This window comes from Callospermophilus lateralis, chromosome 17, assembly GCF_048772815.1.
Source record: "Callospermophilus lateralis isolate mCalLat2 chromosome 17, mCalLat2.hap1, whole genome shotgun sequence".
Lineage (NCBI taxonomy): Eukaryota > Metazoa > Chordata > Mammalia > Rodentia > Sciuridae > Callospermophilus > Callospermophilus lateralis.
Genome location: NC_135321.1, coordinates 9,967,403 through 10,111,581, shown reverse-complemented (window position 1 = coordinate 10,111,581; position 144,179 = coordinate 9,967,403). Strand labels below are relative to the sequence as shown.

Below are 144,179 nucleotides of genomic sequence, written 5' to 3'. Positions count from 1 at the left end.
CGTGACCTCAGCTTCTAGATACTGAATGTGGAAATCCAAATAAAATATATTTAAAGGAAGAAATAAAGCAATACACACATGTGATATTGTTCTAGTTCACTTTTTTTTTTGTTGCTGTGATCAAAAGATCTGACAAGAACAAGGTGGAGAAGGAGTTTGTTTGGGCCTCATGTTTTCAGAGGTCTCAGTCCATAGATGGTTGACTCCATTGTTCTAGGCCCAAGAGGAGTCACCAAGGCAGAAGGGCTTGGTAGAGGAAAGCAGAAAGAGCTCTTGCCCCCCAATGATAAAATATGAACCCCAAAGTCATGCCCAGTGGTCTACCTTCCATCCACCCTCTACCTGCCTACAGTCGTCACCCAGTTAATCCTATCAATGGATTCATCCACTAATTACGTTGTAGCTTTTCTAACCTCATTATTTCACCTCTAAAATTTCTTACATTGTTTCACACATAAACGTTTGGGGGAGATCTCCTATCTAAACCATGACACACAGAGAGAAAGAGAGAGATGTGTACAGAGACAGAGAGAAAGACAGAAACACAATTGAGAGTTCATCTTAGAATACTAAGTTGAAATATAAATATTTGACTTTTAATAAATGACCAACTAACTAACCTACAACATGCCCCCACTAGTATGCATAAGATTCAGAAGAAAACAAAAACTTATGTATAAGAAATGAATTTGCCTACTGAGAACAATTATGAGGATATGACAATTAACTTTAAAATGTAGAATACAGTTGTAAGAGAAATCAGATTTGAGGAGTGAAACCTTAAATAAAAGAATAAAATTTAATTGGTAAAATGTATAGAAAGTGCTTCTATATAAAATAATTATTAAAAAATGAATAAACTAAAATTTTTCTGGGATTTTTTTTTATTCTCATTACCATTGAGATCTTTAAGGAGAGGTTGGCTTGGCATTTGCAGAATATTTTTTGAGCAAATATATGTACTTCATGAGGGGCTGGACAATATAACAGCCAATTTTCTTTTGATTATCATACCATCATATACTACTTAGCTCCATTATTAGTTATTGGTTAGTATATTTAAGGAAATCTGATTTACAGAGAATGCATATTACCTATTTCTTTGTTAAAATGATTTAGACCATAAGGTGTATAGCACTATCATTGAGAAAACATTCAAAATAGCCTAGAGTTGTGTGTTCTTTCATAAAATATAGGAAATGTGCCTGTGCTTTCTCACACTCGGGTCAGCTGAAATCATGGCCCAGAAATACTGATTTTGTTTTCATTTTACCTTTTGCTTTTAATGGATTTAGTTTTCTGTTGTTATTAATCAATGTTGATGTAAGTTAAATAAAATAACCCTTGTTATTTATAATTGCATTCTGTTTTTGTTAAACTTGCCTTCTTAGGCATAAAATAAAATTCATTTTTTAAACAAAGCATCATTTGTTAAATGCTAAAAAAAAAGACTTTAATCATTTCTTTAAATTTTTCTAGATGAATTTACATCTCAGAAGTTTTCATCCACTTTAATTCTTTTAGCTAACTTTCATTAGGCGAATATATGAAAGATGGGCTGGGGATGTGGCTCAAGCGGTAGTGCGCTCACGGGGCATGCGTGCGGCCCGGGTTTGATCCTCAGCACCACATACAAAAAAAGATGTTGTGTCTGCCGAAAACTAAAAAATAAATATTAAAAAATTCTCTCTCTTTCTCTCTCTCTCTCTCTCTCTCTCTCTAAAAAAAAACAAATATATGAAAGATAAGCATATCAAATATAACGCATCTGTCTGAAAGAAGTGGGGAGAGTACTGGTTAAACAATCATTAAAAATCTAAGAGTATGTCTCATCTCAAATACTCAGAACCTTCTTCTCTTTTTCATAGTTTTTTTTTTTTAAATAATTGCCTTGACAATTACAAGTTACAAGCATGAGATGTGGCGTGAATGAAGAATCAATGTTACTTTATGTGATGATTAACATGTTGTGTGAACTTGACTACATCATGGCACCCAGGTATATGACAGAACTTTAGAGATTTCTGGAACAGTGCTTTATAGGTAAGATTAACACTGAAATCAACAGATTCGAGGAAAGCAGATTACTATTCTTAATGTAAGTGGATTTCCTCCAATATTTTGAAGGACTGACCTCCACCAAAGAAGGACTTCTGCCAGCAGAACACTGCCTTTGAAGCTGAGCTGTAAGCAAGACTCTTTTCTGCACTTCCAGACTGCCAGTCTCCCCTGCTTAACCTGCACTGGCCATCTTCCACACTCACATGAAGCACGTCCTTCAGGTCTCTCTCACTCTTTCTCTCTCACTCTCTGTGATGTGGATAGACATAGGTACAGATATGGATGTAGATCTGTCTGTCTATGTGTCTATCTACTCATATTATTAGTTCTATTTATTTTCAATAAACCTAATACACCCCAGAAGAAACAAACTGGGAAATCATTTGGTAAAGCAGTAAAACGCATTTTGTGGTTCCTTATCTTAATGGCCTCATTAACATACTCATGGTTTCTTTCCACATGGTCATGATGTGATATTAAAGATTACAGCTTGTGTCTGTGTGTCTGTCTTTTCATATTACACGTGTTTCAAGTCTTCATGATGTTAATATTGTGAAACAGAAAGGTCAAAGAAGGGGTTCTGTAGGCAACTCAGATATGCCGAATGGAAGCTACAAAGTGTTTCCTTTATGTAAAAAGGTGAAAGTTGGCAACTTATAAGGAACCAAATATTCTTAGGTTTGAGGCTGCTAAGATTTATGACAACAACAAATCTTCTATCCTTTAACATTTCAAGAAGAATAAAGAAATTCCTTCTGGTTTTGCTGTCACACCTCAAAGTGCCAGATTATGTAAGCATTAACATGAAAAAGAAATCAAGTCTGTGCATGTGTGTGCAACAGTCCTCCGTGATCCATGGGTAATGTGCTCGTTTCCCCCAGTGCATGCCTAAAACTGCAAGTAATAGCCAACCATATGTGTCCTGTATTGTTTCTATACATACAAACCTAGGAAAAAATGTAAACTACATATTAGGCACAATAAGAGATTAACCATTGTAAATACAACAGAGCAATTACAAATATGCTATGATAAAAGTTGTTTAAAATTAATGACTTGCTTATTTCTGGAATTTTCCATTTAATATTTTTGAACTTTGTTTGGACCCTAGGAACAAATGGGAAAACAAAACTGCAGAAAAGGGTCATTGCTCTGTAGTAAGAAACATAATATATACAGGTTTAGGTACTATCTGAAGTTTTGGGCCCTAACTGCAGTTCTTAGAAGGTACCCCTTTCCATAGGAGGACGAATGTGCCAGCTGTGGCTATGTGATTGTGTATAGAAACAAGGATTGTACTAGTTATAATTTCTTCCATAAATATACATACATATGAATATATATATGAATTTACATAGGTATATAGAGAGAGTTTGTTTTCTTCTTTATCATTTAACAAAATGTATTAATCATAATAAACTGACATTACATTATTTAAATTTCAAAATATCCAGAAGAAAAGGTGAGCATCACCTAAGGCTCTAGAATTTTCTTCTAGAGAAGAAGTTAGCATGCTTTCAGTTGTACATGGGGTAGTTTTGTCTTGTTGTATGAAAGTATCGCTTGGTTATTGCCTTTCTTGGGAAGGCCATGCAGTTTCATGAGGTGTGCATTTGTGTCAAGAAGGCAAAGGGTAGAATATGAGGGATTCTGTGTCAAATTGGTTACTTTGTGATCCTCGCCTATTTCTAAAAATGCTAATCTAGATGCTGCTGCAGTGAAGGAATTGTTTAGAGGTTATTAAAGTACATAATCAACTGACTAGAAGTAAGACATATTTTTGTAGATAATTGATCAGGCCTGATTCAATCAGCTGAAAAACCTGAGGAGAAGCCTGAGGTTCTTTGGAAGAAGCCTGACTAATTGGCAGTGTCACCTAAGGCCTGAATGTTCCAACCCATTCCTACTGACACTATTTATGGATTTCCAAGTTGCATGGTCAGATCCCAGAGTCTAATGAGCTAAGTCCTTACTGACATGATTCTGTTCAGCCCTAACACATACATATGTTACATAAAATAACATGATCAATGATATGGTCATTTTGTGCAAGATTTATAGGCTAGTTCTACAGCTGTCTTGCTCTTACTTCTTATTTTACAACAATAACACCATCAAGCTTGAAATGTGTGCATATGTGAAAAGACAGACACATAAACACAAGCTATAATCCTTAACATTAGTTCATCACCATGTAGAAAAATAGCTTGGGTTATGTTAAAGAGACAATCATTAAGATAAGAACCCACAAACTGCATTATGATACTTCGCCAAATAATTTCTAGATTATTTTTCTTAAGGTGTGTTAGCCAGGGTTTATTCAAAGAAGCAGAACTAATAAGATGAGTAGATAAATAGATAGACAAACAGACAGATAGATAGATAGTTCTATGTTCATATCTGTATCTATGTCTATCAATATCAAAGATAGAGAGATTTTTTTAAGAAAGTGGCTCACATGAGTATGAAGTTGGCAAGTGCAGATTACGCGTTGTAGATGGGTCACCTAGAAGCCTAAGGAATAGTCAAGCTTGCAGCTTGCCTCCACAGGCAGTCGTTGGCAGAAGTCCTTGGTGGAGTTTTGTCTTCGTTCTGTGAAGCCCTTCAGCTGATTGGATTAAACCCACCAATTAAGGGGAGTATTCTGCTTTTTTTTCCAGTTTATCTATACAAATGCTAAACAATTTTAAAGTTAAAAATCATTACTTTGTTTCCATTTAATATTTTTTAGTTCATGGTTGACTGAAGGCAATGAAATTTCAGAAAGCAAAAGTATCTAAGGAGGAATTATTGTATTTTGAGGAAACATCTGCACTCCCATGTTCTCTGTAATCTCATTCACAATAATCCAGATATGGGTGCATCTCAAACGTTCATTGGCATATAAATGGATAAACAAAACCTTGGAGATGCACAATGGAATACCATTCAATCTTCACAAAGAGAGAAAACCTGTCTTTTGTGACATCATGGATCAACCTGGAAGACCATATGCCAAGTGAAATAAGCCAGGCATATAGTGTCAAATATTGCAAAAACTCACGTTTAGAATCTAAAAAGTAAAACTTACAAAAGCTGAGCATATGATAGTGGTTACCTGAAGCCAAGATTGGTGTTGGTTGTCATGGAGAATAGTGAGATATTGATCAAAGGATACAAAAATTTAGTTAGAAATGAAGAGTTAGGTTTTGAGATCTATTATACAGTATGCTGACAATAGTTAATAATAATTTATTATATATTTAAAAATTTATAAAAGAGTAATTCAATATATTATCACTACAGAAAATATGGGATGGGATGAATATTTTATTTAGCTTGATATAAAAATGTCTCAAGTTATACATATATTAAAACATAACATTGTGTGATACAGATACAGTCAATTACTATTTCTCAGTTAAAAATAAAAATACATTGCCATAATGTAATCGAAGTAAGCCAGACACATAAAAGATAGGTATCACATGTTCTCTTCCATCTGTGAAAAGAAACAAACAAGCAGAACCTGAACCAAGAGTCCGTGTGACACTGGAGATTGGGACTTTTGATTCAGTAATGTTAGAAAGAAAAAAAAAAATTGAGTCAAGTGAGTGGGAACATTCGGGCAAGAGTTGTATTGGAGCTTTAGCCAAAAGGCAATAAGTGAGTCTTCACAGATGGGACACAGCACTAGTTAAGGAACCATATGGTCCCCAAACAAAGGGAGATACAAGCTTTTTTGATTTGCTGGGGTGGGCTAGAGTTTGGTCATTTTCCAGGGTCATGGTTCCAGGAGATGTTTTCCCTTGCACAAGGTTCATACCACCAGCCTGTTATGGTCAACTTGCCCCAGGACCTGCTGAGATATTCTTGCAGCTTAATCCATTAATGTGTGCACATATCCTATCTATATGACTCATTCTGGGTCATGTGATAGGGTAGAAGGACTTTGGGTGCTTGGGCTGCCATCACTGCTGATAAAGCCCAAGAAGAGACAGAGGAAAACGCATACAAGCTCCCATTGGCAATCAGCACATCAGACAACTACAGAACCTCAACCCAAAGTAAAGAGCAAAGGGGTCAGACATCATCTGAAGACAGAGATTCTGTGCCTTTCATCTTATTCCAGTCCCCCATCAAACGTCCACAGAAATAAGTGAAAAATCAGCATTTGTAGCAAAAATGTACTTCAAATCCTTGAAAAGTAACCTAGGCACCTGTTTTCCACAATTCACAGATCTGAGGTACTATCTAGAATGATAAGAGAATATGAATAGGGTTAGGGTTAGGGTTAGGGTTAGGGTTAGGGTTAGCTGTGTGACCTCCAAATTCGTGATTTTTAAGCTGAGAACAAGTGACTTTAGAGGACTTATTGAGGATTTCACCAGTAAAAATTTCATCTTTTGCAAGCATTCTGCTTCTGCGAGTTTTATCAGTGACAGATGATGGGTCTTGATAAAAATAGCAAAAGGGTAGAGAAACAACGTGCTGTGCTGGGAGGGTAAGAATTTACTGTTCTAGGAGTTTATTTCATTGTCCCAGCATGTGTCCCTTTATTGTGATCCTTGATTGTCTCAGAAACATGATTACTAAGAATCTGTAAGTGTACAGTGGGGGAGACGTGGGCCAAGAACAAAGAGAGACTAAGCATGGATGGATGGGATAAATATCACAATGACTTCCATTGATTTGTACAGTTAATATGGATAAATAAAATTAATTTAATTAAATTGGATTTAATTATGGAAAAAAGATCTAAGAAATTCTAGTGTTTGTTTTCAAATGATAACAGAAAACAAATAAACCTAAAACAAAATAGCATAGATATACACATTGGAAAGAAAAAAAAGATATTGAAGTTTGAAGATAGACTGATATAGTAAAAAAAGGATTATTCCTAAATTGTAATGAGACAACAAAGTGACACAGCCTTTACCATGCTAAATATTATAATATCTAGAAAAAATAAGTACTACACTTTGACTTATAAATCTACCTCATGGTAAACTAAGAATTAATTATACAGTTATAAAACAGTAGGACATTTGTACAAAATAATTTACTCTGTTATTTTTAATAATAAATGACTGAAAAAAAACCTAAGTGTCTATCGGTAAGGGACTGATGTTAAACCATCTAGAGAATGGTTATTTTTGAATGCTTCACAGCTCTAAAAAGCAATCAGGATATGTGGTTCAAAGTGACAAGTGCTGACTTAGTCACCTTGCTCTCCAGGATAGGTAAACTGTAAACACTAAGATGAGCAAGAATTTATGACATCTGTCTTTTGTGTAAGAAGATACATACACCACAAAGGAACAAGCAATATAACCAAGGGGTAATGAAAAACAAAACAAATCCAATAAAAAATTTCATCTAATAAAAGTTTGTAAGAAGGAAAATGTAAAGACAACAAGTTATACTATATACAGTAGGGTTTTATAATCTTTTATATCTTTTATATAAATCTGAAAGAGAATGTTAAGCTAAATAATCTTTCTATCAGGTATGTAAAACAAGCATACTGAGGAAACAATTATTACGAATGACCTTAGAGTACATTATGTTGGTATTATAGTTAATGGAATATTCTTTAAAAAGGAAGACATTAAAAATAGCTAATTGATTGACATTTATTATAGTTAAAATATTTTAATTTTTGTTTTAAATATATGTTCTTGCTAGCATCAAGCAATTAAGTTATCTTTTCTCTAGGTGTGGGGATTGAATTTAGAGTCTTGCATATACTAGGCAAATAATTTACCACTGAGCTACATCCCCAGCCTGAGTGGTTATTTTGATTCTGATACAATGTTTTAACAAGAGTAAAAACTATGTAAGTATAAAGTTAAATAATTGTTTTAAAATTGTAAAATTGAGAATTTTAATTAGACTTTTGTAGGCATTGAAATTCATAAATTCTTTCACATTTGAAAATCGGTTATATTCTACCTTGGTCACTGAAGACTATCTAGAAGTAATTGTAAAAGAAAAATGATACCTGGCCGTATCACCACTATGACTAAGTGTATCACTTTCTATAGCAAAGGAGGAAAAATCCTGCCTTACAGTAAAATAAAGCCAAGAAGAGTCCACCTAATGCAGAAATAAACACAAAATAAATGAGCACATACACATACATCTCTTTTAAGTTGTTGACACCCTATGAGAAAATAACCTCATTCTGGACATTGAAATATTGGTGACTGCCTATATGTAACATCATATACAGATAAAATAAATGCATGAGAACACTATTTTCCATCAGTAGAACTCAGTAACTCTGTGCCTTTTTTTTTCATTGAATATCATTTGGTTTATTTGGGATTCCAAATATTCTACAATACATTATAAAATACTTCAGGTGAACATTCTTTAATCTTCAAGCATTATCTCCTCTCACAGAGGAAACACCATGCAGCAGGATGCTCAGAACTGAAGTCACCAGCCTCTAGCCATGGGGCAGTGTCTCCACCCCAGCACCCACCCACCATGTTGATAAGGAGCTTTTCCTCTGAGTTGCTCTGTTCCATTCCTTGCTGTTTCCGTGTCTTGGTGAGATGTGTTCTGTCAATGTATTTTCTGTTAGTAGAAATAACAGTGGGGTACCGTGACACTGTCAAGTGACAGGCAAACAGCAGTCTCATTGGTGTATTTTGTTTGGCTGTCTTGAAGACTGATATTTTCTGGCATTTAGGCACCATTCTCTCTGACACAGGGCCAGAATAAACCTTTTTGTCTGATAAATGGCCACCCTCAAAAGCACAGTTGTTACTCTGTCTGTCTAATGTTTCTGTCTTTATGAACCCTCAAAGAATCTTCTGGATTGTTTTTTATTGTTTGTTTATGACTCTTAGAAGAGATCAATCAGGAAAAAATGTGAGTCTCCTGAGAAACAGCCAAATTGAGAGAAAAAAAAAATGCATGCATCGATACAATGCACTTCAAAGATCTTCATTCAATGTGTGGAATACAGTATTCCCCTCATCTGTGGGACATATGTTTCAATACCTACAGCAGATGCCTGAAGACTTGATAGTACTGACGGCTATATACACTAGGTTTATTCCTGTACAGACACACTTGATTCAGTTAATTATAAATGAGGTACAGAAAGAGACTACCAATAACTAATAATAAAACTGACCAATTTTAACAACATAGTGTAATAAAAAATTATGTGAATACAGAATCCCTCTCTTGGAAGAGTAAAGACAAATTTTCAGATCACAGTTAACAACAACAACAACAACAAAAAAAAAACCACCTGGAACTATGTAAAATATAGATTTTTTTTATCCAATTCTCTAAACATACCCACATCAAAATATTACTATTATCTATCTCAGTGCATCCAATCTGCTGTAACAGAATACCATAAACAAATACCATGAAATATAACACTAACTACAGGGTCAACACATAAGCTGTGTAGATTACACACACAACTGGAACTTGCTTCTTATGGTTCTGGATGTTGGGAAGTTCAGGACGTAAGCACCAGCAGATTCCGTGTTCTGCAATTGCTCATGTACTGGTTCATTAGATGGCGCCTTTTGACTGTGCCCTTGCTTGGTAGAAGGCAGCCCTCTTAGGCGTCTCTCATGACTCCACTCCTAACACCTCCACCTAATGCTGTCACCTCCAGGGTCAGGATTTCAACACACAGGTTTGGGGGAGATATAAACATTCAGATCATAGCATTCCCCACATCCTATTTTACCGGAGAATTTCTGAAGGCTCACATTTATTGAGTCATTCTTAAGCATACAGATAGTTCTTAGAAATATAAGCTTTCTATTTTTTTTACTTAATTATTTACTTTAACTTGATAATGACCAAAACGCAGCTGGCATAATACTTTTGAAAAAAAAAATACAAGGGTACAATGGACTCTTGTTGAAGGCACACACTGGAGAAGAGAACACTGTTCTCCAGTTTTCAGTGGACCATAAGTACTGCTTCTCAGCACAGTTTATGGAAAAAACAGTGCCTCGATTTAACTGTTAAATTGGAGAAACCGTTTCCATTAAATGCAGATTTCCTTTCTTCTCTCCATATAGGAAAAGTGTAGTGTTTGGGGAAGAGTTTGGGGGAGCTTTAAGTCACATGAAGACAGAACTCTTAAAAAAGTATATAAAAACATATATCTTATGAAAATTTCTTTTTCACCAATTATCTTTTCATTCTCACTTTGCTATTTCCACAGAGTATAGTTAGTTTTCTCTTAAATTTGTTTCTGATTCTCATATACTTAGCCATTCTATCATTAATGAATAACTCAGTCTTCATCATGACTGGAAAACTTATTGGCTATATTTAAGGAAATAAACAACTATGCATAACTTCATACAATATGAATTTACACAATCCTAAGTATTTTACACATTACGAATTGTAAACCATCTTCATAATCAGACAATACCATCATTTTTATTCATGTATGTTTTCCATAAGACTTTTCTTCTTAGTTTGGGGGTAATAAGATACAAATAACTGTTAAAAGAGTAGGATAAATCTACAGAATACATGAAGTGGAACTAAAACACAGTATAAATCAAATCTGTAATATGCTGCTGATGGTGGTCTCTGGAAAGTCCAAGAATAAACAATATTAATGTTGTCAATTTATGCCTAAGTAATTCTTAGTCATTCCTTATGTTCTATATATCTATATCTATATAATATATATAGTTGTTTCCTTAAAAATCATATATATATATATATATATATATATATATATATATATATATATATATAATGTATGCATAATAATATATAACATGTATACATGTGTATAATTAACATAAACTTGTTATCCCCCATTTGGCTTTTGTTTTAATGAAAAGTTTGCCACAAAAGATACCCTTCCATTTCTCTGCCTAGGTTTACAGGTCTGGAACTCAGTGTTTAACAGTTTTGGGGGGAAACATGGGGAATGAAATCTGGTTGCCACCATTGGCAGGTAGTTTCTAGAACGACGGCAGCATTACGCACCACGGGCTGTGGCCTGGAAATGAGGTGCGCAAGGTGCACAACAGCCCTGGGTGACACGATGCGGAATCCCCTGGCGAAGAACCTACCTATGCCCTTTCCTTCCGCAGGCTGAGTCCTTCGGTGAACCCAGCGCACAGCTCTCACCGACCAGTGTGCGCAGTGTGGACTCATTTCTTTCACATCCCCCACGCAGCTTCCAATCCAGACACTGTTTTTCTCCTTCTCTAGAGAAAACCTTCAGCTCTCAGATGGGAGGGAACTGATTTCTGGGAACGGAAGGGCACAGGGAACAGGAGGCGATGAATACTTTTTGGTAGACCCCTGCTTCACTTTCTGATCTTGTCACACTTTGGTAAGGGTATACCCAAGGCGCCTGTTCCGGAGCTTTGGAACCTTTCAATGCAAGAGTAAGGTTGCACCTTGACCTTCTCCACTATTAGTTCAGGATTCCACTTTCTGTGTTTTCTGTCAATTATACTTTCTACATTTTGATATTGTGTTGCCCTTCTCTTCATTTATAATCTATTTATATTTATATTTTTTTTGTGTACATGTGTTTAAAAAATCCCACTATTGTCTTTCTAGGGGCATTTTCCAAAGCAAAGGAGATAAATTTATAAATTCAATACAGTGATTCTAGGTGAAAGAATTGCAGGGCTTTGAACATAAGTTGTATCCTATCATCTGTCCTTTGTATCTGTGAGATTTTAAAGCTAGGAGAAGAAGGCTTGAAACAGTATGTGTGAGTGTATGGGTGGAAATCCTAAAAAGATCATTAGTAAGGACACAGGGGTATCTTGAAGACAGCCACAATGGTACAGCACAGCCTGATTAGGTTTCCTGTGGAAATATTTTCTTCTCCCATTATATGTTATTGCCACACTTAACAGGAAGATAATGTGAATTATCATCAATTATCAGTTAAATTCAAAATGATATTGAAATTAACAAAAAAGGCAGAGTAAAACAAAACACCAAAATATGTATACTACAACAGATCACCTAGAATGCCCAGTATGGCAATTTCTTACTCATCGTATGAGACTCAGAGGATTTGGCACAGATGCCCTGGCCTTAGGCTCACTCAGCAAACCACAGAGCAATTACCTGGCAGGTTTCAAACACACTAAAACTGACTTATACATTTGAAGGTAACATTTTTAAACTGTTTTCCCCTTGTTTTTCTAGACAATATTTATATGGAGAAATTGGATCTTTAAGAGGTAGAATATACTTTTTCTGGAATCAGACTTACAATATGAGGAAATGTATGTCAATGTAAAATTTCATTGTTCAGAAGTATTTATCCTGATTTGTAACATTAAACTTGTCTTATCAATAATAAACTCAATAAATAAAAATTACACAAAATTTTACTAGTATGTAAACATTTCTTCAACTTCCCATTTGTTTACTATGTGGGATGCAATAATTATGTGTTTTGAGGAGTATTAGTAATTACCTAGTAATTTTCTTACAATTAGCAAAAGAATTTTGTTGATTTGGAGGAGGAAAAAAATAATATGTCAGATAAAGAAGGAAATAAGTAATGAAGTCAAGATAAAACTTCTATCCAAGGATTTGGATTATACTCTTTTACCATGAATTAATAAATTGAAATATTGGTGCCATGGCCAGCAGAACATCAGATGCATTATGTTAGCCTTACTGTCAGAGACAAATGCTGTCAGTCTCCTTTTGTCATGGAATGCAGTTATCCAAGCTAGAAAAGAAATGGAATGTCATGAATATGTCTCCTTATTTAAGTTAGCAAAGAAGGTTCTCTCTCCCTCTTACACACACACACACACACACACACACACACACACACATTGAATTTAGCTCAAAAAGACACAGTGGGAATGCATGAAAAGTTAATTCATAAACTTAGTATAGGAGGAAGCTTGGCACAGAAGGAGACAAAAAGAACTCTCTGAATTTATGAATTTTATACTGTTTGTTCAGACATGATGGTGCACACCTGTAATCCCAGCTACTTGGGAATCCCAGCTACTTGAGGCAGGAATATTGCAAGTTAGAGGTCAGCCTGGGCAATATAGTGAGACCCTGTCTCAATATAAATCATAAATGAAAGAGGACTGGGGATTTAACTCAATGGTAAGGTGCCCTTGGGTTGAATACCTAGCACATCTCCCCAACACACTTAAATACATACATACATACATACATAGATTTATTTCATATTCTTAGGATCAAATGGATATCAAAACATCCAAAGAAAAGTTTGGTCCCTTGCATTTCTCAGCCTAATCCTAATTCATGTATGCTATAGATTCATACAGTTTAATTTATTTTTTTTAACCAAGTACATAGTGTTAAAAAAGCACAAGGACTGGCATATTGAAATAAAATACAAAGTATCTTTATTATATAGAAGATTACTTTGGAATGGGATATTTTCTTAATTTAATGCATTATATTATCTCCCAGAAGAAGAGCTCAATGAAGTATAAATTATAAACCAGAATATAGTTTAATAGAAGAAAAGTAACAAAATGAGATCACCAAGATATAATCTCGTATATCAAAGATACATATATGTGTTGTCTTTCTATACTCAACTCAATTTTGTGCCTAAAACTTGTAAAGATATTTGCTTTGTCATTTTCTAATGACATGTTCACCATAAGGCACTTCTAAATTTTTTTTAAATTTTCTACATTTTTTCATGAGTGTCTTAAATTGTGCATAACGGTGGGATCTGTTGTTCCATGTTTGTGCATGCAGACAATATCACAATAGAATTTGTTCAATATAACTCGCCTGCACGTCCCTTTCTCTCCCTAGCCCTTGGCCCTTTCTTCTATTCTACTGATCTCTCTGATTTTCGTGGGATTCATTACCCCCTCCTTTCTTTTCCTGTAGCTTCCATAGTGAGTGAAAATATACAATGCTTGATCTTCTGAGTTTGGTTTATTTTGCTCCTGTGATTAAAAGAACTAACAAGAATAATTTTAAAGGAGAAAAAGTTCACTTGGGGCTCAAGGTTTTGGATCTTAGTCCATTGACAGCTGGCTTCATTCTTTGGGGCTCAAGGAGAGGCAGAACATCGTTGGGGAAGAGTGTGGCTTAGGAAAGCAGCTCAAGACATCACATCAGAGAGAGAGAGCTCCACTCAACAAGGACAAAGTATATATTACTCTCCACGGACGCTTCCAGTGACCCACTTCCTCCACCCAAAACCTACCAGTCTACAGTTACCATCCAGTTAATCCCTATTAGTATTAACTCACTGATTAGTTTGAAGTTCTCCTAACCCAACCATTTCAGTTCTAAACCTTCTTGCATTGTCTCACACAAGGGCTATTGGGGGACGCCTCACATCTAAACCACAACAGAAGCCTACAGTATTTTTTCTACCCACTCAATGCACTTAGATTATATGTTGAGTTTTGCACCACAGATCTTAGAAAGGTGATTGTGGTTCATTCAGAGAGCCAGAATGAGGGTATATGAGGAGGAATGATTGGAGAAATGAAGCTGCTTAACTTTGCAGAAAAAAACTTGAAGCAGATAGAAAAATGTGGGGGATAACAGGGACTTCAAAATCTACAAAGGGCATTAACATGCAAAAATAAATACACCCCATTCTGCTTACCTGGTTTCTCATGTCTTTTACCAAAGCATGTAATTCTGTATTATTTTATTGCACTCACCTCAAAAATTTCAATATCAAGGCATCTTGACTCTTATTATCCTTCAACACAAAAATTCCTAAATTCTAACTTAATTTGTTGGTCCTGTTTGTCTTTATATTTCTCATGATTGAAAAGAAATAATAATTATTGTTGTTTCTTGAATTCGTAACACTTTGGCACAGTTGAAGCTTTTCAACCCTTTCAGTATCTTGGCAAATAAGTCTGAGACAAAGGACAATAATTGCAAGTTGGCAGTGTTTGTATCTTAAATTATTCACTAGTTTTTATTAGAAATTCTTGAATAACACTACCAGAATTTATCATGTTCAGTGGAAAGGGATTTGTCCCTGTTTAGACAATATTTTCAAAGCTGAATTAAATTAAAGTTTCATATGAAGCAGGAAACACATTTTTAAAAGTTATGTTGTTGTCCTTTTTGTTGACGTTTTAAATACAAACTGAAGTTCTTAAAAAGGCTTTCTAATAGATATTCAATGTAACTGAACAAAATAGGTCTAGGATGTGAAAAACAAGGAATAATGTTACACCCCCAGTTCACTAATCCCTTCAACCTATTTAATTGCATAATATCAATATCGATATTATTTTAATGCCTTACTCATTTTTGGAAATGTTAGACGTGATTAAAACTGAATATGTCCTCCGATCTACTAAATTTCCATAAGTTACTATTTTAAATAAATTATAACTGAACATATTTATGGACTAATTCCCCTTACTGGATGAATTTGGAATGTGTAGTCTTTACATGCAATCACATAACACACATGAATAGAGCAATAACATAGGTGCATTTCAGCATAATTTATTTTTAAGGTTAAATCAACTGATGCTTTGAAAATACTGTAATGCACCAGGATCTATCTAAATTACTTTACATACTTTAACTCATTAACTGATGGTAGGTGTCATTACTAGCTCCATCCTACCTCTGAGACAACACAGGTATAGGGAAGCTCAGACTTGCTTAAGGTCACACAGATGGGAATCATTGAGCTGGTTTCAAGTTCAGGTGATGAGATTCCACAGTGTGCCCCAGCTTCCATCATATTAAAGTGCTTTATTGAAGATAAGAAATGTGTTTTTGAACTTTGAAGTTTATGATACACATTTTATATAATTAAAGTTGTTGTTCCCATGTGGTTAGTCAACTTTGGTCACTGTGACAAAACACCTGAGAAAAACACCTTAAAGAAGGAAAAATTTATTTTGGTTTATGGTCTCAGAGGTTTCAATCCATGGTCATCATCGGGATCCATTTCACTGGTCTTGTGGTGAAGCAGAACATCAGGGTGTAAGGGATTTGGTGGAGGAAAGATACCTCATGGTAACCAGGAAGCAGAAAGAGGGGAGGGGAAGAAGAGGCTGGGAGTAAAGGAGCAACCTTTCAGGAGATGCCCCCAGTGATTTGGTTCCTCCAATTATACTCCATCATTCAATATGAATCTATCAATAGATAGATCTATTGATCTATTGAGTCAGATCTCTCATAAACCAACCATGTTCCCAAAGCCCCACCTTCAACACTGTTGCATTGAGAGCAAATCCCTTGAGCCTTTGGGGGAACATTCCAGAGCCAAACTAGAAACACATTCCATAAAGGATTTTAATTTAATAAATTTATAAGTATTGATTCCATTCTTTAACTGAGACATTTTTGCATTTCACTGCAGATATGAAAATCTATTAAAGTAAAGCATTTCAATATCCATACTTTACCAAAGTATGAGGAATCCTCTAACCATACTAAATAATTCAGGAAATTTTCATTGATTTCCTGTTATGCCTGTAACACACTTAGAATTTTAAATAGAAGTCTCAGTTTAAATATGAATATCCAACATCCTGTACTGTGCACACTGGATACTCCTTTCAGAGGGTTTCCAAAATCAGGCCACATTCAAATCCCTTCAGCGTTATGTACAATGGCACTACTTACCGAAATGTATAGAGAACCTTAAAGCATCAGTGAGCTGCACGTGATTTTTAGTTAACAGAACAAAACTCATAGTAGCATCATTGATTTATTCATTCACCCAATATTTGTTTAACACCTACTTTGGACTCACACCCATGTGATTCATGATGAGGACCTATCCATTGGAGAAGTTATGTTTATAAGGAGTCCACAGTCTCCTTTTGACATTGAAGAATCAACTCTATTACCAAGCTGTTCACAGATGCTTCTTCCTTCACATCCTTGGTACCTAACTCCTGCCAGAATATCAGTGTGCCCAGCTCCTGCCTCACAGTGTTCTTTCCTGGAGTCTCCCACAGAGCATCTGCTGGCTATCACTCAAGCCCTGGTACTAGGTTTGTAGCAGGAATTTGACCTATCTACTTCCTAGTCCTCCTATCACTGTTGCCTCTCAATTTCCTGTTAATCCTCCTCCATCTTTCATCACATCTTCTTCTCCAAACAAATCTTATTTTCATTGTGGATCTCAATAGTGCTATAGATAGCCCATCAGCTCTCACCACCCATCTTGTGATCACAGTTTGAAATGTGCCACCACAAATAACTGTTTTCCATATTAAGCAGGAGATAGAGAGATCTCATTGCCACAGAGTTTTCCTGATTTAAAACTATCAAAAAATTTTCCCTAAAAACTGTTAGATTCCTTCATATAAATGCAGCACATTTTTTTGTGTGTGTTACAGTTGGAATGATAGTTTTACAATTTAAATATGATTTTGAAAATTCTGTCATTATACCTTATTGTAATTCTGGAAGAAATTGTCTAAAATTTGTTTTCCTCTCCAAGGAGCTAAGAAATACACCTGAAATTATAAAGATTACAAAGAATAGTAGGTTAGAGTAGAAAAATAGTGGGTTAGAGCAGAAAAAAAACAGGACTAATATTGTAACATTCATATTTGAGAAAGAAAGGGGAGAGAGAAAGATTTATTTTAAGAAATTGACTCACATAGTTGATTGGACACTGACAAGCCCAAAATCTGTAGTACAAGTCATCTGCTTGGAGGTAAGAGATATAGTCTTGAGTCTTTTTTTTTAAATATATTTTTTTTAGTTGTTGATGGACCTTTATTTTATTTGCTTATTTATATGTTGTGCTAGGAATCAAATCCAGTGCCTCACACCTATGAGTCAAGCTCTCTAGCACTGAGCTATAAATCCAGCCCCTAGTTTGAGTCCTTTTTCAAGAAACTCTAGTCTTTCTTTTTACATCCATTGACATTTAATATAAGGTAACCTGCTTTATTCTAAGTCTACTAATTTAAATATTAATAACATCTTATAAAAGTACTCTCACATCATCATCGAAACTAGTGTTTACCGGAGCTGGGTATCATAGCCTAGCCAAGTTGCCACATAAAATTAATCATCACAAACAGAAAGAAAAAAAATGGAAAACTGAAGTATGAATCTATGTGAACAATTGCACAGTTATACTGATCAGATTTTAGTCAGTATCTGTTGATTGTGATGAACACGTGCAGTACTTTAACAAGTGTAAAAATAAAATCAAGGCAGAACACCATCTACATAGATAAAACTAAGAATATTACCCAGCATGAAACTTGGAAATAATTTCACTATACATCCTTTATATATGCTCATATATTTTCCATATAGGTTTGTTTGTTTCTTTGTTTATTTATTTATTTATTTTTGATAAAAACTTAGAATGATTCTTCTAGGGTCAAAATGTAAAGATCAATTTTTCAGTTTGAATTTGAAAGGTGATTTGTCTAAAAATTACCAAAAAAAAAATGGCTGTATACTAATCATAGTATCCTGGTTTAAAACAAAACAACAGTAAAACCTATGGGCAGAGAAGTGACTATAAGAAAACCAGTTACATACCTCTACATTGAGATAAAGTACTATTAAGCTACATCAGTCAAGGTATTGTCCTATTATCCATGTTGCTATGGTTTGGATGTGAGGTGTTCCCCAAAAGATCATATGTGAGACAGTATAAGAAGGTTCAATGAAGAAATGATTGAAATATGAGAACCCCAACTCAATGAGTGAATTAATCCTATAGGATTAATTGAGTGGGAACTGAAGGCAGATAGGGAGATACGGCATGGCTAGAAGAAGTGGTTAATTGGGGCCATAGCTACGGGGTATATATTTTGTATCTAGTGAGTAGAGTTTTCCTCTCTCTCTCTCTCTCTCTCTCTCTCTCTCTCTCTCTTTCTGTTTTCTGATCATCATGTGAGCTGCTTCCCTCTGCCACAGTCTTCTGCAATTATGTTCTGCCTCACTTCAAGTCCTGAACAATGGAGCTGGGTGTCTATGGATTGAAACCTCTGAAACCTTAAGTCCTGTAAATAAGCTTCTCCTCTTCTAAAACTGTTCTTGTTGGTTCTTTAAGTCACAGTCAAGGCTGACTAAAACACTGGTGAACTTATGGTTGCATCTGTCTTAGCTCCAAAATATGATACATAGGACACCATTATTATTTCCAACCATGAGAATTCATTTAACAAGAGAGTAAATGCTGACTCTTGGTGTCTAAAAGAAATAAACAATAACAATGGCAAACTGTATGGGGTTAAGTTGTGGCATGCCTGATAATTCTTAAGGGCACATATGGTTTGTTCAAAGTCACAGATCAGATTGAGCTGTGCTCGGCTTGGGGATCACTTGCTTCAGGTTCCTGACTTCCGCAAATGTCTGAGCTCAGGAGACATAAATCAAAGACAGAAACAAACAGAACTGATAAACTTTGGGGTATGCTGGTCCACCACTGATTAACAGTATTACATGACAAGACTGAAATATAAGGTTCTCAGGCAAATTTAAATTTAGCCATATTTTAATATGTAAAATTAATTTCAAAACAGATAATTTACCCAATATATCCAGTGTATTATCATTTAAACAATGCAATCATAAAATTATCACAACATTAATATATTGTTCTATTTTCACATTATGACTTTTAAATCCTGAATTTTTTACTTATATAACATCTCAGTCCATACTACCCTTAACTCAAGTGCTCAGTACTCATATGATTCTTATAACTGTTATATTGGACAACCCAAGCCTGGTCCTTCCCACCATGTTTGAGCACTGAATAAAACAAATTAAGCCTATTTCCACAATCTGGGAATTGAACATGGGTGAAGAGTATCATGTGTGGGTTAAATCTGAGGTAACTTAGAAAATAGGCAAACCTACCCATTCTAGAGAAGAACTTTTTCTGTTTTTGTTTGTTTGCTTGTTTGTTTGTTTTTACAAGTATTTATGTATTTTATCTATTTTTGATTTTTTATTGGAACATTATAATTATACATAAATGTGGGCTTCATTGTTACATATTTGTATATACACACAATATAGTAAAATAATGTAGAAGGACCTTTTTTGGAAGAATTGAGGTGCAAAATTCAGGATATCAATATAAAGCTAAGAAAGACTTTATAATTGCTTTGGTAAATTTTGGATGACCTCTGTACTTGAGCAGCTAAGAATTTAATTTGATTATTAACCAATAAGTATTGAGTGACTTTGTTCCACAGGTTGGGGTACAAAGTTGCTAATTGCTAAAGCCTATAAACCAGGCCCTCTGTGACTTAGAGCATTTATCCAAGGAATCAGAAATAAGTATGTTAACAAAAGAAAAGTATGATTAAAGATATGACATGTGCTATGGAATATTTATTTCCTATCATTTTTTTCCAAGAAAGGATATATTAAAATAACAGTAAAATCCATGCTTTAAATAGAATGGTTTAAAAGACTTCTTTCGGGAGATTTTTTTCATGACTTGAAAAATAAATCATATGACAATGATTTTGCAGTGGTGAAATAATATATGAAAGGGAACACATAGATGTGTGTCAGTGCATGCAAATAAATTAGAAGAGACTATTGTGTCTGGACATTGTGAGGAGGAGAATGATGCTGGAAAAATGAACAATAGCCAGTTTAGAAATGCAGCACAGGCCATTACTAGTTTTCATAAAGCGTGTCAAGCAGCTGTCAATAAGTTGTTCACCTTCATTTCATTTTCTCCTGGATAAAAGGGAGATGATAAATAAATTCACCTCCCATTGGTACTTCTAATGCTTTAATCAGAGACCAAATAGGAAGTTCTTAGTATATTCCTTACACATAGCAAATATTTAGTACATGTAATTTTTTCTTAATGTCTGACACTATTTTTAAGTTTAATTTTACTTGAATGCGTATGAAAGCATAAGGTAGTTTAGGTTGGGGCATGACATACTGCAATAATCACTTTAAAATAATCACAATGGCAGTTGAACAAATTTGAGGAAGATGAATCCACTATTAGAAGTATTTAAGGACTAGTTAAAAATCCTTGCAAGCAGGGTGTAGTAGCATACTTTTATAATTCCTGAGATTCAGGAGGCTGAGGCTGGAGGATAATAAATTCAAGGCAAAAATCATCAACTTAGGGAGTAATTTAGCAAGATACTGTTTCAAAATAAAAAATAAAGATTAGAATTAGATGCCCATAGTTTCGGGTGCAAGATATATATACATATATATATATATTTTTTTTTTCAATAGTCCATGTGTGATTGTTGGCTTATATTTCGATAATATTTGTAGATGTGTGGAGATGAGTGAATAAATTTGAGACCTATTTAAGGAGTAGACTTGAGGGATGGGATGTGGGTGGTATACAAAGGAATAAAATCATATATAAACTGAGTAGAATCACCTTTGGCAACCTGGCATGCCCTACTGTCTTAAGGACAGAAAACATTGCCAGCAAGTTTCTGGTTGAGTTTTTGCCAGGGAAAAATTCTGAAAGGCACCGAAGAAAAGCCAATTTGAGAGAAAGAGGAAAAACCATTATTTCCCACTCAGCAGCCTGGGGCGTAAGCATGGGTTTTGACAGATAGGAATGTGTGTACCTCTTCTGCTATTTCCCTACAGCTTTCTGTCTGGAGCTACAAGGAGTTGAGAATACTGTCAGAAGTTTCCTTGTAGTTCTGCAAATTAAGAATTTCCCCAAATCATTAATTCTTCCCAGACCTTCCCTTCTCCTCTGTTTTAGATTTCAAACTACCATTTCCCTGTATTAAATTTCTATCTAGGACATGAGTAGAAAAGAGTGGTTTCTATTTTTCTCTTAATAGACTTAATTTCTCTTCTCTCCTCATTGTTTCAATTTTAACTCTACCAATAAGAAGCAGTTGAATGAGATCTGGAAGGCGAAAGAGATAAACAGAAGTGATGATTCCCATAACAGAGGGCAGATGCATGAGGATTAGAGGAAGCAATAATCTGTAGATCCCAGGCTTTATTTTTTTCCCAACAATTTCTTATTGAGTGTCATAAATATCTCTGATTTTTGACATTTTCCTACAATAATTTTTTGATTCCCTGAAAAATTAAAAAAAAATTTCTTAGATTTTTCAAATGAAATTTTCCAATATTCTTATGCCTTTATTTCCTTAAATTAAATGTTATCTCATTTGATTTACATGCAGTCACAGCAATGAAACTTCAATAAACAAAGCCCTCACTCCTGAAACTTATGTTTAGCTACCAGAAGATTCAGATACAGAGTAAGAAAATTATGCATCTGGGTTTTAATTACCAACAGTAAAATTTTCAATGTGTGTTTTAAAATATTTTTTAAAATATCTATGAGAAATATGGACTTCATGGTAGTGTTTTAATAAAGTATATATGTTTTGGATGTTCATAATTGGAATTCACCAGTTGATTCCTTAAGTTAAAATTATAAATATATTTGATAGAAAGCTATTGTTGAATTTTATACTTTGAAACTGTCCGTGACTTTGATTAAAAAGTAAAAGATATGTTATAGTATCATCAGATGTAATAAAGCTGAGAAATTGAATGACTAGATGGTATGCTGTTCAAGAGTCTCTTCATCTTGCAATTTTAGCCAGTTTACTACTTGTGTTTTGACACTTGTCAAATCAAAATCTTCAGCTAATTTTTAAGAAGTTGTAAAGGATTTTTCACTGGTTTGGTACATTTTTCCAAGTTTGACATAGACTGTATAAAAATAATGTTGGTATAAATCCATGCAGTATAAGGGCATGATAACATTTCAACTGCCACAGTTCATTTAATTCTTATTAACTTGAAATAGGAGGTGTCTATGACCCAAAAAGAATAGTCCTGTGTCTCCGTCCAAATTTAAGCCTTCTTCTTTTTTGGATAAGTGAATTTCATAAGGATAATTTATATTATCCTAAGCGTCTAATTTATGCTTTCATTGATCACCTATTGAGCACAAAGCTCAGTACTATGCTCTATGATTATTAAAGAGATAACTTTTTGGCATGATGAATTAGGACCAATTCAGAAAGGAGTAACATATATGAATACAATAATCAAAGCCAACCAGTGATAAAAATAAAAGTTAAGTAACCACTCTGTCTTCATATGTACTACAAAGTGTCACTATGGGACTCTGTAAATGAAATGACTTGCATTTAATCCCTTTTCTAAATGTACTTTTTGATACATTTAGAAGTTTCTGAAAAAGTGCATGTGGATGGAGATAGTGCTTTAACATTATTCCAGGATATAATTTCTTGGCATCAATTCTGATATCTAGTAGACTAATCCAGCTATGTTTCAAAATAAAATTGCCCATAAGGATCTTGTAGTTACATCCTGACAAATTTATGCTTTAGAAAATTTTTCTATAATTCTTTAGTAAAACATTAAACCCACTTTACTGTTAAATTATATAAGAAAAAAAATATGATCTACAGGCTTTTGCTTTAAATAAATGTCAGGGGTGGCCACTACTAAAAAAAGATCTGTATCTTATGAGAAGTACTGTGTATGATAATCACTCCACAGAATGTGTCCATTCAAAGAAATGGCTGCACTGGGAGAGATTATGGATGAAATGTGGAGTTATATGCTAAAAATCTAGGTTACTTCAAAGTCATATACTCCTCTTTAACCAAGCCAAGTTAGAGCACACAGGAAGAGCAAACTAGTTGTGTAGAAACCTCCTCTTTAAGACATGAAAATACCGTGGACCAAAGAATAAAAATGTCATTGCTGTAGGAGTATACCTCATCAGAGTTTTCAACAATACTTTTCTGGGTAAGAAAAGCTGTGAAAATAATAAAATTATTCCTATATTTCTGTAATAAAATATCTGATATTTATCTTAAGGCATATTTTCTAATTTTATCTCAAAAACATCCCAGTTATATAAAACAATAATTTCAATGAATTCCTATAAAGTCACTAATATAGACATAGGGAGGTTTGATAATCTGATTTTCCACCGTTCAAGTCTATCCTCCTCTCTCAGATGTTATGATAATCAATTTTGCACATGAATAAACTGATAGGGGTTTAAAATCATTACCACATAACTGATAGAGTCAGTATCAGAACCTGGCCTCCACAGCATTATCCAGACAGACTCTAAGCCATGTTGTTTAACACTTGGGACATTGAAAATAAATAATTATTTTAAGCACTGGAGTACCAAAATATCCTGTAAATATATTGGGTTTTCAAAGAGTGACTTCAAATACAGATTGTAAAGGTGGCCAGTGAGATAGCTGCCTGATTTTATAATTAAAGTTTTATTGGAAAAAAAAACTATGTTTGTTAATTTATGTGTTGTCTATGGCTTTGTTGTGTATATTCAATCAGAACTGAATAGTTTCAATTGGGACCATATGTACAGTAGACCTTAATTTATATTATCTTATCCTTTGAGATAAGGTTTTCTAGCCACTGTCCTAGAATTCCCAAGTCACAAAACACTTCAAATCACGGCACAACAATGATGTAAAGTCTACAGGACTAAAGTCATAGAGTGTGTTCATTATCTAAAAATTGTCCATATTTTCTACTGGTGTCCATCATTGATTATGCCTATTTCAGAGAAACTTATATATAACTTTACACAGAATTCCCATTTTATTTTATTTTATTTTTCAGTAATGCCTCCATTACTAACTCTAACCTAACTCTGGGACCTTATACATGCAAAGTAACCTCTCTGCAAATGAACTATACCCACATCCCGGAAATGATCATTTAAGGTCAGACTTAAATGTATTTGGAAAACAAATCAATTAGAATGATGAACATAGTGATTTTAGAATGCAGAATATTATTTAAACATTGGTGCATATTACCTAAGTCCTAGTTAATTTTGAGATAATAAGAATATAAAATAATTTAGCTAAAGAAAAAAAAAGAATCAGAAAAATAGTAAGAAATTGATTGCTTCATAATTAATTTGATAAATCTAGGTCATATTTGTCCAGGTATATTGATGTATAAAAACTGATAATATTGAATATTTTATATAAAAAAATCTAGAAAGTTGATTTCATGAAGTTTTTCCTACAGTATTGTTATGCTATGATTGTTTTCTCTTGCAAACCAATAAGTTAACTCTGTCACAATTTTATGGACATTGGCAAAAAAACATGAAAGTTGAAGGTCAGAAGCACCAGAGTTTATTACATAAAGCAAGAGAAGCAGCCACAGTGTTTGTCTTGGTGCCAATTTCCATCCACAATTTCACAGAGCTGTGGGTGGTATCTGCTCATGCATTGATTTGTATTTTAGAAGAGGAACCCTGAGTTTAAGAAATATGAATCTTTTATATTAGGTAGTAAACATGACTGTCCTTTGTTTCTATGGGAGATGCGTATAAGAAAACTGGACTTAAGCTCTTGATTTTAACACTGTCCCTATTTCCCTCTCCCAACATTTTCACATCACATCATTGAAAAATGGCCCAAATAAAGAACAGTTTCCCTGCACACAAATTACATATGGACATGAGCATGCCAAGCAGAACTGCTGTGTATGCCTTGTTGAAGATATAATGGTATTTTTATATTTTTGTTTTTATACGTACACTATGTATTGATTATCCACTTATATAACTAGGTGTGATGCTTTCAAAATGAATCATTGATGCTTTTTCTCGTCAGTAAATTTCTAGTAACCAAAGTTTTTCAATGACTTTCATTTTTGAAATTAAAATTTGGGGAGATAATTCTGATACCAGCACCAAAAGGAAAATACTTGGGAGATGTAATGTCCACACTTACAAAAATAATAAATAATGAGCAAGCTGCAAAATGATGACTGTTCTTAAACCCACAAGAGAACTGAGGATTCAAGGAGAAATGACACCTAGAGGTTTCCATAGTTTGGAGGAGGATAAAATCCAATAGAGCTGGGACCTGCTTCTCTGGAGGGAAGTTCCTTTTTGCCTAGATTAGGACAAGTGGCCTTAGGCTAGGGTGGACAGCAGTGAGAAGGAAATTCCTATGTCTTGCAATCATTGAAGGTTTCACTTAAGGAACTGGAGAAAGTTTTCACACTGAAAGAGATAACAACATCAAAAATAAATAAATAAATAAATAAACAAAACCTTGAATTCCTAGCAGTGGAACAGGAAAAATAAGCATTGGGAAAATACATCCAGAATCTTTTCCTGGGCGTATCCAGAGCAGCTTGTCTTCCTAGGCCCATAGTAAGCCAAGGCTTACTTTCCAGATAGAAGACTTAACCATGTACCCCACTTATGGGTCAAGGCATTTGCCTCCCACTACCCCACCAGCTTGATGCTCACATAAGGGCATAGTGGAGCTAAGAAATAGTTGTGAATGCTACATTGTGGGACACAGGACTTATAAAATATATCAGTCATAAACTGAGACCTAATTATAATGTTAGATAATGTTTCACCTCTCTTTCAACCCATCATCACATTACCATAGGTCCAGTAAAAAACAGTGGATCATAGATGAAATTATTGTAAGCTTGATCTCTATGTAAGGAGACAAATGTCACCTTGGGAATCTCAAGTAATGAACAGACACCACAACAAACATGACTGATAATAATCCAAATATACATGTCATTACTGTATTTATTGATTTTTAAATTTGTTCTAATTAACTGCACATGAGTGTAGAATGCATCAAAGTGCATCTCATTCATAGGTGGAGTATTTATAGATTCATTTGCAGTGCCCAGAGCTTTACACATGAAAGGCAAGAACTCTACCGCTGTTACACCCTTAGCCCTTGGTCAACACTTAAAAAGTACATGCCACAAATAAAATAACAGATCTTAGAGCAGTGGTATAAAATATATATACAATATCTTATATTATTCATCTTAAGTATAATAACTTAAAAATTAGGAGTTGGGAAAAGATAAACCATGGTAATATTTAATCACCAAAAGTTGAAGTTGGTATATTAACTGCAATCAAATTGGACTTTGGAACAAGGACTTATGTAAAAGTGATATGGATATATTATATATGGTTTTATAATTAAATATTGTTGAATACTTATGTAATGAAGGAGTCAATTATTCAAGATGTTAAAACCTTAATATATATTCAGCTAATAAGACAATATCAAAAAATGTGGGGCAAAACCTGATAATCTGGAAAGGAAACAGACATATCCACCTAAGAGCTGCTTCCCTGATAGTGAGCAAATTCTGAAAAACTCATTCTAAGTTGAAAATATTGTCAACCAAATATGTGTGTAAAGACCTCACCTGCTGAACAGTACTGTTTTAGTCTAGGCTACCTGAAATGTGGCAGGTATGTTTCCATTAGCCTTCAGCTGTCTCACAAAATGCTTATTTTATAATAAAGGGTTTAATCAATATTACATGTAATTTATTGAACAGTATACTAAAAGTGAAATAAAGAATGATATTTATCCATATGCATTTCACACACCCATAAAGTAAAAATATTGTTGAGAACCATTGTAAATCAGGAACCACATATTTAATGCAAGATATCAGTACCCTCTTTCATCAGGTGAAGTTCAAACATGCAAAATATAAGTTATGATATAGTTGCTATGGACAGTAGAATTATTTAATTTGCTCTGATTGACAATTATAGAATGTTACTTCCAACAGTAGCAAAATATATATTCATCCTGAGCTTCCATGAAACATTCACTAAGATAACTTGCATGCATTCTTGATTATTAAAAACAAAGCAACAAATTTTAAGACATAGGAATTCTATAAGAATTTGTTCACATACCAAATTATATTAATAGACAAGTCAGGATAGAAAAAATAGTTGCAATATTGTTAAATATTTGTAGAACCAAATTTTTTTTTCTAAATCTCACATGGGTCCAAGGAGAAGACTTGAAAATTAAATAGATATTTGGATTAACTGTAAAATAAAATTAGAACTTATAGAGACTCAGGGGAGACAGCAATGGATGCTCAGAGTGAAATATGTAGCACAAAATTCATATGTTAGAACAGATGAATGATCTAAAAATCAATATTGTAAGCTTCCACTTTAAGAAACTGGAGAAGGAGCAGTTTAAGCCTAAAGCAAGTAAAAAGAAAAAAATAAAGAAAGAAGTCATAAAAGTCAGAAGAGACAACAATGAAATTGAGACACAGAAACAGCTGCAGCAGCCAGTGAAATCAGCAGCTGCTTTCTTGAAGAGATCAAGATGATGATTCCATCTCTAGTTTGGCCAACTAGGCAGAGAGAGAGAGAGAGAGAGAGAGAGAGAGAGAGAGAGAGAGAGAGAGAGAGATGGGCGGGAGGTACACAGAGAGAAACAGACATAAAATATTAATTTTCAGAAACAAAAGAGTGGTGGTAAGCATTAATAGATGATCTTGTAAGCAAAAAAAAGGGGGGGGGCAGAGGTAATAGAAAGAACAACTGTATATGATAAATAAGATAAAATAGAGAAGGTAATTGAAATTCATACAAAGAAAAACAGACACTCTGTATAGGTTTGTATCCACTGATAAGGTGAATGAACAATTAACCTTACAAAAATGACTACACCAAATCCAGATGGTTCCACGTGTGAATTTTATCAAACTTTACAGAAGGGATCTCAACTCTTTGTGATCTTTTCCAAAAACATCAAAGCTGAAGGAAAACCTCCCTTCTGTGAGGCCAGCAGTACTGTAATGTCAAAGCCAGACAAAAACAGTGTAAGAAAGATTAACTACCGATGAGCGTATCTGCTGAACAAGAAAGTGAAAATCCTAAATATTATGTTAGCAAATCAATGTAGTAAAGTAAATATTAGCCAAACAGTTTATAAAAGAACTAGACACTCTAGTCAAGGAGGATTTATTCCAGTTATGTAAGTCTGATTCAGCATTTGAAAAATCAATTCACACAACTTACCACATCAGCAAGTTTAATACACACACACACACACATATGACCGACATCATTCATAATGCAGACACTGGATTCTTGCACTTTGTTGGCAAAAGGCAGGGGTTTCTCCACACTACTACTCAATATCTCATTGCAATCTCTATTTACTATAGTTTACAATAAAATAAACTATCATACAGCCTTATTAAAATAATTTTTAAAAACTTCATTCATTGATGATATAAAAATTTTTTAGGTAATTAAAAACAGCAAACAATAAATTCTCGAATTAATGAGAAAGATAGTAAAGGATCAGCATACAAAATTACTGTATAAAAGTCAATTAACTTTTTATAGAAGAATGCCAAACAATTGGAAGTTGAAATATACATACATTAATGTGTATACTAGCAACCAATACAATCAAAATCCTTAAGTATAAAGTTTAGAAAACTTGGAAATCTAAGAAATCAAAGATATAAATAAGTGGAGAGAAGTGGTTTGCTCATAGAATAGAGGACAGTATAATTAAGATGTCAATTCTTCTTAATTAGGTATGTACATTCAATGCAATTTCAAGACAAACTTCGGTAAGCTATTTTGTAGATAAGGACAAATTATTCTAAAATTTGTATGGAAAACAAAAGATCTGTAAAAGCCAATACATACTAAAGAGGTTAAATAAGTTGAAGGACTCACTTTCCCCAATATCAAGGCTTGCTTTAAAACTATAGTAATTGAGGTAGCAGGGCATTACCATAGATTGATGGAACAGAATGAAGAACTCAGACCTCATTCACATAAGCACAGTCAAGTGATCTTTGAGGAAGGGTCAAGAGGATCTCAATGGAAAATAGGCTTTTCAACAAATGACATTGGAACAATACCATCTCTAAACGCAAAATAAAAATAATAATAATGAATCTAGAAATGCATTAAACTATCTGCAAAAATTACACCTTAAATGCAAACCCCAAACTTGAAACTTTTCTAGAATAAAATGTTGGGTGGAAGTATTTTTGAATTTGGGTTTTCTGGTGCATCTTTAAATGTGATGCTAAAAGTATGATCTGTGAAAGAATAAAAATATAATAAGTTGTATATTATTACAATAAAATATTCTACATCAAAACAGTACCATTTAAGACAATTAAAAGAATAATTACAAAATGTGTTAAAATATTTGAAAAACACACATGATAAAAAATAATTGTCTAAAATACACTAAAAACACTGAAAACTCAATCAAAGAAGGCAAATAAGCAAATCAAAATGTGAGAAAAAGATCTGAACAGACATATTGAAAGAGATATACAGTTGGTATAATTACCATTTGAAAGAATGTTCAATACCACTCATTGGGAAATGCAAATTAAGACAATTATGAGATATAATTATGAGATATAACTACATTTATTAGGATGGCTAAATCTTAAAAGTATACCAACAGCAAATGCTGATGGAGTTGCAGAGCAAGGAGAACATTCCTTCACTGTACAGTGAGGAACTCTAACTGGCACAGCCATTTGGAAAACCATTGGCATCTTAGTAAACTAAACTGTCCTATCACATGATCACATCATCATACTCCTCAGTATTTACCAACTGATTTGAAAGTGGATGTCCACAAAGAAATCTACAGGGAAATGTTTATATCAGCTTTATTCAAAATCATCAAAAGGGCATTTTTGGAGGCCCTAAATGCACACTGCTAAGTGAACCAGCAAGTCTAAATAGGCTATGTTGTATGATTCTAATGATATGACATTCTAAAAAAGGCAAAACTACAGAAAAGGCAATGTGACCAATAGCTTCCAGGTATTTGGTGAAAGGAAAGGATGACTGAGTAAGTGAAATACAGAAAAATTGAAGACAATGAAAATTTTCTCTACAAAACTGTATCTGAGGAAACCTGACCCAAGGATATCTCAAATTCAATTGACACCATTCCCATAGAACAAACTTTAATATAGTAAAATTAAAAATATTTCAGAGGAAAAATATATTTCAGAGGACAAGGGAATTCTAAAATGGAATGCAGAACATTGTAAAACAATGTTATTTGTGTTAAAAATGCATGAAAACACCACACAGAAAGCAGGAGTCCAAGGTGCTGAGTTAAGTACACTTTGGAAATGAGCAGATTCTATAAAACTAAGGCCAAATGAGAGAAACTGTACAAAAGCCCTGACATCCAGTTGACTACATTTTGTCCCACATGGTTATCAGTACTGACATAAACATAAATGCTAATTGAAATCAAATACCAAGAAAAGGAATGGCAGAGGTTAGATACCAGACATTTCACTAAAATATGGAAAAATTTATGAAACACATCAATATCACTTTTAACTACCATTAAAATGAAACTTTAGAAGCAAAAGATTAGTAACAAATAAATATTTCTAAATATATATTTTCACCTTATTATGCTTCTATTGATAGTTGGAGGACACTTTGGGACACATTGTCTTACAAAGTAGTTTTGAAAATGTTAAGGTTAACTATATACTACTTTGCTCCAAAGGCTATCCACCATTGCTTAGTATTCCTAACTAGTATCTCTTGACTCTTCTATTAGTAATGCAAAGCAGTATAGGTTTGTTATTTAGAAGTTCATTAATATTCTGATCTTCTCCAATCTACAGCAATGTCTTAAGGCAAAGGCTAATTGTAAAAGCCACATCTCAGATCGTTTGTACTTGAATTAAGAAACCACCTGGAAGAAGAAAAGCATATTGAATTGCTTTATAGAGGTGATGCTGTTGTTGAGATTCTTATGTCTCAGTGGGACCATGGCCATGTTTAACATATTTAATACTTTGCAACATTCTACCTTTCAGAAAAGCAATTAGAGATCATAATGGAATACTCTGATTAACTTAATGCTGTATACAGTATAAAAATAAGTGGAAATTATTAGGAAAGGGAAAATTGAGTCTGAAATCTGCCTCAGGGAGTAGTGTATGTGCGACAGAAAGGAGCATTTAGCCTTTAGAATTGTGCAGCATGTGGCAGAACAAGACTCAGAGTGGAATGGATAGCTCTGCCCTGGTAATGTTCTTTGAGTTCAAATCCCAAGGTTCCACAGGCTTTGCGCAACCAATTTGGTTAGAATAGAGAACACATTATGTAGAAGCAAATAATTTACAAGGGCAGAGACCCTTCCACAATCTGGAAATATTAATGCAATAGTGATTCACTTGTAAAGCCGAAGCAAGCTCTTAGTGTAGTTATATCTACATATTTAATAAATTTATTATTCAATGCATATTAGTATTGGAAACAAATAACAGACAATACTGGAAGCATTAATAAATTTAGGACCTTAATGTAATAAGACATGCTCTGTGTGTTAGTGCTAGTTCCCTGTGCATATTCAATTGTGTTCTCTTCCTCTGAAAAGTTGACAGTAATGTTTGCTTTGGCACAAAATAGAGAAAGGTCCATATTCTTTAGTCTCAGCAGAAATGGGCAGCAGGCCCCCCTTCTGGGACAGATGAGGCGGATGAATTGTCTACTGTGTCTTGCCAGACTGAGGCCAAGTTGCAGTTCAGCTCCAAAGGGACAAGATATTTTAATTACCTGCTTTAGATCACAGTCATGATTTGATGCTGATAACTTCTATGGTGCTCTAATATTTTTTCAAAAATATTACCAAGGAAGGATTTTAGATTAATTGCTTTCTACCATGCAGAGAAGAAAAAATATGGGGAGCCGTCACTTAAACATATTTGCCCTTTGGAAACGTGTCTAGCGCCTAATTCATTCTGATTTTTGTCCATTGCACGTTTCTTATTTGAATAATCTGTATGTGTTTTGCCCCTCCATTAGATCAGAAGACATTTTGAAATAAGAAATTTCAAGAAAAGACCCCAATTAAATTTACTTATATTGTTTGAAGATGTCCACATTAAAAATCCAGGCTATATTTGAATATGTGTTAGAGGATAAAAAGTAAAATCACTCACTCTACAGATATGCAAAAACATAGAGCCTCATTATTTTTTTAGTTCATCCAAACTTCTTATATCCCCCTTCAGTCATTTTCCAGTAATTCAGTGTCTATTGTATAAATATAGACTCACACTATTTATCCTTTGCCTTTGCTACACTGTCCACAGATGCCCTGGCTATAGGGATCGTAACTGCCAGTACCCACAGGCAAATCATCCTTACTTCAATTCCAACTGATACTGAGAGTGTTTTCAGTTTGGAGCATGAGTTCCATTCATTATTTGTCCTGGGCACCTGCCAGGACACTTCTACTTGGTAAGGTCATTTGTATTAGGATTCTACAGAGAAGCAGAACCAGTAAAATATATATCTCTCATGTGCACACTGGGAAACCAGGAGAGCCATTGACTTGGTTCTGCTACAATCTAAAAGCCAGGGAAAGGTGCAGGTGCAGCAGGAAGGTGCACAGGAGTAAGTCCCAGAGTCTGACATCCTGAATGCCAGGCTCCAGTATCTGGAGGGTAGGATCAGCAGTGATATCTGAGGTGAAGGAGAGAGAGAAAAAACAGAGAGAAAGAGAGAGGGAGAGGGAGAGGGAGAGAGATGGGGAGAGAGAGAGAGAGAGAGAGAGAGGGAGAGGGAGAGGGAGAGGGAGAGGGAGAGAGAGAGAAAGCGCACGAAGCATGAAAGCGAGCAAGGGGGATTTGCTCTTCACCCACTTTGTTCTCTTCAGGCCCTCAGTGTACTGGATTGATGAGGACGGATGGTCTTTACACATTCTACTCATTAAAGTATCATTATCTTCCAGAAGAAGCACCCCTCTCCCACTGCTCCCCCCTACAAAACAAATAATTTTACTAGCCCTCTGGGCATCCCTTAGCTCAGTCAAGTTGAAACAGAAAATTAACCACCAAACTTTCCAGCCATGGAGCACCACAGCTGATTCTGGACCCTCTGTGAAACAAGGGAGAGTTCAAGGACACTCCTAAAGCATTTCAAAGCCAAGGGAGAAGTAAGGCATGCATGTCACATTCTCTTTCTTGACTATGGAAGCCCATTTAAGTCTTGGCCACTTGGGTGGCAGACTCCCATAAAATTTAAAGTGGAAAACAGGACAAGGCTAATTCTCTTCCCAGTGTTTGGTGGAAGTATTTTATACTGGATTCACTGAATTTTGTCTCAGTGGGAGTAAGGAAAATTTGCTCTGACGTCAGTTTTTGTCTGCCTTACTTTGTTGACATGCCAAGCTTTTAATCTGTGTGTCTGACTTCCCCCCCCCCCACACACGGGGGAGACAGAGGGGAATGAATACAGTGCTCTACCACTAAGATACATCCCTGACCCTTCTTTTAAATTTATTTATTATTATTCTGAGACAGGGTCTTTCCTAAGTTACTGAGGCTGACTTTGAACTTGGTTTCCTCCTGCCTCAGCCTCCTGAGTCACTGGGATTACAGGTGTGTGCCACTGTGTCTTGATTGAAAATTCTTTAAATTGTTAGCTTCTGAGAGTATTTTCTAACTATGATATAAAAGATATTTAAAATGGTGTTCCACTTTTAGGTATAAAGTTTAAATCCCTTGACTATCTTCCAAAAAGCTGAAAAATTCTATATTGGCAGGCCAATTCTTTATTTGTACCTGGTCCTTTACAGCCACATCTCCTTTAGGTCATTTACTATCTCTAGTTAGTAAAGATGATGGTCACATATATATAAATACCAAAGGATAAACACATCTTTATATTTCAAAGGCATACACACACACACACACACACTCATATAAACATGTATACATATAAGTCACACATTTATAATAGTAGTAAAAAAGAATAGAAATTTTCTTATAATATTCAGTCTTTATCAGCATAGTAATGTAAACAAAAATACTTGCTATATAAAAGAATAAAGGTGAGTTATAAAACAAATAGAACTTTTAATATTGCAAAGTAAAGGGAAACAACCAGAAACAATTTTGCTCCATCTCCCCAAAAGGATCTCATGAATTTTTTATTTCTCTTAAAAAATAAATCAGACTTAAGTTAATTTGTTGTAATGTGTAAATGTTGAAACTCTATTAAAAATTTATGCATTGGTAAAATAGAAAATATCATATTACTAATAATAATATAATGATAATCATATACTCATCTATCAAACCTTTAAGAAAACCAGCCCTATATAGGTCTTCCAGCGAGTTTTTTCAAAAAACATAAATTAAAATGCACAATTCATTAGAAATAAAAATTTAATTGAATTTTAAGCTACACCAGAAAACTTCTCTGTAGGATTGCATTACTTAAAATGAGAACATGTTGATAGGGCTCTCAGGATGTCAACAAGGTACTATTAGGATGAGAACATTGTTTAATATGCCCTTATATTGGGAGCATAGTTTGGAAAACTGAACCATATTAGGGGAATTCTAGGAAATGGATCTGCCTTCTCACTACTGAGATACACACACACACTAAGATACATCATATATAACCTGCTAGGTATGGCCTGTGTGCACCTCACTAATATATTTGCATGCTTAGATAGGGTCATGGAGGTGATTAGGTTAAGAGGTTGGAACCCTTATGCATGCAAGTAGTCTCCTGATATAAGAAAGCCTAGAGAACTGTCTTGCCTTTTACATTAACTGAGAGCTCAGCCAGGAGTTGCCTCATGTGAGCCAGATGCATTCAGATCTTCACCAGACAGGAATCACCAGTGCCTGATGTTGGAGTTTCTGGCCCCAAAAATATGAGAAATAAATTTCTGTTGAAAAGCTACCTGATTTATGTTTTTGTTTGTTTGTTTTTGTTACAAAGTTTGAACTAAGACATTCTCCTACCCAATTTAGAAAAACATGGTTCTCTAATTGTTGGAGATGTTAAACATTCTTTCATATATTTGTTGATTGATTGTATATCTTCTTTTGAGAAGTGTCTATTCATTCACTTTCTTGGCCCATTTATTGATTGCGTTATTTGTTTTAACAGTGGTAAGATTTTTGAGTTCTTTATATATTCTAGCGATTAGTGCTATATCTGACGTGTGTGTGATAAGAATTTGTTTACAATTAGTAAACTCTCTATTCACCTCATTGATTGTTTCTTTTGCTGAGAAGAAGCTTTTTAGTTTGAATCCATCCCATTTATTGATTCTTGATATTAAATCTTATGCTATAGGAATCTTGTTAAGGAAGTTGGGGCCTAATCTGATATGATGAAGATTTAGGCCTACTCTTTCTTCTAATAAACTTGATATCTGGTTTAATTCCTAGGCTCTTGATCCACTTTGAGTTGAGTTTTGTGCATGGTGAGAGATAGGGGTTGCAAATCAAACTACTCTAAGATTTCATCTCACTCCAGTCAGAATGGCAGCTATTATGAATGTAAACAACAATAAGTGTTGGTGAGGATGTGGGAAAAAAGGCACACTCATACATTGCTGGTGCGATTGCAAATATGGAAAGCAGTATGGAAAATCCTTGGAAAACTGGGAATAGAACCACAATTTGACCCAGCTATCCCACTCCTTGGTCTATACCCCAAAGACTTAAAAACAGCATACTACAGGGACACAACCACTTCAATGTTTATAGCAGCATAATTCACAATAGCTAAACTGTGGAACCAACCTAGATGCCCTTCAGTAGATAAATGGATAAAGAAAATGTTGTATATATACACAATGAAATATTACTCAGTATTAAAAGAGAATAAAATCATGGCATTTGCAGGTAATGAATGGAATTGGAGAAGATAATGATAAGTGAAGTAAGCCAATCCCCCCAAAACAAATGTCAAATGCTTTCTCTGATTTAAGGATGCTTATTCATAATATGCTGTGGGGGGTGGGGGAATGGGAAGATTAAATGAACTCTAGATTGGGCAACGGGGAAAAGGGGAGGGAGGGGAAAGGAGGGAGCATAGGTGTAGAAAAGACAGTGGAATTTGATGGTCGTCATTACCCTAAGTACACGTATGACGACACGAAGGATGTGACTCTACTTTGTGTACAACCAGATATGAAAAATTGTGCTCTGTATGTGTAATATGAATTGTAATGCATTCTGTTTATATATAACAAATTAAAATTAAAAATAAAGATATTGTGTGTCCACATAAAACTGAAAAGTAAATATTTAAAAGTTAATGACAGAAAAAAAACATGGTTCTCATAAGTATGAAAAGGAAATGTACATGTGTGAATATATGAACACAAACATTCTTTACATAATCTCATGCATAGTGTATAATGTTTCAAGAGTGGAAAACCAGTGTAATCCTGTGAGGACTCTGGTTACTTTAGACTTCAAATAGGATGCTTTATTAGCAAGACATACTGAGAAAATACTTTCTTATATTGATTTTGCAAACCAGTCAAAATTTCTTATTTGCCTTTTGCAAATTTTTAATCAAAATTACAAATTCAAAAAAAAATCAACAGTCTAAGTCCAATAGGTTATAATTCTACCCACCCCCTCTAATTTGGGGGATGGTTAAGTTTCTCAGCATATTAATTTCATATCACCACCATCCATTTTCCTAACACACAGTTACCCATTTTCACACAGTATGGAACGTTCTCCATTTTTTGATTTACTTTTATCCTGAGTGGTATTGTGCTAAAGGAATCAACAGACCTGTCTGGAGTCTGGAATCATCCATGTTGTGAGCTACTCTGTCTTTCACTCAAGAAGGGCTTTACTTTCTGTGGTAGAGATCATGCAGTCTTGATATTAGAAGAGGGAAATGAAAGAAACATGTTGAACTTCTTATTTTGCTTTAGTTGTTTGGACAGAGATTGCTGTTCAGAAGTAACTCAGGGAATGAGGTCTGTTTGTGGAATCTTACTTTTGTTATTTAACAACATCAAAAGAATTTGCAAATTCTGACTCTCTATGGTCACTTCTGAGTGTCTGAATCTCAAAGGTCAATGCTAATGCTTGTTCCTAGTTGAGGTTTAAATTGTGGAAAAAAAGAAAAAAATTAAACAAAGCTAGTGTAAGTGCAAATAATGCAACAGAAGCCCAAACAGAACTAAGGTAACAGAAGAAGCAGGAGTCCACGGTGAAGGAGCACAAAGGGGTGCCAGTTTGTTTGAATTCTCCAACATAAATTTAATGGAGCTTTTCTCTACTCTTTCTTATCTAATAGTTTGTCTGTGACTCAAGAAAACATAAAAAATTAGATGAAAATATTTCCTTGTACGCCTTTGTGGAGAGATAATTATCATAGAAAAGAAAACGACATTTTCAGTGAATTAATATTTTGGACATGTATGCTAATGCATTCTATATAAGTTATCTAACAAAAAACATCATTGAGTAATGAGAGTTTTTTTCTGTACCTACAGAGGTTCTGAGTATGTCATTTCTGTGGGTAATTAGCAGCAATATGAATGATACATAATACTAATGAAAAAGAAAATGTTTGGCACTCAATATTAGTGATAGAAATTGAACTTCTGCAAAGATAATGTAAAAATGAGAAGATGTGATTTGAAAAAGCTACTGGACTCATGGCTGTGCATATATGATATCTAAGCAGTGATAACATATAAAGTAATAAAAAAACATCATTGGCCACCAAGTATAAAGTCCCTTGGTTTCTGGGGAGCTCATGTGAAATGGAGAGCCAGTGCATTGGGATGGCTAAAGGTCTGCAGTCAGATCTTACTTGTCTGAGTTTGCATTTCAACTGTGCCACCTGTTAGGTGTGTAACCTGACCTGACCGCCTAGTTAGTCTGTTTGCATACAAGTTTCCTTGTTAGTACCCTGTGGGTAATAACCATATTTTCCTTGTTATATGAGATGACATATTAAAACACTTAGAACAGAACTCAGAATTGTAACTGCTTAAAAAGAGTGACAGATCAATAGGCCAGTTTTGCCTGATGTATTCAGGGGGAAATAAAAAGAGCGGGGCGGGGACGGTAGAGAATACAAATGATTTTATTTTTACATAATTTCCCTTTTGATGCAGTAGCATAAGTCGGTAAGGACCAGTAAGAATCAGAGACACCTTTGTGAAGCCTGGAGGGAAACCTGTCTGCAATGACATCTCACCCTGGCTGCATCCTCTCCCTGCACCTCCAAGTGTGCCTCATCATTTATCAGCTAGGATGCAGGTTATCCATCCTGTTAAGGTTCTATGGAGCATTTATCACCTAGCAGTCAACGTGGAGAGGCACAGTGGAGCTACTTGTATAGTAGATGCTACCTGGATAACATGTTTGATGTTGATTATTTACTTAGTGTTCAATGAATGAACACAAGCTTGAGAATTTTTGAGAATTTTTACGGTGAATATATTTTCCTACTATGTCCCTTGATACATTTTTTTTTCTGGTCAGAATGTAAAAAAATAAAGTAAAATGTGTGTGCATTCTATATTACAAAGAGGGAGAGAGTTTTGCTATTACAAAAAGTTATTTGGACACATTATTTTAACAGCAAGTTATACCTATAAGTGATTGTGGATAGATATATTGTATATTGTATCAACCCCTAATTTTATTTCCATAATTAATAACGCTTAAACATATTCAGATAATTTGGTGAAATGCTCTACTTATCATATGAGTATTTCAAGGGTAGAAATGGGTTTTAAAGAGAGTTAAAAATAGATAATTAGTTCTGCAGAGGAATCTTCCAGAATAACTAAGGGGTCATCTGGGATGAGAATGTAGTTTTGAAAACTGTGGAGTCCTACAAGCTGGAAAATTGCCTGGGACTTGCTTAAGCCTCAAGACTGACTCAGATATGAGAGGAAGAGGTGACAAGGGTATGCTAGTTAGAGAACATATGGCAATGTGTCCTTACGTTGTTTTTCTTTTTCTTTTTTTTTTAAGAGCGAGGAAAGTAAATGGAAGTTCAGTTTCCACCTTTGAATTATATACTGTTAAAGATGATGATAATGATTTCCTTAATAATACATTTTTTATTTCTTATTACAAAGTTAGAATTATGAAGATCACATGTTAGATATTAACATGTTTGCAATACTTTCTGTTGGATCCATTCATATGTTTCTTTTTTTTTCCTTTTCTTCCATGTAGAAGTAATCAGTTGCCAAGTGGGCAAGACCAACTCCATTCTTTGGCAGATTTTCATTTAGAATATCTATTCTTAGAAAAAGTGACCACAAAAAGCCAATTGCTAGTTAACTTTACAGTTTTCCCCCTCCCCAAATAAATGCCTTAAAGAAGAATTTTTCCACCAGAACACATCATGTATAATGTCTGAATTAAGCCATCGATTTCTTCCTTTGGTAATGATAGAGAATTACTCTAGGAGGGTCAAGGTGAAGAGGCAGGAATGGTGAGCTTAATTAATGTCCCATTAATTCATTTTCCTTTTTGTTTTTATTCATTTTGTTTTTCTAGTACTTGAATAAGGAGTTAGGTCTGTAAGCCTTTACAAAGGCAAAGTCAAGGAAGTCATGATTATCATTGTTTTAGTAATAATAACAGGTGAAGTGTCAACTATTTGCTATATATTTGACATGGTGCTATATTCCTCACATATTATGATTTCAATGAATTTCAGTAGTCTTATGACTCGTGTACTCTTTACATCCCAATTGTACAGATAAAGGTATCAAGAAGAAAGATTTTAGGGCTGGCGTTGTGACTCAGCGGTAGAGTGCTCGCCTAGCACGTGCAAGTCCCTGGGTTCAATCTTTAGCACCACATAAAAATAAATAAATAAAATAAATGTCTTAAAAGAATCAGGAGTTATATTAAAAAAAGAAAGGTTTTAAATAATTTTCTTTACACAGAGAAGAAAAGTTAGCAAGTAGAAAATAATTAAAAGTGGATTTCCTAGACTATTCACTCTACTAGCATAAAAACAAGGTTCAATAATGGAAATAAATGCTCGTATCGCTTTGATATTTCCTGTTTTTTATTCTTCTGTGATAAATTTTAGGATTTTATTTTAGTTCCATGTAGAATGTCATTGATATTTTGGTGGGAATCACAATTATATCACCATAAGAGTGATGCTGCTGACATCACAATATCTGATCTCAAATTATGCATATATGGAGAAGAGATAGCAGATTTACCAAATGGTGCTGGGAAAACTGGACATCCACATGTAGAAAAGTGAAACTAGACTTTTACCTCTCACCCTTCGTAAGAATCAACTCAGTGTGGATCAAAGACCTAGGAATTAGACCAAAAACATTGCAAGTTCTAGAAGAAAATACAGGGTTAAACCCTCCAACAGATTGGTGCAGGCACCAACTTCCTTCATAAGACTCCTAAAACTCAAGAAATAAAGCAAAAAATCAATAAATGGGATGGCATCAAATTAAATTCTTCAGCACAGCAAAGGAAACAACTAAGAAGCAGAAGGAAAACAGAGTGTACAGAATGCGGGAAAGTCTTTGCCAGCTACTCTTTTGACAGGAGATTAATATCCAGAATATATATAGAACTAAAAAAAATAACACCCAAATAACATAACCCCACCAGTATATGGGCAAAAGAACTAGACAGACATTTCTCAAAAGGAGAAATGCCATTGATCAACAAATATCTGAAAAAATGTTCAACATCCTTAGCAATCAGGGAAATGAAAATCAAAACTACAATGAGATTTTATCACATTCCAATTAGAATGACATCCATTGAGAATACAAATAACAATAATTGCTGGTGAGGATGAAGGAGGAGGTATACTCATACATGGTTCATGGGACTACAAATTAATATGACCACATTGGAAAGCAGTGTAAAGATTCCTCAAAAGACTAGGAATGTAATTACAGTATCCCACTCCTTGATATTTATCCCAAAGTACTAAAATCAGCATACTATAGTGATACATGCATATGACTGTTGATAGCAGCACACTCTACAATAGCCAAGCTGTGCAACCACCAGTTGAGGTGCCTGTCAACAGATAAAAGGGTAAGGAAGTGGGAAATCTCATGAAAATAGAAAGAATAACAGTGGAGTATAAGGAAGGGATTGAGAAGATACATGGGAAAGAAAAGGAATAGGGGAATTAAATTGACCAAACTGTGTTATGGCTGGCATGAATATATCACAACACATTCTACTTTTATGTATTGTTATAATGTATCAGCTACAAATAAATGTTAAAAAGATTATTAAATTTTAATATTATTATAAATGGTAATATACATCATTCTACTTCCTTTAGTAGATACAATGTTGTGTTGAATTGTGCCTCTCTATAATTATGAAAGCATTGTAGTTACCATGTCCAGCCTTATTTGTAGCTAAGAGAAAAGGTTTTAAATAAGTTGCCTTTAGGTTACACAGTGAGGAAAAGTTAGCAAGTCAAAAATAATTAAAAATGAACTTCATAAACTATGGAATTCAATAGTACATCTGATATTTTATACATTAAAAGAACAAATGCAAGGAAATGTGTGAAATAAATTTGTGTAAATCACTTTAATAGACTTTATGAACATTATACTATATATATATAATTTTGTTTATTTTGCTTATTATTCATGTTCGAAATGGAGTTTCTAATTATTATTGGAAATATTAGAAATATAAAGTGATTTGACATCTTAATGTCTCCAGTATTTATTAGGGAATCATCATGAAAATATTTGTTTTTTTAATTCAATTTTAGACGCTTTTTCCACTTCTTCTGGGAATTTTCAAATATTAAGAGAAACAATCTATTTTCCATTTAATAGAAGACCTTAACCTCACACTCAGGGTGAGTTCTATGTCTTTCTACTGTTTCTGATTCTCTGGGTCTGGATTGGGGTGGGAAGAAGAGAGATAAGGGGCATGATAAGTATGCTGGAGCAATCATAACTTCACAGCCAGTGTCCTCCGTGATGACAGGCAGCCGGGTCGCGACCCTCTATCCTAGGGTACATGCATGCATGGGGTAATCAGAGACACATCTCAAGAACTTGAGATTTCTGTTGTTCCTTCAGCTGTGTGGCATGTTCTTTGGATGACTGGTTTAAGTTTCCTTCAAGCATCTACCATCTGTGCAACCTTTCTACAGAAGCAATCATTTAATCTGCGGGAAACTTATGCAGCTTTGCCTAGTTGAAGACTGGAACTTGCATTGTCCCCAGCTACCATCGTCCCCTTCCCTGCCAACTCAGAATCAGTCAGCCTTCCTCAGAGCTCTCTGGGTTCAAAAGGCAGCAAAATATTCTGAGTTTCAAAGTACTACCTGTGATTGCGATGTCAGTAGCTCCTTTACCAGAATATCACAGTTCTCATTGGTGGATTGAAAGATAGATACAGATATATCTGAATATATAAAAGGTCACAGAGTTCTTTTCTCCATTTATCTAATTAGCGTCCTTGCCTTTCAACTCTTTGATATCGAATACCATTTCACAGCAGATAGGAGAACCTGAAGCTACTTTGTGGTTTTCATTAGCTCCGTGCACTTTCCAATGCACTTATTACCAAACTGTACTCCACAGTATGAAACAGAGTTTTATCCAGTGGCACACTTTTTCATGGTACTCACACTTCATTGAAACTTATTCACATGAGGCTTACTACAGTGATTAACAAAGAACTTGTTTTGACAGAATAGGAAAACTCCATCAACTTTACCCCCACCAGGTATCCAAAGGAGCTGAAATGTCAAAAGGAGCTGAAATGTCAAACTCATAAATTCTTAGGCAGATTTTGAAAACCAATTGCTGTACTTGATAACTATCTTGAAAAAAACTCATGTATTAAGTAATTCTATATCACTATTCCACATTAATATGCAGTGAAAATTAATAGAATTTCTATACATGACTAAATAAAATAGATTGGGATTCATTACTATATTCAGTCAAGAAATATTTATTGCTTACTTACTATGTGCCTTTTAGACAAAAGAAAGGAACAAGACTGATTCCTTTCCACATACAGTTTACTTTTTAATAAGGAGAGAGATAATAAATCATATATTATATTATATTTATTATACTATACTATGTTATATTATATGTGAAATGATTTTTAAAAAGCTAAAGTAAGTGTCACAAGATTGAACAGTGTTCAATAAATCTTTCTGAGAAAGTCACATCTGATCACTGAACGTAGTGTGAGGATGAAAAATACAAGTGTTTGGGAGAAGATTGTTTCAAGCACAGAACAAGAGATTGAAAGAGTAAATTACAAGTTGGGAAGAGAAAAGAAGACAGAACTCATAAGCAGATAAAAGAAGATAATATGTGATACATAGGTCAGCTCAAAAGTTGATTTATACTTTGAGTGTGCAGCGAAGGCACATACTAGATTACCACATCTAGGAAATAAAGGGGTTCCCATTCCAGCAGAGCATATCAGCCATGATAATGACTTCCTCTTATTTGTGGAGTGTGCATGTTTTGTCAAGCACTGATTTTGGGGTTTGTTTTACATATTTTATTGTTTATTCTGTTTATTCCCCCTTATGTTAAATAGCTAGACAAGACTTTATTTATTTTTTATTTTTTTAGCTTGCAAACTGAGGTCCAGAAAGATTAGGCAGTTTGACAAAGTTCACATGATTATTGAAATAAAAGGGACCAAATTCAAACTTACATCTGGGAGGCTCAAGTACATGCAATGCATAATCTATATTTTCTGATTCCTACAACAAACTTTAAATGTTTTCTTATTTTAATTATCAGTACTTTAAAGCTTACCTATAAAACTGCATTTTCCTTCTGGCGGCTATTTCAGTACTGTGGGAAATATCTACTACAAGCATCTACATTAATTCAGACTTTATTAAAATTTACGAAAAATAGGTCATGATTTAAGCTTAAGAAACAGCTATATGTGTGCAATATCAAATGACCAGATGAAAGACAAAAGTTACTGAAATACTATGAGTATAATTCCTAGGAATTTAACTTCTCCACTAGAATTGGATAGCCTTATTCGATATGATTAAAAGTGACAATTTTGGACCAGGTGCAGATGCTCTTTTCAGTGAATCCTGTAGTTGACAATCCGAACATCAACTAATCCAGAACCTGCTTTAAGACATCTGCTTAGTGTTACTGAATACAAATATCATTTCTATTCTTGTAGATATTGCATCCTTTTTATAAGTTGTTATTCCAAACATACCAGCCTTTCATCCAGGGCAGAACCAACTGTGATGCCCACAGACCCCATTTCTGTTTTTCCAACCTGTTTTCCATGGATTGATTCATCTGATGTTCATCACACTTTCCAGTTCTGCAGCCAAGATGACATCACCCTGGTTTGTGAACATGATGAGCAAGCCCTCTTGGAGCAAATCACCATCAATGCCCTAAGTACACTTCTGATTTCTATGTCAGTATGATAGAAGTACAAGCTTTCTATCAATTGATACATTGCTATTCTACTTACAAGTTTCAGCTTTTAAAAATATTTGTGTTCAGCGTTTTTTATGTTTTCCTTAGTTCATAATGATGCTAATGCATTTGAATTTACTGCATCTTCTATCTTCCCATTCAATTATAATAGCTTCTTAAATTGTTATTTTTCTTATCTGATTTTCTCATCTTTTTGTAAAGTAATGATATTGGTGTCACCAACTTAATGATTCCTAGATCCTTATGATAAAAATAAATTCTTTAATTATATAATATGGATGTTCAAGTTTCAAAGTCTAGAGGGAAAATGCATAAACATTCCACTACCCTACCAAAACTCAAAAATGACTTTAAATATTTGATTTTGATTTAAGAATCTATTGCCAATTTGGTTCAGATCAGTCTTACATGCTGTTAATAAAAAAGGTCATATGAAGCATTTTGAAGAGCACCATATTCGGTGCTTTAATTTCAAACTATAATTTTTGAAGTCCATATTGATTTGGATATCATAAGGGCCATTGTTTACAAGTTGATGGAAATTAAAGTGTTGTGTTGTCTTATAGTATAATATTACCCTAAAGTTTTATGCCAACGGCTTAGCATTTATTTCCTTTACAATACCACAATAAAAGTAACTATTGCACCTAATTTTCTATTTTGAAAAAAATGGCACTGAACATCAGTTATATTGCAAGCTGTTAATAGAAAAGGAAATTCTGCGAATCATATCACACTTTATAATACAAGTGGTATGAGTCTGTGTGGTTTATTATAATATTTAGAATAAAAAGAAGTTCAAATTTGCATCAAAATGAATCCTTTCACTTATTTCTCATTTTTAGTAGAAATAAAAACTTATTTAAATTTTTTCATACTTTATACCAGTTTTATAAAGTTTAAATTTAATGATAAGTAAATGTTGACATGCTTTTCACCATTGTATTTTGGCATGATAAAAGTATATATTTGGTTGCAATATGAAAATAATCTATGAAAAATTCCAAAGCTTATTTTCCTGCACCTCTTTAATATCAAACTATAATATCAAAAACAGCACAAACTTATAATATATAAATCTGAGTAATTCATTTATATCAAATATATGTACAAATTTTAAATGAGGTTTAAAGAGCCTTCTCGACAAGAATTTTAAAATATCAAACCCAAATGATTCATAGAATCTTTCACAGTCCCACTTACTCATGTAACATAAATGTTTTTACATGTCTATGTAACCATCAGATTCTCCAGATGATAAATTTTATCTCTCTATATCATCAGGAACCTCACTCATAGATGCTTTATTCTTAATTTGCAGGAATAAAATAACTGAACGAATGAAACAAAATTGGAGGGCCTGATTCTCTTTCTCAGGTTAGGCAATTAAACACTTTGAGAATTTGCCCTGGATATAGTGGGATCTTATGAGGAACATTGCAGTCATCAGGTGGCACTGGCTTGCACTAGCATCTGAGGTCTATTTATGTGCATCTCTTCCAACACTTTTCTTTAAGGACAATGTACTCCAAGGACATCGGAAAACTGCAAACTCAGGCTCACCACGATGCGAAAGCCAGACCACACAACGCAGTTTGCTCAAATGGACATTAGCACTTTGGGGATTTTTTATGATAACAAGTCCTAATTGTTGGAGTGCACTGCAGAACCAAACATACATGCTAATCTTTTAAATCGAGGTCCCAGCTCATTAAGGTAATCAAAATTTTCATCCTGGTCAGTGTCGGCTGACCCTAAGGAGCTCAGGGAGCCGGCCGAGGACCCCAGGCCCTCGAAGGCGTAGGTCTGAAGGGAGTCAAAGGGTGGGGCGCAGGGATCCGAGTCCGCCTCCTCCAGCTTCTCCAGGATGAATTTCCTGAAGAGGGCGCTGTCGGGGCCCACCTGCAGAGACTGCCTGTAGAGGCTCCGGATCTCCGCCGAGGTGGTCTTCCGAGCCCTGCGTTCCCGCATCACCGTGGTGCTTCTGAGCTCAGCAATGTCGAAGGCCTCTGTATCTTCTTCTCCACCTCCTTCATCATCATAGCAGAAGATATTCTCTCCGAAGACGTCCCCTTTCTCAGGAAAGAGGATCTGCTTTCTTTGTTGTCTTAGAGCCAACATCAAAAATACAAACCCTGATGAAGAAAATGTATCAGAATATGAATGAACACTTACAGAGCATAATAAACTTCACAATTCTTGTGCTTGTTACAAGCTCCAGACACAACCTTGATTTTGAAGATAACGTGACAGAAAATAATTTAAAACTGGACTTGCAAAATGACCTAGGAAGAAGATAACAAACATTCTGGCTGATGACTTAGAGGGAAAACACTGTGAAAATACATTGAACTGTTTTCTCTGAACAATTTAGAATTCAAATTTTACTTTTTTCAAATATTAAAATGGAACCAAGAAGATTAATGGAGCATTTTTTTTCAATCTGAATACACTTGGCAAACTTAGTGACCAATGAGTCCGCTTAAAGTAAGTTCAGAACAGGACAGTTTGATATTCCACATTAAGGGGAAATTCTGTGACATGATTATTTTCTAAGTTGGTATTTATTGACCACAAAATATATGCCAGTTTCTTCTAAAAATTATATTTATTGATTGATTTGATTCTTATTAAATTCATATATATGTTATATCCCTTTAAAATGAGAAAAATAAAGCCTGAAAGGATTTAAATCACATCCCCAGAAAGACCCAGCTGGGAGACAGAAAGGTCATCTTCAAATTAAGAAAGTTGTTTCAGAGCCTGGGCCCCATGATACCACATTAATTTCAGAAACTCCAAACTATCTTGCATTTGAATCATAATACTGGTTTGTGCCGATCAATATTTATTACATAAAATAGTTTTAGCAAAATGTAGAAACAGAACAATTTCAGAACACTTTTTAATTAGAAGAAAAACTGTGTGTGCATATGCAGGTGCATGCTTGTGTGTGAGTGTGTGTGTGTGTGTGTGTGTGTGTGTGCACATCTAAGCCTACCAACCTTTCTGCATCTTTGGATTTACATATCTTTTCAGGATTTGAAACACATATGAAGGGTTGTTAGAATTTTCACAAAGATAAATATATTGGGTACTATTTTATACAAAAAGAAAACAGTGAGGAGTCTCAGGTTAGTAAAATTAGAAATTAAAGATGAGGCATCATAACTGATATCAGAAAATAAAGGATGATAAAACATACTGTAAACTATCACAGACCAAGTAATTGGAATTAATAGATAAATTCCTAAAATATATAGCTACCAACACTTTGCCAAGGAGAAACTGGAAATCAGAAAAATAAGTAGTAAGCATATTGAATCAATAATCAAAATCTATATTAAAGTCTAGGACCTCATGGTTTCAATGCTGAATTCTACTGAACAACTGAAGAAGTAATTCCAGTACATCTCAAAATCTTCTAAAAAAATTAGGAGAGGGAATACTTCCAGATTCATTTTATGAGGCTAATAACACTTTTTGATACTGAAACCAGACAAATATACTGCAAGACAAGAAAACTACAAACCAACATCACTGATGAACACAGAAGCAAAAATCCTCTAAAAGGGTTGGGGAAGCAAGGAGGACAGGGAAGGTGGCCACAACCATTGTTATTTCATAAGGTTACTATGAAGATAATATTTTGTAACATATGCAGACCATGAGGACTATGTTCTGGACAACAGAAGTGCCCAATTGTTCTTAGGTATTTTTATATCTTATATTTGTGCAATGCATATGTCAAAACATTTATAAACTGGCATACATACACATACTCTTAAAATTGAAGGGTCAGTGATCTTCAGTTTGAAATGTGGATTTGCCCACTCTATTTTTCATTTACTCTATTTGGTTTTAAAATTATAATACATTTAGAATAGCAATTAAACCATACTGCTATAACATAATTATATATTTATCATGTTACTTTAATAAGTGGAGATATGTTCAGTTCAGCACTACTTACCACATATTACCATAATGAAGATCAGAATAGCAATTATTACTTCCACCCTGAGTCCCAAGAAAAGCATGCGTTTCTTGTCACTGCAGGTCTGTGTATTCCCACTGTCGTCACAGTCACAGACATGTATGGTAAGTGTGTTTGTACTTGTAAGTGATGGGATCCCGTTGTCCGCAATTAAAATGATTATGAAGAAGTTGGGCTCTTCTTGAAGGCTAAAACCACTTCTATTAGTCAAAATTGTAGCTGTGTTATCTAAAACAAGATACCAAAATTTATCAACTATATAAAATAAATCAATCCATCTTGTGTATTAGAGCCACTACTATAGAGATATGATTAAATAAGTTCCAATAAAAGAGAAAATTTTTGATTAAAAGACAACTTGAAGGTCCCCTGAAAATTAATTAATGCTTTAACATTACCTAATTGTAAAATGAGATGAATTATTTTAATCAGTTCCAAAACGTTTTTGAGAAATATAGAAAATAAAAGCAAAGCAGAGCAAACATTTCTATGATCACATATGAGCATTTATAGGGGTTACTAGCATTAATTTTATGCAGATGCTACCAGTTTTATTTGGATCAATTGCACTAATACTGCTTTTTCTAACATCTAGAGCCCATTATTTTCATACATCCTAGAAATACATAGATTTTCTATTATATAACTATTAAAGCATGTGATCTCAAATAGTAGGTTTTCTAATTAGAAAAAGGAACTGATTTTACTTTTAGGGAAATATAATAGTAGGATATCTCATTTTGACTTCATTCATTTTATTTTTAAAATTCAGAGAATCTTCAAACAATTTTCATCTAGAGAAGACACTCAAAATATTAATGAAAATGGCCAATACATACTCAAAATGTAAAATTGTCTTTCCCCAAGTCCCAAGATATTCTGAATGATGTTTGTCAATGTGATTCTTTGGGTCTTAGATCTATATTTCCTCTGTATTTTTTTTTTTTTATTCAGAACAGTTTTGCCATACCTAAGTATGTTCTGAATCCATCAGTCTGCTTTATAAGATGATGATAGTAAAGTGCAAATAAATGAAATCTTCTTGAAATGAATATGTAGTTAAATCTTTTTCCAAATCATCTTTTCTATGCTAAAAAGATAATGCTCTTGAAGTCCATAAAACCCATGAAATTCATGTATGAGGCAGATTTAAGTGGTGAGAAACGGTTCTCATCTTTTCAATTCAATGTGTTTTATTATCTTACTTGGGACTACAAACATTAAACCAAACTTGTGTTCTTTAGGTTTTGCTATATTTATTTTGACTCAGTAATATATTTTGAATTATTATAAAGATGTATAAGACATATTATATTTGATACTTGTGGGATTTTTTTTCTAAATATATTTGAACTACTTTCACTAAGAATTTGATACAAATAAAATAGAGACATGTGTGTGCCCTCTCCCACCAAAGGCACCTCTGAATTGGAGACTGGACCCAGTGGTGGGGGGGAACGGCTCAGGTATCTGGTCATAGATATTTGAGTGGCTTATATATTTGAGGTAAAAAGAAAGGTTTAAATAGAAGTCTATATTATGGCCAAATATCTCTTCCTAAAGCAAATTTAAAAGGAACAGAATGGCCTTCTATAATTAATCCACTTCTACACAAAAGGAAGAGAAATTCTTTCTCTACCCAAAATCCTTCCAGAATATTTTATCCTTTGATTTATAAAATAATTTTGTTTAGAAGGAAAAGAAAAAAAAATAAACTACTTTCATATATTTATAACTCCTTATTGATGACTTTAAACAATTGTGAATCAAAAAAGCTCACCTCACAGTACACTAAGTATATTTTCTCTTCAGACAAATACTGAAGATTAAGATACGAATGAACAGTTAGGGTTGTGGCTCAGTGGTAGAGCACTTGCCTAGCACATGCAAGGCCCTGGTTTTGATCCTCAGCACCACATTAAAAATAAATAAGTGAAATAAAAGTATTGTGTCCAATTATAACAAAAAAAAAATAAATGTAAAAAGAAAAAGATAACGAAGGAATCGAGAATCCAGGACTGAAATGAAGTTTGCCGGGTCAGACAGAAAAGAGCTTACAGCCACTGTGACTTTAAAAACCCACCTCTAATTTGAAAAAATGCAGCGAGAAGGAAGTGTGACCAGTATTTTCAGAACTTGACTCTGAGGTTTTTTTTTTTTTTTTACTTTTTTATTATTACTCTTTTGCTTTATTTCTTGACATTATGATATTAAAAACAGTGTGAAAAGCAATGCCTCAAGTTCCATTAAAATAAAAAAGTGATTTATGAAAAATTAGTCAAAAATCATTATGACTGAATGGTGTTACCTTGATTATCTCTGATTGTGAAACTTAAATTATTTGTGTCTTCTGCAGAGAGAGTGAAATAAAAGTGGTGGTCTTCTATGGATTCATCTCTGTCTACTGCGCTGATGGTTTGAATCACCTACAAGAAGACAGGGATAGACTTTTATCATTGCTGTATTAATTCAGGGCAATTATCAATGCTATTATTATTTTCAGCTTTTATTAAGTACTTTAGCCAAATAATTAAAGACACTACAGATGGTAATTGTCAAATCATGGAGAAGATTAAACATTTTCTTAGGCAACAATAACCCTCTAAAGAGGGTTATGATTTTACATAATACATTCTCATAAATGGATCATGTAGATTCCAGAAGCTAAATTTGTTGGAAGTTCTTCAAACATTGTTGCTATATTTTGACATCATCTCTTACCCTCCTTTCCTACATTTTCCCTTTCCTTCTTTCTTTATTTCCTTCTTTATTCTTACTTCTTCTGAAATCCAGTCATTATGACTTGCTGAATTTATACATTTCCTTTTTATACTGAGTGCAAAACGGGTAGAGTTATTGTCTTACTAAAGTATTTCCTCAAGTAATGAGTTTTTTAATTGTTTTGAGGGAATAAGGCATTTAAAGCTTAGGGGCAATGTATATGATTTCCTTTGACCCATAAAGATTATAAGAAAAGCGTTTTAAATCAAAATATGTTCCACTATTTATCTCAGATCATAAAACGGTGAAGTAATGCAGATATGAACACATCAGTTCTGAATTAATTCTTTTATTTCAAAACATGAATGTGTCAGTCAAGTAGTTCATTATTGTCAAAAAAAGATATGCTTGTCAAGATAGCATAGTGAGATTGTGATTAATTCTGAAAATTGAAGTAAATTGAGTATAGAAGCTAGTGTTTTAAATTTTCTATAATTAAAGTGCTTTAACTATGTGTCAGACAAAACCATCCTCAGTTGCATGATGGCAAATACAAATTTATGAAGCTATATTTCAAATAACAGATCTCTCTCTACATGCATGAAGAACATTGTGAAGCCAATGCAATTTGTCTATTTCTCTGTATTCATTTATATTTTCTTCATAACCTCCCTAAGTAAATAATAAATTTGTGATAACTAAATAATACAATAAAAGAAAACATTTTCATTCAATCCATGCTTAAAATAATAAATGCAAGTGTTGAATCAGGATGGTACTTTAATATCAAAATATCATATGCTTTTGTGTAAGTTGTTTTGTGTAGGTTTTTGTGTAAGGAGAGGACAAGTCCTCACAGTCTCATACTGTGAATCTCAGCTTTACTACTTGCAAGTTTTCTAAGTTTAAAAACTGTAGACATGAACACTTTCAAATTCATCTTTAGGATCCTGTGCTTTAACTTATCAAAGAGTTTATTGCCCAATTGGCATATTTCTATTAAGTTTTCTTTGTGAAAACATTCTCTTGTTGATATTTGTACAGGATGGTATCCTAAGTGCTATTAGTAATCTCCTTATATGAATAGCAAGGTAAGATTGATGGCATACTCTAAAATTCATTTTTAACTTGATGTCACATATACTCTAGATTTTAAACACCAGATACTTTATCTTATCACCTGATGCTCCATATTGAACACAAAATTTTGAGTATATGGTGAAAATCCCCACTTTGAATATAAGACTTAAGAAGACTGCAGAGGCTTTGAATATATTTTGAAATACTTTTAAAATACTATCCCAACTAAAGTAATAGTAGACCGAGAGGGCAAGGATTCAAAACTCTGTCTCCTTTCAACAAACATAACTACACTTCTATTTGCTTTACAAATTGAGCCTCAAATAAAATATGCTTTATTGGATTCCAATGCTTTACAACATAAGAATCCAGTCAGTCCATATGAGGAACCATTGATTCAATTGAATTAACCTTCAACATGTGACATGTACACTTTTCATGAAAACAAAAAAATCTCTAACAAAGGACAACACTAAAATTTCTTCACTGAGAATATTCATTTTTCCTTTCAAAATAACAGTGAAAAGGACTTTGTGTTAATTTTTCAATAAAATTCTAAGAAAATCCTGTTTGTTACATTGCCCAGAGGTCTAAACTATTTACTTACATTGACTAACTTGGGACCCATTTCTGCCCTTCTATATTTATGAGAGAAGCAAAGACAAGTTGAAAAGTTAAGAACATACAAAAAGCAACCATGATTAAAAAGACTGGAAATAGAGGCAATCGAATAATTCCAAATTACGACAAATGTCAAGAGCTCATACTTTTAATTTTCTGCTTTCTCTCTGGGTAGAATTTTGCCCCATTTCTTTCTGATACAGTACATTCAATTTCCTCTCTGTAGTACAATGAACTCTATGATGGAAATATATTGTGCCAGCCTAGAGAGTCTTTTAATAGGGATTCATCAATGGATTCAATGCTATTCTCTATATTATTTCACCTAATCTTGCCATAGCCCTTTTGAATAAATCCTGTTATTGACCCCATTTAACCTTGAGTTTTATGTAAGGAAAGGGCTGGCTCAGCATGACAATGCAATCTCATGCTCAGATGTTTTGAGATAGAGATTTACAAGAGGATTCTCAGGCACATGGCTCTTTCCCTGGGTTTGCTGCTGTTCTTGCAGGTAGAATATAAAGTTACTGAAAAAAGAAATGGTACAGAGAAGGCCAACCAGGACATTTCTTGTGTAAAAGACAGAGATATACAGAGAAATGTATAATATAACATTTATAATATACAGAGTAGATATAGACCAAAAATAATGGTTAAAAAGCAAGAAAATAATCTGAGGTTTCCTGTGAAAGACAGGGAAGTATTTTTAGGCCAGAAGTAGAGCAAGTGAACTAATTCTTGAGTAAAACATGAATTAATGGGGAAAGTGTCACCCAGACCAAATGCTAGCCCGTGAAAACCAAGAGGGCAGAGATATAATAGGTAGAAGTAAATGAGATTAACGTTTGTGGGTCAAAGATGGTCTAATATTGGCAGTTTCATAAGTTTCCGCTTAATTATTTGATGGAGTAAAAATAGTGTTTGACTCTGAAGATAATCATGAGAAGAAAGATAATCACTGCACTGTGTATTTTTCCAGAGAAGAGGCATACGTAGGACTACTTACTAAAATGTCACTCCTAGCTTCATTATCCTCGTTCGAAAAGCACAATTTTTTGACAACTACACTAAGAAGCTGCTATTGTCTCCAACAATATATTTGAGTCTGTTTCCTTTTCTTGCAGATCGGCTACCAAGAAAACCTACTTCTAAAATAAGTCTAGGAGTAAATTTCTAAAGATTATAAAATATAATTTGAATCAATACACAAAAAATGAGCAATAATTTGCATAAATTAATTTTATAAAATGTACTTAGTAAGCAATGTTCCTCAGTACAAAGATGTCAAAGAAAAAGTAGGAATTGCAATAAATAAATGACATAGTTTTTTTTTTTAATTTCATCTGACTTTTTGATTATGTATATATTCTAGCGATTTGTACCTTGCTGTAGGATAAAGATGCAAATTCTCTCCCATTGTCAGAAAAACACTATTCATAAATTTGAATTAGACCATCAGCTTCTGTACTAATTTACTGGGAAAATGATTATAAAATAGACCCACTCTGACAAAAATAATCTATAGAACTCAAAAGAATTTAAAAATATCTGTTCAAAAACTCAAAGTAAAAATTAATACAGTAATAATAGTTGAGCCAACAAGAAAATATGGACAGTAGTGTTTTTGCTCTAGTTTTGCCTGTTTAGCAGTTTACTGGGAAACATTTTTGAGAAGTTCATGGTAGTATTATATTCTGGTCCTAGACAGAGACAGAGAAATACCCAATTTCCAAAAATGAATCTCACAAAATTGGATTACATACTTTTAATGGCAATTTTCTTGTAGAAATAAATCTATGTTCAGTTAAAAATTATATATTATATATTCTTAAAATTTTATCTCAATGTATAATTTCAATTCTCTTTAGGATAATTTCAAATGTTATAAATGTTATACAAAATAAACATATGAATGAAAACTACTAAAGTACAAAAATATCTGATTAATGTCTTGATATAATCATTTGATGCCTATTCCACTGGCAAGAACATGCCAAGTTCTTCCAGACCGTGGACACGTACTGCCTGTCGCTATGGTTCACATTCCAGTGAAGGACAGAGAGAAACAGAACTACAAACCTGCAAAGTGTTGAGGAAGTACTTGAAATACATAAAACACCTAAAGTCCATAATGCTCAAAATAAATAGGGTCAGAGGACCTGGGATAAACTTGCTGCAGAGTGAGTTTTGTGTGCATCATGAAATGTTCTAAGATGGCATATTACAGAGTTTAAACTTCATACTGAAAATCACAAGTTCTAAATTGGGGAAAAGCATGATCACTCATTTTTATTTGGGGTCCTGTGACACATAGAAATTAATTAGTTTTTGAAAAACTCTTTCTGAGCACATTTTTAAAGCAGGTATGAAAAAACTGTTGTCATGATACCAGGGACCCATTGATTGTTATTGAAGACTTCCTGATAAGAGATCCAAAAAGATGCTAACAATCAAAATCATAAAATTTAAGTTATATAATAAGAAACATACAGAAATTAATGAAGTGTTTACATGAATTGAGAATAGTCAACATAACTCCAGATGGAGACAGAGCTTGTGAGTCCCACAGTTTCTCCTTGGATATGCTGTGCTTCACATGATGTCACCAAAGCAATATTTTTTCCCCCATTTCCAAAGGGGCTATGTATTCTTTTGGCCATTGACCAACCACTGAAATATGATTGTCCAGGAAACTGTCTTCATAGGTACAGCTTTGCTTAAAAACTATAATTAAAAATATATAATTAAAATATAACTAAAATATAATTGATTAAAAAATCAACACGCATTGCCATGTACATGGTGTGAGATTAAAAGAATCAAAGTTTGATATTACAGGAGCATCCCTTTTCATAACTATCTAAGAAGGATCCACTTCAGAAGAGATGTTAGGTCCTGGGTAGTGTAGGATATGTGAGAAGAAAACAAAAGTTGGCATATAAAAGACAGGGAGGAGATGGAATCAGTGGAACCTGGTGGTTTATTGCATCTGGAGAATGAACATAAGAGGAAGTAAGGATGATCTCCATATATCTTTCATGAGCATCTTGATGAGTGTTAATAATTTTGCTAGGAGTATTGAGAAAAGGAGGAGTTGAAAGCAAACAATATAAGCATAGAACCTCTGAGTAGAAGTTTTTTAGTATGTGATTTTGATCATTGATTTTAGCACTAGTTACAACAGTTCATTCTCATATTTATAATGTGTGCAATTTGACTTATTTCATGGCAATGCAGAAATTTGGTTCAATTTTATCAAAGAGCTTTCTAGAATGCAACTTTTGTGTTATTAATAAAATGATCATTAGTGAAATTATTAGCTTAATTACCTAATGGAAAATTGTAATAAGTTCAAATATTAAGTTTTGCTACCTTTCTAAAAACATTATGTTTTTAGATATTACCTTTTAATTCTTCAGACCTTGTTTTTAATAATAATTTACATATTGTTACAACCATATTTGTAATACTATTTGTGTTGAAATTAATATGTGCAAATGTCTAATTTCATTATTTTTTTTTCTTTTTCCATAAGTAAAGCTACTTAAAATAGTTTGGAGGGCTGGAGTTGTTGCTCAACAATAGACCTCTCTCCTAGCACTTGTGATGCCTGGGTTCGATACTCAGTACCACATAAAAATAAATAAAAATATAAAGGTATTATGTCCAACTATAACTAGAAAACGTATATTTAAAAAAATAGGCTGGAGGTCCTTCCTTTATTTTGGGAAAGTTTAAATCCTATGATGATATTTACAACTTATAATTTTGAACATATTCATGTTTACAGTTCTCTTGACTAAGATATCCCTTAGGATTTTATATGACACACTCCAATAATCTTAATGGTCATTGCTTTAATTCTCTCTCCTTTGGTTTTTTTTTACAGCATTACTTGAATATTTTATTTTGTTTAATTTCAACCTAATGATTCTCTTAACTGTGTATTTTGAAATAGGCATAGATTCATAGGAAATTGCAAAAATAATCCATAGGCTCTCTTAAACACTTCATTCAACTCTTACTCAAGGATGGCATCAGGTGTAGCCTCAGCACACAATTAACCTCACATCCTTCCACTCAAACAGTGGAAGCCAATCTCAATGATGCTACAGAGGGACTCTCAACTTTTCATTTTCATCGTAAACAGCAGATACCCTCACACATCTGGCCAAAGACATGAACCTGGGTCTGCTGCCCTCTGCAGTCCACGCAGACAGCGCTGCTTCTATGCAATGCCAGCACACCTGGCAGCACATTCTGGTCTTCACAGAAGGGAACAGGCTTCCTGCTAAGAACTTGGAGACATAGTCTCATCACGATCTTGAAAGAACAAGTTTCACTATCCAAAGAATTTTCTCTTAATTATTTGTGAATACAAGTTTAAAAAAATCTGATAATCTTGATGTTAACATTAAGGTAATCAGGGAAAATTGATTTTCTAGGATGATTTATTGATTGTTGTAGAATCTAATTGCCTCAAATTGTGTTACTTCAAGACTCATTAATCTGGTTGCTCTATTAATTTAGAAGCCAATTTGAAAGACTATTCTACTTTTTATTGGATTTAAGGTGCTTTATTATGTGAATGGCATTTAAAAACACTTCTTACTTGGGATAATATTCCTAAATTAAGAAAGATCATCTTTTTATACAAATTACATTTTACACAAGTTTTATATACTTTGATGGTATCAGGATACAAAATCAATTTATTGAAATGCTCACTCCCCATGCTATTAACAATAAAAATTCTGATGTAATAGGAAATACAGCCACATATCTCTTAATAACAGGGACTTGTTGTGAGAAATGTGTTGTCAGGGCTTTAACCCCTGGGGCATTATGATGGAGTACTCTCACACCTATGAAGTGGAATAGCAGACCACACCTCTAGGTGCCATGGGTCTAGCATCACATATGTTGTCCTACTCTAACTGAAACAATGTTAGATAGTTCATCACTGTGTAATAGAATACAATTTCTAGACCTTACAAAAGTAAATAATATATTAATTTCTGTCAATACATTTCATGAACAATAAATTGTTCATATATTACTATCTAAATGTAGGAGGGAGAAAGAGATTAATAGCATGTTTGAAAGATTTTAGTGGCTCTTTCAAAGGCTATTTTGTTATTTAGTGTTTGGTTTTGATTTTACTTGAGGAAAACCTAGTCAGAAAATTTCAAAACAGAAATCTGAACTCAAGTTAGTCTGAATCTACTATTAACCTCTAAAACACATGAAAGGAACAAGGACAATCTTGTCGTCATCATAGCACTAATGACTAGATTATGAAAATAAGGCTTTTCAATGAACACAAAATACAGTCCTTGTTGTCATGTACAGTGGTAGCACTTAAATCACCTGCACATGGATTTCAGTCCATCACCTGTAGTGCAGCAGGGGGGAGAGATATTTAGGTTTCCCTTTGGTTTTGAGTGGAGTAACGCTCTTTCAGATACTTATAAAACTGAGATAACTTGAGAGTGACATCTGAAAGTTCCCCTCATGATTATTTGATGATGTCTGTCCTTCCTCCTTAAAGTAAATTGATTGTAAAATAAGGCTGATCCATGTGGCATTTTGAGTTTGAACTATGATTATTCCAGAGAGGAGGTGAGAATCAAACTAACTCTTGACCTCAACATCATGAATATAATTCTTTCTATAAATCAATAGAGAAAACCCTTATTTTCATGTTTGTTTTACACTATGAAAATAATTTAAGGATAGCTATTCAGTACTATGGCAAAAATAGTTACAATTAACTCCCCTCTTGGAGACAAGTACATAGGACAGACTTGACTTAATCTATTGTAAATTATGTGGAGTTGGAAAGTTAAACCTTTTTGAGGCATGGTATAATCATCTGTAAACTAGAAAAAGCATGCTATTTTATAGATATTCCTGCATAACTTTACATTTAAACTTTCATCAGAGTACAGGAGAACTCTTATGTCCTTAAATTCAAAAGACATTTCTTCCTTTCTTAGTAGGGTTTAATCTTGGTTATTCTTTTATAGTATGTTGTACCAAACATTAAAAAAATAAAAAAAGACACAGACCACCAAACTACCAGCATGTAAATGACAAAAATTTTCCTTTAAAACCTGCTCTACTATTTCAAAATAGTAAATAGATACTCTTTTATTCTTAATATTGTGGGGAAAATATTGATACACATATTAAAAACAAATAAAATATATTATGGAATCATTAAAAAATAATAAGCACATTTTAATGTTTTAGGTACCAATTAAAAATAATTTTTTAATTAAAAATTTTAACTAAAAAGTTGAAATATGTAACTTTAAAATTTAATTGTACTTACAATCATTGTAAAATATGATTTATGTTTAGTGCATAAATTTAATATGTATTGATCAGAAAATTGCAAGATATGTTGATTATTTTCAAATTATTTAAATTTTAAGGAAACAGATTTACTATATTTAAAGAATCATTAATTAGATGTAAACTAGTTAAAGTGATTTTCGAAGTTCATCAATATATTTGTCTTTCTGTTCAAGAAATCAGACGTGTTTAAAATGTTTGAAAACATCAAAATTTATGTACAGCATATAAATTACAAGTGGAATAATCCACTTACAATATAAATTTTTAAAAAATTGTGTAAGCCTAGTTTCCTTGGGAATTGTGAGTTCCAGTGTATTCTTTTTTTATTTTATTTTAATGATCTCTACCAGTCTACACATATGTCCCTGATGTCTAAATTTGTTAAATTTTATATTTCAGGGCAGTGTAGCACAAGGGAGAAACTCAGAACTTTTGTATCTTCCACTTTCTCAAAAACTATGGGTTTTAACCCATAAAAATGAATAAATTTAAAAGGTTATTTGCATATTTATAATCATGTATTTTTAAAAAAATATATGCTTAAAATTACAAGATTTCAGATTTTTAGGATAAAATGGTTCAAGCATAAACATATTTGAACATAGTTCACTTGACAGTTTAACAACCATTAACAATTTCCAGTATCTTATGGTTGAATAATAAAAATTATGATGTACCTATGTCTTAAGATATTCCTATCTGCTACTGTATTAGAAAATTAAAAGTAAAACATAAGGTTGGTTACTACTACTGATTGGTAAAGAAATGTAATTCCTGCTTTTGTAAAATACTAATGGTCACCAACTAGCTTCATTGAGAAATTTAATGTCATTTAGAATATATTGATTTCTGTATTTCTGAAAATAAGACTATAAAATTTTTGGAAATTAGGGGCCATTTGAAAAATAAGTTATGGTATGTATCATACAGAATGACCTACAGAGTGACTTTAGAAAATTTTAAAATAAAAAAAAACTTTGTTTTTAGAAATTTTTAAAATAAAAAGAAATACATACTAGAATGTTGAGCACAAAACAGAAACATGTATTTAAAATAGTTAAAGTGTCTACGAGAGCATTTCAAAATGGGATCAGTATATAACAAAATCTATGTACAGCATATCAAATATTAATCATGACTAATATGTGAAATATAGACTCACTATAGTATAATATATATAATATCACATATGAATATTAGTATATACGTGATATAGTCATTATGTATAATATATAAAACAGTGATGTGTTATTCAGACTTAGGTAATTTAGGAAGCTTTCTTACCTGGCCAGAGTCTGCATTTTCACACACATAAGTCTCATAGTATTCAGAGAACTCAGGAGCGTGATCATTGACATTTAGAACTTGTACGTACACAGGGACTGAAGAAATCTGTTGAACATTGTCTACAAGTTGAAAAATATACATGAAAAAATAAGTTTAATAATGTCATCATGAAAAATTGCCTTTCAGACTATATAGTATATATATTTTTTCACTTGAAAAACCAAATGACCAGATCTCTATATGAGAAAGGATCTGCAAATGATTCATGTATTTTTCAACAATATAGCCAAGGAAAATTTCTGTTTCACACATGCTCCTCAAGTAATATTTACTAAGTGTCTTTCACTGAATGTGGTCATAGTGGGAAAACAGTAGGTATAAGGACAGCTTGCTTTATTCCTTTAACATCTGGAAGTATTTATATAAACACACTTGATTCTGATGACTGTAGGTATTGTTAATTTCCCTGACTTTACTGTCAGAAGATTGAGAAACCATTTACTATTCAACATTGCCTGAGGTTTCAGTTGATGTGGAAATATTTGTTTAAGAATATACAAGGCAAGCTGGGCACAGTGGTGTATGATGTGATCCCAGGAGGCTGAGGCAGGAGGATTGCAAGTTCAAAGCCAGCCTGAGCAACTTATGGATGCTCTAAGCAACTGAGCAAGACCTTATCTCTAAATAAAATATAAAAAGTGCTGGGGATGAAGATCAGTGGTTAAGCGCCTCTGGGTTCAATCCCAAAAATATATACCAATCAATTCTATTAATCACTAAAATTTAGGTGCACCTTTTAAAAACAAAAATTGTTTTGTTTAAATAAAATGTTCCATAATGTACAATAATTTTAAAATTATATTTTATTTTAAAAATAAATTTAATATTTTAAAAATATTGATTCTTCTATTTCAGATGATCAATTTCAACATTGATGATTTTGTATATAAATTATATATCTGCTTTTATTAAATCTAATGTTTTAATTTTTTTCCTTAAATTCAACCTGAAGCCTTACTGTTTTTCTCAGGAGAATTCAAACATTTCCAATTCTTTTCCTTTGTTCTTATGTTATCTGCATTTATTTTCCTTATTTTCAAATATATAACTGAAAAATAAATGTATTTTGGTCTTATTGCTTCAAGAAAAACATTTTTTTCTTTTCTTTTTTCCTCATGACATCACAATTGAATCCAAGGGAGCTTAACCACTGAGCCACATCCCCAGCCAAGAAAATTGTTTTTTAAGAGAATTTGTAGCATATTTTGGCAAGACAAGCCCAAAGTCTTTAAAACATATTTTGTATTTAATTGTTTTTTTGAAATTCCTTGCATCAGTTTAGTATTACTAGATACATGTTTCACTCACTTGAGAACATAGGAGAAACAACAGTACTGGAGAGAAATGAGACACGTCAGGGAGTAGTGACGGGAATTTGGTAAATGTTCTCATAGATTGTTCAAGTTTGGTTCCAAGGAAGCCACACAATGAAGGCTAATTGAGACCCTATATTTGAGTCATTCATACAAATAAAAGCATTTAAATATAATTGTCTTGCAAGTTTAAAAATGGAAAAAATGTGACTGGTGAGGAGTATGGTGTTTATATTTAATTTAGAAAACACTGAGTGAAACACACACTTTCTTCCATTTGCTCTATTAATGTGGGACAATGTAGCATAGGATTAAGACAACAGGCTTTGGAATCTGATATAATTGTGATTGATCTATCCATTTATCACTGAGGGTGGGAAAACAAATTACAGAGGCTGCAGTTTTGTGTGTGTGTGTGTGTGTGAAATTCAAATAATATTGGCCTCAAATTTTACTGTGAATTTTATAATGATGTTACATAAAATATTTTAACAAATCATTGAGATGTTAATCTGTAATATACTCAATAAAATGTTTATAATATGCAGTTTCACAGAACTCGATCTTTTTAGCCACGAACTATATATTTTATAAATTAATATGTGAAAATGTGATTCAGAAGTGACAAGATGAAGACATTTTCCTTGATGAACCTAAAATGAATCCCAGTTTCTACTATCATTGCTGTTTGGTTATTTTCTTCAACATACACAGCATTGTAATATCTATAGTTTCTAGTGTAAGCCATTGGAATATGTAATCTTTTAAACTATAAATTTTTATGTTCTATTAACTGAATAATGTACATTACCACACACATATGCAAACATGTGAATTATGCAGAGCATGTGGAGCTATTTCTTAATGCTGTAGGGGCTGTGGGTCAGTTGAGGAACCAATGCAGGTTAGGAGCTGAAGTCTTATCTGAGTACCTGCTTTGTGCTGTGCTGGTCTTTAAATATTTGAATCTTACCCTTGAACAGAACATATGATGATATAATTATAGTGTTTATCAGATTATGCACTTTATTCATAGTACATATGTAAACATACAAGTGTTGAAGTAACAACTTTTGTGGATAGGAGGTATATTATAACTCAAAGATATGTATTATTGTTTTTGTTTTGTTTTACAATGATGAACCAAAAAATGCTTAGATAATTTTCCAATAGGGATCTTCTATCATAGAAAGGCATTCCTCTGATAAAAAAGTAATTATATATCTAGTTTGATAGTATATAATTATCCGGCAATTTTTGTTGCATTCATTTATTTTTTTGATTCTTTTTATTCATACAAGATTAGAGCATTTTATATCTAAAAGTACAAACTATAAATTTTAAAGAGTTTACTTTCTAGTAATTCACATTATGGTACAGCTAAGTTAAGAAAAGAAATTATATATTCTTATAAGCATTATATTAACATACAAAATAAGCTTAAATAGAAAAAATTTCTATACATTCAATAAATTTTGATCATCTAATAGCTGAGAGCAATTTTATAGAGAAACATATTTTTTTGAAGAGTCTTGTCTTCCCTCGAACTGATTTGGATTCTTTTTTTACAATAGCTTTGTAGAGAGTGACATTATGAATAATTTGTTCTCAGAAATAAATACGCATTGAATAAAAGCTTCTTGCTCTCGGAATAAACACCTTTGTGCTTCCTGACAGGAAAAGCCTTGGCATTTCTTCTGCAGCAGCAGGCATTTGTTCCATTGTAACATTTGCTCCTCGTCCTTTATTGTTTAGTTAGACAGAAAATTCAAATCCTGACCCAAGTCCTGCTGCAACATTTCTGCAGAGTTATTCAACATATTGCAAAAAAAACATGTGATAGCACTTTCCACTCTGCCATATCACCTGCAGCTGTTCAATAACATGAGGAATATGGTAGACTAAGGTTTAAAGCCTCAAAGAAATACTAAAAAATGAATAAGATTGTTAAAGTTCTATGTAAAATCGATTATAAGAAAGGATGCCTTCTAGAACATCTAAAATTCACAGCTTCAATCCTGTGCTGTACTACAGTATTACACTAAATTCATGTGCCAAATAATGGCGATGATTTTGACAGTCTTTCCTATTGTGTTATATTTATTCCTTTATGCTTTATGTCAGATGATTGAATAACCGAGTCACTGATTCACTCATAATGTTATGGACACTATTCAAATGGTAAATTGGTATTATTTTACCCACTTTTATACCTTAACAATGAAATCATCTGCTTATTGCTGAAACAAGCAAGCAGACAACTGATCATTAATGATTAGTAAGATCTGACCATCAGTTCAACTGCAAATGTTAGTTAAAAAATGGACCACTCTTTTTGGGATATGCAGACAGCTGATCAATATGATTTGTATCCTCCATATTCTGTACTATAATAATATTGAACTATGATTTATTTTAAATGTCTAAATTCTAAAAGAATTAACACTCACATTTTATCCTAAACACTGGAAAAAACAGAGGCATTCCATATTTGCTTTCTGGAAGAGTTACTTGTGAACTGATAGACTAAACTAGTTATGTTTGAACTAAACAAATATAAATCATTATAAACCTAAAATTTTAGTTCAGATCTTATAGTTTTACTATTATTTTCATAAGTATATAAAACTAATTAAGTACTTCTCTAAATTGACAATCAGGGGAACCAATATCATGAATTGAGTGCTACAGTTTGCTACCTGAAACTGTCTTTTCAGATGAATGTTTTTAGAAATTACATAAGATTTTCCTTTTTTAATTAAAATGATAATATAAAAATAAACTCACACAGAATATACGTTCAAAAACTTGTAGAAATATGTTTTTAGTTTTTAATTATTGAAATGAAAATACTTCAATGCATATGATTGTCAGGACATAAAATTTCAAGTTTTATATGTTGTGTTTTCCTCCAAATTATCTTTGCATTAAACATTATTTATTGTTATATAATAAGTAAAAACAGTTTAGAAAATACTTAGTGGTAACATTTTAACAACAGACACTAGTATAGCAATATGTAAAACAGTGGATGTGTAACCGATGTGATACTGCAATCTGTATACGGGATAAAAATGGGAGTTCATAACCCACTTGAATCAAAGTGTGAAATGTGATATGTCAAGAACTATGTAATGTTTTGAACAACCAACAATAAAAATTAAAGAAAAAAAGAAAGCTTTAATAGAAATGAATATATAATAATTTATGATCAAATAATATATATATATATATATATATATATATATATATATATATGTAACCTAACATCTAACATCATTTAACTACAAATTTCAACAACATTTAAAAATAGCTCTGTCCTCAGGTGTAGGGATAATGCAATGTCATTAAAACCACCGTGATGAAATATATGGTTTCCAAATTAGTACTTACATCTTTCTGTGGCTGTGACACTTAGGTTGTACCATGCATTGATCTCCCGGTCAAGTGTGCTGGTGACAATGATTGTGCCATTGTCACTGATGGTGAACTCTTTACTTCCAGTAATGGAGTATCTGCATCAAGAGAACATACCCCCCTTGTATCACCATATTTGCTGTATCGCATTGATATATAACATGGCTTTATGCCACCAGGTAAATTTTTAAAAGCATACTCTGCATAGCTAATGAGACGTCGGTTTTAAAAATGGCACATTCACATATTTAGTGAACTGAGCACTCATAGGAAAAAGAAACTGACACAGCTTTACATTTAAATTGGTGTATGCTAAATCTAAACACACGTAACTCACTATCAAACCCAAGAGAAGATTTTAGTACGTAAATGACATGTTTAAAAAGAAATCCCCTGCCCTCCCCCCAAAATATTTTGTGAGATACAGAGAAATAAAAGTAAGTCGTAGAAATGAGTGACTGTGAACCTTTTCTTTTTTTCTTTTTTTCCTACACAAGATCTACTGCATGAGAATCTGTGTATGATATTATATGATATTATAATTACTTAATTACTATCATACAAAAGTTTCTTTTGTCCATTTAAATAAAAAAAAATTGATAAGACTTGATAAAAATAACTTCTTTTAGTTAGCAGATTGACCTTTAATTTTGTTCCAGAATTATATAATATTTCAAGTTCCAGAAATATCCTAGATCCACTGTCCTTTAGTAGGGGATGCACGTATTGATTAATGTACAATGGAGCACACATGAAAGGAAGTCAAGGTGCAAAATACGTCAGGTGAAGGTCTGTAAAATTATCTCAAATCTACAATGAAAGAAGCCTTGAAGTTCTTGGCATGTCTCATCAGCTTGCAAATGATGAATAATGAAAAGTAAAGTAAAATACCATGTGGTTTCAATGACGGCTTCTCACTGTGCATATATTCCTGAATATTTCCATGAGACTTCAGTGAGATTTGCCATAATTGTGGCAAGGATGAGAATAATTTAATCTTGAATTGACAGATTTCTAAAAATATTATACTAATTTTTATCATGGTGTTCAAGAAAGAATTAAAATAGAAATTAGAATGAAGACTTAGATGAGTTCAGTTTTAAATATATTTGAACATTCAGAAGCATTTTATTTAAATGTCTACAAGTGATCATATTTCCCACTGAATATATTTGTAGGCAAAATTAAAGAGGATTTTAACAGTTGACATTTTGTATTAAATATCCCATTTTGTTTCTGGAAACACCACTGCAACTAAAACCCACTAAAAGTTTGATAAGGAGTTATAAATTCTTATAAATTAGTAGATAATGAATAGATCTAGATCCCATTGACAAATTAAAGTGGAATAAAATCATATGCAATCCCCTAGGAAGATTGGATAATAGTATGTGATTTAAGCAATAATATATAATATGAATTATTTTCCTTATTTTTTTCTAGAGCCACCAATTCTGATTTTATAGATTTTTTTTCTTCCTCACATCATCTTCACCAGATGAAATCTCCTTGACCTTGAGATAAATTGCAGCTAATCAAATTTTATATGTGGATGCATTTTCCTTTTACAACATTTTTTAAATTAGGATAAAACATCAGAAAACTAATCAATAGTAAATTATTTTATTTTGGTTTGTACTATGCTCCTCTCAGTTACACTGGCAATGTTCTCACTAATTCAATTAAATGCATACTTTTAAATAACTTAAGTCTCATAGGACTGTTGTCAACAGTACAAATTTTCCCTTATGCCTCTCACCCAGATTCTGCTTCTAAATTGTTGTGTATGACCATAATGTTATTATTATTTCAAGATAAATTAAATGCTCTACTTTTATTAAATAAAATACAAACTTTAGTATTGGATTTCACCAGTCATTCCACTAATATTTTTTTTCCCTTATTCATAGTTCTGTCGGGGATTATGTAGTGCATTTTTTTCCATGTCTCCTTAGTCCCCTCCACAGTGTATCAATGTCCTTGTTTGGTAGGCCCTTTAGTGTATGGGAAAATATTAGTTGGTGATTTTATACAGTGCCTCTCAAATGTCGGTGTCTGTCTGAGGCTTTCTCATGATTAGATAAAATGGGCATGAAAGTTACAGAGGTATCAATCTTGTCTTAGTAATTGTAATATTAGCTGTGATTCTTGATCAAAGTATCTGCCAGGTTTCTTCACTGTAAAACTACTATGTTTTTGTAATTATCAAAGATCTCAGGAAGATATTCTGAAAACATTTGGTTTCCTCTTATATATTAACCTACTGATTTCAGTATCCATGTATAAATAATGACCACAATATTACCACTTTTGTTTGCTAATGTTGATATCTATTCCTTTTATTATACATTTACTAATTACAATTATTTTACAAGTGATTAAAAATGTGCCCCTTTATTTATCTTCATCAGTCTCTATTCATGAGAATTGTTTCCAATGATTCAAACCAAAACTCATCAGACAAACCAAATATTTTAATTCATTTGTTGTTCAAATATTCAGTTTTGGACATTGGGTATTAATTACAGCATAGTTCCTTGGCCCTTTTAACACACTCCTAGTCTTGCATTCTTTTATGGCTTCTTCCTTACATTCTTAGAACCACGGTGTTCTCCCTGTAATAACTGTGGATTCACCTAATTCTCCAGTCAGTCTCATTTCTTTTGATTGGAGAAGAATATTTTAAGCAAGATCTGGGTGCAACAGTCTCCATTACTTCTTGTGATCCCTTTATTTTAAGCCCTCTGAGTAAATATCAAGAGCAAATATATGTATGAATATCTGGGGTAAAACACAAACCTACCTTTATTATCATATTTATTATATATGCATATAGAGAGAGTCAGTTATTCCTTCACATATGTGGGTTCATGTCAGTGTAGTCAACCAACTATGTATCAAATGCATTTGGAAACTGTGTGTTTGTACTGAGTATGCACAAGTTTTTCATTATTTTCTAAACAACACAGATAACAACTATTTAAGTAACATTTACATTGTATAAGGTATTATAAGTAATTAAGAGATGACTTAAATAATATCAGAGAACATGCAGAGCTTACATGTGAATATTATGGCATTTTATATAAACTTCAGAGTTTCATATAAACTTCAGAGACTTTAGAGACCAAAGATATTGTATCTCTGGGAGTTCTGCAAGGAATCTCCCAGGATATTGATGGATTTCTGCATTTAGAAGGCTTTAGTGTATACTGAGACATGAGATTCCAATCCTACACCATGGTGTTCATGTAAGGCTTTTCCCATTTCTTTTCTGTATCCTCTTCCTTTGGCTGTAGCAGACTTGTTCTCATTATCTGCAGTGTTTTTACTTATTTGTTCAACCCTAGTTTATGTTACATGTACCACTGCAATTACTAAACAGTCATATAAAAACAACAATTCAGCATGCAGAGCACATTATTTGTTTTTATTTATATATTACAATTAAAATACTGTTTCCCCAAATCACTTGGTTATATTTCTATGTTTACCTCTTTAATTTTCTTATGTTACTTAATTACAATACAGCAAAATACACTTACAGTAGTTTGCATCATATTGGAATATGCCCAAATTCTGCTTGATTTTTCCAAAATTTACATGTATTCACTTCTTTTGACAGAGAGTCCCTTGAATTTGGAGAATTGATAACTTGTGTCCACCATCTTGGTGATGACCTAGAACGATTTGATCACTCCCTCTTTCTCTGCATTACCTTTGTATTCAACCATTTCACAGGTTTTCATCTTTTAGTTTTAGTTTCAGGTTTTGATCCATTTGCCCAAAACATGTCCATGTGTTATTAAAATAATGTTTCAGTTTGGGGAGTTTATGAATAAAACTGTTATATATTTCTGCCTACAGTGCTTCATGTCAATACAAGGGCACTGTAGGTGAGTTGGACGAACCCAAACACCACAAATTGAGGGGCTAAATATGGCTGAAATTTATTCTCTTGAGTCCTGAGAACTCAGAGTCCAAAAATCAAGTGCATCAAGGAATCATTCCTTGCCAGATGCTGCCGGTGTGCTCTGGCCACCCTCACCTCCTAAACTTGTAGATACCCTCCCTCAATCTCTGCTTCCCTGGTCATCTGTTTCCCCCATTTCTGCTTCCATTGTCACTTGTCTGTCACCCATCCTTGTGCCTAAGTCTTCCTATCAGGACATCAGCCCTATTGGATTCAAGGCCCACACTCCTGCTCTGTGACCTTCTCCTAACTACTCATCACTTCGACTTCAACCAGTCTCACCCATTCAGGCTACATTCTGATGTAGTTTGTTGGACTCAACATCATCTTTTGAAGACATAATTAAACTCGGAACATTGCACTGTCATTATTCCTGAACCAGTGCCTGAGAGGAGGATTTCTGGGGCTTCTGATAAGTGTACGTAAAACTTTAAAATAATCTTGTATTCTTCTATTTTGAGAAAACTCTTCTATGTGGAAATTAGGTGAGAAGGTAAGAAGAAATACACACAAATTGTTTATTTTCTTATCCAATTAGACTATAACTCATACTTTGAATAAAAGAAAAAGAAATTCACAACATAATAACTAAAAGGAGACTATTTTAATATATAACAAGCATGTTGTATCTGATTGTACCATGAAAATTTACTTCTAAACCATTGTATTTATGTCACTTGCTCCTGTTTACGTCTTCATTTTTTGCATGGCATTTCAATTAAGCAGTATTTAAATGAACCACATACCAATGAGAAGTAATTTTTCTCTGATTTGGTACAGAAAAGGGTTTCATTTCCCTCACCCTACCACTCTGATTAAGAGTGCATCAACTGCACTGAATTTTTGTTGGTGATTACCTATTTCTTGCATATATTTGTCATCTCTTATTTTACTGTATCTTAAGCAACATTAAGGATCCCTCTGTTAACTAATTCAATTAAATTGGTACCAATTCATTTAAAAAAAACATGCAGAGAAACATAGGTGAGCTATGTCCTTGCTTACATTAGAGTTAAACTTTATTTTCATACTAATGTAAAGCTGACATTTTAGACTGACTTACCTGATGGGCGATTTCCTTTGATCTGGATCTATGGCAGATACTGTGCCTACAAAAGCTCCATGTGGATTTTCTTCCAAAATTTCAAATATGTAAGTTGGAAGGAGGAAAACAGGAGGCTCATCTTCATCCTCCACTCGGACCTTAATGAAAGTGGTGGAGGCATCAGCGTGGTAGATCAGGAGCTCCTTGTCCACATGCCGGTTCCTAACTTTGGCTCTAATGCCGTAGTGGCTCTGGTGCTCAAAATCCACCTTCTACAAAGAAAAGCAGTGTACACAGAAGAAATGGCTTCATGAACCCAAGGTATTACTTAGGAAAAAAAAAATGTATTGCTTATTAAATAGCATTTGTTTTTCAGTTAAATTTTACTTTTTATGTAAATGAATTACTATTATATTATCATGACACAAGCTTCAGAAATTTATCTCTTCACAAACTTTATCATAAGGTGGTTTGAAGTAACTATCTTTTAATTTAGAATTAGAATTATATTTTTATAAGCATACATGTCTTGTGGAGGTGACAAATACTTTCCTGGTATTTAGGATCTTTGTTCAAAAAATCTTTATTTGAAAACCTTCTTATTTATAACAGATGTACATATAACTCTAAAAGCTCTATAAAATCTCTTTCATTTCTAAACTCATTTTCTCTTTAAACCATAAATCAAGGGTTCATATTTCAATTACTTAATGAAGCAAAAAACAAACCAGATACACAAAATAATTAAGTTTTTTTGTTTTTGTTTTGCATATTCTGAGAAGCAAATAATCTAAAAATATATTTACCTTTTTTAATATAACAATTCCTTCTTGAGTCTCATTATCAGTAACAATGTCAAATGTTTTCGAATCATCCTCTTCAATGCTGTAATCCATTTCTGCATTCTCTCCTATGTCACTATCATATGCCATAATTTTTCCAATAGATGTTCCAATGGGTGCAGATTCAGAGACTGTTAGGCGGTAGAAACCTTTAAAAACAAAATTTCAGATTCTTAGGATAAACACTTAACATAGCAAACTCCCAATTATAGTATTCTTTGTGTATGGTGTATAGAAAAATCCCTAGTTATTCTTCTAGCTACTTTTCTAAATTTCAGTCTCTTTCTCTCTTTCTTAGAGTGCATGCATGTTTGGGTATGTGTGTGAGTGTGTGTAATATATACACACTTTTTACCTTTATTATAAAATCTGAACTTTTCCTAATACCTTACCTGGGTATCTATCATCATCTCATATATTTTAGTGATATCACCAGTATATATAACTCCAGATACCCATTCATATACACACCTTAAATTCTGTGATTGACTTTTAATTGCATATTTTGACCATCGCAAATTAAATTTGATAACTTTTTTTTTCCATTTTTACTTGAACAATTCTTGATATTTAAAGTTACTTATGAATGTAAGTGTAGATTAAGGTTGGGAGAGACTGAACACATAATAATTTGGTTTTGAGTTTATGAGCTTTGATTACATTAGCCATATTTAAAAAATAAAGAAAAATGGACCCAAAAGAGTTAATAACTTAATAACAATTTTGGAGCTGAAGATGACTAGATTGATTTAGTCAGATGAAAATGATATCAGATATATTTAAATAATATAGATGGAATTGTAAATTACTGAATTCATTTTTAAATTTTTTTCAGAAGACAAATGCATAAAACTAATAGACTATGCCATACATGAATTATTATTTTTAAAAATCTAGTTGTCTATGGACCTTTCTTTCATTTATTTAAATACAATGTGAGGCAAGCACTTTATCACTGAGTTACAACTCCAGCCCCCCCCCATTCTTAAATTATTATATGTGATTTATTCTGAAGTGTAAGAAATAATCCTAGGTGTTTATATTTCAATGAATGAGACTTCTTGAAAATAAAATAAAGCATACATAATAGAATTATTTAAAGGAATTTTAGGTTCCTTTAGAAATATACAGCAAGTTACTTAACAGCTTGCATTTTGAGACTATACTTTTTTTAAAGCAGGAGAATAGTTACTTATAAATTGTGAATATATTACTCTTTATTTTTTGTTTTCTTTGTTCTTTTATTTTTAAGAGAGAATGTAATGATTTAACTGTAGTTCTTTCCTTATGGAAAAAATTTTAAAAATAATTGATTTGATTGTACAAATTAAAGTTCCCAAAAATTAATCAAGAGAAAACAATGACATTAACATACACTTTAAAGCAGATGCTTCAGAATTAAATATTATTGAGTTTATATTAAACCACCAGGTTTTAAAATTAGAAAACAAAAGAACATTTTCTACCATCAGTACTCAGTCTTTGCAGTTTATTTTACATTCAAAAATAATTTTTTTCAGCATAAATTCTTAATAAGTCCCTATTCTAGTAACTGGGATACAACAAGGTAAAATACATAGAATGATGCTTCCCTCTGCTCATATTAGCAGGAATGAAGCATACAATAAACTGGATACTACCAAGTACTCCGGGCTATGTTGTGGTAGATGGTTTTAAATTTTGATGAAGTGGAAAGAACTCACTGTTGATATGGCTCTTGGTTAAGAACTTAAATAGGGGAAGAAATATCTGAGGACAGAGAAGATGAAAATCCATGTTGATTGCCTGAAGTTGATTTTCCAGAAAGCAAAGGGTAGAGTGACATAGATGAGGTCTCAGAGGTCCTGAACAGGATTGAATGGTGTCAGATCATTTAGGAACGCTAGGACCCATTAGTTGATACTAAGGGTGCTGACTTTTCATCTGTGAGATGGGAAGGCATAGAACTGATAAGATGTGACATGTACTTAGCAAGATCATGACAGCTGTGTTGAAATAAACTGAAGGAGGAAGATGGCGAAACCTGAGAGGCTAGGTGAGAGCTTATTGCAATAACAGAGACTGATGAAGACAGCAGCATGATCCAATGTGGCAGGAAGGAGCAGGTGAGAAGCATCCAGATTGTTTTGAAAGTGAGAAATGAACAATACTTTCAAAAAGATTGAGTTTTTGGTTTGAGAAAGGAAAAAGGACTTCTAAACCTTAACAGAATCTTCTCCTCTTAAAAAGTTGAGTGTGTGTATATGTGTCTTTGCTCACAGAAAAATAAAAATCAGAAGGTATCAGCAAATGTACAGAATTGATCATCAACTCAGCTGAGTAGAAATTAAAAGTGAACTGGATTTGGCCCAGTTCAATCTGAGTTGGATCATTAATTCTTCACACCCAGTGGCATTTGAACTGAATAAATGAGATTTCAGCTTGCGCAATATGGATCCTGGATTTGTTAATAATTGAGATAAGAAAATCCATAGGAAAAGAGGAATAGCAGGCAGATGAGATCAGGAGCTCAATAAGGAGAATGTTAGGTTTTAAATGTGTATAACATGTACAAATGAAGATGCTGAGTAGGAAGTTTGATGTCTACCTGTGGAGTTCAAGAGAAAGTTCAGAATGGACATGTAGACTTGGAAGTTGTCAGGCCCAGCAGCAGTCTTTAAAGCCACAGGGTTGATAGCATCAAGGATTAAGGGTATTGGGAAAATAAGTCCAAAGACTTGATCCCAGAAATATATCAAAGATTAAAATACATAGAGACTGAAAGTCTGAAGACTAGGAAAAGACCAAAAACCTAACCAATAAAAAATTAAAAAGAAAAAGCATGGAGGATGTTACAATGAGCATTCAAATTGTGTCAAAAAGGAATTTTTCAGATCCATGATACTATTATGGAACCACTGCCATTCTTCATTGTTGACCAAAACATTTTTTGATACATAAATGTTTTGCTTGACAAGTCAAAAGATTTGAGAACCCTAATCCAGACAAGAATTTGCTCAGTTGAGCAGCATCTACATGATTTAGACCTGTGCATTTAGTGTGTACATGCACACTAACAAACCATTCTCCCATATACAACTAATGATTGGGAAACCTGATATGTAAAAATAGATTTAAATGTTGCTAACTTGCTGTGGTTTACTGATTATTCTACTGGAAGGAAATGAGTGAAAGTGACTTCTGTTGAGCCATCAACATAAATATGATTTAACTGGACATTGGGGCACGGGGCAAGTCAGGGAGAAGGGGAGAGAAGAAGAAGATGAAGCAATCAACAGTTTTGTTTCATTTTTCAACAGTCAATAATTAGGACATCATGCTCTGGTTGAATATGTGTGAATAGATACAAACACACACATACACAATTTTATTTGCTTCTTCTTTGTTCTATGTTTAATCATAATTTCTTCTTATGACAGTTGCTCATGCTTTCTGCAAATGTTTGTAAATGTATTTGTGTAGCTAAAACAGAGTCTCCTCAAAAAGATATTTCCTTAAAAAAAGAATTTTCATACAGTCTACCTTACATTTATTATTTGAGCGATCAAAGAAAGTGTCTTATTCTTGCAACAAAATTGAACAATAAAAATAGTCATTTAAATTATTATCTGGGGTATGCAGAAGAATAATCTCACAAAAGTATCCATGTCCTAATATCTCTGATTCCATAAGTTTACTACATGCAGCCGCAAAAGTGAATAAATGCTACAGATGAAATTCAAGCTGCTAATCCACTGGCTTTTCAATGGAGAGCTTATTGTGACTTATCCAAGCATGCCCAACGTAATCATACAACTTCTGAAAAGTGGAAAAAGGGGCCAAAGGTTTGGGCAGAGAGATGTCAGTGTGAGAGGTACTTGATAGGGTTGGCTGACTGATTCTGAGACAGGTGGACTATGTCAAGAACCAGAAGGAGGCATCCAGGAGTTGAGTGTCCCCCAGCTAACAGGCATCAAAGAATCAGGGACTCCCTTCTTAAAACACACAGAACTAATTTCTGCCAACACTCAAGTGAACAAGGTTGTGGACTCTCCCCTGGAGTTTACAGGAAGGGGGAGAGCCCCATCTACACCTTAATCACAGCCTGGTGACAACCCATACCAACAGTTTTTCAAGATAATCAATTTGTTTTAAGCCATGAAGTTTGTCACAGCTTATTACAGCAGTAACAGAACACTGACATTCTACTCCTTCATTTGTATTTGACTTCTCACAGTAATGAAAATTATACCTTAGAACAATCATCACCTTCATTTTATGTAATCCTTGTGGTGATACAGTGCTTTTAGAACGCAAACTCCAACATCTGTTTATATTCAACATGCTTGCATTTCTATAATAATGATTACAGATGTTTCTACTTACTTTCCTTAAATACTGGCTTATTGTCATTAATATCTGAAAGTTTAATTAGTACACTTGTTGTTCCAGACAGTGCTCCAGGCTGACCAATCATATCTTTGGCTTGAATAATTACCCAGTATTCATCTTGCAGTTCTCTGTCAGTTTTGGAAGATATTCTTATGACTCCTTTAAAAATACAAAATAATTACAGTTTTCATTTCATTATTTATCATACCATCTTCCTAGTTAAATACTTAAACAATCCCCCATATAGTCATTCTCTATCTGCTGAATCACTAAACTGCACTGTCTACATTATTTAGATGTTTGCATTTGATATGCACATGTACACATTCCCAGCCTCTCTGGTAAACCATTCATTATCTGCTGCTTCTGCCTGACATAACCTCGAAGACCAATAATAAAAATGGTTTTAACACTAACACTGCTTCCAGTCTAGAGTGGTCAATGCTAAAAACACTGGTAGATCATTAGTAAACTACATGTTGGTCTAGGAGTTTCAACTCTGCCATGCTATGAAACCCTGTTATATATTCCCCATACCATGCAATGGCCTTCCAATCTCTCTTCTACTAGGCCACGGGGTCATTTCAGCCTTCTGGATTCAGATACTCTACCTTGACCATGCAGACTAAAGTTTTGCTTTCTTTCTTTGTCTAACAGAATCCTTTGTTTCACTTTAGAGTTATTCACCAATTCAATGTATGTATTTACGAATAACCACACTTATTGTCTATTTGTAAGTGCCAAGAGAGAAAAGTCCATGTTCAAGTTTACTTTTTGTTATTGTTATGCTACAGTATCAACCTCTAAAAATCCTGTATGCTATGTAACACTTTGTACTTAGTCAGTCTTCAAGAGCCAAGATTGTGTGAAGGAATTAAAACCTAATGTTTTAAGGCATATACTGCTTATAATAAAATAATGTCTCTCCTGGGTATCCTGAAAAATAAAATATATGGACCCTCGATGAGACAAATAAGAACATAGGAAGTCAGATTCATTCAAATACAATGATGTCAAGGAGTTTGAGATTGGCTAAGATATTTAATATTTGCTAAATGAATGAATACATTAGAAATACACAAAAATCAATTTTGTTTAATTTTTTAATGTAATCAAACTAGAATAATATTTGTCTCTTGATAACAATCATATAATTTTACTTCTTTTTGCACTGGGTACATATTTTAGCAATTTATTATAAACTTCTTTTTTATCTCTATCAATTATAATTTCCTTAGGTGAAGAATCATACAAGTATCTTTTTTGTTGTTTTGATTTTTAGAGGTAGGGTTTTTCTTTTTTGCCCAGGCTGGTCTTGAACTTTTGGTTCTCTTGCTCAGCCTCCCACATGGCTGGGATTTATGTGTCACTGCATCCAACTCTGTATCTTCTTAATCTTTGTTTTGAATACAAGATTTAATATCAGTTAAATGGTTCAGTGTTATATATGTATATGTATTATGTATTCAATAGAAATGTGTAAAAAGAAAGAAAAAATATGTGTTCTATAGATTTTATAAGGCATTCAATTGATAAAGGAAAATTGGAGAAACGTGAGAGAAAAAGAATCAAATGTAATATTCATCTAAACGAAATATATAAAAACAATACTTTTAAGTGACTCTGTCAAACCAATTCATCCTGTCTTCTACCCTTACTTAATCTCAGTCATTGGGATTGCTATGACTAATGAGGCTGAGTGTTTTTAAGGTTTATAGCCTGTTTCCACATCACTTTTTGTGATTGTAAATCACAAAAATTGCTTGTAAAATTTTCTCCCCATATTTTTCAATTGGTTTGTCTATTTTTTTCCTAATTTAATTTTAAGAATTCTTACATATGTTTTATACCACATACATAAATCATTTGTGATATGAATATGGAAAATCCAATCATCTAACCTTAGAAAAACAGCTTAAAGACTAAATGTAATTAAATGTTTAGGAATTGCAACCCATTTATTTATTGAAGATTCAGGTCTACGTTAAAACATGTTTTTAAGCTGATATTTGCCTGCTTTAGAATCATGTTAAAATGCAATTTTTAATATTTAATTTTTTAGAACATAATATCTTTATTCTATTTATTTATTTTTATGTGGTGCTGAGGATTGAACCCAGGGCCTTGCACGTGCTAGGCAAGTACTTTACTGCTAAGCCACAACCCCAGCCAACAAAATCAACAAAATGCATTTTTTTTTTTAAATCACAAATACCTGTTGTGGGTTCAACAGAAAAATAGGCTTGTCCTTGTCGTAAGCTGTACAGGAGACGTGCATTATTGCCACTCGTAGGATCATCAGCATCACTTGCTGTTACCTGGATGACAAATGTTCCTGAAGGAAAAGTACATATTGACAGGAAATTAAGACTTCAATCTTATTAAATATGAGTTCAATTCTGCAAAGCACTTTTCATTAGCAAGGAAGATCATACTATAAAACAAGATCCTAGTTTACCTGCTTTCTCTGAATTATTAAAGTAATTTTATTTTACAGACAAGGAACATAACCCTATATAAACTAGCCCTGATTCTTCTATGCATTACAGAACTTCAGATGCAGATTCATAACATATCAAATATTAAGCAGTTTACTATAATGTATAATCCATAATCTTTCCAAGATGTGTTATTATTGGAAATTTTTTTTAAAAAACTTGAAAATGCTTTACATCAAAAATCTTAATGTGGCCGGTACCTCAAACAATTGCAGAATGTTGACAAATATTGGTAAAGATTATTGAAATGAGCTTGAAATAATATCAGTGGAGGCTAAGAATAATGATTAGGCCTGTTTCATTTCTTTCCTCTGTACCTATTTGCTTTGAGAAATAATAAGAAAAGCAAAACAAAATCTAGTTGATATTAATAAAGTAAGCCTTAGATTTCTAACTTCAGTATTAATCAATACAACCATGTGAAATAATTATTTGTACATTTACTATAAATGCTCAAGTGCAAAAATATTTGCATAAAATATTGAGCTTTGAAATCATATCTATGCAAATGAAATTGAGCATTACCAATTTCATCAAAATCTACATTTGTTGAAACACAATATACACTTTCAAAAAGAATGATCTTACGATGGTACAAAATTCAATAAGCTCTGTGATTTTCTTTAGAACTAGTATCATGAATTTCCCCATCACTAACCCTGGACCATGGCTTGTGCCTGTAATCCCAGGCACTAGGGAGGCTGAGATATGAGGATCACAAATTCAAGGCCAGCCTCAGAACATTTGAGAGGCTCTAAGCAACTGAATGAAACCTTGTCTCAAAATGAAAAATAAAACAAAAAGGGCTAGGATGTGGTTAGAGGAAAAACACCCCTGGGTTCAATTCCTAGTAGCAGAAAAAAAAAAAAAAAAGAAAAGAAATTTCTATCACAATCCCATTGTATAAACTGGGACACTCTAATAGGAATTGCTTCTATACTTCAAACTGGGAGTGGACCTCAGTACTATGCATTTGTCACTATTTGTATTAGTTCTTTTAATGTTACTTATTAACATTTATTTTAGTATCAAATAGCATATTTTACCAAATAATCCCTTCTTATTAGCATAACTTTAATTAGGCAACACTTTCACCAGGTTGAAATAAAACTAGAATAATAAAATACAGGAAAAGAAAAATTTACCTACCCCTTCCAATACTTAATTATTCCAACCACTTAATGTGTAGACACTTGTTAATTTCATATATTTTAAGACATGTCTATACAATAATTTTGATGATTTATTCAAATACAGTGGTTCAGAAGGAGCATTACTTTAACCAATCTGTGTCAAATCAGCTAGACTGATTGTTTCATTTACCCTTCTAAGTACACATCCATTGAGTTAAGGAGTTAGATCCTGTTTCCCAGCCCTGCTCTTTAATATCTCATTTTAAGTTGAAGCTTCCTTTACTTCTAACTGAAACTTACCTCTTGAGCATCTCAATATGTCATTCCATTGCTCTCTACAAAATGGAAAACCTAGTGTACTGTTGAGAGAGAGAGAGAGAGAAAGAGAGAGAGAGAGAGAGAAGAAATAAAACAGAGGGATCTCATGAAATTAGAAGAAAGACCAAAAAGTTGAGGAAGGAGATTGAGAGGGAGGGAGGAGGGGAAAGTATAGGGAAGTACTGAGGAATTAAATCTACCAAATTTTCTTATATGAATTATGAATATACCATAATAAATCCCACTTAAATATACAGTTATAAGGCACTAATTTAAAAATAATAATAACAATGATAATAATGCTATAAGAGAGATAAACAGAGTAGAAACAAGCATATCTTGGTGATAGAAGAGGAGAAGAAAAGGGAAGATATGGGGGAATGAGATGCATGTGTGAATAGGGCATAATGAAATTCACTATTATCTATAATTATAAAGCACCAACAAAAATAAAAAAGGCCATCAATAATACATAAACATCAAAAGATTTCAGAAATATAAAATCACTTGATAACATTTTATACATTCCTATTTTGCATATAGTTAGGAATCCGTTGTTCAGTCCACATGAGAATGAGAACAATCACTAGAAGACTAACAACATGTCTTTCAATATAAAATATCCATGGTCTCCTGATCTCTTCTTTCTCATATTATCAGTTACATGCACATTAATTAAGCTAGTTAGATGTTTGTTTGTATTAGTTCTATTAACTGGACTCTACCAGATCAAAGATTCTCTTAATCTTATATCTTAGATGTGGATGAGACAAATAAATGATTAATTTCAACACTAATTTCTATAAGAATGCATGACATCCTTCCTTTCTTGGTCAGTAATATTAGAGATGCTTCAAGCTTGAGTCTTGAAGACCTCCACAATGCTTTAATCATGTACCCCAAGGTTTCTGGGCTTCTATAACTACTTCTTTTTATGTTGGGATCATTGTTTCCAACTAAAACCTCTGCCAGTAGGTTTATAAGAAATGTGGCTCCATATCCTGATCATCTGTTCCCTAACAATCATCACTATGAATTGTAATTGTTCTGTAAAATATTTCAGGAACTGTTCTACACAAGAACCATTGCTTTTACATGCTCATGTATACCTACTTTTGAAATTGTTTAAAAAATATTGTTTCTATACAAAATTGCATTGTGATTTTTTTAATTCAAATGACAACTAAATATCTCATGTTATGAGATATTTACATGACCTTCACAAAAATAGTATTTTTTGATGACAATACATATTAACACATTTCATGTGTAGGTACATTTATATTCTGATATTGCTATGCCATACTGAAGAGTATTTATATCCATACATTTGTATTTCATATACATTATAGAATCTGTGTGAATCCTTAGAAAATTAATCTAGATAACTGTTGAAAGGGATCCCAATTAGGATTCTAAAAAAATTTACAACTATTATTCCACACAAATGAAGTGATAATTCAATAGAGAATATAAAAGTTTAATGAAATCGGATCATTAAACACATGGTTGTTTTACCAGTAGAAAAGCAATCAATGTACATTTTAGAATTAATAAAATAAAGAAGGAACATGTAAAATATTACAATAGAAACATAAAGTCATCTGAAAAATTGTGACTTTTATTTGTAATAAAACTTTAGAAAATTGGAAATAAAAGGTACTATATAAATCTGAACGTGAACATTTTTTAAACTTGGACTGAGTCATATTTAATTGGAAAGTGCTAGCACATTGCTTCTGAAATAATTTTAAAAAGTGATGCCTCCTATCACAGTTATTTTTAAACATTCTACTGCACTAAAATGTTACTACTAAGTATTTATGAGGAAATGAGGGATGATAGATATAGAAAAAGAATAAGTAAAACTACAACAATTGTAATAAAGTTTAAAGGCAAAAGTATTGTACCAGAAAATTAAGCATAAGCTATATGTATAATGGTTTACAGGAACATATTAAATTAATGAATTTAGATGATCCTGGGCATAAAAAAACCAGGATAGATATGTGTACATTAAATAGCTTTGTCCTTACTTCATCTGTAATTCCTGTTGTTCTACTTTAGGACATCATCCTCCGATCGTATTTGTATAGTTGATGAAAACTTAAAAATTGAAATTGGCCAGATCCTTGAATCTCATCAGGAGGAATAAACAGAGAGTAGAAAAACCTTTACTTGGTTATCAAGGAGTCTAAAGGTCAGTGTGCATCCCTCAGTGGAGTCAGTATTGTTTGGTCAGAGATCCCTGAGCTTTTAGGAAATAAGGAGAGCTAAATGACTGGACTCTACCAGCCCAAAGATTATCTTAAATCAATGTGTATCTAACCTGTTTCATTAGAAAAGTATAATTAGATGACTGTGGTCTCAGAATCACATTGCGATAAGACTAACTTATCAATTATCTTACTTGTTCCAATAATAAACATAAAATATAATTGTATAATAATTTTGGTTTCCATTTTTACAATGATTACTAGTATCAGTTGGCTGTATTACTCTTCAGAGACACTTTTTTTACAACTGAAATTAAAAATATTGGTTATGTCTTTGTAGCTAGCTTCTGAATCATTATAACTATCTGTCATAAAAAGTCCTTGTGAATTTAAGTTGAGCTTGATATTTGGCTATACCTATTCGAACAGGCAGTCTGTTTGTAGAAACTTATTGTTAAGTAGGTGACACAGGTTATCAACCTGCACTGTGTGCTTCGATTAAAAGGCATGGCTTTTAGAAGTCTTTGGAAATTGCCTTTACCAATTAGTTCTGATACAGACAATTATGATAACAGTATACACACATACTAATAATCATTAAGCATGTGGAGTTGCACTTAAATTACATTTTTGTGGCAATATTAATAAATACTAACATATAAAGCTACATAAATATTTTTGAAGATTGAAAACATTCTTGATAGCATCAGTAACAGAACTTTTCAACATATGAGACTTATTCTGCCATTACTGAGAACAATCTTGTACAAGGCAAGTGTAGCTCTGTCACTGCTGATTATGTGCATTTTATTATCAACCCAGAGTTTCACAGAAGATTGAACAAGTCTCATACAAATGCTAACTTTAACATTACAAGAAAGCTTTATTGAATGGTATTGTCACATATCACATGGGTTGCTTTAATCTCTGGTGATTATGGGAGGAATCCAAACACAAAAGCATAAAGGAGAGGTAATTTTTTTACATGAGAGTAATTTGCTATCATGCGTAATAAGGAAGTCAGCAACCTGTGGCAATAGCATTTCATAATTAAAGCTTGCATTTAATACAGAATCCTAAATTAAACACATGTGCTATAGTTTTTTATTTTACTATTTGCTGAATTCATACTGCATATTTCAAAATAACTAATTTATTTTAGTATGTAATATTTTGATGTGAAATTCTGTGTTATAAAGGTTAATAGACTTCTTTTAGAATGAAAATATAAATTTTCCAATAGGAAAGCTATTTTAACTTGCAGTTTTAATATGAGTACACTTGAATTAATCTCAGATAAATTTTTTGAGATGTTTATTTGTATAAAGCAGCATAGATTAAAGAAAGATTTTTACCTGTACTCTAAGTCTGTGATTTTAGTAATAATCAAAGAGATGTAAGGTGAATTAGAGAATTTAGTGATCAAATTCAGGATGAAAATATTAGTTTTGTTGGTTCTCATGTTTCCACTTTTCAATGGAGACCTGATTTTATCAGTGTGAAGACTATTATTTATTCACAAGTCCTGACTGACCTATCCTCAGTGGATTTATATTTGAGAAGCAATTACTTTACAACCTAGAACCTCCAAATGAAATTCTGAAAAGAGACAGTATTTTCCTACTTGTCACCTTAACTGTGCAAAGTATTCCTCAATTATTTCTGTTTTTCTGTCCATAACTATCTGGAAACTAGGTCATTGTTATTATTTTTGTGTTTCATTTTTGACAACTCAACTTTTTATAATCTGAGATAGTATAATTCAAGTCAAACAAATTAGACTGTGTAAGAAAGCAAAACATTTAGAAAGAATAGGAAAAACAATTTATCCAAGTCTAATTTATTTTCTGCTCATGTGTCTGAAAGCATAAGATTCTTAAAATCTAATTTTCAAATGTGGTAAATTTCAAGAAATAACATTTTTTTTTTCCTGAGAAGGAATTGAAATTAAATTTACATGCATTTTACATTAATTGAATTCAAATGTTTTTCTTATCGCCACTTATTATGATATACTTGTGCCATATTGATGATAAAATTAGAAAGGTGAATTTTATATGTGCCATTCCAAAAATATGAATCATGTGAATTTAAATATTTCCTTAATAATCATAGAATTCAGTATAACCCACTTTATTCACATTTCAAATCTGAAAGGTTATAATAATCTTTATTATCTTTAAAAAAATAAAGTTTTTCTCATAAGACATTTCACTTTCAAAAACATCCTGACTTTGATAATAAGTAAAATGCATTCATAAAGACCAAAAATGTTGGACTCTTGCTAATGTTGAAATTGATGTTTCATGAAAAATTGGGTGGATAATATTTATTTGATAGTGCTCCAAAGCACGGAAATAGAGGACATTAACTAGTAATTTATTCTAGCTATCTATAGCAGGAAAAAAAAATATAAAACCAAACTTTAAAGTATTCAGGCTTTAAATTTTCTTTTGTGTATACATACATATACATATATGACAAAAATTTTTAGGTATACATACATACACATATATGATAAATAATTTCAACACTAATTAGCATTTGAGGCATGTGAAGTCTAAATATTTATTTATTATCATTGTTTTACACATAATGTGGCCTAAATTATTAAAGCATGATTCACTTTTAGCAGGATGTTGTAGTGATCTGCAGAAAATAAATCACTTGAGTCTGCATTTTAAAATCCTTCAAGGCAAGAGTTCAGTGTTTAAAACAAATACTTCTAGGTAGGTTGGGTTATATTGGCAGAACCTGTCAAAGGAGGTTTAATTGCTCATTAAGCAGCATACAAAATCTATTTTTAAATGCCCTTTCCTTTGATGACATGCTAATGTTTTATGTAAAAGCTAATAGACATCATTGAAAGGACGGATTATCTGTTTGTTAGACAATTACTATGGTACCATTAAAAGGACATAAAAAGGAATATGTAGCTTTTGCACTAAAAACTTTCCAAATGATGACTCAGCATTTACAATTTGCCTCCAGCTCTTGGGGTGTTATATGCCTCCATCCAGACCAGTAGTGTCTTCCTGCATTTCATAGCCACCAGTATCAGCTATCAAACCTGTCCAGTCACTTATGTAGCACTTTGACCACAAATATATCCATTCATTCAATTATTTGATCATTCCAAACATGAGGCACCCCATGTCTCCTGGTATTATATTTTCACATGGAAGGAAGACAATGACTTTTGCCATCCAGAGTAACAAGTGGGAAAATATAATGTTTTATATCCATTCCACTTGACAATTGAAGTTTGAAAGTAAGTGCATTTCAAATATAAACACAATCAGCCAAACCCCAACATTATATGTAAAGAAATGTATGTTTAATAGGCAAATGTATAATGAATATACTATGGTACTCATAAATATGGATGAATATTGTCAATCAAAAATAATTAATTAATTTTAATAGAGAAAAATTTGTAATGATTTGGGTTTTCTCTTCTCATGACATTCAAATGTAGATTTCTTTCAGTAATTCTAACCAAATTCTAAATTCAAAGCGCAGACTCAAAATCTAATAATTAGTGGTTGACTCTAACACAAACCAATATATTTAAGAAAAAAAAAATCACACTGGTTAGTTTTTAAAGGCTGAAATAGTTGGATACTGAATTTGGAAACAATGGCAACATGGAATTTGGAAACAATAACCCATCACTTGGCAGTGAATATGAAAATAAATTGAAAAATTAATGCTCTATTTAGTAAAATAATTCATTTTATTATTGATTAAACATTAAGATAAGCCTGTATAACTATATTATTTGGTTTCTTTACTCCTAATCAATGTCAATAAAGTGCATAAATGCTTCAGAGGGCGCTGATGAGAAGGTTAACAGAGCAATAGGAATATCTCCCTATGTTTGTAATGGACACCTTGATGTTGCACACTTTGTTGGACTTGGCCTCCAGGGAGGTATAAAAAAGTGCTCAGTGGTGTTACTATGACTCCATATGCAGCCTGAATCCTGACTGGAACTTTCATAAGATGTCATGATCTATGCAAATTGACTAGAAGATTTGTGCGTGGACCTCAAACAGGAGTGCACAAGATGAGTATGGCAGTTAGATAGTGCCTGCACTAAACCATGATTTGGGAGTCTCTTGGAAGCCACAGTTAGACTGCAGTTATACCATGTTATCAAAACTGTAATGTATTAAAAATAATCCCCTTGTAAGTGCACCATTCGACTCTGAACAACACCTGCTTTTTAAAATACTTCATGTCTTTCTCTTCTTCCTACATCACCAGCAAAATCTGCTCTTTCTAATTTGCCAGCCAACCCCATTTTGCATAGCAGTGGAGTCAGACTGGGTGTTTTTGAATTCCCTAGCTGCTGCATTCTCTGCTAAAAGGATCTCAGTTATGACCTACATCATTGCCATATGTCAATGACTCACACACTGCTACCGTCTTCATCACTCTGCTATGGAAATCATCCTGGGATAAGGTGTGGCTGGCCTTTTTGCATCACAAACTTTAAAACCCACCTTTTAAAGTGTCCCCTATTTCTCCATGCAATTCATCATCATCAATCATTTACACTTTACATTTTCATAACACATCTTGTCAATTATAATCTTGCTTAAAATTAGTTATTTCTTGTTTGTGTACGGAATTAAAATATAATCCATGTTAGAAATTAATTTCTGTGTGTTCTTTCCAATTCTATTCTCAGTTTTACAGAAAAGCTCCTAGTACATGAATATGTAAGATATGCTTGATGAGAAAGAAGGACAAGTTAGAAGATGAAGGAAGAAGAAGGAGAAGGATGAGAGGAATGAGGAGGCGAAGAGGAGCCAAGCAGGGCAGAGAGGAAGAGAAGGCAAGGAACTATTCCTTTGCTTAGCAAACAAAATTGAAGGATTGAAAATAATTTTTAATATCTAATAATAATTTGGATACATATTTCACAGCTTGATTCGTTTACACACTAGTTAAAATACTTATATTCTAAAGGATGTAGAAAGATATCTTTGAATTTCTACCTAGAATATTAAAATATAAGAAATCAGAAAACTATATGAAAGAATATATATTTTTGGAATCATTGGATAATGAATCACATATTTAGGTAAAGCAGTTTTAAAACATGTTAGCATCATTTAAAATGATCATTATGGAAACATATTTGTCAAAGTTAAGTAAATTTTTGAATTAAATTATACTATTTATTGTGCTTTTAAAGTATTTTCACTGATTGAATTAAGGGAAAATCTTTGCATAAACATAGCTTTTCCCCTACTAGAAAAATATTTCCAGTTTTCAAGGCAATAAATTCCTATATCTTACGGAAATCACCCTGTTCTTTATATTTCATATTTAAATCATTATTAACAATAGCATTGGACTTTAAAAGAAACTTGAAATAGTTGCACAGGGGTTTTCTACCACTTTGCTTCATTTTTAGTCTTTACATTCCTTGGTTTTGATGTCAATAGTAGCTCTTGTTTTATAAATTGACTTTCTTTATTCTACATACATATCCTGCAGAATTTTATTAATTGCTCAAATAAACATGTTTGAACATTTTACTGCTTTCCAGAATGAGACAAATTTAATAACACAGGTAATTTATTAATGCACAGTACCATTTTTTTTAATTTTTAACATAGACTAGTTTTTAAAAAAATCTCACTTAAACATGTCCATAGAAGGAAGTATTAATGTAATACTTAGTTAATCCACTTCCAAAACATATGCTCAAAAATTTAAAATTTGTTGTCATTGTTAAAATATCTTTGATGTAAATTAATATGCAATACCTTCTGGAGACATCTCTGGGACAATGGCCTCATAAGGTTCATCTAGGAATTTTGGTTCATTGTCATTGATATCCGAAACTCTGATGACAAACTCAGACTCAGGCTCCACAGCCCTTCCAGTGGTGGTGTCTATTACCTGGGCTCTCAGAGTGTAGAGGGACCGTTCCTCTCTATCGAGCTTCTGAATGGCATATAGGTCACCTGTTCTGTTGTCAATGGTGAAAAGACTTCCAGCTCCATCTCCCCAAAGCTTGTATTGAAAAGAGTTGTTTCCATTGTCTAAGTCAGATCTTAGCTGTAAGTACAAGCAGGTACAACTGAGTTTCCAGATATGCTCAAAATGAAAAATCCATTTTAAGAGTTCATTTTCTTTTGTGCTAATCATTCCTTGAGTTAATAATTCTATTTAATTCCGATATTATTTTAATTCACACATTAATTTCAAATTTAAGATCGACCATCAGAAAGAGAGTTAATTTTTTTTTAATATAAAGATACAGAAATTTGATTCTTCTATATAGACAATCCTAGTAATATATTATTACTGAAAAACAAAGCCTCTTTCATAAATTATTCACAACATAGTTGGTCCATGTTTGTTCTATGGTTACATCCTTGGTCACTAAAACCAAAGCCTCGAATATTTATATTTGGTTGGAACCTAGAGAAAATTTTACTTATATCTATGATCACAAATAATTATAACATTACAAGTTACATAATACTGATGAACTCAATCTTTTCTACGCAGAAGCAAAGACAGAAAATTTTAAAAAATTACCCAGAGTCTCAGGTTTCTGGGAAGTTTTATGATTTGGCATAGGACTGTGGATTCCAAGATTCACTGGTGATGATAATTACGTAACAGGCTTTTAAATCTTTGATTTTAAGCTAGAAAATGCCCATTCTTTCTAACACATTTTACTTGATTTTTAAACATACACTTTTCTTCTTGTGCTTATTTTTTTTATTTTGTGAAAAATTGCTCATTCACAGTTTTGATGAGTTATTTAGATTTTAAAATTTATATGTCAAAAGATGTCATTTTGATATTGATGTGGTTAAATTGGCTGTCTGGTTTATCATAATTAAATCTACATAAATAATTCTCCTTTTGTATGTAAATGATGCCTTTGTTATTACAAATGTGTGTTTTCTTGATTCACCATTCATGAATATACTCTTCTTCAAAGGAAGACTTCCTATGAAAATACAAAGATAACCATGAAATGCCATCCTAAACCAATTACAACTTGTCTGATGGCTGCAGTTAAAAGTTATTATTCCTCACTAACTCATAACTTTTCTATGCTATTGTGGAGAAATTCTAAACATACCCCAAATAACAATAATATAGTATTGTTGTTGTTGTTGCTCTTATTGTTGTGGTTTTAATCTGTATTATCATTGCTACATACTTGAAGAAACAGATTTGGGAAAACTAACATCCAACTTGATGTTATGGTTATAGCTTTTTTAGTTTGATAGTCCTTAATTATTTATAAAGAGAAGAGATTTTCTATGTCATGAGGTTATGAAATTAAGAATAATTAATATATTTTCTAATGAATATGTAAAATGAGCAATGAATAGACCATGTTTTTAAAATGATATCACTTCAATGTAGTTTTAAAATTTGTTCAATATTGAATGAAGGTAAATTAAATTCAGTAAAGAATAGGAGTATACCGAGTTTATTTAAATTATGAATTTCAAAACCAAGGAGGTCAACGTTTTTAAAGACACATTTTTTTTTCTTTTCTTTTCTATTTTTTCTTTTTTTTTATTTTGGTACTGGGGATTGAACATAGCGGCACTCAATCACTGAGCCACATCCCCAGTCTTATTTTGTATTTTATTTAGAGACAGGGTCTCACTGAGTTGCTTAGTGCCTCACTGTTATTAAGGCTTGCTTTGAACTCAATATCCTCCTGTCTCAGCCTCTGGAGTACTGGGATTACAGGCCAGTGCTACCATGCCTGCCCATAAAGAACAATTTTAAGTGGTAAATCACCAAAACTGTTTTACCGAACAATTGCCTCTAAATGTCACAAAATGCATGTGTTAAACTCATTTTGATCTCATGCACTATGGTACATATTTTGAAATTTACTATATTTTTATTTTAAAATATTTTCTCAGTTAAGCAGCTGTTAAGTATTTGACCAAACAATGTCACTTTATGTTTTTTTTACATAACTGCCTTTCCAATTTTTATTTTTTTAATGAATGTATCAAAAGGCAGTTATGTGGGACACATCTTACCAGCAGCTCTTCAGTTGCAAACACCTAAACATTCCCCAAAGTTTCTTCCAAACCAGTTATCTCTGTGTAATGTGAGTCATGAGGTTGTTTAGAGGAAAAACAAGTATTTTCATGGATGTTTGTTATAGAAAGAAAAGAACAGGCAAAGCCAATCATTCTGTGAGATGAGGAAACAAGAGGCTGGTGTAGGTGGCAGAAATGGAGTAGGAAATGTGACAGCCAAGGAGATAGTCTTTGTTCCTGTCACATTGGTACACTTAAGTACACTGAACGGGATTTGCCTGTCACCCTCTTCGGTGTCAGAAGAGTATAAGTCATTCTGGAGATCACTCTAAATGGAGCCAGATAGACTCAGTTCATTAGCAGCCCCTTAAGATGGACCCTATTTGTGCCACAGGGCACGTGATTTACCTGCAGACATTGTGGAGAATTAAAAGGGTAAGGAGGACCCTGTGGGAGACAAACACAGACACACAGGAGTGTTCTGAAGCCTGTTTGCCTAAGATCCTATTCTAAGTCTTTGGTTGAAGGTACTCCTGTGCCTGTGGCTGATAGGATAGAGGTACTTCGATGGAATCCAGATACCACACTAATGATGAGGCTCCCCTGAATGGGCTAGAAGACAGTTAATGAATTTTGAGTGCTTTACCCTTTGGGCCCAATTAAATTTTAGTGCCAGTTAATTAGCGGTTAAACTTATTTCAGTTCATTCATCTACAGAAAGAACCTTATGGAAAAGGACATGATATTGTAATTATCTGTGTTTAAAGAAAACCAAATAATAATCAAAACCAAAAACATAAATTGGAGGTTTTCTGTCTCATTAAGGACATTTTCTTAAAATATATTCTTCTAAGAAGGTGAAAATAACTATTCTTTGCACTTCAACTTCACTAATCAAATGAAGTGTGTGGGCTTCTGACACTCCTTGGCTGCAAAAGGATATAGTATTAAACTGCTTCATTAAAAATGAATGAGGGATAAATCAATAGCTATTTAGCATAACAGAAAAATCAGGCAAAAAAAAATGTTGGTAGATGATATTTGACTCACTGAGTCTGCTTTGATTTATTAACAAAAATTGCACCACTGAATTTCCAGCTTTTGATCAATGAGTAGCCTTTACATGTAGGAGACTAGAGTGAAATTTGAACCCAGAACTCAAGTTTTTAGTGATGTTCAGGTGCTTGAAAATTCTAAATAATTAGTAATGTTCATGTTTGAGGTTTTCTAGTGGTTCCGCTAAGAAAAATGCAGAACTCAGCAAACACCAAAACAGTGAACTGGAAGACTTTCAGAAAATAAGTACCCGTCCAATGTGATGACTAGCATTCATTTCCTCTGGTACAAAGAATTGGTTCCACACCCATCCTCGCTTCACTCTCCAATGAGAGTCTGCCCGTTTTTCAGCCATCTCTCTGCTAGAGTCTCCTACCACTGAAAGGCCAGGCCAGAGGCAGGGGATCCCCAGCACACAAGGCAGCAGCCAGCAAAGGTGCATTGCAATGTCTCCTTGGGTACCAGTGTCACTCTTCCAAGGACAGAGTGTGTAGCCCACAAAAATCCTGTGCTTCTTTATCGTCTTTTTTTCTCTTAAATATCTTTTGTATCCCTAAAGCATAGAAACAAAACAAAATTTGTCATTTAAGAAATAACATTTTCTCACATAATTACTAAATACAGGTTACAGCTTTTTGTCCTTCTAGCCATTTCAGAAAAATTCAAACTATTCCCTTAAAGCAATCATCAAGTCATGAGTAAAAACCAAGTCATGTATTTATCATCTTTTCATGCAATATAAATAAGATTTATCTTCCAGTTTTGAAAATTAGGATGTTTTATGTAGTTGATTAAATAGACAAAGTAATAATAAAGCTTAAAACCCAAGAAATGTAATAATAAGTTAAAACTATAAAACATCCAAACTAGAAAGCCTGTGCAGGATATTTACCCTTGTATATTTTGAAAGATTTGGTAAAATTATTTCTCATCAAAAACAAAAAAAGACATTTTTTAGAATTAAGTACAAAATGTGATGCCAGGGTAAAATGGCTCATGGTTTATGATATGTATGATAGCTATGAAATGAAATAGTAAAATAAAAAACTCAGCCTACTGAGTTTTTCATTCAAAACCTATTGTTGAACGGAAGCTGATGTTACAAACTGTCTCTTTCATAATTGGTAATGCTCATCCTTATATGTAATTGAATAACTTCATATTTCCCTCCTCTATTTAGGATTCCGTCAAAGTATGTGGGGTTTCTTTCTTTAGCCACCATAAAGGAAAATTTGGTGAGATCCACAGGAGCTTTTAGTTTCATGATCTCATCAGGAAGCCATACATCCTGGCTTAGAAGTATTTCAGCATGATCTTGTTTTGAATATTCTGTAGGTGTTTTTTTAATGATTCCTGAGAGAGTTTGGGGTCTTTGGCTCTTGTTAGGAAAGGTTGTTAAAAAACACTTAATTAAGAAAGAACACAGGGATTCTGTGTTCCCTCTGTAGTCCCTTCAAGTGGATGTCATTTTGTTACTTGTTTCCTCAATGAAGGTCATAAAGAAATTCAGTTGAAGTGAAAATTAAGGATGAATTTTATCCTTACACTGAATATTTTAAGTACTTAAAAGCCTATTTTTTAAATGAAAAAAAAATATTTTGATAGCTAGTAAATAATCATTTGTAACAAATACAATTTACTTAATAAAAAAGATATTTTGCATAAGTTTGGTAAACTATCACCCAGGGTGATATGAAAGTATTTGCCTTATTTGACGAAGTGATATTTCTGTTAACATTATATTGTAACCTTCTCATACATCAAAAAATAGAGAAAATAATATAATGAACCACTATGCATCACTGTAAGCTTCAATAATTACCAGCACAGGGCCAACCTCATGTCATGGATACATACACCACATCCTCTGAGTAAAACAGATTTCAGATGTCACATCATTGTAACCACACCAGACACACTATACTTGAGCTTACGTGATATATATGTATGTGTATGCACCTCTAAATATCAAAATTGGATACTTAAAGTTAATATTAAGATTTTGACACAATCAAATATACATGGAGTGTTTAAATTAAAATTTTTCAAACAGCTTTAAATCACATTTCAAATATATTCACACAATATGGTGTGTTGAGATATTTGTTATCTTGTTGTTACATCAGTTTCCTCTTTCTATTTTTCATTTTCTTTTCCATTTATGTGATGTAGTCATTGTTCTCTATATTGTTCCCCACGGTCTGGATATTGGTAAATGTATTCCCATGTGTGATCAGATATGGTTCTTTTTTTTTTATTGGTTGTTCAAAACATTACAAAGCTCATGACATATCATCTTCCATACATTTGATTCAAGTAGGTTATGAACTCCCATTTTTACCCCAAATACAAGTTGCAGAATCACATCGGTTACACATCCACATTTTTACATAATGGTTCTTTATCCTGTGCATTCTCTATAAATTTCTAGTGACTTTCTTCAATACAATTTAAAATACTTGTTAAACATAACCATAATTCATGTTTTACACTTCTTATTGCATGACATCCAGTGGCTCAAATCACCTGGAATTTTTTTTTTCATATCTTGTTTTTACTGTAGTGGGAGATATTTTTTTTCCTCTATATATGTATTAGCAGATGATATACTATCAGAGGAATCATTCGTTATAAATTTCATAGTAAACTTTCTCTTAAGGTTTTTTTAGTTTTTAATAACTATTGCCCAAATTGAATATTTCAATAACCACAGTGTGAAACAATGAAGAAATATAAACTCTAAAAAAACTAAAAGTAATCCCCAAAATTTGATAATATGAAGTTTGAAAAAAAATCACAGAACGATTTTTATCAGAAGGTTGAATAGTGCAGAAGAAAATACCTTTGTTTATGAGGACAATTCAGTAGGAACCAATCAAACTAAATTACAATGATAAAACTAACAGTACACAAATAATTTTTAAAAGTAAAGAGGATTTCAATATCTTTTGGAACAATATCATGTAGAGATTGGCATAGCATATGTATAATTGGAATTGCAATAAAAGAGTGATAACATCAAAAACATTTTTAAAATGGCCAATTATTTTTCAAATATGCCTTACATTATCACATTGAAAAAGAAAAAAAATAATAACCTTAGTAAACACCAAGCCCTCCCCCAAAATAGCAACAAAATCAACCCAATTATGCTCTTGTAAAATACTAAAATAATATATGTGTGTGTGTGTGTGTGTGTGTGTGTGTGTGTGTGTGTGTGTGTATCTTAAAAATCACTGTTGGAAACAGCAAACAATAACAATGTTTGTTGAACGTTCATCAGAGCTGGGTGTGATAGCAGCCTGGGAGGCTGAACCAGGAGTATCATGAATTCAAAGCCTGCCTTAGCAAAAGTGAGGCATTAAGCAACACAGTAAGACCCTATCTCTAAATAAAATACAAAATAGGGCTGGAGATGTGGCTTAGTGTCCTAGTGCCACTGAGTTCAATTTCTGGTACAAAAAAAAAATCATCAGAAATAATGTATGGTGAATGGAAGCAGAATGTCATGCCTGAAGTTCTCAGAAAATACACTCCAATTTGTAATTATGCATCCTACACTATAAGAACAATATTAAGCATAACTGCAAGACTTCACCAGCAGCATGACTTCATGACAAAAATAATGAGAAAATCTTCAGATGAAAGACATATTCACAAAAGTAATGAATCATGTAGAAGTATTAAATATGGATGAAATTAAAGGGCATTTTGATTATTTATTAATATATTTAGAAATTGATGTAATAACAACATATTATGGGATATACAACACATGAAGAAGGAAAATTTGTAATGATAGTGGCTCAGGTGGTGAGATATGAGAAATGGAAACACCTGCTGGTCAACTCCTTCCCTTACAGATGGAGTGACACAGCAGGACTTCAAATGATGACCCTGATAAGTAAAGAACTCCAGTTCAAATCTCTGCAACAGTTAGATCTCACAAACAACAATATAAAAAAAGAATAATATGAATACAAATAAAGTCTTAGTATGACAGTATAAAACAAACCCTACAAAATCAATCACTGTGATAGAAAGGAATCAGTGAAACTTGACAAAGAAAAGGAGAAGATTGTCACATAAAGTTTTAAAATTCAACTATGTACTATGCAGAAGGAAAGCACTTTGATTACAAATACACAAGAAATTCATCAGCAGGATGATAAGGAGAAACAGTAAAGAATCATGTCTTAAGATATTGGAAATAGCCGCAAACATACTTTGAAGTAAATTCCCATGACCATAAATATTACCTGAATAAGAAGGGACATTTACTAAAGATAAAATAGATACATTTATCCAGTTTTAAGATGAGTCAATTTATTACAGAGCTTATAAATACATGAAGCAAACCTCATCAGGGTTAACAAAAAGCAGACACAGTCATGATTGAGGTGGATGGTGGATTATTTACACTGTTCTCCTTTATTGAAATACCAAGAGGACAAAAAAGATCATGAAGTACATGAAGGTTTTAAGAAGTGAGCCAACTAGCTTCAAGGAATGAAGCCATTGTAGAGAGCTGCACCAACAGAATACAGATGCTTTACAAGGACACATGATATATTTTTAATGGAAGAACATACACTGGCCCATTAAAAATTTTTTCAATCATTTTCAAAGGTTTGCTTATTACAAAATACACTTTGTAATGGCAAGAAAAAAAGTATAAATCAATAACAAATTTATATTGGGAAATAACTATTCATTAACAAAATTAAAAGTATAGTATCCTTATATAACCAAATTAAGAAATCAGTAAGAGAAGATTGTAGCAATCTCAATGAAAGCAGAAAAAGAAACAGTGAGCTTGAGAATAGAAATAAATAAAGTAGGAATAGTAATGACACAAGGAAAATTAACAACACCCGAAGGTGCTTCTTTTAAAATATCAATAAAATTTATGACTAATTAGTCAGAATGATAAGGGAAAAATGAAGAGGCACCAATTAACAACTAGAATGAGAGAGAGGATGGTAAGGTATCTTTTACAAATTTAGAAGGGGAATGAGAATAACACTGTGAAAATGTTTAAGACAATAACTTTTATTTCATTTCAAAAAAATGAAATAAAAATTATTCAACTGACATAAAAAATAGAAAATTGGAAGTGTTCAATAGATATTAAATGTATATTCTATAATGTACACTTTACTTCAAGGAAACACATAGATCCAGATACATTAAGGAATAAACACTACTAATCTTAGCTAATTCTTCGAGAAAATATAAGTGAACATTTCCCTACTTATTATAATGAGGCAAATATGATATGATTATCAAAACAAACAAAAACACAATATACATTTAAACTACCAATTGGCCTCATGGATATAAATGCAAAATCCTAACCATTATAATAATTATATAAATAATAAATAATCCAAACTATTTTTTAAAGGAAGTACATCAGAAAAAAAAATTGATCATTTCTGTGAAGAATAAAAGGGATTCTGATTCAGATATTGATCAGCATCATTTTCTCTATTTACAGAATGCAAAGGGAAAACCTTGCATAATCTCAGTAGACACCAGAAGCAGCTGTTATATGTAATGCCAACTCATAATGGTAGAAAGCAAAAAAAGCTCTAGTACTCCAACAAAGAACAATCACATAAAATCTACACCTACCATCTCAGTTTAAATTATAAAATGAACATTCTCCCACTAACATCAAAAACATTATAAGGATGGGGGCCCACTGCACTTCTACTCTTACACACTCTATTCTACACTTTTGTAGCAAGTGCCATAAAGAAGGAAAAGAAATAATTGAAAAACAAAAAGGAAAATATCTCCAATTAAGAACAGTCAATTTCTGCAAAAGAAAAATGAGATGTATTGAGATGATAGCAATATAATGGGAAATGAATCCTTAAGTGTTGTGAAACAGGGACAATGAAGAAAGCACAAACGTCACACACTCACTATGCAACAGTTATATTTCTACATTCTAGAATCACACTATTAAAATGTGAAATAAAAATGCCTTAGAAAATGTCCCTGAAAAACTCTTTCATGATAATAAATTATGGGCAAGATCTTTATACATAAAATCGAAAATACTGTTGAAAAATAAGAATTAAGAGAATAGAAATATTGCTCAATAATTAGTAGACCAAATTTTATTGATATAATTTTTTCTAGTATGCTCAGGTTTGTCATTTTTTTACTAAGACAGAGACATAAGGGCTATATTCATGTTTTTTGTTCAAATGATTTAAAACACACAAATAAATAAATACATGCAACAGTGCTTCTCAAGGTATTAATTGTCACTCATTGGAGGATGGTGATCTATGAAAGACAAGAAACAGAAGCAACAAGTCTTAAAATTGCCCCAAATTACTGAATGCATAGGAGTCCAAGCAGCAATTTTGAAGGGTAGAGAAGTCAGAGAGAAGCTTACATTCTGAGTTGATGAGGGCTGGAAACATGGTACCATGGTAGCTATAGGTCATAGGGGACACCACTGAAGATGAGAGAGTTGTATGATTAGAGAACTTTGGCAATCTGTAGGGTATCTCCATTGCATATTGAGTAGATTAATGTTAAATTATGTATGTGAAAAAACTACATCTTCCCGTGGAAGGAGCTACCTGAAAGCATTGGGGGAGTGGTCCTTTAAGTCTGTAATCAACAGTGAAAGTGAGTCGCCTCATGGTTCATGGGTACAGGTGGGGTACTCAGTATTTTTTCCTAGGCAATGGGAAAGAACTGTTCTAGTTAAACACTGCTCTGCTTTTCTCCAGGAAATCTTAAAAGCAAGACCATAAAGGTCAGCATTTCCAGCTAAATTAAAAACATCTCTGAACAGAGTTCAAAAATAAGCATAGGAAAATAAAGCCTTCAACAACAACAACAACAACAAAAAATATATATATGGTAAAATTTCGAGTCTGACATCCAGTCAAATGGCCATGCCTATAGAGAAGAAGGAAGAAAGCATGTCCAAGGAGATTTGTCCCAATCAATTAAATCAACCTAGAAACCAATCTTGGTATATCCATAAAGTGTAATACTCAATAACAAAAACAAATAAACAAGTGATGCACACAGAAACTGAATGTTGACACTAAGTGGAAGAAAAAATTAACTCACATTATATGTTTCCATTTATGCATATAAATTTTTAGAAAGTTAAAACCAATCACAGTGAAAGAAATGAACCTAGTACTTGAGGCTGGGAGAAAATGTGAAAGGAAGAGATTTCCAGTGGACCCCATGAACTCTAGAGAGTGTGGATGGCTATGTTCATTACCTTGATTGTGCTGATAAAAATAAAATATCTCAAAAAAACCCAGCAACATTGATCTTGAATACATACAATTTATTGTGCCAGTTATATCACATTATTATTTTTTATTTGTCAATCTCAGAAGAAGAAATTAGATGATTTGTGCCAAAATGATTGTAGATATTCTGATATGTTACATTTTGACATAACGGACACATTCTTAAAAGTATTTTTGTCAAAAATTGAAAGTTAATTTCCAGGAATTTACCAAAAATAAAGTTAACTAAACCAAATGAAATGATGAAATGTATCTAAATTGTTAGTTTCTCTGGAGATCATTTACCCACAGTGTGATTTGTGCAATACCAGCTGGTTGTGAAGCTTGTATGAGCTCCAGCATCTCCAGATACAGGGACATCAAGTCAGCATTTTGTCACACTACCCTTGAGATCTGTGCATGACAGGAGTTCTGAACAGCACTGGCACCAGAAAAAGAATCCAGGTCCTTCAGTACGTCACTGGTTTCAGAAGAACAAAATAAAAGTAAAGAGATAAGGAATATACTGTTCTAGATTAAAAGAAATTCAAGAAACACAAAACCCGGTGGTATAAAATGAGTTACCTGGATCATGATTTGTGCTAATATAATTTTATACTTAGGTTTTTAGGATGAATGGAAATTTAATATGTGTACAGTACTATATTAGGTGATAATCAGGATATGCTATTAATGTGAATGATTGGAAGTTTCTTTGTAGTTGTATAGAATCATGCCATAGTTTTGGTACTATATAATTCATATCTTGGTGCACATTGGTTTTGGAAAAAAACAGGATGCCTAATTTCTAAATTTTTTAAATTAAATATTTTAAATTTAAATATTTTAAATTTTTAAAAAATATTCAAGAATAAAATAGGAAGATAGGTAAATAACCATGGCAAAAACGTGATAACAATTATTCCAATGGGGTCATGAGAATTTGGATATATTAATTTATTTTTTCAATTGCTTTTAAAATATATATATATAACCAATAATAAAAATAGAAAGTTTCATTTTAACATTAATATAGTAGTCTGAACTCAATAGTTATTTTAAGAGCAGCTATTAATAAAAATATACAGAAACAGAAATATTCCATAATACTCATAAAAATGAAAATTTGGATAAGCATTTTGGAGAATAATTTGGCCAAGCAATATTTTAAAGTGTTTAATAGAAGTTATATTTTACAGTTCCATACCTAAAGAAATGTTCAAAATTGTCTGCTGGTAGAAAAATACAAATCAGGTAAATTTAGGAAAAAAAATGAAAAATAATGTTCAAATTAGGATTCTGTATGATATTCATAATATAAGTATTTTTTTCTAAATTTCAAGGCAATACTCTTTTATACTGTTAATATGAAGAAATTCTGTAGAATTCTGAGTCTGATAATATTCACATGAACCGCAATATTTATTATGTAACAGCTAACATATTACTTTATAATTTTATATGATAAAAAGCAGATCTGAAAACTGTTCACTGTACTTTCAAATATATATTAATAATGCAAAATCAAATGAAATGGAAGCAATAGTTATATCTGAATTATGAAATACTGTGGTTTTGTTTATATGCTTATATATTTGAAATTTTCTATAATGGTCATGTATTTCAGGGTAAGGAAAAATGCCTTTTCAAATAATGGTGCACTTTTGATTGAAGACTGATGACAGCTGTCAGCTGTGCAAGACTGAGAAACTTTCTGAGCTGAGTCTAGGCACACAAGGAAAAATGCTAACAATTAGTTATATTTGAAATAGGCTCAGGAGAAACCAGTGGTGGCATTTCTGCCTTGCATTTGCAATCCTGGTTATATTTTCCAATCAGGTGAATACATTAATAAAATCTTCATAATACTTCAATATGGAAGAAACATGCTAATACTGTGTCTCATATTAGTGTGGTTTGATTTATTCTCTTATTGCTACTATGTAGGCACATTAATGAATATTTATCATGTTGTACAGTAGAGTACATTTCACCATATATAATGCATATAAATAGCATGAAACTCACAAGGCACAATAATAGATAACTACTATTACCACCTTAATACTATTGGAATAACACTTAACCTAAGCATCATCAAAATACTATCTTCAAAGAGAATCATATGAATTTAGTTTTGAAAAGTTTATTTAACCTAATATATTACATCACACAGGAAAGGATTTATATTCAGAAGTGACCTGCCAAATATCAAATATTTCTTTGAATGTAGAAAAAGGACTGAAAACCTCACTGCATTTTACTGAACAGGAGGTAGGAAATGCTCAGACACGTAGCATTGTGACATCTGACACTGACATGTCCCCTTGTTTACATTGAATCAAGATCTATACACTGAATTTTAACCTTTGGGCCATTCTTGAAACCAGACATAGTAAAATGCTTCCTATTATCCTCTTCCAGACACCTTCTATTCCCCCACCTTGTTCTGAGGTTTTCAGGTTAAAAAAAAATGGTAAGAATAAGTCAAAATGATGGATTTGGTGGCTGGTGGGAGAAGATAAAAGTTGAAACTGCAAAAAGTGGATGGGATAAATATAGAAACGTAATCCTATTTGTGATCTCTTAAAAATCAAGGGAAACTTGGCAGCCTCTTAGAATGACGCTAGGCATAAAGTCTTCGAATGGCTTTCTCAGAAGGAAATTTAGAAAGAAATGTGTGTGGAAATAGCTTGCATACATAAGTGAAAAAGAGGCAATATTTCTGGGCCAAAGATTGTTAATAAATGGCATGCCAACTCCTTCTCCAAAAGCATTCACTCCAGAGAGCTGGAATATGAATGATCTTTCTCTGTCCCATTTCTGAACTCTTGTGAAGCATGTGTTTTGCATATTTACTGTCACAAAGAAGCCCTTGGCTGCAGATAAAGTAATACAGAATCATATGTCCTCATAAGACTCTGCATATATTCTCATCAGACGCCCTCTTTGACTTTGCAGAGCCTTCCCATTGACCATTTGTGTGATGCCCTAAGACAGCTAAACCACTTCCCCCACATAATAGTTGTATGACCTTGAGCGAATGGTTTGACCTCTACTGTCTCAGTTGCCTCATGTGAAGACTGATGATAATAACTGTGCTCATCCCCCAGAATCATGTTTTTTATAAAAAGAGTTGCTGCACATAGAATTTTGCCTCAAGTGCTATGTTAAGTGTTGTTAACAAACTACATAAAGATAGCTAACGATAGGCTAATGGTAAAGATCCGATGTTTTCTATATTTCTCAACTTTGAAATATTCAGCTATTTTTAATCTCTCCAAACAATACACATATACAATATCTTTATAAATGTCTATTGCAACTATAGTCTAGGCCTCTTGAATGTCATTTTTTCTAAGCATGGCTAAGTGACTATGACAAATAAACATTGTCATGCTTGAAGCAATACATGATATTGCATGGACGTATATAAGCTGAAAATGATCCCAGTGTGACTCAGAACAATTATGTTTTCAAAGAAGACTAATTATGACTTTAGGGATGGAAAATATTATAATCTATGCACTTATACAGTTTGAAACTGAATCTAATTAGAAATTGTCTTTTCTATGACCTCTTCTTGGTTACATAAAGATAATTATTCCATCTGTGAAAACTTATAAAAATATAATGTATTCTGGAAGGCATGTGGAAGGCTGAAATACTGAATGTCACTAAGCTCAGCTTATCATAGAGAAAAGCAGATGGCAATTAATGTAATGGCCCCATCTTTGGAAAACTATTGACTATGCTTGGCCAAAATGACACAGCATAAGACATAATATGTGACGATCTGGAAGTCCCAAAGCTTAAAAAAGAACTAAAGAAGTCTCTTAAAGTTTTCTAAAATACTGCTAAAATAGGATAAAAAGTTTTGCTACATCAGTTTAAAGAACATATAAGTTTTTTTATATCATGATCTAAATGTGTGAAGCAAGGAAATACTACTATAAGACCTATGTGAAGCACACAGTATAAGGGAATCTTTTGGAAATAGCAACAGACTTCACTTTAATCTCTTCTGATTTCAAGGATTCCTTATAAAAAGCAAGAATGAAGGCTTTGAAGTATCTAATTACAGTCCCCCTTTATTTCATTATCTAATTACAGTTCCCCTTTCTTTCGTAAGCACATATAATATAAATACATTGCAGAGCAACAATGTGGAAAGTTGGTGGCAGTTTTCTGACTGTGTCTCAAAGTCTGTTTTGTCTCGATATACATGCATACCTCTTGGCTTATCATGTCCGTCTGCCTACCCTCCTTCTACCCTTGTCCGCCTCCCTTGGCACCCTTCTTAATCCCTGATTTTCCTCTACTACTTAGAGGTTGCCTTTGTTGTGCTTATTGTTAGTTTCCACATAGGAGAGACAATGCAATACTTGTTTTGGTGTTTTGCTCCTTTCACTGAGCATGCTCTCCTCTAGTTCCATTTATTTTTCTAAAAATGATAGGAATTCATTCTGGATGAATGCTACTACATTGGATGTATGCACCATTTGGAGCACCTAGGCTGACTCCATATCTTAGCTGTGTGAATGTTATCACAGTAAACATGGGTATGCATTTATCTTTTATATATCGTGACTTCATTTCCTTTGAACATATTTCCAGGAGTGAGAAGCTCAATTACATGGTGGTTCTACTTTTAGTTTTGTGAGGAATCTCCACACTATTTCCACAGTGACCGTACTGATTGACCCCCAACAATCAGTAAATGTTCTTTTTTCTCCACATCCCGACCAACCAACATCTGTGATTTTTTTTTTTAAACAGACATTCTTATTTGGGTGAGATGGCATGTCATTTTACTGTTAACTTTCATTTTCCTGATGACGAATGATATTGAACATTTTTTCTTATATTTATTAGTCATTGGTATTTTTTTTTTTTTGAAAAGTGTCTAGTCAGATCATTTGCCCATTTAAAAAATGGATTACTGGGGGCCCTTGGAGGAGTCTGTTACTGATTTGTGTGTGTGTGTGTGTGTGTGTGTGTGTGTGTGTGAGAGAGAGAGAGAGAGAGAGAGAGAGAGAGAGAGAGAGTTATGTATATGTGTGATCTTTACATATTCTAGAAATTAGCTTTTTGTTAGATGAATAGCTGGTGAAGATGTTCTCTCATTCTGTCTCATTCTGTAAGTTGTTTCTCCATTCTGTCGACTGTTTCCTTTGCTGTGCAGAGCTTTTTAGATTGATATACTCTCTTTTGTCAATTCTTGCTTTTAATTTTTTGTTGTTGTTGTTGTTTGTTTTTTGTACTTTGGAGTCGTAACCAGAAATCCATTGCCTGTACCAATACTTTGAAATTTTTCTGAGTGTCTTCCTCAGAAGTTTCAATATTTGAAGTCTTACATTAAGTTCTTTGTTCCATATTGAGGTGATCTTTATACAGTTTGAGAGATAGAAGTCAGCTTTTAATTTTATGCATGTGTATATCTTATTTATCCAGCACCATTTTAATAAAAGGCTTTTCATTATTCAATGTATGTTTTTGACAACTTTGTCCAGAATCACTTGGCTGCAGAGTGGATATGGTTTTCAGTTCTCCATTCTGTTTTATTTGTCTGTATTTATGTTTTAATGTCAATGCCATGTTGCTGTTGTTTTTTTACAATGGCTCTACAGTATGTCTGAAATCAAGTATTATAGTGCCTCAAGTGTTCTTTTTTGCACAAAATTTCTTGGGCTATTAGGAATCTTCTGCAGTTTCATATAAATTTAGAATTGCTTCGTTTACGTCTGTAAAATATTGGTATTTTGGTTGAGATTTGTTAAGTATGTAGATTTATTTTAGTAATAGGAGTATTTTAATAATGTTATTTCTTCTAGTCTATGATCATGGTCTTCTTTGATTTCTTTCTTCGGTGTTTTATAATTTCCATTGTAGAGATCACAATAAATTAATTAGTAATTTATAAAAAAGCTACTGATTTTTGCATGCTCATTTTGTATTCTGCTACTTTACTAAACATTTTATCATCTTTAATAGTGTTTTTGTGAAGTCTTTATTGTGTTGATTTCTGATCTTTCTATATATAATTTGTTCTGTGATTTTGTTTTTCATGAAGAGATGTTAGATTTTACCAAGTTTTTTTTTCTGCTTCTATTGATATGATCATGTGATACCAAGAACATATATTGAAACATGAATAAAAGAATAGTAAGTAATCAGATTGACTTGGTAATGAGAAGATTCTCAGCAAAGAAAAGTCCAGGACTGAACAGCTTCACTCCTTAATTTTATCAAATCTTTCAAGAAGAACTAATGCCGATGCTTCTAAATTGTTTCATAGAATTGAAACCCCTTGACCCATCCTATGAGGCCAGCATCACCCTGCTACAAAAACCTGATAGGAACACAAAAACAACAAAATGAAAAGAAACTGATGTTCCATGACCTTCTCTGATGAATATCAATGTAAGCATCCTCAACAAAATAAAATTGAAATCAACAGCACATCAAAAAGATCACACACCATTATCAATATGTTTCCAGGGATGTAAAGATGATTCAACAGACACAAATCGATAAACATGTGGACATATTTAAAACCTTGTCTATGTACCTAAACATAGATAGAATGATGTTAATAATAGAAAAACGTGTTAGGTAAAGGAAAAGAAATCCCTTTGTGGAAGTTTTCTGGCTGAAATATCTTTTGGAATCTGTATTACCTACTGTATTATTTCTTATTTCAATACCTATCTTATTTAACTCACATAGGTTTTTATTTTATATTATCATTGTATTATAAACTATTTAATATTTTAATATTTATTTTATTTGCACTGTAATCTTAGATTTCAAAGAAATAGTTTGCATTCAACTTTCAGTAAGTATTCATATTTATAACTCAAAATATTTGAAATATTTAAATTTCATAATATAAATACTATATAAAAGCATATAATTTCACTTTATATTACAGAAATATCCAAAATATAAAAATATTAAATTTGGAAATTTTTATCTAAATAATGTCTGCCTTGCAGAAGAATTTATGGAGTTAAAGTAAAAGTTTCTGTAAAGAAAACATTTGTCATTCTATAAGGATTTTTTTTATTTTGATGGACATTTTATTTTATTAATATTTTGGTTAGATTGACTATATCCCTTTTGCAAATTTACTTTGAAATATTTTATTAAAATTAGTAATACAATTAAAAGTATCAGAATTAAAACAATGTTTTATGACTCACTTTTTTGCATTTTCTTAATTTTCATTTTGAATTTCACATGTGTGATGAATTATTCTTTCACTACATATAATTGACATGGTGCACATGCATGTACATCAATATACAAACATGAACATATGGCCATGAATTATTTTGTATCCATAAGACTCAATATTTCATCTTAATTAGAAATATTACAGAATTTTGAATTACTTACAGATTTTGGTCTTAGAAATTACTGAATTAAATTGAATGATTGGTAACCAAAACAAATTAAAAAATGGACAAAGATGAATAAAAACAATACATGCTAACTTTGATAATAGCTCATCTTTAAATAAGTGGAAAATATTATTCTAAAAAATATGCTTAAGAAACAAATTTTAAATTAATATTTTTTTCAAAATTAATATTTTCCCTAATTTAAGTGATGACAACTTCATTATTCATAATGCCTAATGGTACAAAAAATCATAGTAAATTAAAAATTAAATCCCAGAGAAGGAAAAATGTGCAGTAGCTATATATTCATCAAGAAACTTAAGTTTTTTATGTCATATGAGCTACATTTTTCCCTCAATTTGCATTGTCAGGATAAAGACTTGTTTTTACAGAAATTCGTCCTAAAGAAAGTTCAATGCACACATGATTTCAAAATTTAGAGTTTTCCCTAATGAAGTACAAACTAACAACAGTTTTTAAAGTATTTTTGACCTTGATTGTCAGTAAGAAATTATCTATGTAATTCAAAATATGCATGATTATCACAGTCTTACCTCTATAGCTTCAAATGCAGGGCCTCCCTGGAAACTAAAATCCAAACTTCCAATAAGACGCAGGGAAGAAGGGGAGAAGTCCTTAATTTCTTTCACAGGCGTCTCTGCAAACTTCCCATGTGCCACATTGCTTTGAGTTACAAATGCTGTGCTTTTAGTACCACAGCACTGTCACTATGTCACTGCTTACTGAATGCTATTTTGGGTTCTCTGCGTGGAGCCATGAACACTGAGCCTTTTGTGCAAAATATCATAAGGGCATTCTAATGTCCCTCCATAGTCAGGGTTAATATGCAGACAACTAAGCAAGTAGATGAGCTGGGTTCCTCTCTCTCTCTCTCTCCCCCTCCCTTCCTTCCTTCATTCTTTTTGTCTTTTGTACCTTTCTTTTCTTCTTCTTTTCATCATCTTCCTAACAAAAGAAAGAAAGAAAGAAAGAGAAAAAGAAAGAAAGAAAGAAAGAAAGAAAGAAAGAAAGAAAGAAAGAAAGAAAGAAAGAAAGAAAAGAAAACTTTCTAGCTTGAGTTGACAATTCAACTTATGATTCTAATTCAACTTAGAATTCTGCAAGTGGAAGGACTTGCCCTCTTTGGGGGATTAGTTTATGAAAAAAGTGATCTGTTTAAAGCAGACAAAGGAATTTTACTAAAAGGAGAAAGGAATTTACACATAAGTCTAGGCAGGTGCAGTCTCCCTCACCCAGGAATTAAGTAAAAACAATAGAAGGGCAGTGTCTAAATTATAACCAATCCTCTCCTATTCCTTCATTTATTTATTCAATTAAGACATGTATTACTTTATGCAGAAATAAATATTACCATCAAATAATGATTTATTGTGAAATATGTAAGTTTTTTCTTCATGCTGTTCACTCAATTTTTTTGTTTAAAAATATTTTGATCAAACCAGAGATAGCTGAAAAAGCAATGTAAACAGTGTCTTAAATAATAATTAATACCTATAAAACAATATTTTTTAAGGTTCAAATATGTAATTATTGTGAAGAAACAGACTTTAGTTTCAGAAATACACTTGAGTTCTGTAGAACTCGAACTTTATGCAGGTCCATTATTTTATTTATCTATTTATTTAGCATTACAAGGGAAAGATAGTAGAAAAAGGATCATATTACATCTAGAGGCTTGTGATGATCCATCTATGTTTATTTCACTTTGGAAAATACAGCAACCAAATTTTATTAGTTACTATTTGCAAAAAAAAAAAAAAAAAAAAATAGATGCCTTTGCAGCATGAAGCAAAACCAAACTCTGTCCATTAGCATTATGTACAAAGTGCGTCTTCCTAAATCTCTTTATGTATTTATTTATTTACTTACTGATCATCTTAACATTTACGGACAGGAACAGTTAGCCTAAATTGTGGATATCATTAAAACAGCCACAATTAATCCATTAGTAATTAATTATTTCACATAATTTAACTGCGTATAAATTTTCAGTCACCACATTCCAAAAATATTTTCTTTTTAATCACTGCAACTAAATCTATACTAAGTCGCAGGCGCTCAGTTCCACATTACATGATGTTTATTTTTGACTTTTATAGGCAACCCTTTTAAAATTAAGAATTCTCTTCCTGCTTTCCTACTAAAAATCTTTCTGAATTTCTGTGCCCGTGTGCGTGTTGCCCTGGTCTGTATTTCAGTTCCTGAGGATGGTGCTGGGTTTCTCCAGGACACACAGCTAGCTCCTCACTTAGAAGTTGGCCTCCACCTTGTGCTCCATATGGTAGGACCCTCATGGTTCTAACATCTCAGTGAAGACTTCTCTTCTTCCTTCCAGGCTAAATGGGCTTCTTTGAATTGATTTTAGCCATGTTTAGTCACTGGGGAGTGGGGCATGAGGGAGTATTTTAAGCTGATATTGTAAGTCATAGTTCCACTCAGGAATCTCCTTAGCAGAGTCCCCACATCAGCCTGGCTCCTCACACTTCACAGCAATGGAGGGAAAGAAACTTCTTTATGAGTCTCAGAGTGTCATCAATACCTGAGGGGCAAGCAATGCAATGGGGTCTCCACAACCCTAAACAAGGGGAAATGTTTGCAGTTATAAGCATCCCTGAAACTTGGCTAGTAGAAGCAATTCAGGAGAAAAAGCACATGAATTCCTTTCTCTCTTCTTTCTTTCCCAAGCTCTACACCATCTACTGGGAAGATGTAAAATCTAGTCTCAGCATCATTATGAACCATTTCTACACTGTGCTCCAAGCTCTGCTTCCCTGCTTCATGCCAAGTTCTCACAAAATTATAAATACTACCCTGAACCTCCTTCAAAGTCAAAATATTTAAATGAAGTTAGTGAACATAATAGGAGTAAAACTAATAACACTTATTGCACAGCACTAAGCTTTTATAAATAAAAATCTTTTTTCTTTCAAAAATATTGACCGTTTTGACATTTTGGCATTCCTTTAGACCTCCATTCAGTAAATCAACAGCTTCTTTGTTTGGACTGTATTCACTTCTGGAGTAATAAACATAATGTCTTCAGTAGATCTTAACCTGAACGAAAAATGTAATTAAGGTCAAAATGTACTGCCTCAACCGCCCCCCCCGCGCCCCCCCCCCCCCCCCGCCAATTTGCCAGTATTAGGTACAGAACTGTAAGTGTTCCCAGATTCTTCTGTAAGGAACTGGTGAAGACTTCATTCAAAGTTCTGAAAGAGGGTGTATCTTTACTGCGCATTCCCCCAAATCTTTGCTTCTTCCAGTTCTAAAACTCTAAGCATCTGCCTTGGATAGGAATATTCCTACATAATCATCTTTGTGCCCACTTTTTGTTTCTGCTTTGTTTCTTGGTTTTGCTACTATTATCACAATTTTACCACAAGCATTTTCTCAAAATCATCCTTTAATTTGGTGTCATGATTTACTGTTATGAAGGTGTGCAGTGCCCATCAAACCCCCTACGGTGCTGTTTACCTTCTTGTTGCATGGGTAGTAGTTCCTGTGTTCATTTGGTGCTGAAGCTTGTTCTTGAAAGCCAGTGCTCTGTCAGTTTTATTTTGGGTTTTTAATTATTCATGTATTTTCACTGGTTATTCAATTTGGTGGAAACAGTGAGAAAAACAATTGTTGAAGAACTTTAATTCATCCACTGCCCCAGTTCCTGTAGCAGAGCCAGTGTGGTTGTTTTACCTGTGCAATAAAATAAAGTTTAATGTAGGAGCAGGATACTCTACCTATTTACAAATTCAGATATTTTGGTCCTCTTAGCTTCTCTAAGCTCTCATTTTTAGGCAGTAGCTAGAGGACCTGTGCATACACACACACACACACACACACACACACACACACACACAATGGCACTTCCCATCAGGACATGCATATTAGGTGGTTGCATTAACTTTTAAACAAATCTTGGAGAGATGGATTTGGGAGAACAGATCTTCAGACAGCAATAGCAGGAATAATGTGATTATAATTTACAAGATAATGATTTTTAATAATAATTTTTTATTTACAAGAGCTTTTCTTCTTAAATTATAAGAAGAAAAGCTCTAAGAAAAGCTCTCTCAGGTTTCCAAGATACCAGTGAACAGGAAGGAACAAGAAATTTTACTAACTGAGGCTGCCATTGTGGCTCAGTGGTAGAGCACTTGCAAAGCATATGTGAGGCAATGGGTTCGATGCTCAGCACCACATAAAAATAAATTAAAAAAATAAAGGCATTCTGTCCATTTTCAACTAAAACATATTTGAGAAAAAATAAATTTTACTAACAATGTCAGAGGAATGGTTAAACATTTTCCCCCTTTATATTTTTTAAAGTATGAATACATGTTAAAATATCTATTTAGAAAATACCTCTTTAAATTACTCGCTGGTGAATGGTATATTCTAAGGTTCTGTCAGAATCTAATGTCTTATGGAATGTCATTGCTACTGTGATGTGGACCCAATGCCCAGCTGTGCTTCCATTGCAGCTACACTTTTTTTTTTTTAAACTGAGAGTGCAAATTCATCACAATATCCTCAGGGATAATTTTAAGACATCAGGGAGCAAGTTCGGTCAGCATTTGCCTCACTGATTATTGCAATACCACTAAAATGGCAATCAGCAGTATAGAAGCCACACTGACACTGGATTACATTTTATTCAGAATTTACAACCTGAAACTATATATGTAGTATAAAATACTATTAGCAGCAATTTGTGATTTTATTAAATAAAAGCTTGGTTTAAAAGTATCTATGTAAAGTAACCAAATAGATTTGCTTTCCATCAAAGCACTAGGTTAGGAAATAATCGCCCTCCTTAGAAGAGAAGATCACTAGCAGACAGGTGGAAATGCAGGAAGGCTCCACCTAGCTCATCCTATATGGGCTTAGCTGTGCTGATGGCAACAGTCATCCAACACGTCCAGGAGGTATTTCTATTGCCTTTTGCTCATATTAATAAAAGCATCTGGGATAATTTTCCACATATGGAAGGAGAAACAGTCTAAATATTGAAACAAGTATGATTGTATAAAAATGGAGAGACATGCAACCATGCATGCCACTGTCCATGTGAGAGTCACAGCAGACTCTAAGAGGTATTTGAGGTCTTCATACCAGGGAGTAAATGTGAGGCAGGCCAGACAATTCCTGAGACACAACTGCTCCTTTATGTTGAAATACCTATTTTAAAAATGCCTCTTTAAATAACTGGCTGGCATATGATACATTCTAGGGTTATGTAAGAATCTAACCTCTTATGGAATGCCATTTTCTATCATGAAACCACACAGAACCTTCTGATAAGCAATCATCAGCTTTCCCATGCAGTCTGGGAGAATTCTGCAGTGCTCAAAGATTCTAAATCCAGGATAAGATTGAGTTAATCCAAATTTTAAAAATTAAAACATTATTCATCAGTGCCCTGAAGAGCCACTACACTTTTTCCAAATCAGATAATTCAGAAATGTAAATCTCATGATGAACTAACAGACAAGACTGGCTAATGAAATTCAGAGCTATCCTAGGGGACAAAGAAGAAAGTCAAGCATCATCAGAGTTTTCTATTCCACCCCTTGAAAGCAGGCTTTTAATCAGAAGTGTACGCCTGCGTCCTTTCCACCACAAACTTTAAGGTGCCACTGTTAGATGCTCAGACTTTCTTCAACCAGCTGTGGTCAGGAAGACAGAACTCAAATGGTTTAGAAAAAGCTTATGATATATGAAGGTATGTATGATATGACTGTATCAGTTAGGAATCTTGTGCCACCAAGCAGATAACAAAATCAAACAGTAAAATGCAGAAGCTGACTTAACAATGGAGAAATGTGATGCACATGTGTACAGTTAAGGAAGGGGAAAGGGCTGGCTGATCCAGGGTCCTCATGCTGCTGACACTTACCCAAGTGCATCAGCCATTTCTGTGTTTCTCTCAAGGTTGAGCAGTTTTCCTTCAAAGCCCACAAACATTTCCATTTTTGTTTCATTGACTAAAATTATCATTTTTCTATATATTAACAAATATGTCTAATTAAAATCAATGAGCTATTGCTGATCCTGGGTGGAACTTGGTAGAAAAATCAGGTACATGTAGGGGACCTACTTGTACACAACACTATTCACTATAGACACTCATGTAAAAGAGCTTTGAAAAGTCCGAAAATAAACGTAACTTTCCTTTATGGGCAATGTTTACATATTATTCTTTTCCCATATGCCAATTTGCCAGATTTTCTTTTCTGCTTTTAGCAATGAGCATATATCACAATAATAAATCAGAGGAAAACAAAATTCATAATAATAGAAAAGACAATAAACAAACATCAGCTAATCCATATTGTTCAAACACTGCAATATCCTCTATTATCACACTCAAAAATTAGGCTTAAATTAAAAGAACAGTCTTCCTGAATATGACAACATTTACATGGTCTTAGGAGATTTATTGATTCAATTCTAGTTACAGCAGCCATTTGTTTAATATAATTAAATCATTGTTAGTCATATAACTATACAAATAGGTATATATATATTATATCTACTTCAGAGTTTTTCTTTATTTTCTTTCTGTGTTGTATTATTTTTGTTTTCTTCTGTTAGGAGACATTTTGTGGGCCCTGCGTCTAAGGTAAATATACATATTTGTTTTTTAATAACCTACAACAAAATTTATCTAATGGAAGAAATCCATTTCAGTAACTGGCAATAAATACATTTATAATAACAAATGTGTCCATTCTCTAAAATTCACTTGTAACAGGCAATTCTCTTTCTTCCTCCCCCACTCCCCTTTCTCTCTCAAATACTTAAATTCAGTTGTAAACAAAGAGAAGCATTTCACCCTTGACCCATGGCTGTAATCCCAGAATTTACCAGAAACACTCTCACCTAGACAAAAGCCCCTCAGAGACTGAAGATTCGTATTTATTTTCTGAGTCACAAGGAAAATATGAAACTTTAATTCCTGGAAGGGAATTTATGGTCTGTAAAACTTTGGCTTCTTATGAAATTTAGAGTTAATAGATCACAGCATTTAAAAACATTCTCTCTGGAATTATTTAGAATTGTGAAATTATGTGAAGTGCTAATCTATCTAACATGCATCATAATACTTTAATTCATACAAGATCTTTTATTAGATAATATAATGACAAGTTGACAAACAAGAGTTTTATTAATCATTTGTAGTTAATAATTCTTCTATAATTAAAATTAAATTTTATTAAGAATTGAAAAAATATGTCTATTATAATAATTTATGGGAATTACTGAGCACAGTTCTTGATATATAACTCCAGTACATTTCTTGAAATACTAGTACCATTACTAAGTATTAATTGGCCTTGCTACTGTTTTTAATAATGGAAGTAAAGATAATAATGGTTGGTATAAGTACAAATAATATATTTCAAGCAAAGGAATGTTTTTCAAATAAAATTTAAATATTTAGTTTTTCTTAATAAATAAAACCTTAACATGTAACAATAAGAAAATTTAAGCATTTTGGAGATCTTTTTCTCAGTATTGTTAGATTCATTATTCTGAAACTGGGTCCACTTTTAGTTAATTTTTGTGTATAGTGAAAAATGAGCATCTAATTTTATTTTCTTTTATGCATATATCCAGTTACCTCAATACCATATTTTGAAGTGATTGCCCTTTCCCCATTGTGTGATCTAGCATCTATGTTGAAAATCAATGGACCATAAATCTGTGGATTTATTTCTGAGTTCTCTGCTCCATTCTGTTGGCCCATGAACCTGTTTTATACTTTCCTATCTGGATTATTACAGTTTTGTAGAAGATTTTGAAACCAGATAGTGGGATGCCTCTACCATTGTTCTTTTTGTCTTAAAATTCTTTTGGCTCTCTGGGGTCTTTTCGACTTTCATAAAAATTTAGAATTTTTTTTTTTTTGGTCAAAAATATAATTGCAGTTTTGACAGCAATTTTATCAAGTCTGCTGATAATTTGTACAAACATTTTTACAATATCAATTCTTCCAATCCAAGAGCACATTGTTGATAAACAGCTAAATAAAAAATTCTACATATCACTAATCATCAGAGAATTGTAAACTAAGGTCACAAGAAGATATCACCCCCTCCCTGTTACAGTGGCTATTATTAAAGAAATATGAAAGAAAAGTGTTAGTGAGGATGTAGAAAAAAAGGAGAAAACATGGACACTATCAGGGGTTGCCAATATATAAAACATAATGAAGATTCCTCAAATAGCAACCGTGTGATCTAGCAAACTCACTACTGGGTATATAGAGAGAGGAAATGAAGTCAGCATTTCAAAGACATTTCTTCACCCCATGATCATTGCAGCATTACTAACAGTAGCAAAGATATGGAAGCAACCTAAGACTCCATCAGCAGGGGAAAGGATAGAATAAATTTGGTATAAATACTCAAAAACATTCTATTCAACCTTAAAATACAGAAAGTCCTGCCAACATGGACAGCATAGATAGATGAAAAATGAGAAGGGTGTTTTAAGAGAAATAATCCAGGACCAGAAAGGCATATACCATATGATCTCCTTATATGTGGAATATAAAAAGGTGAAATCAGAGAAGCAGGGTAAAACAGTAGGTGCCAGAATCTTTTTGGGGGGAGTGTTAGGTGTATGTTGTCTACCTACTTTATGTATTGTCATTGGCTGCTTTTATGCTACAATGGTAGGGGCATACAGTTGGAACAAACTCTTTTACAGAACCTAACAGAGTTACTATCTAACAATTTGCAGGAAAAGTTTACACTAATTTTTGATTCATGTAATATAGTGACTTTCAGTTACTATATACAACATAGTTTACTTAAAAGTTGAGCTATAAATGTGTGATCAACAGATAGTGTATATGTGTTTATTTGCGTGTGCATGCACATGCACATAAACAGAAAAATTTTAAAAAAAAATCTATGAGGCAGAAATTTTCTTATTTTACAAAATTTTACCTGTAATAGGTTAATGAATTAATAGAAGTGAATAAAATACTTTTTAAAAATATGCTGTAGTATATTCTAAAATATGCTAAACATCAAATACAGTAAATAGCTATAAACTAATAACTTAGTTTATTTAGTTTTTAAAAATTTATTTTACTTTGCTTTTGGTGTAGATTGTCAAGCTATCTTCTTCAAGATAGTATTCTCATATTTTTGCACAAACTCAACCATCATAGATCTGTTTTTCTATTCATTTGAGAAATAATTTAAAAAATTAAGAAATATAAAGTGACCTAGGTATGAAATATTAGATTTTTAGTAGACTCTTCTTTTTTAAAAAGTTTTAGGTTCACAGAAAAATAAAGTATTCAGTACAGAACATTCTTCTAGACCTGCTCGCACACACTCAAAGCTTCCTTCACTATCAACACTGAACACTGAAGCGCTACATTTGAAACAAGAGTGACCCTAAGTTGCCATAATATTGTCATCCAAAAGCCGTAGTTTACATTAGGACTCATTCTTTGTGTCATACCTTCTATGGATTGTTGACAAATGTACAATGGCATTCATGTTATTACAGTGTCACACAGAGAAGTTTTATTCTATAAATATAAATACAATATATTCTTCATTTATTCATCCCTATATCTCCCTTAAACCTTGCAACCACTGATCATTTCACTGCCTCCAGTTTCACCTTTTCTAGAATGCCACACAGTTGGACTCATCTGATATGTAACCTTTTAAATTGGCTTCTTTCACATACAAATATGCATTTAAATTTCTTTCATGTGCTTTCCTGGCTTGATAGATTATTTTTAACGCTGACACTGTCTGTCTGGATATCTGCCTGTTTATCCAGTTACTGGTGAAGGACATTTTGGTTGCTTCCATGTTTTTACAATTACGAATTAAGCTGCTGTAAACACCCATGTGCAGGTTTGTTGGGGTGTAGGCTTTCAACTCTTTTGGGTAAATGCCAGGAAGCACAGTTGCTGTACTTCCTGCTAAGGGTATGTTTGCTTTATCAAAAACCACCATGCTGCTTTCCAATGGGGCTTCACCACTCTGCAGGCCCATCCTATGGAGATATTCCTATCGATCCTCATTCTCAGCATCACTGGGCTTCTGTGTTTTGGATTTGAGCCATTTTTTAATAAGTGCACAGTGATCTCCTTGTTTTCATTTGCAGTTTCCTAATGATATATGACATTGCACATCTTTATATAAACTTTCTTCTGTCTTCTTTGGTGAGGTATGTGTTCAGTTCTTTGCTCCATGTTTTACTGATCAATTTTTAAAATATGTTCCTCTATGCTCTCTAATGGTACTTATGTGGAATTTGTCAAGATTTTTCAGAACCCTCATCTTGCTATCTACAGAAAACAATGACATACTTTTCTGGCATAGTTCATTTGCTATATTTTGAAAAGTCTGTATTTTCAACAAGAAAATCTGTAGGCATAGTTTCTTTAAAAGGCCACTTATATCATTTTCTATTTTTATTGCTTTTCAATATGAATATTTAAATCCATACAAAATTTTCTCTAACACTTGCTTTAGCTACAACCCAGAAATCTGGGTATGTTTTTCATTATCATTCATTTCAAAATATTTTCTAATAAGTTTTACATTTAAATCTTTAAACATTGCACATACCTACATGTGTACATGTAAATGCTTTAAATAGCTTTTATGATTATTAACAAAACTAGACACACACATTATATTTGTATATTCTATTCTATTGAGATACTAATTTGATATTGAGAATTGACATGTGGTAGAGATTTAGCCAAACCATTTATACTTGTCATTACTAGAAAACCTTGGCACATAAAATTTATCTATATTTTTATTCTAGGTGATAGAAACCAAATTATATAAACTATTATTTATTTTACCCCAGATACTGTTATAAAGTTTTTTTCCCATGTAGTATTTTACTTACTGCTCACAGCAGGGCTGTTAGGTAGATGTATTTTCCCACATCAGGGCTAAAGAGACTGCCAGACAGTGAGATCAAGTAACTTCTTCAAAGTTGCATATTTAGCAGGTGACAGAATCAGGATTCAATGGAGGAAGAAAAAAATCAGGATTTATAATTGCAACCTATGACATCTGGGGATTTTATAAGTGTGATTAAGGAGTTAGAAATGCTAAACATATAAGCACAGGTGGTTTGCTTTCAAATAATTGTACTTGCTAATTATCAGATAAAGGATAAATCTGCAAAAAGTATCAATGATATATGTAGTTTGTTGAATAATCATAAAAATAGTGATGTGTCATTTATGTCTGTACTTGGATCTGAAACTAATTTTGCTTCTCTAAACACAATACTCCTCCATGGAATTGTGGTTAGAGCCAAGCTACTGTGTACATTCTCAGACTGTGCCCTGAGGGACACAGTCGTACTAATATTCTTCAATTAGAGCCTCCTGGGATGTGCATCATGGTGACTCTGAACAGCTCCATGGTGTCAAAATCCAATTTTAGCCCTCATTATATGCATCCATTCAATAGTAAAGTTTTTTTTTTTCATTTTTTAAGTACTTACCTCAACAGAACATATCATGTACAATTATTTTAAAGATTATGATGTGGAGTATAATAAATCAAAATCAGAAAGAAAAATAAAGAGGAGGTAAGGACACTACAATTAACAACTTGTAAAATGCTTTCAAACAGATTTTTTAATAAGCCTGGAGGCTAAGGGTGGGTTCTGTATGCTGCTCCAAAGCAGTGATAATTCTTCAACTCATACCAATTTATTTTACCTTAATCAAAATCAATGTAATGGAACAGGCCCTGCAACTGCTGCCAATCTCCTGCCCTCACATTGTCTGGCAACCCTCTCTTCTCCCTGCAGGCCCTGACCTCTGATTGTCCCCAAGTCTGAGCAAGCAATGAAGTGGCTGGCGTCCCCTGCTGAGTTTCTCCTGGGCAGCTCCCTGGGGGAGAGGCTGTCCCTGTCACACCCTGCTGCTCTTCCTCCTGGACTGTCCAGCCTCCCTTCAAAGCCAAGTTCATCTTTGCCTGTCCTGCCTTACCCTCTCTAAAGAACTCCTCTTTATGATCTTAGACACTGGCTAATTTCTGAGGAGGGAACATCCTCTCTATTGTGATAGTCTTTCTTCTTGGTAAAGTCTTATCGAAATCCACATTTGTTTTTATTTGACATATAAATCCTAAACCTCTCCTATCTGACCTGAGAGTGTGAGTATCAACTGGCCCAAGGAATGTGTAGTCAATAGCTGTCATTGATCTACTTTCTATGTCTCTTTGTATTTCTTGCCTTAGATATTTATTTCTACTGGTAATTGAACTCAGGGTCACTTTACCACTGGGCTACACCCTAGTCCATTTCTTAGTTCATTTTGAGTCAGGATACATCTAGTTGTCCAAACTGGCCTCAAATTTATAATCCTCTTGCCACAGACTCATGAATACCTGGGATTACAGGTGTGTGCCATGGCTACTGGCTAGCCTTCCTTGGATTTTAATGTAAAATGTAAAAAAGAAGTGACTTTTCATTATGGCAACAAGTGTTAGTATTTCTTATGTTTTCTCAGTTGAAAGCATGTCTCCTCTGAACACATTTTTTTCCTTAACAATTTATATACTCAACCTTGTATTTATTTTTGTGATTCTTGGAGGACATATGGAGAAAATATATGTTTATTTTACCTCAGTTTATATCTTTCACTTTTTGCATGATTCATGCTTAATGCACTTTGGCAAGACTACCACAGAAAGAAGCAAACAAAAAGAATTAAGTACTCTCTTATAAATTACAAAGGAAATGCAAACACATTCATCTCTCAACACTTTGTTTTCCTAGCAGAGGTAAATTCTGTTGGTCAGGATAACTAACCACACAGATTCTTCTGTATTAGGATAATACTGAAAACGTTATCCAAGGAACCACATAAGGATATCTAGGACACCCTATAGTATCAAACTAAGTCCTTATAGGGATATGAATGGCTTATGAATATTATAGAATTTCTGGTTTACTAGAATGCAGTTGAGACACTCAGAACACAGTACTGAAAATAGATTTGAGCAATCAGCTAATCAACCAAATCAGTTTTTTAAAATAATGGTTAAAATCATAGGTTCTCCTTTATTCCTGCAGCATATTTCTTTGTTTTCCTCATATGGAAGTCAGGGACTTTGTTCCCACTGTAAGAAGAGAAGACATCTATGGACAATGCATATTTTTTCTCTCCTTGAACATGTGTGTTACACAATAGTTTCCATCTTGGTGACTACATACCCCATTCCTTCTGGTTTATCAAAACATTTTTATTAATAGTATTGTTTATTTTCTCTGAGAATTGTGAATACTTTCTAGCTATGCACATTACACGCTATTGTAGCTCCACTTAAATATGTTGTCATTTTTGACATGGTTCCTGAGCACCTGACCTGTGCAGTCCCACAGGGATCCTTACTGAGAACACCTCATTCTCAGTTTAATGCTTTGCTATAGGAGGCATCTTTATCCTCTTGACAGTTTTTGAATTTTCATTTTCTACAAGGTCCCACAAAGTGTATAGTCCATGTGGAGAGGGTATATATTATTTTCAGTAACCATACATTCGCTGCCATCACACTCTTGTTGAAAAATTCTATCTCCACATTTTTGTTAAAAAAACCCTAAACAAAATATATACTCTGGAAATGTATAATATATTTGTAACTTCTAACCATGTCTTCTTCAAGTTGAACAACTGGGCTTATGGAAGCCTCAATAAAATTTTCACTCCTTATATCATACATCCTTATATCATACAGCCATACAGTATTCAAGTTGTTAACTTGCGCCAACACCTTTTAACCCAATTCCATATCTCCAAATCTGTCAAATCCACATCTGAAAGACATTTCTATGTGTTATTAGATGGTCTCTAACTTGAAGAGCAATCTTCCTACATTAAATTCTCCAGCATTTTTTCTATAGTGAATTACTGCACAGCAATTTCTATGTTGCATTGGAATATCTATTGGTAACTGTTGCTAACATTAGAAGTTTTATTTATGTCTCAAACCACTGGTCTTCTAAGTAGCTCTTTCCCAAGTATTGACTTGAGAATCCAGGATGCTTCAGTCTTGAGTCTCTGCACTCAGAAGGCTGTAAAGTGACTTGCAGAAAAGTAAGAGACAATAGATTGTCATGCAGAATATTTTTTTTAAGATCCACACCTGGAAGTATCTCATGTCTAATCTTATGCTGATAATTCATTGGTCAGTACTCAGTCATTTGATCCCAACATAAATGATGTAGACACTGGGAAATATATCCTTCTCCGATTTCTGAGGAAGAGAAAATTTTGTGATGTATTTGTCACAGTGTCTCTGCCAAACTTGAAACAAGAGATTATATATAATTCATTTATTTTTTACAAACCTTTGGATTGTAGGCGTTAAACTGCTAAATGTTGAATGTATAACTCTGTGCATCTACATAGCTAACTTTTCTGAAGAACTTCGAATATTTCTTTATTTCTGTTCACTTAGCTAAAATCACAGCCTCCAATAGAGCAATAGGACTTCATAACAATTACTTTTATAATTTCTCATTTTAAAAGTATCATGAAAAATAATCAAAAGAAAAAGAAAACAGTGTTGAAATTTAATTTTGTATTTATCTTAGAAATTGCGTACTCTATATTTACTATGTAATTACTGTCCTATGTTAGAATAGTGAAGTCTTTTAGAAGACAGGAAAGAAAATAAGAAGGGTAGATGAATCTAAGTAACTGGGAAATAAGGTTGATCAAGTTATGTTATATACATATTCAAATATGGCATAATGAACCCCACTGTTAAGTATGATTACAATGCACCAATAAAATTTTAAGAAAATTGTGAGTCAGAAGCATAATTTATATAGAGTATAAAGATATTATAAAGTAATAATTGATAGGCTAAATTAAGCAAATTGTGAATTGCTCTTAACATAGATATGAAGGCGAACACCAAGTCACAAAAGCACTGAAAATGTTCCAGTGCCTCAGAGAGGCTCCAGAGGCCCCCATATTCATGATGTCCTCTTTGCATACGAAATATATGAGACCACTTCAGAGATCTTATGTTTTAAATCAACCACCTCTAAGTGGAAATAATTTTTGCCTGAAGTAACTTTTACTCAAGAAACACCAATAAAAGCCAGCTAATTGATGGGACCAGATGTCCAAGTCCCAGCTTCCCTGTGATAAAGTGAGTGTGCCTGCTGGTCCCAGGCAGCCTCCATTACTTAGACCCCCTTGATCAATCCTCTTCCCCAGTTCTTACTGGCACAAGGATGCAAGGTAAGTTGATGTGGCAAAAAAAAGAGAAAACAGGGCAGCATGTGGATAACACGTCAACTTAGCTGCAGTGGTCCTTCTACCACACCTGCACCCTATCCCCACCTACTCCATTCCTTTCTCCTTGTTTCAACTTGTCTAATGTAAATAGATTTTTTAAATCATGTAAACAAAAACCATAATTTTGTTTTAGTTTATTTTCAGTATGTTTTAGTGAACCACAGACTGGTTGGCTTCAACAACAGAAAACATTTTCCAAAGTTCCAGAGGCTGGAAGTTCAAGATCAAGGTGTTTACAGCTTTGTGTTTCTTTTTTCTTTTCCTTGAGATCTTTCCCTGGGTAGTAGATGGTCACCATCTTGTGTCCACACATGGGCTTCCCTTGTGTGTGCACATTTTCACTGTGTTTTATGTGTTCTCATTGTTTTTCCTCTGAGGATAGCAGTCATTCTGAATTCAAGCTGACCCTAATGGACGCATCTTTAACTTAATTACATACTTAATGATCCTATTCCAGAATGTACTCACATCCCATGGTACCGAGAGTCAGGAATTCAACATATGAATTTTGGATGGACACAGTTCAGCCCATAAATGTTCTGTTGGTGGCCTGGGACAGCTTGACTGGTGATGTACTTGTGGGTTATTATTGTGTCATAGTGTTGTTCCACACACCACTATATTTTTAGAAAATGGAACCAGTAGTTAGGAAGTAGACATGTTTCTCAGCTTTTCATAGGTCACAGGTTTCATTTTATTTTATCTTATAAATTTCTAAGATGCTACCTCTATTTGTCACAGTTTTAAATATTTTAAAATGTTAATCTCAAAATTATATAACTGGAAAAAAAGTCATATAAAATAATTTTCTGTAGATAAAATTCAGAGACCAAAATCTTTTAAAGGATAAATCTATAGCTAAAAAGATTATTTTTAGAGGAAAAATCAGGAAAATATCTCTCTTAAGGAGAAATATGAAACTAACTGTATTTGTTAATTAAAATTATTTGGAATAATTAGGAATAATTGAAACAGGGATGTTGAGTGTATGTGTTCCCCTGATGTGAAATTAATTTTCTAATAGAGAAATCATGTAATAGTATTTTATGATTTTCAAAGTAGCATTATAGAATTGACAATAAAAACTGCCTACATACCTGAAAGTTGACAAGAAATTGGTGATTTTAAAAGCATGGTGTTAATAGAAAAACTTTAATCATTAAAAAAAAGTCATAAAGTAAAAACAAAGGAATATTTATTGTCTAATTGAGCAGAAAAATCAATAAAAAATTTACTGTTAATTTAGAATACTTTTTTAAAGTTAAATTTTAAAAAGGCAAGAATAGGGCTGGGGATGTGGCTCAAGCGGTAGCGCACTCGCCTGGCATGCATGTGGCCTGGGTTCAATCCTCAGCACCACATACAATCAAAGATGCTGTGTTTGCCGAAAACTAAAAAATAAAATATTAAAATTCTCTCTTTCTCTCTCTCTCTCCCTCTCTCACTCTCTCTTTAAAAAAAAAAAAAATCAAAGAAAAAAAAAAAAAGAATAAACCAGCAAGAGCAATTCAATCCATTAAAAATAGCCAAGCTAAAGGATGCCATTTTGACTTATAGCAAGCAGAGAGGCTTCACATTGCACTGGCCAAGATTTCAGTGAATGAAAGATCAGTTACTCAAACCTTCAGGTCACTTAGCCAGGGGGAAACTGCCAACTGTGAGAGCCACACTGGTCAGCCCCAAACCCAGGCGTTTGGTTTTCTTGTTTGTTTTCCCAGAGTTGTCCCAAATTGAAAATCATGCTAAGAAAAACCTATTAAAATGTGATTTTTTTAAAAAAAATGGAGATCTAATTTGACAATCAATTATGAAATTGACTATAAGTAACTAAACAATGGAGATAAAAGCCAGTCTATATTTTTGTTATGTTACCTTGCAAAAATGATAAGTTTCCCAGACCAGTTTACTTTTTGGTTTTTCAGAAAACTGTTTCAGAAAAGGTGGCCTTCATTTATTTTTAAAATGAAAGGAATTTTTTTTTGCCTGGTAAGCATAGTGATGTGAAAGTATAATTAATTGTTCAGCGCAAGAGCAGTCCAAAATGAGGTAGTCAATGTAGCAATTGTCTATGAACCAAATCAGATTTTTCTTTACAGCATACAGAGGAAATATGACTTACATAAGTGGAAAATGATCTAGAATTATGAAGTATATCATTATCAAGACCTAAGCCTCCAACTTTCTTAGTAATCACCCTTCCCATTAACTGTTCTCCGAATTAGGAGCCTAAACTCACCATTTACTGTTTTCATACATAAATTTAGTGAATCAATTCCTTTTGTATAAAATGCTTTCTTTATATGTTGTCAGATTGATCCTCATATGATTGGCAAACTTTTTATTTATTTAAATCATCTATTTTATTTAGAGACATTATTAGCCAAATTATCTGAATCTGACAGTTTCCGACTTAGTATTCCTCAGAAGAGAAATGCCATCGTAAATCCGAAGTGAGGTGCTTTTTCTCCATTTCCAAACAGCAGCCCCTGGTGCTAACTGTTCTGAGGTCTCAGCCTGTGCTTTGGCTAAAACATGTTTGGAGATCAGTTCTATCTGAATCCTCACATCCTGATAGACTTGACTGACATTGAAATGGGAATTTGCCCTTTATCTTTCCCTCTTCACTCTATATTTTTAAGCTTCAGATTCCCTGTCCATTCCTTTTACCTTCACTTAACGCCCTGGAGCCCTGTGGAAGTGTCGTCCCTTATTAGTAAATTCCATGGCCTCTAGATCCACATTCAAAAGGCCTTCCCCCACCTCCACTCTTACCTCATGAACTCAATCCTGTCTTTACCTTAAGATGAATTCTTTTCCTGGAAGGTCTGCGGTGCATTCCTTTGACTCCTCACTTTCAAAGTCTCCTGAAGCTCCTAATTTGGGTGCTTACTTTCAGGTTCATTGAGGGAACAGATTCCTGCTTCCTGCAGGACCCCAGATTCCTGTTCTTTTCAAACTCTCAGCAGTTCCCTATCATCCTGGAAGTGATGGTCCATGGCTAGTGGACTTCTTGAGCTTGAGCTGGGTCCTGCCATATCCAGCCTCATTTATTTCCTTTTATGTGGATGATCCATTCAGTGCCTTAATTGTCTGTTTCCTTGATTGGTTAAATTGGTTAAAGAGGGGTCCAAAGACCTCTCTTCAACACTTCCACCCTACTCCACACTCTTTTGAACTTTTGTTCTAATTGCCAGCTCTCACTTCATCAATAGTTTCAATCTATCCATTCATTTTCTGTGTCTGCCCAGCCTACATGTATGCTCATGTCTCAACCACAGAACAAGAAACAAACCTGTATAATTCTGCCATCCATGTTCCTTAGGAAAAAAAAAAAAAAAAAAAAAGTTTTACCCTTGCAATTCCAATGTCTATACTTGCTATATATTGATTAACCTGTGTTTTATAATCTGGTTCTTCCAGAGGCTTCAGTGAATTATTGCCAAACCCAGTGGTTTGGTTTGAATTGTTTCTAGTGTCACATTTTTTTTTCTGAAATTTGGCTTTATTAATATTTAAATTAAATTTTAACAAATTACGTAATTAGCACCAATCTGGCTTTAATGAAGTAAACTCTGCTGTATTTGTGTTGTCCTTTACAGAGGTCTTCTTTCCTTGCTTAGTTGGCAGCATTTTTTTTTTTTTTTTCATTTAATTGATGCTTGTCTGTTTAGAGATGCCACTCTCTGATTTAGATAGGAGGAGTCCCCAAAAGCTTGTGTGAGACAACACAAGAATGTTCACAGGTAAATGATTAGATTATGAGAACCTTAGTCTAATCAATGAATCCATCAAGGGAAACAGATAACCTGGGCAGTAATTATAGGCAGAGAAGGTGTGGCAGGCTCAAGTAGATCACTGCTGGAGGGAGGGGAGGGCGTCTTTGGGTTTTATAGTTTGACCCTGGTTAGGGGTTCTCTCGCTCTCTCTTTCTCTGTCTGCTCCCGGGTTACTCTGTCCCAAACTGCTTTCCTCCTCTACACCCTCCTCCATGACGTTCTGCCTCACCTCAGGCTCAGAGCTACAGAGACTGCAGAGCACGGATTGAGCCTCTAAAATGCTGAGCCCAAATAAATGTTCCCTTTTTGCTTTTATCAGATCTTTTGGTCACTGTGACCAAAAAGCCAACAAAAACAGGCCACTTGTATGCTTTCATATTTCTCATGTTTGGAAAGGCAGTGTTTGGGGTGATTGGTTCTCCTTAACACTTTCTCTTCATTATGACTTCATGGTTGTTAATACCCATCATCTCCAGCTGAAATGCTTTAAGATCAGGCTGCTGTTTTACCTTTCTCAGTAACAGCATCCCTAGACAACCTGGAGTTAATTGTTCCATATAGTATTTATCCTTTCTTTTTTTTTTTTTCCTGTGTTCACATTTCCATTTGTCTTCCCAATGGGAAGAATCAGTTATTTCTTAAAATTTAGAATCTATACATACATATTCATTTCTATAAATGTGATCTTTGATCTTTGAAAATTTTTTCCAATTGATGTTTTGGCATTTGTTAAGGATGTTGTTTGGTAGAATTCACTTATATTTTATAAACTGCATTTGTTTTAATTGACTGAAACTGTTTTACCTTAAATCTTTCAATCTTGGTGGCCCTATGAATTCTTTCTCTTGATCAGTCATTTGGTTTCCATCATGTGCCCCTAACGTTTTCTCAAATTTTCTATTCTGCCAGGGTGCTGCTGTACCACTTCTCAAGTCGTTTCTTTAGCTGGAGTCACTTTCAATTTCACCTTAATTACATTTTAATTTTGAAGACTTGCTTTATTTAATTTGTGCCATTTTCTATTTTTTTGTACTAAGCAGCACCATAAAGAATATTATTCATGGACTACATCTTTGTCTAAAATATATAAGATTATATAACATTCTTTGAACTACATATTTCCATTTCATCGTTCTCCTTGGTTACGATTCATTTCCCACAGTCACATTGCTGTGTGCTCTGTACAGAGTTCCTATGGAAGAAGAGGATTTTTTTAAAAAAATATTTTTTAGTTGTCAATGGACCTTTATTTTATTTATTTATATGCAGTGCTGAGAACCAAACTCAATCCCTCAAACATAATAGGCAAGTGCTCTACCACTGAACCACCACCCCAGCCCAGAAGGTGAGTTCTCTTTGCTTTTACCTGTGACCTGCTGCCCTAGTGGCTCAGACTGGAAGGATTGAGATAAGAGAGCCTTTCTGATTGTGAGAAATGCTCCCGGGTTAACCCTGGGGATTCCTCCATTTCTCTGCTCATGTAGTAAATGCTCTTTCACCAACTACACTCCGTTTCCTCAGAATAAATTGCTATATTCTCAAGTTCTCAGTGATGTCAGCCTTCACATTGCATAAAACATGTATTTTGTCAATTTTTTTTATCTAGTCATTTATTTTGAATTCAGCCTGCAAATGTGGATTCATCAATTTTATCAGAGAGGCTCTTACCAGGTTCCTGTACCTGCTCTGAATTTACTTTCATCATCTCTCTCACTGGCAGACATTTCTCAGTTTCCAACCACCTTATTTAAAGAGAAAAACATACGTGTGGACTCTTTTGTAGGTGGGTGGGTGCCTGTCTCTGTGTGAGCTTATGGTGAATTACCCGTGAGTGAGGGCTCAGACATCACAGAGGGTGTCCTTGCCTTTCTTTCCTAAATCAGATACAAAAGAATCTCTGACTGCAGCTGTTATCATAGCTGGTAACACAGTCACCTTGCAGTGACAGGGAAATATTTGCTCCCTTGGATGCATGTTAGTTACTCTTCACAAAAGGGTGTTGTTTTGGAGACTATGGGGATATTATGAGGCAGCACAGACCACTGTCTCTAACCAAACCTGCAGGTATTTTAAGAATATCTCCACCTGCATTGGGAACTGCCACATAGGGGCTGAGCACCCTTAGCCTTGAGCAACTGAAGTGTGGAATTGGCCTCTGCTGTGTGTGAAAGCAGGTGGGCCTCACCTCCACTCTGCAGGGGAGTGAAGCTCTGGGAGTGAGCATCACCCTTGGGACTGGGCTACACCCCCCTGACACCCAATCCCTTGCCTCTCCCTCTCCCTCTCCCTCTTCCTCTCCCCCTCCCTCTCCCCCTCCCCCCTCTCCCCCCTCCCCCCTCCCCCTCTCCCTCTCCCTCTCCCTCTCCCAGTTTCCATTGCCTCCCTTGTGGGAGCTGGGGCACAGGAGCCATTGTTGAACCCCAAGAAGAAGGTCTTTCCTCTGTCTCTGTGTGATTATTTCATACCAGCCCAATTCACCTAGAGTGAACCTGACTGGTTTAGTCAAAGTGTGAGGGTACACTTGCCTCCTTCATTGCCCTTTGTTCGATTGCTGCTGGTACACTAATTGATTACTTTTGTTTATATTGTTAAATTTTGAGGAAATACTTTTGGCTTATGCCATTCAGTTGCATGATAAACCAAAGATTCTGCAACACTAAGTCACCCTTACATTGTTAAAGCCCATGCAAAGAACAAATTCAGTAAATTTATGTTGACTAATAAATGAACAAACAAGGCCAGATACTACTTGTTTTTTTTTTTTTTGTTGTTTGTTTGTTTGTTTTTTGTTTTTTAGTTTGGACTTGGATTTGAATAGCATCATTCCCTTCCACACTTGCCTCAATTATCTTGTTTCCTTTCCCTCTAAATAGAACACAAAATAAATTTTACATTTAGTTCCAGCATGTTCTTCAGTTTTCATACTAAAATAAAAAAGTTCTGGGAACAAAATACCAAATAATCAGACAGTTGTGGAGAATCATCTGGGACAGTGAGTGACAATCCTTTGTTAACGTTGAATGATCCAATGTAACTTTTTAAATCAAGCTGGCTTATTTAATTTGGCTTCTTGAATTACTCCACCTGATAACTAAAATAAATAATAATTACTCATTATTTTCCCAGATAAAAGTAGCTTTCTTTCTCACTTTCCTATTCTCCAGAGATCATTTGATTACATTTCCTTGATGTCCCAAACCAATGTTTTATATATTTTCCTGAATTTCTTTGCCTCAGGTAAGAGGGCAAATATTTCCTCCTTCGTAAAACTTCCATCTTGTATAGCCACATGGAAGCCCCTTATCTATATGTGTTGCATTGTTGAAGTGAAGCTTCTGATGCTAGGAAGATGGCCATGGTGTATACCAAGATCACACAACTGGTACATTCAGCAGCAGATTTTAAAATTCATTGGTCAGATTCTAAAAGATTCCAAAATTTATTATGGTCCTATAATCGCTGGCATGCACGTTCTCCTCTAAAATTGCACCAAATTGTCTAACTTGAAAGACTGTTCCCATATCCTGTAGTAACTACTGATTCTAGACTCATCCCAAGAGTTCAGCCCTGAAATGGCTTGAGATTATTTTGAATGCCAAATAAATATAAAACTAATCATAAAAGATCTAAGAGAAGCAGAAAGCTGTGGTCAATAAGCCTCTACTCAAGAGATCTAGCTATCCTTGGTCACTAATTTGACTCTGCTAACAAAATTGCACACTAGTTCTATGCTTATCTGCCCTGAGCTGCAGAATAAGCATGAGATGGCAACAGCTTCTACCTGGATAATGTAACTGAAAACTACTCCTATTGAAAGCTGCAGAAATCTGTACTAAATCATTTTTCTATGATATTCTTTACTGTGAAATACTTGATCTTGCTAGATTCTGTAATTTCATATACTTATAATTCCAACTAAAAACTGTCTTCAAATCCAAAGAACTATTAGACCTAGTGTAAATTACAGGTGGTGCATTCCACTAGAATCTGTGCATTCCACATTTCCAGTTGAGTTTGTTAAAGTACCCTTTGATTTATTTTTTTGATTGTATTGAAGGTTATAATGTATTTTCTCAGTAAATCTATTTTCATTTATGTGGGTCAAATGTTGAACGTACTTAGGGCAATATAGAGATAAAATTTGTGCTCTACCACACATACAGTGTTATATTGCTAAATTAAGATTGCATAGAAACAGAAAAAATGGAGCCCACCTATATTTCCTTCATTAACTGAAATATTTCAGGAGCTCTAACAAAATGAACTACTACCTGTTCACTTTAAATTTTGTGGAGACTCAAAAAGTCATATAAAAAGGTATTTAAATACTATATTCTGTTGTATAGTTAGAGTGGTATGCAACAATTGGTCTTAAAACACTAGAAAAGCAATCATTATTTTTTTATTTAGATAAATATATACATGTGTGTAGTTTATAGTACCATGAGAGATTCCCCTCTCCAGGCTCCATGGTTTTGAAGATGGCATGAAATTGAGAAAGTTGGCCTTTTGTATGACTTTTATCTTACTTGGTTAATTTTTCTCGTTCTATCTTGCTAAAAAGAAACATCATATTTTTATCGTAATCATTATGGTCAGCTCCGCATTTATTTTTCAATAGAAGTGTTTGTGAAATAATGGAATTTCTGTATGTATCACTTGCTTGATTTTATATCTTTGAGATATCTAAATAGACCTCAGGTTGCTTGGGATCAGCAGACAAACTTGATAACTAACAAGGAGATGGTGCATAGTAAATGTTCTGTAAAAACTTAAATATACCTTGATGAAAATGAGGCAGACATTTTCCAAATGCACCCCAGTTTTTGGTATTCACGCCTCTATATAATTCCTTCTCATTAAGTGAAGGATGGACTAGTAATTTACTTCTAAGGAATTACATAGGATGAGGGTGATGGAATGTCTCTTCAGTTATTAAGTTTCAAAATACTGTGACTTCCTTCTTGATGGGATTCATTCTTGTGTTTGCATTCTCTGTCTCCTGCTCTGGTTTTACTTGTGTGCTTTCTCTGATGCAGCACACAGAAGAAGTCCATGAGATCATAAATGAGTGAGGCCTCTGGCCAACTGCCAAAAAATAATGAAAGCCCAATAGTCCCCATGTAGTTGAATCCCATCAACAATCATGTGAGACACCTTAAAAAAGGGACCTTCCCTAATCAACACTTCAGGTGAGAGAGGTGATAGACCACAGCTGCAATGGCTTCAGTTTTGTGTCCTCTCCAAAATTCATGTTGAAACTGAATCTTCAGCAGAACAGTACTAAGAAATGGGCTTTGGAGAATGATGTCAGGCCATGATGGGAGTCATGTCAGCAACCCCATATATTATGAGTATCTTATAAGAGAGCTTGAGGGAGCACATTCCATCCCTCTTCCATCCCTCCTGCCATAGATGCAGTTTTAAGGTTCCATATGGGAAGCAGGGTCCCTCACCAGATGGAATCTGAAGACACCATGGGACTTACAGACTTCAGAACCGTGAGAAATTAATTTCTCTTGTTTCAAAAGTAGTCCATCTTGGGTAATTTGTTCCAGCAGCACAAATGAACTGGGACCACAGCCAACCCCTCAGTTGGGCAGAGATCCTGAAGTAGAACACCCAGATAAATCATGTCTGTATTCCTGACCCACAGACACAGGGGAATAGTAACTGTGTGTGATTTCAGAGCATCAAGTTTGGGACAGCTTGTTATATAGCAGAAGATAAGTAAGACAACGGCAACCTAGGAACCCTCTGACTCCCGCTTTCCAATGAAATCAGCTACCACTAACAGATGTGTGTTGGTGATACTGGTCTCATCACATGTATGTAAACCTTTGGTAAAGAGTCTTTCTTTTTTTTTTTTTTTAATTAATTTTTATTGTAGGTTGTTCATTTCAAATATGCTCCCATGTTATTAATTATTCACATCTTTATTTAACCTTATGAATGTCAGCAACCCTATATATTATTTCTATATTAATCTAGTAAATATTATGAATATTTATTAAGAATTGAATTTTTAATAGGAAGTGTTTTCCTTCCAGAAGTTGCTCTGTCTTTTGGGTTCTTTTCTTCTGACCAAGCAACAGTACCATGGGTATGAGAAGTCAGAAGGCATACATGAAAGAGTCAGTGTCAAAGGCTACCCATAAAAAGCAGTATTCCTGAGGCAAAATTCTGCTTTACAAGTAACTCTTAATTTGATATTTTCAAAGTATTTCTCAAATTAATGTGAAGAAAAAGATCTGCATACTGAGACTTAGACTTCGGAACTAGAGGAAAATATTACTAAGTGCAACCAAGGCTATTTAAGTTTAAACATAAGTTTAATTTTAAAAACTTAAAATTCAGAACTTATACATGACGATGTGAATCTTAAAGGTCTTTTCCAAGATAGCTTAGCAAAATAATTTTCTGTCCTCAGGTCATAGATTAATAAATGACAAATCAGGGCTATCTAAAACAAATTTTTCAGGGAATTTTTTTTCTCCTTTTTTTTTTTGAAATTCTATGAAGGCTTGGTAACATATATATGCGTTTCAAGGAAACTTACTCCTATTACCTTTACTTTTAGCAGTTCTATTTTAGGATATTTCCACTAATAAAACCAAACACTCATCACTACAATAGTTGCAAAGGTCAGTAATAGATTCCACACATAGTCCATTGCCCATCAAGTAGCTGAAGACTGAAGAATGTATTCATGCCTGCTCTGATACTGACATAATGAACCAGATTTTTGTCTATTTAAAGTCAAAGTCAGTATGTGGAGGTACAGCTGAGAAATTGACTAATGGTGGGTGAGCCAGTCTCTGAAATGGAGTGTGACAGAGTAGAAAAGCTTCAGAATAACTCATGAATAGATTTCTGCTTCGGCTCTTCCATGTGTAAGATGCATGATTAAGGACAACTCATTGTTTTTTGCTATCTGTAGAGTGGAGAGCATTGCATAAATATTCGACTATAAAATATGAATCACAGTGTTGCAGGCTCCTTATCATGCTGACAAATTGTCACTTATTCCTCAGCTAAATGCAAATGTTTTGCTGCCAGTACCATGAAAGATTGGATTGTGCTGCAAATTGACTTAAGTCAGTTTGCTTGAAACTCTGTGAGGTTGGGTTTCCTAAATGTCCTTCATTGAGAATAGAGAAAAGATACATGGATGAGAACACATGCGCCACCCCGCTCCCTTGACTCTGCCTCCAATAATAGAACCAAAGAGGAACACCAGAAAGGCTTCATTCTCTGAATAAATATGCCCTACCTACACACTTTCAACCTCCACCATGGCATTGACAGGGTAGCGGAGAGAGTTGCAGATGCTCACACTCCCTGGGGAGAACTTAACCCTCCACTTCTCCCTTCCAGCATGGACAGCCTCAGCTTCTGCCTGGAAGGCAGCAAGTCTAATCCCAACTCTGCTGTTTAAACCTGCTCTTAGCACAATAGCCCTAAGTCTCTCATGGAATCCTTGTCTCTGGATGTCCATCACCAGACATCTCTGTCCTTCCAAAATCCTTTCTGAATTCATAGTCAATTATTAGAAAAATTCCAAATAATATCATTTATGAATGTATTCTTTAGTTTCTTGTTCTAACCAGACTCGGCTCTCCATGAGTATACAGCTTCACCAATGATCTTCACAGCTTCTATTTGGTTATTCCTTAATGAGAAGTGAAAGTCTCAAAGTCGGGAATGGTTTCTTCTTGTTCCTGAGAAGATGATCTTGTCTCACTCCAAGTTCCCAGCTGTACTGTTCATGATCCCCTCCTGATCAAAGAAACTGTGCCATTTTCTCTCATATTATAAGGTCCTAATATGTTCTAATAGCACTATTCTCTCCAACAAGATTATCCAGGTTTTTCCTGGAAGACTCTTCTAACCTAGATGGTCCTTGTGCCTTGAAATACTCTTCTCTGATAGAATTTTTCACTTTGTGTTAGCCATGTATATATCCTAGAATCTGTTGTTACCTAGGACATTTTGTACAATCTTGGTTTTTTGCATTTTTTTTTTAGCTTTCCAACCCATAACCTTTCTTACATGATAATTTCTCACCACAGAGGGCCCAGGATTCATGTAGACACAAGGCTGCCCTCATATACTCCATTTCTGCTTGCTCACTTCACTGCACTGTAACCCAGCAGGCACACTGCTGTGCATCACAAGTACAAAAATCCAGGTTTTAATTTGCTATTCCTTCTGAGTGCTTCTCCCTTCAAAGTCACACAAAGCTCGTAAGAAAGATTCACAGCTGCACAAATTCACTAATAACTTAATGCAAAATTAAGAAATCATATGGTGAAATAAGGAGAGAGTCTTCTATTATTTGGGGGAGGTGATACATGCAAACAAGTGGTATTTTACAATATGACAGAATCCCTGGGAGGCATTGAATGTTAGCTAACATCATATGTGGTCCATGCAACTGTCAATGTACTTGTCTACTCTGGCCAAAAACAAAACAAAACAAAACAAAACCCCACATTCCTTCAACATTAATCATTTCCAAGTTACATGAAGACTGACATATTATTTTAAATTTGCCATGCCTATTTGGAGAGCAACTTCAACATGGTGTTTGTGGCCATCTCAGGAGTGTGCGCTTGCCATGGTTTAAATAGTAGGTGTCCCCCTCAAGGTCATGTGGGAGACAATGCAGGAAACTACAGGTGAAATGATTGGGTTATGAGAGCCTTAGTCAGTGAATTGATCCTTTGATAGGGCTTAATTGAGTGGTGATTTGGTGATTCTGGGTAGATGAGGTATGGCTGGAGGAGGTAGATTGTTGGGCCTGTGCCTTTGGGGTATACATTTTGTACTTGCTGACTGGAGTCTCTCTCTCTCTCTCTCTCTCTCTCTCTCTCTCTCTCTCTCCTCTCTCCTCTCTCCTCTCTCTCTCTCTTTCTGCTTATTGATGCAATGCTCTGAGCCACTTTCCTCTGAGCCACTATACTCCCCCATGATGCTATTCTTCCTCACTTGAGCCCTCAGGAAAGGCACTCACCTTCTATGGACTAAGACGTCTGAAACCACTTAAGCCCCCAAATAAACTGTTCCAACTCTAATTGTTTTTGTCAGTTCTTTTGGTCACAGTAGCAAAAAGTCTGACTAAAACATGGCTCATTCTGATTAGTGTATGAAACACTCTGTGAATAAGCCATGTTTTAGTCAGATATTTTTTGCTGCTGTGACCAAAAGACCTGACAAAACCAATGGATTCTGAAGTCATATTTCAAAAACTAAGTACTAGGACCCCTGAAGTATTTATTATAGAAACTAACATGTGCAGATATCACACTATGTATAACAAAGCATTTTATGGTAAATAAATCAGGACTGTAACTTGGTTTGATCTGTACTAGCATGATGTGGAATCGATAACAGTCAAAGAAAAGTCAAGAAAGTGTTTGCTTTCATATATTTGCGAAGTTATACATAATTTTTCTGGTACCCATCTTCCAAGATCAAGATGGGATTATATGTGCAAGTAGAAAACCTCAAGTGTATTAGCAAAGGGCTTAGAATCACCCTGTCATGACCAGTTACCAGCTTGCAGTAGCCTGGGGAAATCATGGACTTAACAAAGATGTGGCAGATGGTGAGACCAGTGGGGTGAGACCTGGGGTTGTCAATAAACTATGTTTTCTGTAATGGTAGGCCATATTAGAGATTTTCATGGCTACCATCATAACCACATCCAAAAGTTTACAAAAAATTTAACTTTTCTTTTTCTTAAAAATTATTTCCTACTCTAAGTAATATTAAATGTCAAGTATTACTTTTGGTAGAACTTTATGAGTTCAGCTCATTTACTTGACCTTGGATGCACATGAATATCAGGGACTAAGCAAAGAATACTCAGGATGTCCTCTACTTATTGTTCATTCATGAGGGCAGGACTCCTGCTACTGTCTTTGCTCTCTGTCACCATCTCTTTCATCCAGAACTCTGGTGTACCAACTGTGAACTCTCCTTTTCTACTGAGCCTGAGGGGAATGGTGCAGTAAAGGCTGGTTTCTCCTAAGCTTGCTTGAGACTAAAATGAAAGATGCACAAATATGTCTTTACTTAAAGATCCATTCTATTGTGGAGTTAAAAGGTAGGAATGATGAACATTAAAAATAGAAAAAAACAAGCCAGGCCCTTTGGTGCATGCCTGTAATCCCAGCAGCTTAGGAGGCTTGAGACAGAGGGTCTCAAATTCAAAGCCAGCTGCAACAACTTAGCAAGGCCCTAAGCAGAGAACCTGTCTCAAAATAAAAAGGGGTTGGGGATGTGGCTCAGTGGTTAAGTTCCCCTGAGTTCCAATTCCTGGTATTAAAAAAAAAAAATAGAAGAAACTAGACATTTTCCATTATCTTTTCCTAAGTAGACCGTCTTATGCTTCTTTTATTTCTGATCCAGCTCTTTTGCTTTCAAGATTTGCCTATATTGTAACAGTGTATTTTTTATAATTCTGTTAGATTGCAAGTATTGTCAAAAGCACTTTCTCTAAAGTCAATGGTACTTTTGTCAATTTAACCTGCACTTCATATTAAAATTATTACGGTGCATTTCACAAAGGTATATATTACCAAAGTTTCTGCATATGTGGATAAATGTCTTAATTCATTAGTTGGGATGTCTGTGCTTGAACTTTATAACTGAACGAGAGACACTTGACTTAGTTGGATGATACAAATAACTAAATTGCTTTAGTGGGTGTCCTGGATATTCAATAAAATATCAAAAATATGAAAGCTTATAAGACGTGATAAAGACAGTTCTGTATAACAAGCTATGACATTACTATTATAAGGTTGGCCATGGGCCACTTGCACGCTACCCTTGGGAAATATTATGAGGTAATTCAACATAATGCACAGTGTTTCTAACATGCTGGGCTACTTTTCAAGTCATTTCATATTAATATTAGAACTGATATGAATATTCAAGACTAGAAATAAAATTATCCTTCAGAAAGTTATTACAAATGTATAGAAACCATTGCACATTTTTCATTCACATTCAAATAACACTGATATATATTTCTACGAAAACTAAAATGCAAGATACAATTACAGTCCTGTGAATTTATTCATATACACTACTGAATCTTAACCTCATTCACATGTAAACATTAAAATACATACTAAATTAAAAGGCAATTGAAATCGAGTTTTTGCTATTAAATATCTGGTCAACTCAGATATTATTTGTCATATTATTTTTTTGATAAATGCACAAAATTATTTTAACTGAAAGCTAGTAGTCTCTTGATATACTAAATTTAGCCTCTCTGCTCAAAACTTGTTTTTGTTTGTCTTGGTATATTTTGCTTTCACTATATATTATCAATAATAAATCCAGTTCCTAGGAAGCAACTTACTTGTAAAGCTTGATTTATGTCCAAACACTTTTTTTCCATTTCAGTATGTCTTTTGGAAAATCCCAAGAAGGACATTTTCATGTAAAGGAAATCTGTAGCAAAAGTATTTCTAACCTGAACCAATGAATAGTAGTTGTTTTCTTCACCAATGAAATTGATAGCTACTATGCAAGCTATATTTTCTGTGCTGCTCTCCTGGTATGTATTTTCTGCAACAAGATAACAATTGCTTCACTGATTGCTTCTCACTGGGAGATACTCTTAAATGTAAAATGCACTGCCTAGGTAGTTTCTGTGTCTAAAAACAATGTTGTCACTGGGGGAAAAGTATGCAAAATGTATTACTTTGACATTTTAGTAAAGTTCTACTTTACTAAAGGTACAGGGGAACAGGAATGCATCTTTGCACTGGAATTCACAGTACACCTGGCTTTGCTTCTTTTTTAAAGCTATATTTTTCTTATTATTAACTCAGAATATGTGTGCTATGTTAACAACTCCTTCTTTATTTAACAACAAATAAAGAGGCATATTCTGTATAGAAATGTATCATTAGCCTTGAGATAATGCCAAAATTTTTAACATGAAATATGGTCAGTCAAATTAAATTACTAGTCCTCTCCCAACCTCTATACACACCTATGTTAAGGGAGTAAAAAGAATTGGTTGCTTGTATCTATGAGGATAGACTAAATAAGCTGTGATTTTAAGTCATAAACACTCTGTGGCTTAAAAACAAATGATTCTTCTGTTCCCACAGTATTACGGTTTAGATATGAGCTATTCCACAAAAGCTCATGTGCAAGACAATGCAAGAAATTTTAGAGGTGAAATGATTGGGGTATAGGAGCCTTATCCTAATCAGTGCATTAATACACTTGAATGGGTTAACTGGGAGTAACTATGGGCAGGTAGGGGTGTGGCTAGAGGAGTTGGGTCACTGTGGGAGTGCCTTTGGGGTTTGAATTTGCTCTTGTTTAGTAGAGTTCACTTTCTGTGCTTCCTGGTACCATATTCTCAGCTGCTTTCCTCCAACACACTCTTCTGCCATGATGTTCTGTTTCACCTTGGGCCCAAAATAATGGAATTGGACATCTATAGACTAAGACCTCTGAAACGCTCAGAGAAAATAAACTTTTTTCTCCTCTAAAGTTAGGTATTTTGGTCACAGAGATGAAAAAGCTGACTAAAACACTGCTGTGTGAGCCCTCCTCACTCCCCAGCTCCTGGGAACAGGGAAGACACTGTGATGAGCTGAACTGATGCCTGTTATAAGGGCCCAGAGAAGGAAAGACTGATGGCTTGTCCACTGGCTCTTAAATTTCCACCTAGACCTGATAGAAGTAGGTTTTACTCACATTTTATGGTCTTCATAGAGGGGAGCAGTGAAAAACGCATGAGATCCACAGGAAGAGAGTAGGAAATGTTGGAGGAACAGTCCTGAGGGTCACTGCAGGAGCACATATTCACTTCCTGTCCTCACTATGCCTGAACACACTCTCCCCAGGGAGCAGACACTGTGTTCCAAGCTCTGCTACCAGGAACTGTGAGCAGTGTTTGTTTTTGTTATAGTTTTTCATGTCCAGATGTGGCAGTTTTGATCTAGAGAATTATGCATTAGAAAGATATATTTTTTCAAAATCCAAACAAAAATGTTAAATGATAGATTTGGCAAAGAGCCCACAGTCTGCTCCTTGGCGTGGACAAATTGCTAGGTGCCATGGAGTGGTCACAGAGGGATATCCATTATGAAGTTCCCACTTAGGCCTGGCAGGGCCCTTATCCTGGAGATGGGGACTGCTCCTGGATTATCCTTTAATTCTGGCCCCCAGTTGACCCCGCCCACTTTTCTCTGTAGATGTTGGCATCACATCCTGGCAGCACCTTCAGCCCATTTTCTAACTGTTGTTAGGGGGAGAACAAAGAAATATATTAAGTCTTAAACACAATTTATTTTGGTCCTGGGAGGACAGTAGACATTTTGGCAGAGCAAATGGCTCTGAAAACTTGTGGCCTCTGCTGTATTGGATCCCAATCAGATCCAAATGCAAACAAATACACACAGAGAGCTCTTTCTTAAATCTACTTCCTGAATTTGCAGTGTACTTTTTTATCATCCTGACATGAACCTTGATGAGTACATGTGGTAGGTAAGATTCTCAAATATTTCCTCATATTATGATTGAAATTGAATTCACATGCAAATGGTTACATTGGATGATATCAAATCCTTTCATGAAATGAGCAGTCTGAAATTAGCTGGAGTAGCAGAAACAAATGAACAAGTATTTTAAAGATTACTTAAGGTTTTCTGAATACATCCAAGAGATGTAAATGCTCATAAACCAACAAAGCACATTTATTGATGTTGGATTTTTTTTAAAATAAATATTGTCAGTTTAGATTGTATAAAGAAATACATTTTAGGTACTAGATTTTCTCCAGTTACCTGTTTGATTTACACACAGAGTCTTACAGTTTTGCAATATCCTGTTTAGTCTTTAAGCTTATTCCTGACAATTTTAATTTGGACAGGTAACAAACATTGGAAAGTTAAAAAAATTAATAACTTGTTCACAAAAGAACTTTAATATAGTTGTAAACTAAGCCAGATACTGAAAGGCTCTGACATAAAATACATTAAAAAATTTGAGATTAAAAATGGTGCAAATATTGATCATCTATAACATTCTTATGTATGTATTTTTCATTATGTTTAATAGCATTATTGTATTTCAAATGTAACCAAGTTGGCTATTAGGTTTGGGAATTAGTATTATTTGACTCATCTCTAAATAGTTTCTCATGAATAAATACAAACTACAAACTTGTTTAACAGATTGACTACGCTCAATTTAGAAAATATTTCTGAATAGAAACTTTAAACTGTCTTGAGAAATGTTCAAAAAATGCAATTCAGTTGTAATAGTATTTTATTGATCAGTTAAAGTAAGTGTATATGTGTTTGTTCTCTTCAAAATTGTGCAAAGCAATGTGTAGAATTAGCATTATATTGCATTAATTGATTACCAGAATTTTTCTGTGAAATCATATATTGGAAATGTTTGCATATCAATTTTCAAAGTAAGAATTAAGCAACTCTAATTGCTATAAATTTGCCATAATAATTACTTTTTTGTCAGTTTATTTTCATAATTTATTTTGTTAAAGAATTATTCCTTTTCAACTAAAGAGTTTAATTTACTAGCATACAGTTTCTCATGTTTCTTCAATATTAAAAGGCCAAGACGATATTTCCTTCAGAAGACTAAGATAAATTTGTAAACTAATGGATACTCAATGCATCTAAAATACTGAGAATTACAAACAAATGGTAGTTATTTTAGTAACTAGATTTATTTATTGAACATTAATAATTGTTTGTTTTAAGGAAGGATTCTCAACCTTGACACAAGTGACATTTGGAGTTGAATGATGGTCTGTATGAAGGGTCATCCTGCGTTTATTGATGTAGGCTTTGCAAGATCCTTGGCTGAGATCCACAGATACCAACAGAAGCGCCAATGGTGAAAATAAAACAGACTCCAAACATTTCAAAACCATTCTTGGTTAAGGAGGTCACATGTCCCCTAATGACACTATGTATCTATGTGCAATTACATAAGAGATGCATTGTTACACTCTTTTTGGGGGGAAGTTTCCAGAGATTGAACTCAGGGGCACTCGTCCACTGAGCCGAACCGGCTGCCTATTTCGTATTTTATTTAGAGACAGGATCTCACGGATCTCAGGATCTCCTGTCTCAAAGCTTAGTGCTTTGCTTTTGCTGAGGCTGGCTTTGAACTATCCATTCTCTTACCACAGCCTCTGGAGCTGCTGGAATTACATGCGTGTCCTACTCCACCTGGCCATCGTTACACTCTTTAATCCAATATCTTAAATAAATGGAAGTGACTAACAGAAATGTAAGTTGATAATTCAACTACTCTAGACACAAAGATACTTTCATTCTAATTTTAAATTGTTTAAAACAAGAAGTATTTAAAAATGGAATTATATCTATTTGTCATAATAATGATAAGATGGATAACTTTTTTAAAAAAAGAATGAGTCAAATATTCGAACAATTAGAACTATTGAACCTTAGGTTGAACTTTCAAAATGCATGCATATATAATGTCTTAAACAATTTTCATGGGGAAATGAAATGTTTAGTGAAAGATAAAATATCATAGATGAGTACAGTCAAAAAAGAAAGTACAAGATTTAAAAAATAAAGGAAATTTTAAGGTTTATAAAATTTATATGAAGATGTTTCTAAAATCTGTATTTTATATGTACAAACTCATTCAGATACATTAAACTGTGGAATTTGTAATTAAGAATCACATGGATAGCACATAGAATAAAATTTGACACTACTCTAAAATGCTATATTACAAAAATATAAGAAATTTGGAACTGTGTGGTTCTGGAACACTCATATTTTGTGTATCAATTTAATCTAGGTACTCCCATCTTGCATTAAATTTTGAATGTATATATTGCATATAATACAAAAGGAAAGTATTTTGGACAAAACCTAAATGTATTTATTCATATATTTCAACAGAAAATGATAATAATTTAACCTAATTAAATACAAAGAATTTATAGATAAATATGCATACATACAGACACATATGTATATATATAGATATAAAAGCAGGTTTTAGAGATAACTTTTTTTTTTCTTTTCTAAAAGGAAAGGATGTTTTGCTTTTGGTTGTATGTGTAATGTAAATTATTAAAATTTGGGAAAATTAATATTTAAAATTAATTGGAGGTACTGGGAAATTTAATCCAGGGGCATTTTACCACTGAGCTAAATCCCCAGTTCCCTAGCTCCGTTTTTTGTTTTTTGTTTTTTTGTTTTTTTTTTTTTTTTTGACGATCTCAATAAGTGGCTTAGGGCCTCACTAACTCACTAAAGCTAGCCTTAAACTTAAGATTCTCTTGTCTCTGCCTCCTTGCTAAGATTACAGTTGTACACTAACCCGCCCAGCAATATTTGAATGTTTTAGAGCCAAAATAATGTTTACAAATACAGTGCATTCTTCAAGATGAGATTACATGGCCTGAATTTTCCATAGCATTTGAAAGAACTGAAAATAAAGGAGACATTCTAAGATAAAAGGATTTCCAGATATAGGTCATTAAGCCACTTAAGACAATAATCCTTGAGAGACTTGAGAGAGAAGGTAAGACCTGTAATCATCCAATTTTGTGACCATATATATTGCATATGATACAAAAGAAAAGCAGGTCCCATACATCATTATCTGAGGGCTAATGAGAGTGTATGTGAATGGAAACTACCTGGTTCCATAGAATTAAACAATGATAGGTATCACAGGGTTGCCAAAGGTAGCACCAGGTATATATGGTGTGCCCATTCTCAGAAAGGAAACTCACAGTTCCTGGACACTGAGTAGGGACCCAGAGGACATTGCCTCACTGTTAGTATTTAGCCTCTGACTGACAGCTGCCATTGTTGGGGTTAAAAGTTCCTGTGACAAGTGGTCACTTTCTCTTTCTTATCAAAATATAGAGAGATCTTCTAATACACTGAGAAAACTTTATTAGCCTGTCAATGTTCTTTGCTGTTTCTCCCCCCTTTTTAATTATCAAAATTTAACATATCCAGGTTTTATGAAGTCATCATCTAAGTACAAGCTAATTGTGATGCTAGAGAAGATATAAATAAGTGCATAAGGACTTGTGGCTTTTGCTCTGTGTCCTTCCCCTATTACAGCAGCTTCGAAATGATGGCTGTTTTTCAATATTGTAAAATAGATGGATTCAATGTGACCTTCCCTACACCATGTGTTCAGAAAATATGATACGCTCTGGGGAATTAATGACATATCATCACCATTACCCTAGCAAACACATCACTGCTGTAATTTGTACAAACCATAAACTGGGTGTAGGAAGGATACTGAAAATTAAATTGACATTGAATGAAAGTTAAAATTGCAGCCCCCCTCACATATGCATATGTACCTGCCTTCACTTTAATAAGTCCTTACAAAGGAGCTTTGTGATTGATAGGTATTTGGTATTTGTGGACCATTTAAAACAGGCAAAAGTTACAGAAAACTTACTGAAAATAGTCCTTCTAGCATCTCATGTCTTATATTCATTGATGCACATGCAGAAATTTTCAGGTTGATGGAAACTTAACTGACAGTCTGTCAATTCCCTGTCAGCTGTTGTGAACTTTGTTGGGAATGAGGTAAATGGGACTGCATATTGGCTCTTTAATTCCTTTAATCCTAATAGTTTGGGGGCATCTGATATTGATAGGTGTTTATGTATGGATGTTACTTATGTCTCAAAGTTTTTTTTTTTTCAGTTACTAGTATTTGGTTTTGCATTTCCATTCAATTTTCATTGAAATTGAAGCATAGGCAATTGGGCTAATACCTGTCTTAGTATAAAAAGCCAATAATGACTTAACCCTGGCTGTGATGGAGAGCTTGCAGCCTCTGTATGCTCTTCAATAACTACAACAGAAGCCAAGCAAATACATCAAGAAGCAACAAATGTGATGCCAGGCATCGAACATTGCAAGGATCCAAACTCTCCAGAGGACTTGTGTTCACTGGAGTGTGTCCAGCACTCTGCACACCTCTCTTCCTTCCAGGTGCTTCCTGACAGCTGGCACTTAGAAACCACACAGATCATGATGGCTAAGTGCTTCAGAGCACAGCTCTCAGAGACTCCACAAACCTTGATGAACATGGTCTTTATGCCTTCTCAGATAAGCAGCTCTGGAAAGGCCAAGATAATGGAGAGGAGAGAGAGGTCCAGGAAATTGATCATGATATTTGGCATTCCTGAGGCATTCCAGATTAAGTTGTTTAGGAAGAGAGATTAAGAAGCCAAGCAGCTTAAAACCAAAGGAGAATGTTAATTACATAGTGTTGGAACATTTTAGGGAACAAGGAACCTAATAATTATCCCAGATTCTTGGTTGATACTGCAGAAAGGCTCCCATTTGAGTGAAGGTGAATCAAAGCTAGATTGGTACATACAAACATTACATGCCAACCTAATAAGTACGGTCCCCAAATACATTGAGACGATTTGTTCCCGCTCCAGCAACCCATCAGACAAATGTACACTGAAGGAAGCCATGAATTTTCATAAGAGATGTCTGGCAAAAACAATCGAGATTTTAGATGACAACAATAACACTATGCATTTAAGTTATTAGAAATTGACTGACAGCTAGGAACTGGATTATTCAATGGTAGAATAGGTATTTAACATGCATGAGGTCCTGAGGTTAATCTCTAGCACAAAAAAATAAAAAGAGTTTACAAGAGTTGTACTGAATATACCAATATGATATATAGCAAGATCAATAATTCCACCAGAAAATTGGAATCTAGATATAAAAATACAATAAAAATTGCATATTAGAACATTGAAATAATTAAAATTGAGAACTTGAATGGATCAAGTGGATTGGGGATAGCTGAAAAAATGGATGAATGAGAAAATAATACAGAGAAAA

At 33.6% G+C, this 144,179-nt stretch overlaps 1 protein-coding gene across 2 annotated transcripts; it reads right to left on the bottom strand.

The window, feature by feature from the left end:
• Nucleotides 1-45,992: 45,992 nt before the first annotated feature.
• Cdh19 (cadherin 19) lies at nucleotides 45,993-106,822 on the bottom strand. Of its 2 annotated transcripts, XM_076836860.2 has the most exons (12): nucleotides 106,707-106,822; nucleotides 91,717-92,019; nucleotides 88,143-88,437; nucleotides 78,410-78,529; nucleotides 76,189-76,353; nucleotides 71,788-71,972; nucleotides 71,000-71,253; nucleotides 65,940-66,061; nucleotides 61,171-61,292; nucleotides 51,410-51,527; nucleotides 49,078-49,329; nucleotides 45,993-47,239 (listed from the first exon to the last, which is right to left on the bottom strand). In XM_076836860.2, the coding sequence occupies exons 2-12, from the start codon at nucleotides 91,906-91,908 to the stop codon at nucleotides 46,749-46,751; spliced, it is 2,316 nt and encodes a 771-aa protein (XP_076692975.2). In that variant the 5' UTR covers nucleotides 91,909-92,019; nucleotides 106,707-106,822; the 3' UTR covers nucleotides 45,993-46,748. The 2 variants fall into 2 exon arrangements, with proteins under 2 accessions (XP_076692975.2, XP_076692976.2); XM_076836861.2 differs by lacking the exons at nucleotides 45,993-47,239; nucleotides 49,078-49,329; nucleotides 51,410-51,527 and adding an exon at nucleotides 56,132-56,247 and having other exon boundaries at nucleotides 106,707-106,787.
• Nucleotides 106,823-144,179: the final 37,357 nt, after the last annotated feature.

Bases quoted from the DNA above. Each gene is read 5' to 3' on its own strand.
- Cdh19 (XM_076836860.2), bottom strand. From the start codon at position 91,908: ATGCACCTTTGCTGGCTGCTGCCTTGTGTGCTGGGGATCCCCTGCCTC. The intron at 76,354-78,409 runs GTATTTGTGATT...GTATTTTTAAAG, and splicing joins TTCTGTTGAACCCACAACAG to GAGTCATAAGAATATCTTCC. The intron at 71,254-71,787 runs GTAAATATATTT...TTTTCTTTGTAG, and splicing joins GAATTGTTATATTAAAAAAG to AAGGTGGATTTTGAGCACCA.